This window comes from Melanostigma gelatinosum (genome assembly GCF_949748355.1).
Source record: "Melanostigma gelatinosum genome assembly, chromosome: 7".
NCBI classification, from domain to species: Eukaryota; Metazoa; Chordata; class Actinopteri; order Perciformes; family Zoarcidae; genus Melanostigma; species Melanostigma gelatinosum.
This window is the reverse complement of record NC_136640.1, coordinates 22575639-22719817: the sequence shown is the minus strand read 5'-3', so window position 1 is coordinate 22719817 and position 144179 is coordinate 22575639. Positions and strand designations below refer to the sequence as shown.

At 42.2% G+C, this 144179-nt stretch overlaps 6 protein-coding genes across 8 annotated transcripts in view; 4 read left to right on the top strand and 2 right to left on the bottom strand.

The window, feature by feature from the left end:
• Positions 1-24516: 24516 nt before the first annotated feature.
• On the top strand, positions 24517-34106 carry LOC306779787 (cdc42 effector protein 3). Its single transcript, XM_079271794.1, has 2 exons — positions 24517-24657; positions 31619-34106. Exon 2 carries the CDS (start codon positions 32183-32185, stop codon positions 33092-33094), a length of 912 nt encoding a protein of 303 aa, XP_079127920.1. The 5' UTR covers positions 24517-24657; positions 31619-32182; the 3' UTR covers positions 33095-34106.
• A 9127-nt stretch (positions 34107-43233) lies between these two features.
• Positions 43234-96463, top strand: dnah2 (dynein, axonemal, heavy chain 2; the record flags this gene model as incomplete). The annotated part of the gene is made up of 89 exons (XM_079272307.1): positions 43234-43327; positions 45131-45201; positions 45365-45529; positions 46102-46330; positions 47069-47179; positions 47275-47295; positions 47570-47808; positions 47992-48183; positions 48624-48781; positions 49320-49407; positions 49674-49879; positions 51393-51522; positions 51932-52114; positions 52312-52505; positions 52830-52976; positions 53482-53638; positions 53944-54053; positions 54557-54686; positions 55427-55615; positions 56342-56486; positions 56699-56891; positions 57175-57375; positions 57585-57741; positions 58157-58322; positions 61107-61270; positions 61551-61712; positions 62177-62280; positions 62735-62891; positions 63612-63688; positions 64361-64541; positions 64711-64849; positions 65684-65904; positions 67160-67246; positions 67336-67461; positions 67959-68069; positions 68356-68544; positions 68946-69043; positions 69258-69447; positions 69708-69888; positions 70051-70178; positions 70878-71030; positions 71614-71739; positions 72215-72433; positions 72799-72916; positions 73619-73755; positions 74347-74484; positions 74638-74796; positions 75569-75721; positions 76025-76116; positions 76300-76495; positions 76825-77049; positions 77274-77378; positions 78875-79063; positions 79660-79745; positions 79963-80093; positions 80294-80443; positions 80613-80780; positions 81007-81167; positions 81570-81709; positions 82737-82869; positions 83025-83164; positions 83881-84091; positions 84289-84405; positions 84711-84852; positions 85435-85604; positions 85926-86042; positions 86209-86373; positions 86542-86664; positions 86777-86925; positions 87114-87180; positions 87912-88062; positions 88202-88350; positions 88519-88652; positions 88791-88935; positions 89736-89935; positions 90445-90571; positions 90922-91108; positions 91201-91349; positions 91529-91712; positions 91989-92179; positions 92401-92592; positions 92912-93096; positions 93352-93586; positions 93915-94066; positions 94668-94782; positions 94904-95080; positions 95461-95535; positions 95988-96135; positions 96309-96463. 89 exons carry the CDS (start codon positions 43234-43236, stop codon positions 96461-96463), a joined length of 13422 nt encoding a protein of 4473 aa, XP_079128433.1.
• A 3136-nt stretch (positions 96464-99599) lies between these two features.
• Positions 99600-110896, top strand: ercc2 (excision repair cross-complementation group 2). Of its 2 annotated transcripts, XM_079271714.1 has the most exons (23): positions 99600-99734; positions 100156-100255; positions 100683-100760; positions 100863-100925; positions 101083-101196; positions 101397-101513; positions 102153-102269; positions 102487-102610; positions 103588-103684; positions 104939-105072; positions 105151-105319; positions 105443-105561; positions 105897-105966; positions 106551-106620; positions 106693-106794; positions 107149-107212; positions 107318-107439; positions 107618-107710; positions 108094-108166; positions 108282-108352; positions 109020-109163; positions 109289-109432; positions 110334-110896. In XM_079271714.1, exons 1-23 carry the CDS (start codon positions 99730-99732, stop codon positions 110424-110426), a joined length of 2283 nt encoding a protein of 760 aa, XP_079127840.1. In that variant the 5' UTR covers positions 99600-99729; the 3' UTR covers positions 110427-110896. The 2 variants fall into 2 exon arrangements, with proteins under 2 accessions (XP_079127840.1, XP_079127841.1); XM_079271715.1 differs by lacking the exon at positions 106693-106794.
• Positions 110897-111153: 257 nt separating this feature from the next.
• On the bottom strand, positions 111154-123331 carry klc3 (kinesin light chain 3). The gene is made up of 15 exons (XM_079271319.1): positions 123313-123331; positions 123129-123189; positions 121680-121928; positions 121020-121085; positions 120408-120572; positions 119379-119451; positions 118639-118784; positions 118436-118518; positions 117690-117777; positions 117370-117471; positions 116787-116960; positions 116389-116488; positions 115026-115206; positions 114727-114793; positions 111154-113096 (listed from the first exon to the last, which is right to left on the bottom strand). The coding sequence occupies exons 3-15, from the start codon at positions 121887-121889 to the stop codon at positions 113013-113015; spliced, it is 1539 nt and encodes a 512-aa protein (XP_079127445.1). The 5' UTR covers positions 121890-121928; positions 123129-123189; positions 123313-123331; the 3' UTR covers positions 111154-113012.
• Positions 123332-136487: 13156 nt separating this feature from the next.
• Positions 136488-142101, top strand: ckmb (creatine kinase, muscle b). Its single transcript, XM_079272111.1, has 9 exons — positions 136488-136613; positions 137919-138031; positions 138681-138777; positions 138995-139149; positions 139430-139562; positions 139687-139858; positions 140373-140496; positions 140646-140835; positions 141594-142101. The coding sequence occupies exons 2-9, from the start codon at positions 137939-137941 to the stop codon at positions 141770-141772; spliced, it is 1143 nt and encodes a 380-aa protein (XP_079128237.1). The 5' UTR covers positions 136488-136613; positions 137919-137938; the 3' UTR covers positions 141773-142101.
• Positions 142102-142385: 284 nt separating this feature from the next.
• mark4b (MAP/microtubule affinity-regulating kinase 4b) overlaps positions 142386-144179 on the bottom strand; it is a 75111-nt gene continuing 73317 nt past the window's right edge. For both annotated transcript variants that reach the window (XM_079272503.1, XM_079272504.1), the window contains exon 17: positions 142386-144179. This exon is cut by the window's right edge and continues 1626 nt beyond it. The gene's annotated coding sequence lies outside the window, so the exon portion shown is untranslated.

Genomic DNA, 144179 nt, shown 5'->3' with positions numbered 1-144179 from the left:
TAACTGCACTCTTTGTGGGTTGCGATATCTTATGTCTCTAACATTTTATTTGTGGTTATTTGATGCAGCTATGTAGCTTTGTAAGAATACGTAATTGTTTTACGGTTTTACACGGCTTTCTGGCGAAGTAATGACCTGCGTTGTTGAATTGATTTTAAGTTGTTTCCTGGAAACCAGCCAACTCAAATTTACGTGGACCCCCGTCCCGCCCCTTGGTGGCGCCACTGCATCCTGCCTCTCCAGATGAATCGGACCCAGAATCCTAAATCCCGTCATTTATCACAAGCAGGCCTGATGCCGTCAGCGTTGCTGACATTGTTCCTTTCTATCTTTAGGCCTCCACGGCTCTCAGCTCGCCCTCCGTGGATTTGGATCAGCACCTCAGCAGCACGCCACCTTTTTCTTCTGGTGAGCTACGATTCTCCAGTGACCCACTTCCTGCTCCCCTCCCATCCTGCAACACTGGCTCCAGGAAGACAAACTATTCATCCAGTACCTCAAAGGTTTCCTATCACACACACACACACACGCACACGCAGACACGCTCTGAACTGCCAGTTTATTGGGGATACCGACATTCAGAGCAGCTGTTATTTATCTATTTGTTTATTTGGCAGGGACGGTGCACGGCTTCTTAGCTGCACCAGAGTCAGCTACAAGCTCATTTACGGTACATCTTGTTCATCACGGATTCTGCAATATATTGTAGTGCATGACTATTGTACGAGACAATGGATGCGTCTGTGCAGATGGGCAGACTGCATCAGCCCTTTCCACAGCGAAGATCTGGGGTTGAAATTTGAAGAATGTGCAGACTATTGAAGACCATGAGTTATTGTGTGGCTTGTGACATGATGCAATATTGTGCTTAGTATCAAATATCCATCAGATAAACAACTGAAGACAGCCGCATCAGAGACACTTAAACCAGCACACCATGCGCCAACCTCAGTGGTGTATAAAGTACTCAAAAGCCATACTTAAGTAAAGATACCTTACTGGAAAACTACTCCAGAAAAAGTCACCTATTAGAATACTACTTGAGTAAAAGTCTTAAAGTATCTGATATTTTTTGTACTTAAGTACAAAAGTACTTAAGTATCAAAAGTAATTTTCTGATATTAAATGTACATCATAACCTGAACATTCAATGAACATCATAACCTGTTCATTGAAAGTAAAAGTACAAGTAAATGCTGTTAATAAAAAAGCAAAGGGTCAGAATTTTGAGAATGATGAAGTTTATTCTTTTAAGTGCTGTGGCACCATGACCAAGGACATGGAGCTGTGTTGAACATAATTGGGTTGGCTGTGATCCATCCAGGAGCAACAATGTTCAACATCATATATTGTACATAAGTATACTTTTGCATCTACTATGAATTTATCATCATAATTCTCCGAAAAGCAATATGACACTACGAAGGAGTTGTAACAGTGCGTTTATAAGTATGCTCATTCCGACTGGAGGATGTAGAGGGCAAATGCATAATATTATGTTCAGCAAAGAATATCCACTTGATGCATCAGGTCAGTGTTTAGAGAAAGGACGCCTGCCTTGTAAACTCCTATGGGCCTGATTTGAACACAATAGACAAAGGTTTTGCTCAAGCTGAATCTGCAATTGGGCGACTGCAACCATCAAGTACAGTAACGAAGTATTTCTACTTCGTTACTATACACCACTGACTGTATATATATATATATATATATATAGTACATTATAACATCACGTTTGTTAAAATGATCAGTTAAGTTACGTGACGTTCGTAGCTGACAAGCTAGCTAACGTAACCGGGAGCTTAAACATCACATGTTTGTGAATAGTAGTAGTAGCTGACAAGCTAGCTAAGAGCTACCGCTAACGTTAGCTGACAAGCTAGCTAAGAGCTACTGCTAACGTTAGCTGACAAGCTAGCTAAGAGCTACCGCTAACGTTAGCGGACAAGTTGCTGACAGTAGCTGCCGGTTGTGAACCTGAAATACCACTTTAAGTCCGGTAACGTTACAAACGGTGAGATTAACTACACGGATAAACTGAATTTGAGTATTTTATACTTCGTCTACATTTTGTTTCAAGTTTTGTGTGAGACAGTGAAATGTGAAACTGGTGACAAAGTGCTCACAAGCAAGTGTGTGTCACTTTTATGGATCATAACACTGCATGTATCTAATCATTTGCAACTTTTAATTGTAGATTGCTTTAACATCATTTTAGAAGTGGGCTGATTCATCCTCCTTGAACTATTTCATCTTCTGACTAAAGAGAAGAGAAAGTAATAAGAGGCCTCTTTATTTTTTGGTTCCTAATGTACTGAAAACATCTGAACCTGCTTGTAAAGTGGGGTTTCCTGAGCCAAAGACCCTGAAGGCAACATTTAGGCCAACAGTATGTACCTGACAGTACTCTTCTACCTCTACTTTGGTTTGTTACAAAGTAAAAACACAAATGTACCTTGAAGTTATTTTCTATGTAGTTCCTTATTTTGTTATCATCTGTGCCTCTCCAGTGTTGGTAAGTTCTAACAAGACTATAAACAAGTGCGATGTAAGTGTAGTGTAGAAGTGTTGTTGATGAACCCGACTGCGGATGGGAAGAAAGTGTTCATGGGTCGTGAGGTCTTGGTCCTGATGGACCGCATCCTCCTGCCAGATGGAAAGGGCACGAACTGTTTTTGTCCAGGGTGAGAGCGGCCGGCACAAGAAGACCTCAACAGACTATCAACCAGGCTGAGACGCGTTTTCCCAGCTTGACGTGCTGCTTCCTGTCATACAGGAAGTCTGTGATCCACTTGCAGGTGGAGTCGGCCGCGTGCAGCTGGGAGAGCTTGTCATGCAGCAAAGATGGGATGATGGTGTTAAGGCAGAGCTGAAGTCCACAATCAGGATCCTGGCGTAGGTTCCTGGGGAGCCCAGATGCTGGAGGACGAAATGAAGGGCCAAGTTGACTGCGTTGTCTACAGACCTGTTGGCTCTGTAGGCAAACTGCAGGGGGTCCGGGAGTGGGTCGGTGAGGGTTTTAAGGTGGGACAGGACAAGGCGCTCAAAAGACTTCATGACCACAGAGGTCAGGGCGATGGGCCTGAAGTCATTAAGTCCTGTGATCCTTGTTTTTTTGGGGACGGGGATGATTCTCCAGAATAGAGAGAGTCGTCACTGGGGAAGGGGGTCACGCCCGAAGATCCTCCATAGTGTCGCTGGTCCACTGCTTGAATTTCCTCAGCACAGGTTTACAGAGCTTTAATTTCTGCCTGTATGCAGGAATCAGATGGACCGTGACGTGGTCAGTGTCCCAGTGCAGCACGAGGGACGGCGTGATAGGCCCCGCTGATTGTGGTGTAACAGTGGTCCAGAATGTTCTCCTCTCTGGTAGGGCATTTAATAGACCGTCTGTATTTGGGGAGTTCGTGGCTGAGGTTTCCTTTGTTGAAGTCACCAAGGACAATAACTAAAGAGTCCGGGTTGGTCCACTCCACACACAGTATCTGGTCGTCGAGCGAGCGCCGTGCCTCCTGCATGTTGCCCTGCGTGGAATGTAAACACCGACCAGTATGAATGAAGCGAACTCAGGGGGGGAGTAAAAGGAGTAAAAGATTCCAGATCAGGAGAACAGTGCTGCAGAACCACTGTCACATCGTTACACCAGCCACTGTTGGAGTAGAAACAGATTCCTCCACCCTTCGATTTGCCGGAGAGCTTCGTGTCGCGATCCGCTCTGAACAGCTGGAAGCCAGCCAGCTGGCGCAGAGAGTCCGGTATCGTTCCACAGAGCCAGGTCTCAGTGAAGCACAAAACGGAGGATGAAGAAGTATCTGTCTTTCCCCACCAGTAGCTGAAGTTCGTCCAGTTTGTTGCTCAGTGAGCGGACGTTGGAGAGAAATATGCCCGGCAGCGGTGTGCAAAGTATTTCCAGTCGGATCCGACGTCTTCCTCTTCTTCCTCCTCCTTAGCTGGGACCAAAACGTCACCGGTCCTCTGCCTCTTCACACTTACCTGCTCCGTGCGGTCCTCTTCCCTGCTCCTCTTGGTGGGCTCTTCTGACCTCTGGGGGACCAGGGGCGGAGCCTCTTCAGGACGTTCCACACCAAAAGGGAGGGCGCGCGCATGGCCAGCGGGAAAGGGTGGAGTCGGCACGTGGTAGAACCCCTCCCAGAAACTCCTAGGTGGTAAACGCTGGGTGAGAGGGTCATCTTCATCTTCTTCCTCTTCCCCCTCTTCTTCTTCCTCGTCCTCTGTATCCTCGAACATTGAGTCACAGCCTCTATCTAAGGCCTCCCAGTCGGAGCCGACATCTTCCTCCACGTCCTTTTCCTCTTCCTCCATGTCCTCTTCCTCCACATCCTCTTCCTCCACGTCCTCTTCCTCCACATCCTCCTTAGCTGGGACCAAAACCTCAAGCCTGACCTCATACTCACCGTTTACATAATAAATACATTCAACACATACTACACCTGCTCCATCGTCAGAGGAGTAGGGGAGGATCCTGTAGCCCACTGGTGGAGGAAGCGCCATGATGTAGTTCACACCAGCTGAGAGGGAAAAATTAAAACTGTAAGGATTTCTCATAACATGAAATATTTCTGGATTACTTTGAAGAATAATCAAAGATTAAATTAGAAAAAATGATGACTGCACTACACGTGTCACCAAGTCACCAACACACAAGAGGCTGTTTTAATATTTTAACAATAATATCAAACATAGTGCAGCTCTGCCTCTGTTAGTTCAGTTAACAGTTAGTTATTCTGCACCAAACAATTGTAAGGACTTCAATGTTTGTGTGGACAAAATTATCAATGGTTTGCAGTAAACAGTGTGAACATGTTTAATATGCATTGAGTTATGTGCGTCATGACGCACAGTGAAACATGGCTACATTAATCCAACATGACCACAGTACCCTCTTTAGTTTAGAACTCATTATTAGGCCTGATAATATACGTAGTGTGAACTGTTCACCTTTAAACTCAAAATGTTTCACTGATTTCTGAACTGAGAACACTGTTAAGGATTTAAGGGGATGTATCAAACTGAAAAATCCTAAAATAAATCTAAAAGTGGTCTTACCTGCACGCTTATCGTCCAAGTCACAGCCCGCTCTCCTCAGCAGATGCTCCTCCTCAGCAGGTGGTCTCCTTGGCAGGCGCCCGGGGGTCTTTTCCGGCTCTCCTGTTGTCCACGATATCCAGTAGTTTAGTTCTCCAAAAGATTCGTATCAAGTAGCTTTTCTCCAGAAGTTTAAAAACTCAAAGAGTCGGCTCTCCACGGTATGGATGTCCAAGAGGTGTCGCTCAAGAAGAGTTTCGCTCGTGTTCAAGTCCAAATGCAGAGTGAGGATCAGAAGGTTCTGAACGTTCTGAACGGCCTTAAGTAGCCTTGGTCGGGCCGTTTCCATGGCATTTAGGGACGCGTGAGAGCGTGCGTGTGATTGGTCGAGACAGAAAGAGAGACATTTCAATTATTTTCTCCGAAATATAATATATTTTAATTTTAAGAGTTGTTTTATTTGATCTTTCAGGGCTCTATTACCATTCAGTACAGATATGAGTTGTAAACATTACACAACCCGTCTCTGCTGGAGATATATATATATATATATTGCGTGGAATTTTTTTCGGGCCGCGGATATCCATTGTTTCAGACAGTTCAAAGATTGGTTCAATCAGAAAGTGTGATTTTGCTCTGTAGTTTTACTTGCATTCAGTATATAATAACACAAGAGACAGAATTGCAGGGTCATAGTGAAATTTGACAACACAAATATGAACTTTTCTCAAATAAAGAGAGAGAAATAATTGTCCTCCTTGTAAAGGAAAGACGGATAAACTAGCTTTCATATCCGCGTCACTCCCAAATCCTAATTTTTAAAGGGGCCGCACACAATCCAAACTCTGTTAGGAGGCCCTTTTTAATTCCGGGTTACTCATCCCTACCTTCAGCTAACGTTGAAATGTGAAAGGTTCTCGCTAGAGCCCGTGTTTGGTTTGTCCGTTCTGGCCTGGAAACATGGCGGTGCATGCATGGCGGACTACGTGGAAGAGGACTTGCTCGTATGAGCTAAGCTAAGCTAATGAAAACACAAGGAGTCTTAGTTTGCCAACAAATCCCCCTAAATGTGACACACTGTTCCTTTAAACCGTGAATTGAAACGTGCTAAAATCTCATAGCATGGCGGCATGTTCAAAAAACTCCATGCAACCATTTGAAAACTGTAAAAAAAAAAAAAAATTTAAATAGATTAAAATAATTCTAAACTATGCATTGAAAACATGCTAATATCCCAAACTGCATCAACACATTAACATCTTGCAAAATAACTTACAAACCTGTAATATGTAAACTCAGGCATCATTGTTTCCTGTCTGTGCTTCATCCAGATGTCGCTGATCAGAGAGACAAAGCCAGTTTTTGTGTGTTGTCTGAAACTGCTTAATCTTCTCCCAATTCTTGTCCCTTCTCTTTCTGTGTGAATGAGTTTACTCTTGTGTGTATGTGTAGTCTGCCTTATGGGTCTCTGTGTGGTACAGTGGAGGTTTAGTAGCCAAGGTCCTGCCAGCTCTTGGTTCTTTCGAAGAAACTGCACCGTCGTGGAAAAGCTAAAAGACTTGAGCTGATGACACACGGCCTTTTTCGATGGCTAATTGTGACTTCAGCTTAACAACTACTGAGACAAAATCAGTGAAATATAACGAATGTATCATGATTAAAAGTTGATAGGTGAAGTTGCCTATTTACATTTTTGCAGAGTATTGTTTTAATCCTGTTCCGGGTCGATCACAAATAAAAATCCCAGGGATACAGAAGTTGGCAAACGTGTGAATATCACAATTCACTGCTTTTATGTTGTTTCCCAGAATCCTCCATGTGCAACTAAACCACTGTCACTCACCTGTATATGAAAACAACTTGTAAATGGTGTCAATAACAAATGTTTCTTTTCTAAAAGAAAGGTTTAAGAGGTTTATGGTAACGCTATATTTTCGCTAGTTTAATTGCTGATGTACATGAAAGATGTGTAATATAGAAATTGTCACCTTAATAAATTAAATCAAAAATGTGTTTGTGCCTTGAATGAATACAACTATATGTATGTACTATATACTGTATATCAGTAGCGGGCTGTGCATTTTATACCTGGGCCTTCTGTGCTGTCCTACTGAGCTACGGTTATTTGTTTCTATTGGTGTAATAATACCATGTTCATTCGTATTAAACCGTTCTGTACGAGGCGTACGAACCAAACAATACGTTTGAATAATACTAGTGCAATTGGAAAATGCAGAAGCTTAAATTGTGGGAAATATAATGTTTTCGGTGGACTGCGCTCACGTAACAGACAACCGGATGTGTGACCTTTTGCACCGGAACAATAACAAAAAACAGCTGTCGCCGGCCGGCGTTTGCGTGCGGTCGCCGGCCGGCGTTTGCGTGCGTTCGCCGGTGTCCTCGGGTTAGCATAGCATAGCATAGAGAAATAGGGGCTGAATCTTTATTATTAAATTATAAAATAGCTATAACTTTGTGATTCTGTTTAGGCCAGCAGAGACTGCTTAGCTGGCCCTGGCTTTGAGAGCACTTGCTTGCAATTGGGCATTAACGTGATTAACCAATGATTTAACTTGCTGCTAGGAACACTGATTCACCAAAGCTGCTTGCTTGCAGTCTGTGTTCCACCACAGTCCCCGACGCTGCTCTCATGATTCATTTTGTTTCTAAAGATAGATTAAATTTTGTAGCGAGTAACGAAGGTTTCAGGGGAAATGTATCGGAGTAAAAGTATCAGTTTTCTTTGCAAAATGTAGTGAAGTAAAAGTAAAAGTCAACAGAAATATAAATAGTAAAGTAGAGATACCCAAAAAACTACTTAAGTACAGTAACGAAGTATTTCTACTTCGTTACACCACTGGCCAACCTTCATATGTTATATGAGAAGGAGACATTGTCACGTGACCATTTGCTTTGTGGACTGCTGTTTTGAAGCCTCCAATTTGGCATTTTAGGTCGTTGGTTTTTGTCCGTCACCATCTTGTATATTTGGAAGCAGAAGTGACACGAGAGGGTGAAGCTAAGTACAACCGAACACTGAACAGGACATTCTTAGGTGACCAAAATGTTGCAATTCATTTTCAGGAGCTGAAAACGCATGGGGAAAGGGTTAAAGTTGTGATACGGAAACTCGAACAACTCCCAGACCAGACATCGCTGTGGTAGAGACCTGTCAATCATAAGGTAGCCCCGCCCTAAAGCATGCTCTGATTTATGGTCTATTTGACTCTAAATGGATGCTGTATTGAAGAAGACTTGAAACTAGAGATTGAGACCATGAACTCATGTTTACAATGTTTACTAAGGTGATAAATCAAGAGAGAAGTAGAGTAATTTTCTCATAGACTTCTATACAATCAGACTTCTTTTTATAACCAGAGGAGTCGCCCCCTGCTGGACATTAGAGAGAATGCAGATTTAAGGCACTCAATCATTAGCTTCACTTTTCAGAACTGGAGGTTGCTTCACATTTACAAACGTTACTCATCTTGCCTGTTTCAAACTGATTCTGATTGAACAAAAACCACAGTAATGTGGCGTGTACATTATGACTCGTGGAATTTGTCTGAAGGGGAGGGTGTGGACTAGAAACTCGATGTAACACCTTCAAGTCAGGACAGCTAATAAGTGATACCAGCTGAGGTCATAGCAGAGTGGGCGGGTCTTACCACACACTGTACCTACTGTGTGAATCATTTTTCTTTCCAGCATGCAAATCCTGGATACGTCTATAATTTAGAGAGGTGGACTCCTGTACTGTGCAACCACCAGAACCTCTGTGGAAGTGTATCACATGAACACTCGTTTTGCTTTGACTTGAACTTAAACATGTTTTGACTGAAACGTATTAACATATTCATACCCGTTCTCGAAGCTAATCTTTTTGCGTTGTTTGTATTATTACCAACTGGTTGTCTGGGGCTGCTTGTTAAATAAATACTCCTTTAAACTTAAAGAATTTTTTTCCGGTTCCGATGATAGAGCTAGCTGACAAATTGCTTGCAAATCTTGCTTTTTTTCTCATCTCTGTTGAGAGCTGCACATGCTCAGTAGCGATCGGGCAGGTGCCAGAGGAGAGTGTAACGTTAGCCTGAGCTAGAAAAATGATACTTTAAACTGGAATTCACCCACCGTAAAAACATTGACATGTACAGTATGCAAGGCCATTAGTGACGAGGGGCGTTCATGTTTTACAGGTTTAACTTGAGAGCCAGTCCATACAACAATGACCGCAATCGTGTCACAGCCATACAGGGTTCGTAGTACAGCTGTTTAGAAATTCTAATGTAGTTTTTGTCTTTAACGCACCGAAATCCGATCGGCACTCAGTATCGGCCGACACACATGTTCAGGTATCGGGAAGGAAGAATGGTATTGTGACATCTCTAGCGTCAATGAGTTGAAGAGATGCTGGAGAGATACTCTTTGCTTGGATCTAACAAAGGACAAAATCTGTTGAGCTTCCTCTTGTTGCATAGCCGTGGTTGTCTCTGAACCCATTTAAGCAGTTGGACAGATATTTGGGGACCTCATTGGGGCCAACGTGGAGCAACGATCTAGAAATATCACTGGTCCCCATATTTATCTATTCTCCTGCACTATTTCCCTCCCGGAGTCCCCTGAAACACTGACATGTTGTGTGTTCGCTGCATCCTTCATCAGTAATCAGCTTAGCTCCCTGCCGGGTTACCTGTGGTAAGTGTGTATATATAGAAGACGTGATCCTCTTAGAGGAAGACTTCAGCTGGGATTTGGATGTTGACGGCCCGTCAGCTGCAGTGCCGCTTCCACGCTTGTGGGGGCGTCGTGTGAAACCTTCACTCTCCTTCATAAAGGTGTGTTATGTCTCTCTCTCGCTCTCGCTCTCTCTCTCTCTCTCTCTGCTGGTGTCTGTCTGACTCATCATCCTGGAAATCACTGCTTCATAAATGACACAGAGGTTAAAGGGAATAACGAGGGGATTTATTCCACACCAGAGGGCTGCCAATTACTGTTGGAGGCCTTTTTTTCCTCAAGAACACTTAAACCCTTTTTTAACAACAGCCCATCTTGTACCATCATCTGCGTCAAACAGAAAAGAAAAGTAAAGCCCACATTGTTTCCCTGCAATGGTTTTTTTCTCCACCCCGGCGCCCACACACTCCCCAGTCTGGGAGTCTGTGTCTGTGAATTGCTTGTTGTAAGCTGCTCCAGATAAGAGCGTCTTTCCAATGCCAAAGAATGTGCAACTGTATTTCCTGCCTCTGTCTTTGTTGGGGAGACAGTGGAGCAGAAACACTGTCCAAATCCTCTGAAACCACATCATCCACCTGTGATCAAAATCCACTTGTGGGTCGGACTAGGAACTGTGTGTCGCTGCATGCATCACCGTGTTATGACCTGACAGTTGTTCTATCAATAAGACTCGTGTTGCTGGAGATGACCTCAAACAGCAGATAAAAACCCCAAAACAATAACAAACTCAGCAGGGAGATCATTAAACCATAAAATCACTGCGGGATAAAATCTATTTAATAGAAAGAGATAAAATGGCAAGAGAGGGATAAAACATTAATTACAATAACCTCGTATTTATGCCATATGAAACAACATAACAGGGAAACGTAACCTTTGAGAATCACTTAATTGAATCCCCTGTAAACCAGTCCGGTTAATAGAAAAGAAATGGCTGCCAAGCTAATAACAAGGCTGTACACACACTAATCCTGTTGGATGTGCAAACAGCCGCTTGTCTCCATGTCATTCTGTCTGCTATAAACGGGTGTGATAGTAAAATGCTGACCTCAGAACAGCCTGTGAGCCCAAACACTTCAGAGTCAGCTGTTACTTAGTTTAAAGATGTACAAAACTATCATGTGACCGATTCCTAGAGTTGCATTTGTTCACCAGAGAGCACCAGGTGGGTGGGGTTTACAGCGTCAATACATTTGAGTTAATATCAAGATGTCAATCACATAACAGTAGAATGGCTTCTTATGTTTAGCAAGGCGTCTCCAGTGTTTTGGGCACCGATCAAGTGGTTTAACGTTTGAAAGGCTGAAGAACTTTATTTACCAGAGATCTTTCTTCAAACTCCAAAGTTTTTTCCTGTCAAAAACATAATTTATAAGTGATTATAAATGTATTAAATTCACAATGATACACATCATAATCAAACCTATTCTGTTTGATTGTATCATTAGGACACAAAAATCATCAACCAAAGTAGTAGAATAAGTTTTTACGGCACATTTCAGTTTATTGCGGTTTTAATGGCTCTCATTAAAAAACAAACAAAAAAAAATCGATTCTATAAGAACCTTTTGGGAAAAGATCATGTGTGCTTGGCGTTAATGCAGTTTCTCAGAACCTCCCATGTTGCCTAAAGATCCAGAGAAGAAATGATTGTTTGCTGCTGAGTTACTGACATGAGAGTCCACAGCGCTCAGCGTGGCCTTCAGTGTTTTTGATGAATAGATCAGCAGTCCGAGGTTGAGATGAACAAACTGACATCACGGTGTTGGTATGTATCTGCTTAACATGTGACAGGGGCCTTTGTTGTGTGTGTGTGTGTGTGTGTGTGTGTGTGTGTGTGTGTGTGTGTGTGTGTGTGTGTGTGTGTGTGTGTGTGTGTGTGTGTGTGTGTGTGTGTGTGTGTGTGTGTGTGTGTGTGTGTGTGTGTGCGCGTGCGCGTGTGTGTGCCTATAAGTCTGTGCTTCTGCGCTGATCCTCACACACAATGTGTCCGCTTGTGTTCCTGCTTGTGTCATCTCTCACTTACAGTGAACATACATCTCAGTCTTTTTCCAATCAAACCAACATTTTTTGTGTAATTTCACACTGAAATTAACTCACAGTCACAGAATTAAAGGTTTAAACTGAAGTAAATTTGCTCGAGTTCAGTTCAGGATAAACATAGAAATCTTTCTCCATGATTTGTTCTTATTTTGTTAATACCTGTTGACTTCTGGGATTAACCAATGTCTTCTTATCTTTGCTCTTCTTTATCTTTGCTTATCTTTGCGGATTGCTGCTGAATGACGCCTAATATCTGAAGTGTGGACAGAACCTGGTTATCTGCATCAGTGTGCACATGGACTCACGGAGAACTGACGGGGAAACGTTTGTGAACGCTGAAGCACATGTGTTCAGTGGTGTGTCACTGTGAGTTAGCGTGCGGTGTGTCCAGATGACAGTGTTTATCGCTCCACTGTGTCATGCTGGAAGTCCGGGATTGCCAAGTCTGCAGTTCCCATGTGGACTCTGCGCGCATGCACACACACACACACACACACACACACACACACACACACACACACACACACACACACTTCAAGCCACCCCACACCCTGCTTCCTGTCCCCGTTGAAGGAATTCAAACCATGCTCTCATCCTGGGAAGACTCCTCCTTTCCTTGCCTTTCTTTATATTTCCTTTCCTTCCCTTGTCCTTTCCTCTCTCTGCCAGGTTCGGCACTGAGGTTACTTCAGGTCAAATCCCTGTGTTCCACTCGTGGCCCGGTGGTCACTGTCCTCGCTCCCATCAAAACAAATTCCTCCCATATCTCCTGTTTTCCTCTTCATTTCTCTATATTGGTCAGAGTGGGACGAGCCCATTTTCTCCTCCTTGATGGATCACTTCGCTAACAAACTAAACAATGCTGTGCTCTCCCGTCAAATGCAAAAGGAACATGATACTCTCAGTCAGATCGCTGGGTGTCTGTCTGCTGAGGAACCCTGAGCCTCTATTATTCCTCTGTTAAAGGATGATCATCCATCGACTGAGGGTCGATGGTGTCATTTAAGTGTTCTTCCGCTGATGAAACCTGCAAAAATCCTGCAGTTTAGTTTCAAAAAACATCTGCATGACACATTCTTTCTATATTTCTGCTGCTGCTGTGGCACCACTGGGTTTGGAGGGGTCAGGAATAATTCAACGTGTGCAGCTTGTTTTCATTCTGATGAAGTTCCTTTGGTTATAAGTATTTGTAACAATTTATTTCCCCTCTCTGAAATGGGACATTATGTTTACTTTCACTTTTTAATTATATTTTAGTGCTTTTAATTGTGACCGCAGGACTTTTACTTGTAGTCGTGTTTCTACACTGTGGTGTTACTATACTAACAGAGAGATTCAAATCACCACTGGAGAACTCAGTGTACTTAAACTCAGGGGAACAATTTCAAGTGACGCTGACGCAAACGTGTGTCGGGCCTGATCGTCCGCCGTTCCCAGAGACTCCCAACATCAACATCTTAACTTCCTGTTGTGCAGCGGACTGAGCCAATCCATGGGACAAATCTAAAACTGGCATGTTCCCAAACACATGCTCGCTGAAACAGAAACACACACACACACACACACACACACACACACACACACACACACACACACACACACACACACACACACACTCTCCAGCACTAAAGTGAACATTGGTGCCGGATGTTGGACTCCCCTCTCGTGGGTGTTGTTAAAGAACGGAGATGCACACTTATTATTCTCAATGTCATACACACAAACATTTTAGTGCATGCACACGCTTCAGTACACACACACACACACACACACACACACACACACACACATACACACACACAAATGCCGTCCACTCCTCAGTCCTGATGTTTCACTGAGATAAACACTGTTGAGAGTTTTAAGTCTTCCATCTGCCAAGTTTCAAATTGTTACACACACACACACACACACACACAAACTCTGATTAAACTACTAGTTAAAGCCAAGTAAATTAAATGAGTTTCAAATCTTTGAATTCTATACTTCAAGAAAAATGTCAATCAAAAGAATGTAATGTAATGAGTGGGATTTATCCAACGCACGCACCCACGCACACACACACACAGTATCCCTATTGGAAGCGTTCCAGCATCATCGAGGCATGACGCATTAACACGAAACTAAGTGACCTTAACCCTCCAACCAAGTCTTAATGGAAAAGTTCAACATTTTGGGGAATAAACACACACTTGTTAGCTTTCTTGAGTTGGACTGATGCTGCTTGGTCGGTCAATGTGAAGTTTCTGCCAGCAGTCGGCTAGTTTAGCTTAACACAAAAAACTGGAAACAGGGGAAATCAGCTAGCCTGGCTCTTTCCAAGCTAGCTAAATCCGCTAGCTTGATTTGTTTTTTGTTTGTTCATGGAGTACCCCCATTAGCTTTCGTATCACAGCAGCTTTTCTTCCTGGGACTTACATGGTGGCAATATAGCCATACACATTCACACTATTCATCACAACACTTGAAACACAAATTATCGTAATTCACGTCTGTATTTAAATGAAACAGTATCAATTGAAGCAAAAACTCAGTAACTGCAGAAATAATTCCAGCACCTTGTTTAGTCTGACATTGAATCTTCTTTTCCTTTACACCGGTGACAAAGATCTGTCGACTGTATCTGGAAGGGTGTTAAAGTGCCTCGGATCAGTCCACTTGAGGCCGACTTGCATCTAGTGGTGAGGTCGTGAAACTGCATCCAACTGAATACTCCTTCGCTCACTCCTCCCTTTCCAAACATGTCGGAGAACTACACGTTGGCCTTCAGGTAACATACATATGTGAAAAGGCCCTCTAGAGCCAGGGTTTGGTTTGTCTGTTCTGAAACATCCATACCACCATAGAAACATGGTGGACTGCGTGAAGAGGACCCGGTACTTATGAAGCTAGGAAGGGCTAATTCTAAACTAACGAAAACACGACAACGGTTCTAAATTTCAGGTGATTATGCACGACTGAAAACATACTTATGAATATTATATTACGTTTCTGCCAATAAATGCCCCACGCTTAAGTACAAAGTGTCCCCACCTTGCAAAACTGTCCTCACTATAAGTATTTAAAAACAGTGTCCCTGCTCGATTCAGACTCAGCGATAAGTAGAGAGGTGATCATCCGGCCACGTCCCTTCCTCTCTTTCACTGCCTTTGTCTATTTCGGTGTGTTTGTTCCAGGCGAGCAGGGACTCTGACCATCCGGACGACCCCTGAGCCTTGACCGAGAGGAGGAGGGGGAGAGGGAGGAGAGAGAGACACGCAGGGAGGCCAGAGGAGGGGAGGATTGTGGGAATGGAAACAGGCTAGAGAGGCGGGAGGATCGGCCCTGGATGGGGAGGATGATGAGGGAGCGAAAATGTATTCAATAGATATTGTGCATCTCTTAATGTGTGTGTAGGTGTATGTCTAAACCTTTGTGTACCTGCTTTAGTTTCTATTATAGCTTTACTCTGCAGTGGGAGAAGGAATGCTCTGCTGCTTCTATAAACGTGTGTGTTTTGCTCTGAGAAGTGTTTATGTTCATAGCTCCGTATTTTGAGGCTGGAATGACACATTTACGGCGTCCTGTGTTATTTTGCCCTCGTCCCTCTTACATCATTCATTGTTTTGATTTCCATCGCCCGCTCTCTCTCTCTCTCCGGGAAAATGCCGCTGGAAAAAAATGAAGAGCTACATTTACAGTCTCAGCCCAGCAGCATACGAGCCCCTTTAGCTCACTTTAGCTTTCCCTCGTTGGTCAAAACTGAAAACCGTGAAAGCTGAGATGGTTGGCTAATTTTAAACACGTCACCAAAGGATCCTAAGTATTCTTAGACGTATTCTTGGACGTATACACGCGTCCAGCAGCATTATCATTCATTGAGAGCAGTTGTGTGTATGATGAATGTAAGTCATAATATTCACTTTGTTTGTGGTCTCCACCATCTCCCGAGGGAAATATGTCTCTTTAGCTGCTAAATGCTGTAAGATAGAACTCGTCACTCTTCAGAAAACGAATCTCTGAAAGAAGTATTACTGTACGTGAAGAGTTAACAGATGCTTCTCTGTTTCTGAATGAGTCAACTAACAGTGTTGCTCTGATGCAGGAAAACAGCTGGAAACCACTTCCCCTCTGAGGTCATCTCTCTGGTCAGAGGGCCTCTTTTCTCTTTATTCTTTCTCTCTCTCTCTCTCTGGTTGTTATTTGTGTATCTTAGTTGCCAAATACAGACTGTGAACAAAAGCTTAATAAAACAAGTTAAGTCTTAACTTTTCTTAATCTTCTTCTTCCTCTTGACTTTTCCTGATTTCCCTTCGTCACTCATTCTGCATTTTCTTTTCCTCCCCCCTCTCTTCCTTCAGCCTATCACCCCTGAGGCTCTGCAGTTTGCTTCAATCAAAGCAACATAAATGGAAACACATGAAGGCTCATTTACTCACAGATTCCCAGAATTCCTGGCTATGAGGTAACTTATAGTGTCTCAGTTGTGCGTCACTCATGACTTTCACTGCTCGGAAATGGAAATACAAATCCCACGCTCACTAGGAACCACCGCTGGCTGGATGTTAGGGCTGTGTGGGTCAGGACTGTTGAGGTCGAAGCATTGTTAAGATGATTTTCAAGTCACGAATTTAGGATTTCATTGAGGACTTGAATCCAGATAAAGAAAGGCAAAACACACTGATCAATAGGAGGACAATAGAAACAGAGACAATAGGTTATTTGCAGATGACGTCACACATCGTCACGCTTTCCAGATGGAGGTCAGGCTACTGGAGGCAGGTTCCATACTCTGGCAATAATACCTGTGGTTTGCACTGTTTACTGCTCTTCCAACCGATCAAATCGGGGGAAAAAACAAGGACTAATTTCGAGTCCCAAAAATAGTTGAATACAAAGGTGATAAGTGTAAAAAACTCTCAGAGAAACGGCGACAGGCATAGATCAAAAACCTCCATCTAAAGTCTGGAGTAATAGTCACATGATTGCAAACAAGCTACGGTATATGTTATAATGAATGAATGAATGAATTTTATTTATATCGTGCTTTTCACAGACAGTGGTATCACAAAGTGCTAAACAGAGCAGACATTTAAAAGCATAAAAACACAATGTGACCCAAGGGTCAATAAATTATCTACACAGAGAAAATTAAAAAAATTTAAATAATCAAAAAATTAAATAAAAATGTAAAACATATTTTAAGAGCAGGTCTAGGTCATGGGTTTACTTTTACACAAACGCCAGCCTAAACAGGTGGGTTTTGAGCTGGCTTTTAAAAGTATCCACAGTATCTGCGAGGCGCAGAGTTGCAGGCAGAGCATTCCAAAGCCTCGGGGCCACTGCCTCAAAGGCTCGGTCACCACGGGTCTTAAATCATGTGCGTGGGACTGACAGAAGACCTAGAGCATTTGACCTGAGAGTGCGGGCGGGTGAATAGGGGCGAAGTAGATCAGCTACATAAGTAGGGGCCTGACCGTGAAGTGCTCTGTAAGTGATGGTGAGAATTTTAAAGTGTATCCTAGATGCTACAGGAAGCCAGTGGAGAGATCGGAGTACGGGGGTGATGTGAGACCGTCGGTTTGTCCTGGTGAGTAATCTGGCGGCAGCGTTTTGGATGACCTGCAGACGGTTAAGAGCAGATACACTGAGTGATGTGAAAAGTGAGTTGCAGTAGTCAATGCGTGAAGAGATAAATGTGTGTATGATCATTTCTAATTCAGGTGTTGATACTACAGATCTCAGTTTACTGATATTTCTTAGATGGAAGAAACATGACCTGGACAGCTGCTTAACATGAGGGTCAAACGACATGGATCGATCAAAGAAAATCCCAAGATTGCGCAGGTTGCAATGGGCTGCAGAGGAGAGTGGACTAATAATCTGCCTGATCATGGGGACAAGCTCCTCTGGAGCAATAACTAGGACCTCCGTCTTAGAGTCGTTGAGTTGCAGGCAGTTTTCTGCCGTCCAGTCTCTGATGGCATTTACACAGTCCAGGAGCCTAGTTAATGTGAATGCCTCGCTGGGTTTGAATGACAGATGGAGTTGGATATCGTCTGCATATAAGTGATAGGACACATTATAGCTTTTTATGATCGGTCCCAAAGGTAACAGATAAAGGGAAAATAACAGAGGCCCCAGAACCGAGCCCTGCGGTACACCACAAGACAGTGGAGAGGTAACAGACACAAAATAACCCACAGAGACATTGCAACTCCTGTCATTGAGGTAAGATGTAAACCAGTCTAATGCTATGCCAGATATGCCCACCCAATCACGTAGCCTCTTGATCAGGATGTCATGGTCTACAGTGTCAAATGCAGAACTGAAGTCCAGAAGAACTAACACAGAGCAGTCACCTGCATCAGCACACATGAGAATGTCATTTGAAACCCTCAGGAGAGCGGTTTCAGTAGAGTGTTGCTTACGAAACCCAGACTGGAACTTGTCGTACATATTGTGCCTCTCCAGTGCAGCAGCAAGTTGTTTGGCCACCACTTTCTCTAAAATTTTGGACAAGAAAGGCAGTTTTGATATGGGCCTGTAGTTCATGGGCAAAGCTGGATCTAAGTTAGGTTTCTTTAATAAGGGCTGGATAGTGGCATGTTTGAAATAGGAAGGGACAATTCCTGTAGACAATGAGGAATTGACAATAGATGTTACTGCAGGGCCAATAGTTAGCAGAACTTTCTTAAATAGAGAGGATGGAATTATATCCAGAGGGCAAGATGATGGCTTTGTTTTGTTAATTAAGTCCATCAGGTCTTGAAGGCTGATAGGCTGGAAAGAGTCCAGAACAGCAGGGGATTGCGAGGAGCTACAAGTAGATGAACAGATCCCAGACTGAATGCCAGACCTAATACCTGTTACCTTATCAATAAAATAGATAAGGAATTTGTTGCAATCGTCAACAGAATAGCATGGTAAAGTGGAGACAGACGGTGAAACAATTCTCTTAATTGTGTCAAACAGAATCTTGGGATTTCTCTTTGAAGAAGAGATTAGGTTGGCAAAATAAGCAGTTCCAGCTTCCTTTACTCCAGTATTAAAAGAAACTCTGAGGTCTTTGAGATATAAACGATGCACTTCTAGCCCAGTAGCTTTCCAGAGCCGCTCTGTCCTGCGACACTTCTGTCTCAGGCTGCACACAGCGTCTGTCATCCACGGAGTAGTGTTATAGGCAGCCCTGGTCCTTTCCTTAAGAGGTGCCACTTTATCCAGCAAAGTGGTGCAATGTTCATTAAATGACTGTATCAAGTGTTCAACATCATCGAGATTTGTGTTAATATCACAGCAGAAGTGCATAGAGAAATGATCAGCTGTACTCTGAGTAATAATGCGGGAGTGGAATGTTTGTTTCAGACACAAGGGGTCAGCATTGACAGAAAGATCAAAGAAAATACATTTATGGTCACTGATCAATAGGTCCTCACAACGGGTATTATCAATATCAAGACCCAGAGAAAACTCAAGGTCCAAGGTGTGACCACCCCTGTGAGTGGCGCCAGAAACATGTTGCGTGAAATTAAAAGATCCAGTAATATTGAGAAACTCAGTAGCAATACAGTCTGTGGTATCATTGATATGCAGATTAAAATCACCAACCAGAAGCACTTTGTCTAGCTTGATAACAGTGGTCAGAAAGTCTGCGAACTCTGATAAAAACTGACCTGCAGGACCTGGAGGTCGGTAAATTAAAAAACAGTAAAACGGCTTGAGCCGGCCCACTTTAGTCAGCTGTAGTTCAAAAGTAACATAGGATTCTGTGCTCCCCAAGTGGCAGGAAAACTGATTCTTCCAGACCACGGCGAGGCCTCCACCGCGGCCTGTCAGACGCGGTGTCCCAACATAAGAACAGTCCACAGGGCAGAGTTCATTGAAATGGATGCATTCCATATTCCGTTGCCAGGTCTCGGTCAGAAATAAAAAAGCCAAATTATGACTTGTGAACAAGTCATTTAAAATGTGAGCCTTGTTTGTTACAGAGCGTGCATTAATCAGACACATTTTGATGGGGGAAGACACTGTGTCGTCATCAGCACAGGAAGCTTTGGGGGTATGTGCAATAGGACGGATCACTCGTGCAGCACCTCGAAACCGACCATAACTAGGGCGTGAGCGCGAGTCTGTGATTCTCACGGGAATGTTCATGGGTCGTGGAGTGGAAGTTATGGTAGAGGCTGGGGAGAGAGTAGTAGGATACCCTCCATGCCGCCAGGGGTAGCTAGTGTTGCTTGTAGGGGATGAACGCGGCTGATGAATGATCGTAGAGGAAGAGTGACAGCGGACAGGGGATCCAGGTGTAAACAGTCAATCATGTGAATGGGATCTAAAATGATTATTTATCATTATGTATATATATAACAAAAATATATATATATATAACAAAAAAAAATAATTCCCACATCTGCTTCTCCCAACACTTCACTATACGTGAAGTGTTGGGAGAAGCAGATGTGGGAATTTTTAAATTTTTTTAAACAGGGTGGATTTAAGGGGCTGATTAAGTTTGTGTACAAGTTGAAAGCAGCAGGTCATTCAACAGTGGGAGTTTTGCCAAAATCTTGAGTCTTCTTGTGAAATCTATGAGACTTTGGTCTCAAGGGGATGAATTAATTCCACCTGGCTGAGTGAGCGTGTTGCGCAATAATGTACAACAAGAGAGGACAAATTGTCTCTGCGGTCTGCCAGGGTCGGCCTGCAGGACCGACACGGTGCTGCGTTACAAAGAGCGGGCTGAATACGATCTCCCCCCTCCACGATCTAAATAGACGAAACTAGACCTCCACCTTTCATTTCCTTCTTTGTTCTTACACGACTTTCTTGGGGGGTTATGCAGACACAAACCTCCAGCCCCCACGTTGTCTCTCAGAGCTGGACTAATGCCGACCTCTCCGGGGGTCTTAGCATGGGGGCGACACCTGGTTGGGGCTGGAGCTCTGCCACGGGGGCCTGGAGAGTGAGAGCTCATGTGGCCTCCTGGATCCATGTGGACCCACCCCATACTGCACTGATTACATCTTGATTTGCTTAGGTGGCATCATATCTGTGTGTGAGTGTGTGTGTGTGTGTGTGTTCACACCGGTCCCCTGCTGTATGATATAAGCACGTCTTTCAGAGACTCGGTGCAGCTCTGTGCTTATCTGGTGTACACATTCCAATCGGCTTCAAACACTCGCGGAGGGTGAGAGTGATACTGTGAGTGAGAGGGACAGAGAGGGTGTTCTATTTATGTTTGTCTCGTTGTATGGAAGTCCAGGACTGCAGAAGAAACCTAAACCTTGAAACCTGACTCAAATATAAAATGATGTATCAGCAAAATGTACATAAAGGACTTTAAGTTAAAGTGCGCGGTAAATGCTCACTGTCAGTTTTTTACTATTATATCTGATGTTTCTGGATTAATATCACTGCTGCATTAATGTGTATTAATACACATTAACAGTCCTGTTTTCAGCTTTGTGACGATGCATTTTCCAGCTGATCCAAGAGGCTTTTTAAAGAGTTTACTTCGATGAAGAAGTAGGAGGATTTTCTCAACACATAAAGGAACATTTCATTCTTCAGTTTATCACAGATTCAACATCAACACATCTGGAGATACGTGGTTTTCACTGGACAGGAAGGGGAGGGAAAACTGTCATCTGAAAAGTAACTAAAGCTGTCAGACACATGGAGTAAATCAGTACAATATTTGTCTCTGAGATGTAGGGGAGCAGAAGTATAAAGCATTGTGAAATGGAAATACTCGAGTAGATTACAAGTACCTCAAATTTAAGTACAGTCCTTGAGTAAATGCACTTAGTTACATTTCACCTCTGCAACACTACATAAATATGTTCTCTGATGACCCTGATGAAGGCCACAAGCCAAAGTGCGTCTGTCTCACAATAAAGTTCTTCTTTAAACTGCACGTGTTGACCTCTTCAGACCGTTTGTCCTTCTCAATTCAGCTCGCAAGAAGGTGAAATTGTGCCAGAACTCTGAAACCACTAAAAGAAACATTTCATATTATGTCCCATGTTGCAGTTTTATGGTGTGATGCTGACTTCAGCAAAAAAAAGCTTTGCAGACGAAGCACAAACACCAGCGGATGAGTAACAAGGGAATGGATTTAATTTGCTTTGCGGGCGGGAGCTGTAAACAAGATGCGCCTGCAGTCCGACCTGGTAACAGCAAACGTCTGCGTTCTGCATTTGTTAAATCCTCGTTACCTCGCTGTAATGAAGCTGCAGTGCCAAATCTGTTGGGGCCACCACAACGAGGCTCCGAAGTTTATGCTCCAGCAGGTCTCCACTGAGCCAGTAAAAAATTTGAAGGCCCATTCAAACGTATAATTGTTCCTAGTAATGCAGAGACTTAACAACTCTGTGGAGAAAACACGCCAAAATCTTAGATTTAGCCAGATACTGTAGCAGATACTGTAGCTGCAGACAGAAACAAGGTTACAAGGTTCATTGTCATTTCAATACAGGGTTGCAGCGAAATCTAAGTTGAAGCTCCTTTACGCTACAAACACGTACAGAATATATACAAATGTTTTAATATATACATTTCATTTTAACTACACCAAGAAAAGCCTGCTACATTTCATTTAGTTGAGTATAATGACAAGAAAAATCATTCTGATTCTGATATTTAAAGAATTGAATAAAATGAAATAAAAATACATATAGTACTTATATACAAATCCATATAAACCTGGAGAGAATGTTGGTAGTGCAAAAGGTAGTTGTATGGTATGATATGGTTGACTTAATAAATAATTGAATTTAATTGGATTATTGATTTTTGCCAAACATCAGATATTTTATGTTGCAATTGTCAATATTCAGAAACAATGAAACAAAGGCAATGGGACGAGAATGGTAAAACATTTTCAAATTGGTCAAAGTTTCACATTGTAATTCATCGTTCACCAAGAACCTGAAATATTTCCAGACACTGAAAATACTATTGTTGGTGATGCTCTGCTTTAGCCCCGCAAACTAGTGCAGCTTTAAAAAGCATTAAACTTGCTGCAAAGCTGCAAGCTGCTGACTGCAAAGATGACTTTTATTCAGTCATGCAGTCCGACAATTATTCAACTGACTAAAAGTCCACTAAATTCACTTGTTCGCTGTTGCCTGCATGGACAATAAACAAAGCCTGCTGAGAAGCCTGTGGCTGCTCCAGTTATTTTTTAAATTGGTCTAAATTTGTTTGGCTGTTGGACTGTGGTTTCTGCTGCTAATCCAGTTAAAGAACAGTCTCCCCGCCGTCTGTCACAGCGAGAGGTCAACAGTAAGACGGCTCTCTGAGGTGCACAGGTGGTCAGAAGAACGTGACGTATCAGATTCACTTGCAAAGCAGAGAAATGGTGTCATACAGCAGCAGCATTGGGCATAATGCAACTTTAACAATGACTTTTAAAAAACAAACAAATAATCTGTTTGTGTTTTCTTAGACACATAAATATAAACAGGGTGAATCTGTAGTGCGTAACTCACAGGCCTAAATTAGAAAAAGATCTCATCAGCTGAGGGTCAAACCTTGCTACTTCCTGGTGTTATTTCTCACCCTTTGACCTTTGACCTTTTGTGGCTTCCCACCTGTTGATCAGAGACAGTCAATAACACTGCCTTATCCCTCCTCACCGTCTTTATCGGAGCAGTACTGATGATTTAATCATCACACACTGGTTTAAAACCCGTTTAATGGTATAAACTGGTTGTTTATCCTGAGCTCTGCTGTGTGAAATCAGTGATTGCCGCCCACGATGACACCGGAAACTGAGAATGTTTTACTTTCAAAATAAGACAACGCACGTCTCGTTTACCTTTGTAAATCCATACAATGTCCACCAATGGTGGAATGTACACGAATGTACACATTTGACATACTTGTTCTTTACTTGAGTATTTCCATTATCTGCTATTTTATACTTGTATTCTACACTACATGTCAGAGGACAATATTGTAGTGCACTCCATTTATCTGACAGCTTTTGTTAAGAGTTACTTTTTAGATTCAAAAACCGGATACGTTTATATAATATGATGCCGTTCTACTATTATACTAAGCTATTCAGCAGTAGGCCTATGCAGTATTTAAAATTGGCTCCACATTGAGGAACTACAACAATGAAATGCTTTTACATGTATTTCATAAAACAGAAGAATATAATATTCCAGAAAAACACAACACTGAAAACAACCCTTCTGAACTATAAGTACTTTTACTTTTGGTACTTTAAGCAAAGTTTGATGCTATTCATTTTCTACTTTTACTTAAGGAACATTTTGAATGCATGCTTTCTACTTGTAAAGGAGTATTTATGACACTGCTGTATTGGTACTTTTAGCTAGGCCTAAGAACAATGTATTTGTTTGATGTAATTATCAGATGTGACCTAAAGGCTATTACCACTTTTGTCATAGGCCTAATACTCTCACTTGTTCACCTGGCTGAAGCATGTTTCACGGAAGTAGCGGAAAAAAGTGCACAGGGCAATTATATCGCTCACTTGTGTTTTTTTCTCCCCTGTTTAATAAAAAAAAGAATCCCTCCAAATAAATAGATATGACAATAAAATGTGACAGCACATGTTCACAGATGAATATCTTAATCTGAAAATCCTAACCGGACGTTGTTTGTGCTCGTTCCAGCTGGTTTTGAAGGCGCTCCTTGTGTGAGAAGCGGATCCCTTTTTTTTTTACTTTCTCCGTCCAGAGAGCTCCAGAGACGGAGGGCTTAGTACCCCGCCAGTAAGAGGTTTACCTACGCTGGCGCCGAGGACCGTGTCAGTGGATTGTACGACTAAACTCCTGTGATTTTATTCCCACAAGCAAGACGGAGCGACGCCTCACGCTGGAGGTAAATATCAGCGTATTTTGGTGGATTTGTGGAGGTTCGTTTATGGGGTTTTAAACTGGTCAGCGGTCGATCGGTGGACGCTGCCTACCTAACGTTACCTATTGAATAGACCCACTGTCTCCTATTATGTGAACAACAAAAAGAGGAAAGAACTGACCAGTGGAACATTATATTTGTTGACATAATTTCTCGGCTTCGGCGCGCGTGACACTCCCTTTGGTGTGCGTCGTTTGCCATGTGGGGAGAAAAACATAAATATGCACATTTTAGGCGTTTTAGACAGACGTGATAACAATACAAGGTTTCAAATGTATTTTTTCCATCCAGGAATACAAACATTCCTCCACATTTGCTCTTCACGAGTCTTCTTTATTTTTTCCCACGTTAAAGTGTCTTTCTTACGTTAAGTTTTTCCTTATCTGAAGTGAGGCTTTCAAAGACCCTCACACAAATTGATCCTCACTCGGAAATGTGTGATTTGTGATATTGGGCTATATAAATAAGAATAACTTGATTTGATGGACACGCTATCCAGGTTGCGATTACCTAATATCTAAGATTGGGTGTTACAGAAGCAGGACAGGGCTGTTCCTGTGGGACTTTCGCACAGTAATGACGGGAATGTTACAGAATTTCAAAACGGTGCCAGGCTTCCCAGTGACTCAGAGTACCTGTGGTGCTCCGGGAATAAACTCCTCACTGTTGCCTAACACGGGAGGTCACAGCAGTCGGCAGTACTTCTGCTATGCTGTGTGGTTGTACCGGTGTACCGTACCGTGGTATTCAGCTTAAAACTCCCAGAAACTGATGTTATTTTTCATTTAGTGGTGGTTAACATGCGACAGTGCTGCTAACTGATGATAATGGTGCAATATGGTGAACCAGGAGGGCAGGTGAGGGGTCACTAATGAGCGTCTCATCCCGGCCAATCAGAAGCATTCATTTATATTAGCCCGATTAGAAATAACTGTGCTTTAATATCTGTGACTGGATTAGATCAGAAAAAAAGAGACAGATTTGTTCCACTTGCACCAGTCAGTCAACCCCGAGACAGTCTTCAGGAGGACGGGGATGATCTCAGAGGCTGCACTTACGTAAGGGAGGGAGGGAGGGAGGGAGAGGGGGAGTTAGCTGGAGTTTATTCTTCAACTCACTCGTCTTTTATCCTTAATCTTTGCGCTTTTGCAGGGGTTATGCTTTTAATTTAGTTGTTTTGTGGTTAATATGCTCATGAAGCAATATATATATATATATATAGCTTCTTAAAACAAGAAGACACACGTATCTCCACTCTCGCAGACACAAGATATATTAAAGCTGCTGGCAGCTACAAATTCAATGTAAATCGGATGATCTTTGTCACACAAGGCTTAACTTCCTACAACTACTGCTCACTGAGTCTCGTGTCCTGCTGTAGACACAATGTAGGCAGCAAATGGGGCCTGAGAGCAGAAACAGATGTCAGATCAGCCTCCTCCGTGGCTGATTGCATCATCAGCAGCGTCCCAGAATAACAGGGGGGGTGAAACATGTAGGAAAGAAATGTCAACTAGCTGTCTGAGCGATTTTTCAGACGTGGGACCAAGTTAATGTTTAGCAAGTCGCGAGTACGTCTCAAGTCTTTGAGCTCAAGTCCCAAGTCATGACAGGCAAGTCCTACATTTTGAGTTTTGAGTCCTAAACAAGTCATAATCTGCTCCACACCAAATGTAATACCATTTTAATGACAGATGAAATATATATATATTGTGGTTTTTAAATTTTGTATTTATTTGTGAAAACAAGTTTGTTAAAACGAGTGATGCTGAACTCAACGATAAACTAAAAAGGATCCGGGGAATTACAGCGTCGACTTGCCGTGAATGATGAAGTATTTTTCAACTCAAAAAGCTCCAACTACAAGTGAAGTCACCAGTCATCAAGTCCAGCTGCAAGTATGTTTCTATTTTATCAAGTCGAGTCTTGAGTCACCAACTTTGTGACTTGAGTCTAAATTGATTCCAGGTCATGTGACTCGAGTCCACACTGGCTGCTAACCGCGTGTGTGTCTGTTTGTGATCGACAGACCGATGAGAGCTGAGAAACGTAATGTCTGAACTGTAGGACAAACACACATTGAACTCATGCTTCATTGACGCGGGACAGCTTCCAGTGAAGCTATGTATACTCATAAGGTGTGTTCGTATCTGAATACATATTTTAATAATGTGATAAGTATGTAAGTAGGAATGTCTTTGTAGTACTTTTTCTTTGAACATTTGTTGGTGCCACTGAAGACATTTCTTTGGGTATGATTTTGACTTATTTGTGTCTTAAATTAAGATTCCAATATGTTATTTCCATTGCCTAGGAAAAGTGCAATCAATATCAGTGAGCATGAGCTACCCTCTCTCAAAGCCAGAAACCAGAGACTAAGTCTCAAACTGTCATGGAGCTGCTCCATAGACAATGAATGGGAGACTGATTTTGGCTTTAATTCTATTGTCGTGTTCCTAATTGTGAAACAGAAAATGTTCCCATACACTCCGAACATTCCCCTGGATGCTCTCAGTGTAATCCATAACATCTTTATTTCATTACGGAGCCGTTCCGCTCTTTATACTTGATCACATCACAGGTCTTGAGTTGAAGCACTCCAGTTTTCTGATTTGGGAGGGCGTTAATAAGAGTTATTAAGAGTTAATAAGAGTTATTAAGAGTTAATAAGAGTTAATAACCATTAGTACGAGTTAATAACCATTAATAAGGGTTAATAAGGGTTAATAAGAGTTATTAAGGTTATTAAGAGTTAATAAGAGTTAATAACCATTATTACGAGTTAATAACCATTAATAAGGGTTAATAAGAGTTATTAAGAGTTAATAGTTATGTATGACATTTGAAATGAATTTAGAAATGAAAAAGAAAAAATAAGTAAAACCAAAAGTAATCAAAAAGATTAGAAGAATAACTTTTGGAAAATATTACTAATTACAATCTTTTCATCCAGTAACTAACTTCCTGACCATTGATTGAATTTCCTCTCTAATGACATTAACTCACTCTCAGGCAGCTGAATGTATCTCTAGCTCAGTTTCAGCCTTCTGCCAAATAGTACACAAATAAATAGGTAATTGTGTTTATGTTTTGAAACTATGAAGAGAAATATTTGCTGCATTATCGTCAGTACAAATACTCATGAGTGGAAACAGGAGAATAGTGCAGCGTGTAGTAGAGTAGCTTTGAAACTGGTGGTTAGAGCTGTAAGTACATGGTTGGCATCAGTCTGTTTACTATTGTGGCACAAGACACCATGAATAATAATAGCCAGATTCAGTGTGCTGTGTTTACATTTTGACATAATACAATCTTTATAACATTCACTGTCTACAGCACAACTTATAAATCACTGTGAACAACAACAATACTGAAGAAATCAGAATAAATACAAATGGAATAGAGCAACTTGTCGCATTTTCCAGGCTACGCAGAATAAAACATTCAAATACAAAATTAGTTCCAACTTTTCCTCATAGTTTGTAGTAGGGCTGCAACTAACAGCCATATTCATTGTTGTTTAACCACCCGGTTATTTGTTTTTTCAATTAGCCAATAAATCATTTTGCTCACGAAACTTCCCAGAATTCAAGGGGACGCCTTCAAATGTTTTCAACAGTACATGGATATTTATTGAAAACAATGTAAAACAAAGAAACTGAGACATTTGAGAAGCTGATAAGAGAAAATGCTAAGATTTTTTATTTTTTTTCTTGTCGATCAAAATGGGACTCATTCTCCACTTCTCCCAAAGCACACAGTTCACACAATCTGTTTTGCTCCTGAATATTTTTGAATCTGCCAACATCAATGGCTGCAGGAAAAAACCCAACATTTTAAGATCTTTTGGCTTCTCAATAAATTGATGTAGTATTTGTTTCAGGGCCAAACGATTGTTGTAATACCGTTTGCATATGTGTGCTAAATAATTTCAAAGCAGGAAGAAGGCTGATGTATGTGGTTTTGTCTACAGACAGATTTATGGCTCAATTTCCCTCATTTGGATGAGCTATTCCTTTTGAAGGAACAGCTGAGGGGCAGGTCGCCCACATCCCCTCACCGAGTCAAACACAGTGAAATATCTTCACAACACGTTATAAACGGTCTCTTGCTCCACCCGTCTGAACCAGTTCGGACTGGTTCACTTCTTCACAGGTATTACTTTTATGTGTTTGAATTGTTGTGGTCGTTCTATTGTCGTCTGGTTGTTTTAATGGAGCCGACAGTGAGCGTCCTCCCTTTATAGGCGTAGCGTGACTGTTTTTTTGATTAATTTGTTCCACTGCTTCACTTGGGTATGTGCTGCATGATTATTGATTTTATTTGTGTCAAGTTGTCTCTCTCTAGAGAGACTTTTCAACCAAATTCAGCGCAATGTTGAACTAGTTCTAGGTCTACAAATGACTTTTTCCCCTTTTGAGCCCGCTTTGAAATCAGTTTGGTGAAAAGCATCAAAAGTACCTGAAACGTAAACCTTATAGTCATCAGTTCGGTGTTTGTCTCTCTTTCGCTCAGTTTTTGGTGAATAATAACCCTATCGTCTATTATAAACATTTAACTTCCCTTCTCTGATTGTTTTTTTTAAAGTCACTGTGAGGAAGTTTTAACTGGTTGTGAACAGTCACAATGGACCACTGACGCCTCTATATGTCCTACATAAGTGAACAAGACCATCAGCGATAACACTGGCTATTTCTATATAGTTATAGAACCACCGGGTCGGATTCCGCACGAAACAAGATCAAATCATGCAGGTTTACCAGAAACGGATTCAGCGCAGACTCTGACGGTCCCCACTGGGAGCCACGCTGCTGGAGGTCAAGGCCGTAATGCTGAGCACACTGTCGGGAAGGGAGGCGCGGGGAGAACCAGGACCAGGACTGAGCGGGGCAGACTGTCGGACACCTACAGCAGTAAAATGAGAGGTTTTCTAAAGGGAGTGTGGGGCTCGGAAACGCTACCACTTTCGTCCACAGGGACCGCCAAAATCAACAGAAAATAAAGTTCCTTGGAGCAACTTTAAAGTAATTTCCTGACTTCTTGATAATATACTCGTCTACTTCCATGCAGTCAATGCCGTCATAAAAAAAACACGATTATTCCATCGATTTGTTTTCTGTTTTAATGCAAACTGGACGAATACTCAGTCCCACTTTCAACAAAAGCTTTGAACATGAACAGGTGGACTGAAGTTATTTTATTTCAGCTTGTGTATTGAAGTCAGGTTTTGGCTACATTCAGAGAACACCTGATCGCTGCTGGTGAAAGCGGGTCTCCGGGCGGCTAACGTCATTCGGGGGATATGAAATGATGTAGAGCTCTACGTGCTGCAAAGGGAAAAGAGACTCCACCTAACATGAAATAAAGCTTTGGCTGACAGTTTGTAATGTGTTTGGTTTCCAAAGAACGTCCTGCGCAGGAGCTAAGGAGAGAAATCAGTGATGTCAAGTGCAACTGACGAGTTTGTCTCAGAACAATCGTGATGGTGAGCTGCAAAGAGGGAAAGATCAAATTTGCGCATCGATATTCCGTTATCATTTTTTAATGTACTGAGATCCAATCCGTCAGATCTCAATATTAGATTTGCATGGCCAGATGATTCACCATAATTATTTTGTTAATATCTATTGAGGATTTGAAAAATAAAAAACAATAATGCTGTCAGTTAAATTCCCCTTTAACATATTTGTTGTGCTTTTTGTCTCATATTTCAAAATGAATATAGTAAGTAACATATCAGTGTAGGGCGGTGGAGAGAGAGTCTGTAACCATAACTGGAGAGTAGTGTATTATTTACATGATATTATCCTATGTGTATTATTAACATGACATCAATATTTCATTTTGAAATATTAGTTATTGTCAATACTGTTATATGGCAACACTCGGCCCTGCCTTGAGTATTTCCTTTGTTATGCTACTTTATACTCCACTTCATTTTGGAGGCAAATATTGTACTTTTTACTCCACTACATATGTGATAACTTACTTTGCAGATTCAGATTAACAATACAAAATAGAACCAACAAATACATTATGTATTATTATAACATAAGATAAGGGGGGAAACTCACAGGCTAGCAGCAATATAAAGTGATTCAAATGAATGTTTACCAGCTGCAACATTAAAGCGATGAACACATGAATGCTTCAGTAATTATAATCCATTTGTTTTAATTTGAATAATCAGTGATTTTACTTTTGATACTTTGACTTTTTTGATATAATGCTTCCTCGGGCTTCAATAAGGAAAGGGATTGCACTTCTTAAATGTCTCTCTATTTCCTCGTCATCTAAAGAAGTCTAGCTATCTTTCTGTAAAGGCATGGATCGCATTCTTCAAATTTTGTGTCACAACCTCTGAACCCTGAACATGAAACGGAGCACTCTTTAACGTTTTCAGAGTTGAATACCAGAGGGATATTTCAGATGATGGGATCGCAAGATGACAGAGCCCTCAGGCGAGACCTGAACTGTTGTTCCCGAATTCACAGTGTTTGTCTTAAAAGAGACTTTTAAGATGTTCCACTGATAACAGGGGGGTTGCTGCGGAGGCCAGAGGCTTTTCAAACCTCACTGTTTCCAATACAGTAATTTGTGTTTCCACCAACTAAGCTGAGGGGTTCCTCGGGAATGCGTGACCAATTTTCTGCTCTGATTGGTGGACTGACTCGCTGTAAGAGTCACACAATTTTGGGGCAGTCAGACCCCTTTCTTAGCAAACACTCTGGAGTGTTTTCCTTCATATGTCCTCACTGAAAAGAAGAGTTGTAAATCTCCTCCTCCGCCTTCATTCCTCTCTTCATCCCCCCCGGCTCCTGCCTCCTCCCTTCCCCCTTTTTGTCCCATCCATCTCCCCAATGTCCTCCCTCTCTCTTCATCACTTCCTGACGCCTTTTTTTCTCTCTCTCGTTTCTCCGCACAGATCTCCAGCGTTCTGATGTCACGTTCCCGAAGTTTCTGACAGAACCCACCGACAGCAGACGGCGGGGCCCGCCAGAGATCCCACCCTTCATCCCTTCTGTCTGAGGAGGGATCTAGACGAGAGCGGGTTTGCGTTCTGAAGCGGGAAGAGGAGCCGCTGTTTGCTTGGATATGGCTTTTCTGTGTATGAGAGAAAGACACACAGAGCTGATCTGAGGTCAAGGTCTTCCTCCTCCTCCCCCTCCTCGCCCCGGAGTCACAAGACAGTGTGAGGCACAACCCCTTGGGTTGCTATCGCTACGCTGACCGAGCTAAATATTTGTATTCTCACTTGGAGGAGCAAAAGGATCCCCTCGGTTGGGAGGGGAAAAGAGCTTCTTATCAGGGCAGTTTTGCTTTGCGAACTGTTCGCCTACATTCAACTTAATTTCCTAAGAAACAGACTAATACCCAGACATAAAGAGCTGCCTCCCAGTGAGTTGAACGGAGGACACGTACCTCTCCTCTCAGATTAAGAGAGTTTTCTCCAAATCACCTCGCGTGAAGCAGACGTCGGAACGCAAGAATGCCGGCAAAGACGCCAATGTACTTAAAAACGACGACCCCCAAGAAGGGGAAGAGGCTGAGGCTTCGTGACGTCCTCTCGGGCGATATGATCAGCCCGCCGCTGGGCGACGTGCGCCACAGAGCCCACGTGGGGCCCGATGGACAGGGCGACATGTTCGGCGACGTGGGCTTCCTGCAGGGCAAGATGGACATGCTGCCGGCTCTGAGTCGGATGCAGGACGGCCGCTCGCACAGCGTGGAGAGGCGGCTGGATGACGGCCTGGCGGCGAGGCAGGACTCGCACAGCTACGCCTACAATGGTTACCACTATCAGCACTCCTCCACCGGCCTGCTAAAGACCACCATCTCCATGCCCGTGTTCATCGCCCACGAGCAGGCTCCGCCCAAACCCCCGCGCCTCCACCTGGACGACCCCTCCCCTCCCTCTCTGGCGTCCCAGCAGAACCACTTCCACCACCATCTGCAGCCGGCGGACACGGGACGCAAACAGGCCAACGGCCACACGGACAACCACAGCCAGCTCTTCCAGAATGGCGTGGTGGGCCGCCTGGCGTCAGAGCCCTGCCGCGACATCTCCCTCTCCCCTGCCGTCGGCAGGCTCGTCCCCTCCTCCGGCTCCTTCTCAGAGGTCTCCTCTGAGGACTCCATGTCGGAAACCTGCGGGCCCCTGGACGTCCGCCGGGGCCTCAGTCTGGACTCGGACGCCGGCTTGAGCAACGAGGATCTGAGGAGCGACCGCAGCGAGTCGCCCTGCTCCGCCTTCCGTCCGGCAGGTCTCACGGTGTCATCCGGGGTCTCGAGGTCAGACTCTTTGGCGGGGTTAGACCTGGATCTGGGCCCATCTATCATGGAGGACGTCCTGAGCATCATGGACCGCTACAAGACTGAGGACGACCGCTGCGAGCTGTGAAGAAATGTCAATGTGATGTACAGATATTCTTTTTATATGGATCAATAAATCCCTAAAGACTTTGTTAAGATCGTAAAGGAGGACCGAAGGAATGGAGGAGCGGAGAATACGCTGAGCTTAAAGGTCATTGAAGGGTTTCAGAAAGGTGAGAAACAGGTGGACACTGTTGTTAAGTGTCGGGACGTTGCTGCCCGACATGACAACAGCCGAGGCCAGAGGCTGGTCCTTAAGAGCCATTTATCAAAACTGAACGTCGTAAACACTTAAAACTGCAAGCTAACAAACTCACCCCCGTTACCACAAACGCATCAACCCTTTTCTTTGGACTAAACAACCAGCATTGTGTCGTCTTCTTAATCTGATTCATGCTGAGGATTTTCCGCTCGTTAATGGTTAACAAAACGCCAAATGAGTCGGACATAAATGTGTCGAGACTGACCCCGGGAGAAATCAGCAGCCGTCAACAAAATTCAAAAGCAGCGTGGAAACCACAGCTACTGATAAATAACGTCCCATCTTCAGATGTTCAAGCACATTCTCAGTCACGCTGAGCTGCAGACGTGAAGAGTTTCACGCTGAAGGCCATGTTCTGTCCTAATCCATCTCGGCTGCTTGAACATTAATACCTTCACTGGTTTACTGTAACGCTTCAATGCCAGATGAGATGTGAAGAAGTCCTCTCCTTCTCTAACATGTGAAGATGTAAGTGATGTAAAATGGTCTTCACGTATGAGAACAGCAGCACCAACATGTCAGTGTCCTTCTTTTGATCGCAGGGAAACTGGAGAAGCTCCTTCTTGTAGTTTTTCCAAATAAAATTCTAAAATAAAGTTGCTGAAAGAAACGTGCTGCATTAGATCATTATGCAATATTCTTTTCTTCTGTCGTCCTCCAAACACTCTTCCTCCATGTCGTGGCTCACTGTCGGTCTCTAACATTCACTGTCTGCATTATCACAGTAGCCTATTATTCAAATGTAATTTATGCTGTCACTGTAAATGTACAAAATAAACGTTCCTATAAAGAAAACTGAGGGGGTGTGGACAATTCTTCAAACAGACCAAAGTGTGCTTAACAATGATTGATAATTAATTTAAAATATATATATGTATATATATTTAAGTTCTTTATTCTGAAGAATACCACTTCCTTTATAATATAATTGTTAAGAGCAGTGGGGGAATGTAACATTTACTCAACATTAATATTTTGAGGTTAACTTGAGTATTTCCACTTTATGCCACTTTCTACTTCTTCACTACACATATTGTACTTTTTACTCTGCTGCATCTGTCTTACAGCTTTAGTTACTTTTGAGATTTAGATCATTAATACCCATCTTCTTTACCAGCTGCATCATTTAAGTACACATGAATGCATCAATAACTTCATGATATAATATACACTGACCGGCCACTTTATTAGGTACACCTTGCTAGTACCGGGTTGGACCTCTTTTGCCTTCAGAACTGCCTTAGTTCTTCGTAGCATAGATTCAACAAGGTGTTGGAAACATTCCTCACACATTTTGCTCCATATTGACATGATAGCATCATCACGCAGTTGCTGCAGATCTGTCGGCTGCACATCCATGATGCCAATCTCCCGTTCCACCACATCCCAAAGGTGCTCTGTTGGATTGCGATGTGGTGAGATGCTTTGTGACATGGTGCACTATCCTGCTGGAAGTAGCCATCAGGAGATGGGTCCACTGTGGTCATAAAGGGTTAGCTTGGTCAGCAACAATACTCAGGTAGGCCGTGGCGTTTAAATGATGCTCAATTGGTACAAAGAGGCCCAAAGTGTGCCAAAAACATATCCCCCACACCAGTGGCAGCTGGTGGAACATGTTCTAGGTAGGGCTGTGCCACATCCAATCAATTTCAGCAAACATCCCAACATGATTCAATGCCAAAGAATTAAGGTATCAAACACTACTTTACATTACTACTTTGCAGTTAAATATTTAACATTTATTCCAACATGAAAAAAGGCAGTAAATAACACTGATAAACACATCAGGACATCTTATTTCGTCACCCTCACAGGGAATTCAGTATAATATATATATCATATAATAATATTCTGTATTATATAATATACATATATAATAATATTCGTCGTCAATACATACATTAGGTACAAGTGAAATTTAACCTCAGTATTCAACCAATCCCAAGCATATTGGGAGCAGTGGGCTGGGTTTCGTGTGTTTCTCAGGTACACTTCAGCACAGCACATGTAGCAGCCAAGGATGGAACCGCTGACCTTGCAGTTACCGGATGACCCTCTCTACCTAATGAGCCACGTTATTTATAATCACACTGTTGTAAAAATTGTGTATAGAATGGAAAACAAACAACTCCACAGTGGACAGCTCTGAGGTGGGACGCAGCATATTTGAAGAGCTGCATCAGATATGCTGCTGGTTTACCCGACAGGAGTTTGGTGCAAGTATCTGACCACAGCATCCTACATCGGACACACCGGAAGCCTGAAGTGAGCTCTGAGGCAGACTGGCACGCAGACTTCCTGCCCCCAGGTAGTAGCTGGCTCTTCTGGGAGCCAATGCTGACGGTGAGTGTTTGAACTGTGGGGAAGACTCAGTCGCGCACTTGAGTCCTGCATGGTGATAGGTCGCTGTGCGGCTTATCTCGCTGTTAGGGCAAGCCACAGGCTGCCGTCAGCAGACTGTAAAGATGGTCGGCCAGACTTCAGTGCTACCTGGGGGCAGGAAGTCTGTACGCCAGTCTGCCTCAGAGCTCACTTCAGGCTTCCGGTGTGTCCGATATAGGATGCTGTGGTAAGATACTCGCACCAAACTCCTGTCGTGTAAACCAGCAGCAAATCTGACCTGTAACTTTGGATTCAGAATAGACTTTGACTGCTTCCACTTTTCGTAATTTGCCTCAGGATGTTTGGTGCCACCATAATGATTTTAGGATTACCTAATCCCTCCAAATAGTTCACATTGATTATTTACTGAGTAGAATGAAAAATAACTTAGCTTACAGGAGAGAAAGGGAAATGTATACATCTTTATTTTAGAAATATAATGAAATTAAATGTATTATAGTCATTAATATACATTAGGTACATGTGAAATTTAACCTCACTATTTAACAAGCAATTGAACAGGTGTGCCTAATAAAGTGGCCGGTGAGTTTATATTATTCTGAAATGAGCCATGTTGCATAAAGAGCTCTTTTACTTAAAGTGGGCCTTGCTGCTGTAAAAGATTCGTACTTCTCCTTCCCCGGTGAAGAGTACCGTCATTTATTTGACTACGGTTGGTAGATTCTCTTGGTAGGTGGTTATAACTTTTATTTTGAACAATAAAGAAGTATTCTTACCGGCTTTGTGCAGGTGCACAAAGATGCGAGCCGCAGGTGGAAATGAAGCCTTCCAACGCACCGTGACATCATTAAGGGTTCGGTGTTTTGAAGTGCTCAGGGCCGAATTTACTCTCTGGAGGCAAAAATGATCCTTACACACAACCCAGGAACCCAACAGTATTTCTACGCTGGAACACGACCCTGCCACAGGTTTGCTGCATAAATGTGTGAGAACATAATTCAATACACATTTGTGTGAGGTCATGCACTATGTAAGCTTAAATCTAAATGGTAATGGCCAAGGTTTTCAAACTGGATTTGGAGACAGCATGAGTCTTTAGTGTATGGAGCTAAATCCAGGTCAAAAGTTTCGTTCACTTGAAAAAAAAATGTGAACCTGAAAGTCCCAAAATACAGCAATGTATTCAAAATAAAAATAAGTGAATGAAAAGTTTTTTTGGGTTGAATATAATTTTGATTCACTTCTGGAATTTTTTCGAATACATTTTTTTTTTCAGTTTTCACGTTCATATATATTTTGATATTTGAGTTCTTATATTTTTCAGTTTCAGATTTTATATTTTCAGATTCAAATCTTTTTTTTTTGGGTTTCAAATCTTTTTTTCACGTTCAGGTTTTTTTTTTTCACGTTCAGGTTTTTTTTTTCAGTTCAGGTTTTTTTTTTCAGTTCAGACTTTTGACCCAGATCTAACGTGGGGGGCGTGGTATCAACTGAGAGGGGCGTGTCATCATGAGTGACAGCATAACAACGAGGGCTGAGGAGTTCCTCAACCACGTTGCCTTCAGGTAACGTGGGCACCGCGAGAATTATGATTCAACACTTTCTATTCACCATATTCACGTGATTGAAAGTTAAAAAAATGACGCTAGTGCCAAAATTCTGTTTAGCAAGCTGTTTTAGCCTCTACTTGGGACGAATCACAGTAAAAGAGCAATAAACTATGCCATATTGGGCCGTTCAACTACCACACTTAATATCTGACGTATCGCACTTCCACACACCACTGTGAACGCAGCGTAGTATCCTTGTGATGGCGTCCGCTCCACCTGGACCGCCTGCTGGCGCCAGCGCGCAGGTAAGAAATCGAATACATTTTTTTACAGATACTAGAAATTATCCTAAATATTACAATGATGATTGTAAGATAGCGTCATACATAGAGGGAGAAGATTTATGTAAGTGGGGATTTCGCCAAAGCTAGAAATTAAGCAACTAGCTGAATGCTGTTAGCTTGTGTTTGTGAATTGTTCCCTCCTTACACTGACCAGCTCAAGTCCTTCAATGTGTGTTGTCTTTCGTAACAGAATGTCGACTATAATTCGACAGTGGCTGCAGCTGCACAGAGCCTTATAAATGTTGCTTGGCGTCACTGTTTACAGAACTTCGTCGTTCATCAGTGTGGATCCTCACATCGTTATCACTGTGGTTATCTCTATCGTTATATAGTTCTTGGTGTGGACGGACCTTTAACGTTAGTTTACACAGCATAACCTTTGCAGTCCTCTTTGTTGTTGTATTCTGATACGTAATTTAGGCTATGATAGACGCCTTCCAAGTTGGCTCACTTTGCATACGTTTTAAGTAATAACTTGCATGCTGTTTGTTTGCATGTATTTCTTCCACGTCTGCAGAGGGATCTTGATGTCTTCAGGATGGGTTGGGATAATCATCCTTTAAGGACAAAGCAAAATCTGTCCCCACAACAACTGTGGACAATCGGACTCCTCCAGAATCCTGTTAATGCTCCAGACCTGGCAGAGGTAGCAAATCTAAGTTATTTTTAAGCAAACATAGTATTATACATTTATAGTTTTGACCAGTGTTTCTACTTCATAGAATAGCAAAGCTCACACCATTTCCTTGAATTTATTTTAGACACAAGCATTGTGCATAAAACAGCTTTTCAACACTGTAAAGGAAGCCCTCAAAACTTATACCATGAAAAAACATCTTGGTACAACTGAATTTAGTTTACTTTAGATTACACTACCAATTATAATTTGGGGTAAGAAAATTGAATATTGCTTAATAACAGATGTGTCAAAGTTTTTTTCAATCACCAACGTCAAATTAATGAAAGAGATAACAGAACAAAAATGTGTTCAAATGCTGATCAGGGCTTGTATCTCTTTGTTCACATTAAAACTAATTAAATGATACTATGTTGATACTTGCATCAGCATAGTATCAGTTATGTTCACATGTTGATCTATTTAAAATCTGCTTACCTTTATAGTTTTACTTTATGTCCTCAGATTTCTATGTGACAAATGTTTAATTAAGAAATCTGCTTTTTTTTCTTGATGAAGGAAATCGAGGATGCAGATCTTGATTTCAACAGTGCCAGTGAGCAAAATGCGACCAGTTCTGGAGTGATTCTTCCACCCATTGCATGTCCCCTATGTGAGGAGGATATGGCACGCCTTAGGGCCGCTATTGATGTTGCTAGACCATCTGAGTCCTACGGCCGAGACATTTATTTAGCTGTATTGAACTGTGTACTAACTCATGTATCATAAATGCAAACGTTGTGTTTCAAGGGTTTTACCCCTTTAACACCAACAAGTATACAATGAATGTGTTTTAAATTTGTATTTGTTGTGACTGGCAACAGTGAAGCCACATGTAAAAAGAAGAATAAATCGTATAAAATCTTTTTTTAATTCCAAACCTTAACATTTTGTTCTCTTTTATAAACAGTCAACACAATTTTTGTGTGTACGGAACTCATTTTTCAAAACAAGTATTCTTAAATATTACAATTAAATACTTTTCTTTTCTCAGAACATGAGAGTATTAAAACAGCAGTTTTTGCTAAACATGAACGGAGGCAAAAGCCTCCATCATTACCTTTTTGAACTCGACATATGACCTCATATGTCGTACGGGTAGTGCAATTGTCTTTGTACATGCTGAGACGATAGGGTAACAGATGCTGTGATGCCCAAAGTCTGCACTGCAGTCGTGGTTAAATCTGAGCATCACAGCAAAATCCTTCTTCTCGGATGGGAGAAGTGGGATGTGACCTTGGCCCGTGATCCACTGCAGAAACCTTGCAGGTGTGATGGACCGTGGGCCGTCTTCGTCCTCTTCATGATCTTCAGCTATGAAGCAAAGAGAAGAAAAAAATAAAGTTATGCGACAGTTTAAAATGTAGTTTTCCTTTTTTACTGCAATGCAGGTCTTTAGATTTAAAGAAGGGAAATAAACAGAGGTACTCTCGGTCACAGAAGAACAGCTGATCCAAAACAAATGTAATCAAATGTGTGTGATTTCCTGAAGTTTGGAGATATTCGACTATTTCGGCCAACCACAATGGTTATAAATGGCATTCTGTGTTAACATTAAGTCTTTTTACATGGAATGGAGATATAGATTGGCCTTTGTAAAAGTTCTCATTAAGAACTAGAGGTTTAGGAAAAACAATTCTCATTTGTATGTATAATGTCTATGCAGTTGTGGAGTGTAACTAATTTCATTTACTAACTTCACTTAAGTACTATTTAAAAGTACTTGTACTTTACTTCAGTATTTGCATTCCATGCTACTTTATACTTCTACTCAACTATTTCAGAGGGAAATCTTGTACGTTTTACTCCACAACATTCATTGAGAGCTTTAGTTACTGGTTACTTTGCAGATTTAGATTATCAATACACATTACTAAAATGAACTAAACTAACTCTTGAACATGGAGGGCCAAAATCTGCAAAGGGAAACTCACTTTGCACGTTTGGCATTGTGCTTTTGGCATACTTTTGAATTCAATGGCATCTGGAGGTAATGGATTTACATCAAACTCATGTTGCAGAGGCACAATAAACAGGGTGTTTCTCCCTGACCCTGTAACACTGCGAATTAGGGTCCCAGTGTATCCATGAGAATCAGGAGGAATCATTATTAGTCTCCATTTACCCTGCCCACCTGTAAATGCAACATTGTTTAGATCAGTTGTGTTTGTTTGGGCTACTTATTTGAATGGCAATGTATTACAATGGAATTTATATAACAAGTTTTCTCTACCTGCAGCCTTGTAGAGTAGCCATCCTCCTGTCAGCCCCTGCATCTTAGGATACTCATCTTGTAGTCGTCTGAAGAACTAAAAGAACAATAACATAGGGACTAAGTGATGTCTACATGCTTGAAGAAAAGCCAAACACGAGGATTTAGTTGCATGTTTCAAATATAAACAATTGTGCAATTTGTAACTAGTACGTTTTCTTTATGAAATACCTCTTCATGGCCCATATCCCTGGACATGTTGAGATGTCTTTTTCCAAGTCCTGCCTGGGCAAGGTCAAACTCTTCAGAGGAGGTTGGGGTTGTCTCTGCATTAATGTTCAACAGGTATGCATAGAAACTAAAAGGCCTCCAGGTCTTTGTGGATGCTGTGCCACAGGTCTTTAGACTCTGCATCATTCGCTTTCCACGGTTACCTTTTCTTGTGAAAAACCCAGGGAAAGATCTAGATGATTAAAAAAAACAATTTGATTAAAATATGATGAATATACATATGAACTTGTCAAACTACCATTAAATTAACATGAAAAATGAAATTCCATAAAAACTAAAACCTGGCCATGTCCTGTTCTACAGAAGATGATGGCTCTTGCTGCGTTCTTCCTTGCTCTTGCTGTCCCTGAGAGAGGTTCTGTGCGAGCACATTTATAAGGCTCTGTGCAGCTGCAGCCACTGTCGAATTATAGTCGACATTCTGTTACGAAAGACAACACACATTGAAGGACTTGAGCTGGTCAGTGTAAGGAGGGAACAATTCACAAACACAAGCTAACAGCATTCAGCTAGTTGCTTAATTTCTAGCTTTGGCGAAATCCCCACTTACATAAATCTTCTCCCTCTATGTATGACGCTATCTTACAATCATCATTGTAATATTTAGGATAATTTCTAGTATCTGTAAAAAAATGTATTCGATTTCTTACCTGCGCGCTGGCGCCAGCAGGCGGTCCAGGTGGAGCGGACGCCATCACAAGGATACTACGCTGCGTTCACAGTGGTGTGTGGAAGTGCGATACGTCAGATATTAAGTGTGGTAGTTGAACGGCCCAATATGGCATAGTTTATTGCTCTTTTACTGTGATTCGTCCCAAGTAGAGGCTAAAACAGCTTGCTAAACAGAATTTTGGCACTAGCGTCATTTTTTTAACTTTCAATCACGTGAATATGGTGAATAGAAAGTGTTGAATCATAATTCTCGCGGTGCCCACGTTACCTGAAGGCAACGTGGTTGAGGAACTCCTCAGCCCTCGTTGTTATGCTGTCACTCATGATGACACGCCCCTCTCAGTTGATACCACGCCCCCCACGTTAGATCTGGGTCAAAAGTCTGAACTGAAAAAAAAAACCTGAACTGAAAAAAAAAACCTGAACGTGAAAAAAAAAAACCTGAACGTGAAAAAAAGATTTGAAACCCAAAAAAAAAAGATTTGAATCTGAAAATATAAAATCTGAAACTGAAAAATATAAGAACTCAAATATCAAAATATATATGAACGTGAAAACTGAAAAAAAAAATGTATTCGAAAAAATTCCAGAAGTGAATCAAAATTATATTCAACCCAAAAAAACTTTTCATTCACTTATTTTTATTTTGAATACATTGCTGTATTTTGGGACTTTCAGGTTCACATTTTTTTTTCAAGTGAACGAAACTTTTGACCTGGATTTAGCTCCATATTAGTGCCCTCCAATGGTCACAGCGCGTAATTACACCTGTGTGTATTTTGCAAGACCTCCTATAATGCTACCCGAATCATTATTCAGGTGAATGTCATTTAGATTATTTAATTTTCTTTCCAGTGATGTGGGCAGAAACCTCATTGAAAACCATTTTTGTTTGCAAGAATAAAATATCTTGCTAATGAAGAGAAGCTTCGAGACGGGCCTCTATAGTTATTTAGTATTACATCATCCAGGTTCCTCTTTTACAAGAGGAGTTCGAAAACTGCCGGAGAGTAGTGCATATTGTAAGTGTTTTACAATATGCAACAAATCCACTCGCAAAACGCTCCAAACTCCGTGCCAAGTTAGACTGGTTCCATATTTCCACATATGCACTCCCTTAGATCAAGTGTTATTCATGTAATCGGACGAGTTAAGAACACTTCTCCAACCCTGTGAATGTTTGCCGTGTGGTGGTGTGACAGAACAATGTGCATTACCAGAAACATGGCCTCAGACATTGAGTTTTAAATCCTGATTCTGATTGAAGAAAGTTTGTGTCTGTGCATCTTTCATTTAAATAACTTCACTCCCCCCTTCAGATAGAAGTCCCTCCTATTAATGTTTACTTGTGTATTTAGTAAACATGTTGTACTTGGGAAGGACACATTTGTATTTCAGTTCGGTTTGTTTCATAAAATATGACCAGCCATGCACTGTTGGTGGATGAAATGGTATTCTTTTAGTCATTGTCTCCTGTAAGGCTGCCATACAGGCTATTTACATCAACAGTGAATAACAGGTCTGTTGTTTCAAGACATGTCTGTTTTAATACTTTAACATTTGTGCAGCTTTTTAATGTGGCTTCTGATCCAGACTGTAGCAACATAAAAATGAGTATGAAACGGAACACAGGACATATAATGTTGTCGTTGAATTAATGCTGCAGATATTTCAACAGCCAAGTGAAATAAACTGATTTGGGTGACTGTCTCACATTGTGAAACGTGGTTTCACCTGCTGCACTGGCTCAAACAACGGAGTCCAAAGACTTAGCCGAGGTCGGAGAAGTCGTTCCACTGATGCTGAATGTGGACGACATGATGGACCTGCTGGATGACGATGACTACTTCTGCCCCCGATCTATACCACTGCCCCCATGGATGGAGTCCCCTGCTGCACCAGCGGAGTCGGGTAAAGCCCTGGCAGCGAGGCTGATGGAACCTCTTCCCCTAGAAGCAGAGCCTCAGCTTATCTCTATGACAGACATCTTTCCTGCGGAGGATCATACCGATGTGTTCACATACTGAGAGTCAGGTAAACACAACGTACATACTTTAATTCACTTACTTTTCTGTACAGTGTAAATTTATGTAAATGAACGTGATATGACATTTTGACTCATTTTCAAACGGACATTGCTTAATAAAGTATACCCTAAAAATAATCTTAAGTATCCGCGCGACTGACTATTTACTTTCCACACACATGCCCCTCAGGGCTGAAGCGGGCTCTCTTTGACTGGTTTAATCCTGGAGACATGGAAGGTGGGATGAATTCTCATGGATGACTGCAAATGGGCCCATGAAGCGAGGAGCCAATTTCTTGGATTCCACTCTGAGGGGAAGGAAAGACAGCCAGACACGTTGTCCCGGGGCATAATGGGGTGCAGGGACACGGCGTCTGTTGGCAGACCTTTGGTAGCGCAAGAGCGTGGAGCAGGCCTGCCTCCAAGTGCGTCGGCACCGCTGGACGAATGCCTGGACTGAGGGGACACTGGCCTCCCGTTCCTGCTGATATGGTTTGGGTTTTCATTAGCTGTATTAGCTGAACCCAAAAATGTTATAAATGTGAAAACAATGAAAACATAACTTAGGGAACTTGACGAGGCGTTACAATGTCCTTTCTGAATGTAAACGGATGCTTTAATATACTGTTATAAAACAAAATAAACACCATACAACAGATACAAATATCCCCAATCTGAAAAATATCTGTCTCTTCTCAATATGATGTGTTCGTGCTCAGTATGGACGCATCCGGTGCTGCACTTCCTAAAAGATGATTTCTTTCTTATCTTGACTTTCCACTCATCCTGTGCGAGACCGATCAATATATTGTGAACCTAAGTTAACATATTGTCAGCAGAAGATACAATATCTCAGCACATTCATGAAAATATATGAGTGTTGAATGGAAGATGAGAGATCCTGATTCTGATGCTGGAACTAACGGGTATCTATCCTTCCTCGTGCTGTATCTCGTTCTCGTTCAACACATCCACGTGGATCATCCCAAACGTAAACACACGAACATCAACTACCGCGAACACATTCAAAGTCTCGCGGTTACACAAGACGAGTCTCTTTCCAGGGTTGCCCAGGCAACCGATTGTGTCCATGGAGACACGCAAACTCCATTACACAAGTGTGACTGAATGGATGGCGAAGTGACACAGCCTCAAAGAAAAGGTAACGTAGCGTAAAGAAGGACTTGTCATACATTATTTTGCACGGATACATGTGTTGTAGCAGACCCGTGAAAAGTTCGAGTCAATAGTTGAACTTGTGTCGCTGTCGGGCGACTCACTTCAGCCCGGGAGGACTGAACGGCGGCGCGTGTTAACCTACAGTTACGGTTGTTGCTTAAAGTTTGCTTGCTAGCTGGCTAAGCTAATATAGTTTTAAGCCAAGTTAGTCCGTAAACACCGAAGAGCCACTTTATGTTTCCTCTGACGTTAACTTTACCCAATCTATACACAACGTTAGCTAAATAAGTGGTATTGCAAGCTTCAAAAGAAAAATAAACGACATGACGTTTCGCTTATTTGGGCAGGTGTGTCACTATATCGTCATGATTTAGTGTTTTTAACAGTAAAGAACAGGATAATGAGGGTTTACGTTAAAGTTTAAAATTATAAATTGGTGTCTCAGTGTGTGCATTTCAGTGTATATTGTGCATTTGACTATCAGTCTCCGTTTGCTTTGGTAAACACAGAGAGAGAAGACAGCTTCGAGGTGAAGGCTTTGAAAGAAATGGATGAGGAATATTCAAAGACCATTCGTCAGGTAACGTTCGGTCATTGATTATAATGTGTCATTTTTTTAGATTTTTCTTCTTTCTCTGTGGGGTGTGCAACGACATTATCCCACTAAATAAAATAAATAACCACCTGTCTCTTTCCCTCCCCCTTTTCTCCGCGGACCCTGCCTTTCATCTCTCTCCATGAAGCTGTTTATCCGTTTGATGACTGTTGTTGGTGTACCCAGAGAGTTATTGACGGATGAGAATGAGCGGGCTTTGGATCAATTTATTGATGACACACCCATCACAACCATGGTGGTCTACGTGGACACGTATGACAGGCTGCGGGTGGAATTCTCCATGCCCTCCCCGGTAAAGCGCACTTTTCCTCCCCACTCAAACCTTCATGCTTTTAAATTAGATAGTTAAACATATAGATACTTGCACGATTCTGCCCGTAAAAAAAGATGTTTGAATGACTTTGTTCACATTCCTAAAAAGCACCATTGCCCAGTCTCTTCTCCTCCGATACAGCAGTGGTTCTCAATCAAGGGTCCGGGGACCCCCAGAGGTCCTTGAGGGAGTTTCAGGGGGTCCCAAGAAAAGTGTGGGATAGTTTATTATCAATATTTGATTTACTATGGAATGGAGTCCATGTAAGTGACTATTCTGATCATACAGGTTTCACTATCTCCGCGTTTATCTCCTGAACTGTAGTTGATTCTGGTCTTTATCATATCTAACAACCAAAATCAGTTTTGATCTAGGTTCTCGAAATGAAACCTCATCAGACTGGGGTCTGTGACCTAACGACTAGTTGAGCGGTCCTTGACAAGAATGCAGTTGAGAGCCACTGCTCATTTTGTTTAAAATTCATCTCCCTCCATGTATGTTTCATCTCTCCTCATTACCATCACACCTAAATAATTCTTTAATGGGTGCAGGTAGAGCAGCTGACCTATTTTAGCCGCATACCAGGAGCCATCATCACAGCGGAGACGTTTGATGCGGCCGTGAAGTTTGGCACAGTGCGGGGGGGCAACCCCACCCAGATGCTGCTCTGTGACATGACCTGTCTGCACGCCCCCAAAGTTGCCGTAAGCACCGACATGGAGAGGAACATCAAGGAGGAATATACCAACCAGATGCACTGCTTTCTTGTCAGCCTCACAGGTGGGTACCTCAGAGGAAAAGTAAGGGAGACGATTCACTGTCGAACGACACCACACAAGGTAATAGTTCTAAAAATAAACCTCTGGACTACTATAAGGGTGTTCTCTTTGCTTTACTCACTCTGATTTGACATTGACTCTTCAGAGATCGACAATACGTCATTAAAGAGCAATCTACACTGCCAGTGTTTATGAAATGCCTTTGAAGCGTTTTAGACGTCCCTCACTCTCTGTCTCACATAACAAAAACACTTTCTACAGATGTGTCACTCAGCTCCAGAGGGCTGCAGAAATAAATTAATTGATAAGTAGTTGACAAAAGCTATACCTCTAGAAGGGAAACATTGTGTTTCCCAGAGGATGAGACAAAGATAAGATATTCCTGACACATTTTCCAACACAATTATTAGGCAGTCCACCAAGAATCAAAGGCATTTTACACATTTCTAGACCCCCACTTCTCTCTGTTGTCGCTAGACTATTTGATTCAGAAACAGTGAAGGTTATCTGTGTTACAGCATATGCATTCAAATAACGGACAAAGGTATTTCTTTATCCCTCATATACACCTGGCACTCTATGCCAGGATGGTGTTGTAGAAAACCCGAAAAGACACACGTCGCATTTGGAGTCAATTGGTGCAGTTGTGCACAGAACGGCCAACATAACTTAATGACATTTCCACCGAGCTACATGTGCTGCAGTGTAATATTTTACCATTTGTTTTCTTTTTGAACAGATGCTGTGTATAACAAGGTGGGCAACACTGTTCTATACACACCAATGGAAGCCCTACAGTGCAGACCTGAGGTGGCCAGCAAGGACAAGAAGCTGATACAGAGAATGGAGTGTAAGCCGGGGGGAGCGCTCTCTATATGTGTATGTATGGGTGGGTGTGGGGCCTTTCTCTTTCCATATGTCTCTGTGGGTGTCTGTGTCTAGAAGGGCACACTCAGACGTCAGACGGTCTGTTCATTTCTGATTTAAAAAAACTTAGAAACTGCAGCATTGGCTTTGTGTCTCAGACTCTTTTGAGATTTTATATAAGGAGACACTGGGCTCATAACCCCTCACCTGCATTAGTCCTATTTGTTCATTGTTTTAGTCACACTTAGTGGTTTTCACATCATTTCAACTTCTGCTCTTCTTTGCTCCCTCCGTATGTCCTCCACTCTTTATTTCACCCGGCCTCCATTTCCATTTCCCTTCTCTTCCACCCACTTGTTCTTCCTGTTTTTAGCTGTAATGATCCACTGGACGGATCAGGTCAAGAAGCTTCTAAGTACCCAAGAAATAATGAAGATGAGGGAAAAGTGCGGCCCGCTGCAGGAGCTTGCCTTCTGGAAGAGTTGCTCTGCAAAGCTGTCGGACATCAGCCAGCAACTGCAAAAGCCTGGTGTCAGGCAAATCCAGGAGATCCTGCTGCTCTCCAAGTCTCACTATGTGAACGACTTCTGCAAACTGGCCCAGGAAATACAGGTACTAGGACTCTCACGTCTAGAATCGTTTCCTTACTCACGGACTGGAGGGCTTCTCACTGCTGCAACATTACGAGCAAGAAAGTTGGAAAATATTGACATGAGATCATTTGTTACCATGACTGAAACATAATGGTAATAATAATAAGCATTCATATTATCATCTTTCTTCTGTGTTGCTCAGGAATTTTCTGCGATGGCCCAATCAAACACGACCTTCCTGTCCGTACTGAAGGAGCCATTGGAAGAGTTGGCCCGGCTAAAGCCTAGCCAAGCCGCTCCGAAACTGCAACACATTGTCAGTCTGATTCGCATCATCTATGACCACTCCCTCCACTACAACACCAAGGAGAGGATCACTGGTCTCTTCCACAAGGTGCCTGCATTTCACTGCATCAGAGTAATTGGGGGGAAGTGTACTCACACCAGGTTTCTTTTATTAACCCCCTCTGTCTCTCCGTTCATTTAATTAACTCCCACACACATTCACTGCTTGAACATGCTGCACATACGCAGCCACATGCTGCAACCCACCATTCATATTTCAGCTATTTTGTTGTTGATTTTGATGCGCTACTTCAACGTCCTTTAAACAAGCAATCATGTATACCTCAGGTAAGTCAGTGGAGCAGCATTAACAGACAACCCCTTCACTGTTATATATGTCCATATCAAAGATCATGTTGGTTTAAAGTAAAAGTGACTTGTTATACCGCATCATATGAGCATATGGTAAACGTGAATACAAGTGTCTATAACTTGGTCGCCCCTCTACTTATTATGTGTGACAAGTGTTTGTTTTCTCCTGTGTTGCAGATGAGTAATGAGATCAACCGCCTGTGCTTCCAAAGCATCTCTCTGGAGAGGATCTTTAAGGGCTATGTGTTATCCAGCAAGCAGAACCTCAACGACTGTATCCAGTGCTGCCTGCAGTGGAAGGAAATTTACCAGCACGCCTCACAGATTTACCACGAGTAGGAGAAATCTCACCTGTGTAGAGACTCAAGACACTGTCATCTGGGCATCTTCCCATTACTAATATTGTAATTCACTCCTTTGTTGTAAAATTCAATTGATGTTGAGTTGAGGTAAAGTTGGGCAAAATGTTATTGTGGTTTCCAATTCAGAAATAAATAGAACCTTAAAGAGCATCGTCAGGCAGAAAAGCCTCAATTTGAAATAGTTTAGGTCAGAGATGACTTCAGATGTTTGTTGCAAATATGTGCAACGTATAATGAAAGGCTGTTCCACCGTGCTTCAACTTAGAACGATAAGTAAACCAATCTCAGACAACCTGATAGATTTGGAGGTTTTTTATTGAGGCTTAGCCTGATTGGGTGGCTGTTTGCTGTAACAACCTGCTTTAACACTTAACAATTCCAAGTTCCAAAATACTGACATGCTGCTCATTTGAGTCTTGATTTCTGTTTGCGACTCTCCACCCATTCCCCCCCTTTCTCTGTGCTCCTCTTTGTCTTTCTCTCTTTTCTCCCCTCTGTCTTTTTACGTCAGGCATTCTCCAAAAGACTGCGTCCTGGACCAAAGCAGCTTTTTTGTAGTGGTTGATGTTTCCATCCAGAGATTCAAAGAGCTGCTTGAGGTGAATTTGCCCTCACTCACACATACAGAGACAATAACACATGTACATGAAAATTCATGCTGTTGAAAGAACAATACGAAAGAGATTACACACAGGATTGTCAGGCAGTAGTTCACAAATGGAATGGATGCCAAATGGTGTTGTTGTGCACTTACATTGATCTCATTCAGTCTTCAGCTTCTTTAACAATATTAAGGATATTTACGTCTTGATACAGGATGCATTGTTTGTTGTTTGATATATATTGTTCTCTTGCTTTGTCTCAGATATGCGAGTGCCAGTATCAGTTTGCCCGTTGGGAGGACGGTCAGCAGAGGGCCCTGCCATGCTTCTGCAGCAGCCAGGGACCCGAATTCACCCGCTCCCTCCTGGAGATAGAGGACAACTTCGACCGTGGCCTAAAAAAACTGCAATTTTTGGACGAGGACATCCTTGATGTCGAGAGCACCACATGGAGCAATAAATTCATCCAGTAGGTCTATTGCTCTTTAACACATTCAAACTGAGACTAGATATAAAAGTAAAGCAAACGCAAGATCAAATTTCTAAGTGTAAGCACAAATGGACATGACCGTCACATTCTTTGCAATTTTGGTGCACAGAGGCATTTGCTCAAAACGGGTGCAGCCAGGTGAAGGTTGACGCAAGGTGGAAGAGAGGCTGATACGTTTAGGAGGAAAAATAACAAGCAAATATAAAATAGGGTTTGGAGATTTGCGAGTACAGTGGAAACCTGTTAGTGATCACGTCTGTCTGGGTCAAATTAAGTACTATAAGCAGTCAGATGACTACTAAAAGGAATATATTTATTTTTCTCATGTCAGAAGCCTGATCAGAATAATATTGGACCTGAAATCACATCAAAAGGATTGCTGTGACACTCGGATTAACTCCATCACTGTATGTCAGAGCAACCCTTTCCCTGACCTGGAGAATCAGTTTCTTTACTGAAGTACTTGGCTTAAAACTTGAAATGGTTATGACATGGAGTGATCTCATCACTTGAGTAATATGCACCGAAGATAATCAAATGTATTTTTGCCACAGTGTGGGGAAGGGAAATAATTGTCATGATTTACTGTAAAAACCATCTGTAATGTTAGTTGAAGCCATTTCTCACTCATAGATGGCCTTTAAAGTAAACAGAACAAATTAATTGTCCGAATTACAACGTTTGATGACGCATGGTGTAACGTTACGTTACCATAACAGCAGCGGTACAGAAGTTGCTTTATTAACATGGATGCAAAAGAAACATTGAGAAAAATCAATTGTAAGTGACTGCTACACTACTAGCAGAAACATATTCCGCATGTAAATAATCCTGATAAATCTTGTTTTCGTCGAGACAAAAACTACACAAGACGGTGCTGTGTTGCTGTTGCTGCCGTCTTGACAAAGCGCTCCGGGATTCTTCCGCTATCTGAAGTGTTTGTTCATAGCAGTTGTGCTGCTGTGATAAGCAGAGTTTACAGAGCACCACGTTGTTGTGTATCTGTCTAAGATACATGCTGTGCCAGCTTTACATAAAGTATTCAGGATTTTTCTTGGTCCCGAGCAGAAGAAAACTACAGCGAACATAATCAATTGAAGACATGGTGTTTGCGTCTGCCTCTGTATGTATCAGTGTGTTTCTATTTACCTTTATCATTTTGCTATTGTGCGCCCTGACAGTATCCTGCGACCCAAGCTTTTGCCCTCACTGTCCAGCAACAGCTCTGAGCCTAAATTTCATTTTGAATTGATTTAGAGATAATTGCATGTAACCAATCAGTTCATGTTAAGCTTTGCCGGTGCAGGGCGGGTACAGGTTTGCAAGCAGGTTTGCAAGATGTGTGCCACTTCACTTATGGCAGAGGGAAATAGCATTGCAACTGTGTCTGTGCTCCTTTTTAAGTCTGCTTCTGATTCATTTATCAGCTGATTATCACACATTTGTGTTTTCATGTGTGGATATGTTCTTGTGTGTGTGTGTGTGTACGCAGGTATCGTGCAGTCGTGAAGGATCTGGAAATGAAGATGCTGAACCTGATCAATTCAGTGTTTAAGACGGTGTACACAGTGGAGGAAGGAGTTCGGCTTCTGTACATTTTTAGGCCGATCTGTTCTCGAGAGGTGTCTCTTTCACACACACACACACACACACACACACACACACACACACACACACACACACACACACACACACACACACACACACACACACAGACACACACACACACACACACACACACACAAACATTCAAGTTACCAAAGTAAATGTTAAAGAACTGACTCTTCTATCACTTTGATGCTCTGAGAGCAAAAGAGACTTCCCATATTAGGCTTGGTTTATAGTTTATCTTTGTTATGTTGTATTTAGAGCTTGTTTAGAAACCCCATATTTGTCTCAGTGTATTACCACAATGCTCATTCTCAAACTCTCATTCTCTATTTTCTTTGCTCTTTCACCTGTCTTCTTTCTTCTCTCACTCCCATGTAATTAATCTACTCACTCACTTCTGTCCAATCCTGTCCGTCACAGACCATTAAGCGCACCACAGAAGAGAAGGTGGAGGAAGTGATAAACATCTTTAACAACGAGCTCCAAATGGTCAACAAGGAGCTGAACCAGAAGACGTGGTCTCCCCCCGACCATATGCCCCGGTTTGCAGGCAAGGCCCACTGGTTGATGGCCCTCAGACAAGGCTTAGCGAGACCCATGGAGGTGAGTCCATCACTACACAGTGATCTATTCTTCTATTTTTTTAGTCACGCTATCACATAAGCAATACAAAGTAAAGAAGTGTAGTAAGAACCATATGTTGACTGTAAGCAGATGGCATTCATGGTCTTAAGTGAACCCACCTTCTGGAGCTCCTTCCTTGACTTCTTCTTCACTTGTCCTCTCTCCTTCCCCTCCAGGTGCTTCAGAAGGCCCACTTCCACAAGGTGTTTTTCGCCTACAGCCAGATGGTTCAGGTTCTGGACGAGATTGAGAGGAAGAGCTTCAGCGACTGGAACCAGAAGCTGGATGGACAGTCCCTCAAAACACTGGAGCAGCCACTCATGGTGCGCCGCAAGGACAGCACCGCCAAGCTCAACGTCAACTTTGATAAGTGGGTGACGTAATCAAGACTGGCACACAAGACACTCAAGGCATTCACATTAAAGTATCGATTCACACAGTCTTACATAGTGTTTTCTGTGTACTTGTGACACACACAAACCCGAGCCAATGTGTTGTGTGGTAACTTTGCATTCATGCCCAAACATGAGGTATGAATACACACTCTTCCTCAGCTGGATGTACAGAAATGCTCTTCCACAATATATTTATTTAGACTGTTCTACTCAAATGTGTGCACACATACATGACACATGCATGTGCTCATTACTGTATTTATTTTGTGTGTTTTTCTTCAATGTGTTTTCTTGTCCAGCAACCTGTTGAACATTTTCTCTGAGATCCACTACTGGCATCGACTAAAGTATGAGATCCCCCAGTGTGTGTCTGGCATTTCCCAGGACAGGGAGGACATCAGATGCCTTAGTGAGAGAGCACTGCTTCTGGTCACAAACTACAACAGGTCACACACACACACACACACACACACACACACACACACACACACACACACACACACACACACACACACACACACACACACGCACACGCACACGCACACGCACACGCACACAGGCAGGCAGGCAACACTGAACAATGATTTCTGATATCAGGGGCCTGATGTGTATGGCTATGTGGTAATCTTTCTTTTTTTTTTTGGACGATACTGTGCCTACTGCAAACACTGATGTGTGTTTTATCACAAAGCCAAGTCTGTCAAGCATTAGAATATCTGATTCTTAGCTGGTAACAAAGGACATCACAGGGTATTTAAAATGAAAACAAATATTGAAATGACATTTTGCCCACTCCAGACTCCAGACTCCAGAAGTAAAAAAAACACACTAATAGTACTTACCTCACCTGTTTGTGTGTGTGTGTGTGTGTGTGTGTGTGTGTGTGTGTGTGTGTGTGTGTGTGTGTGTGTGTGTGTGTGTACACTGTATATATGTGTGTGCGTGTATCAGGATCATTGGAATGCTGTCTCCCGACGAGTTGGGTCTGTTCCGGGAGCAAATTGGTTTCATGAATAAGAAGATTCAGCCAGGGCTGACCAAGCTCCCGTGGTCTGCTAAAGGAGCTGCTAACTACTTCATCCAGGAATGTCTCCTGCATGTTAACAAGGTTGTAACACAAAGCTCACCCCTTTCTGATATGGACATGTGTACAGATGAAAAAGTGGGTGAATGGAGAGTTTTCAGCGTGTGGATTAAATCCCCTGAACAGCTGGAGAAATGTGTTTGGCAAATGCTCAGTGTACTTTTGAACAAGGACACAGTTTTCACAGATCTTTCTTCGTCAGGCAATAAGTTCCAGAGAACAGGACAGAAGTGACTAAAAGCATCCTCAACAGATCTGGAACCTATTCCTGGTTCAGTCAGCGAATTGTACTGAGGAGTTGCTTCTTTCTCCTTTTCATTACACTCCAGGTCAAGTGGATCGTCGATGGTTACAAAGCAGCCAACCAATCCATCTTCAACCACTGTTGCCAAATCAGTGAAACATTGCTGGTTAAACTGGATGGAAAGACTGTATACAGGTACCAAGAGATGTTTGATTACTTCCTCATTGCATGGGATGCCTAACACAGTAAATACACAAAATATAGATCATAATTACAAGTCTTATGACATGGTTCTTACATTTAATATTATATCCATGTACTTAAAATGCATATTCTTTAAAAACAGTAAACAGTGGGTACATTTTATTTTTTTTCAATTGCTCAGAATTGATCACTCCCCTTCACTACATTCTTCTTATTCATTTATTATTTTACTCAGTGGACATGTGTTTTTGTCTGTGCTGTCATTCTGTGTAATATCCGTTCAGGTGTGCAGGTCTAGGAAACCAATAGACATGTTAACAGGCCAGTGTAACCGCGTTATACTGAAAGCTCACTGAGGAAGCCTCGCCACTTTTTGACATTGATTTGAAGCGATGCACATGGGTAGCATTTTGAATATACCTATGCTTCCAAGTGATGCACATTGTTTCCTTTCTTGGTGGCATAATGGGTGTTTCTCCTGTTGCAATTCTTAGGAACCTGGAGTTTGAGGATGACCAGAAGACTCACCAGCAGAGCCAACTCAAAATACTGCGTTCAGCACACCAGACTATTATTAACATCATGACCCGCATTCACAAAATATTCTCTAATGATGGACCTGAGGTTTGTGCATTGTTTTTCATTCAGTATTGGTAGCCTTTCATCAGAGTTAAAAAAATAAATATTATTCTCTGCTTACTTTATATGATATACTATAAGTAGTAGTAGAAGCTGAGAGGATAGGGAAGCAAGATTGTTTTCTCTTTTTTCTGGAGATGAGGTATAAAGCAGTTAAACAATTGCTGGATACAATAGCATTGACCCACATAAGTATTTTAAAGACGGAATGAGTTGGATTTTCCTAAAAAACAATGTATAGAACCACACAAAAATGTTCCCTCTCGTCACTTCAATCATCGCAGACAATCATGACCCAATGGAAGTGTGTGGAGGTGTCTGTTTCTGTCGAGACCCTTTATCCTGCTGGTGAGCACCCGAACAACAATCAGGAGGCATGAGCTTCTTCTGTTGTTGAGCCGTGGAGAAGGGCAACCTTTAAGTGTGGTGTTTACAAACTGCAACTAACAAATCATACTCATTCTGCCTTTCACTAGCGGTTAAACTAGTAAAAAAAACATACTTTTCAAATAAGTTTAGTTGAATTAAAAATGTCCCGAATTAAACTCCCTCAAGGACCAACTTGTAAAACCTCAACAGCAATCATTGTAATCTGCAGCTGTATCTATGGGATCTCTTTCCTTTGTCATTGAGCGATCGATTTATTGAGCTTTTTGTATTTTTATCGGATACAGCCCACATTTTTACTGCCATGTCATGTGTGTTCATTTGTCATGGTGTTTAAGGTCCAGGAGCACTGGGTAACCTACACAGAGAAAGTGGACCACTTGGTAGAGCAAGCTCTTCGGAGCAGCATCAAGCACTCCATGGAGAAGCTATCCATGGCCATCAATGGAGACAGCAAGACATCGCCCAATCCCTTGTTCAAAGTCCTAGTAGCACTGCACCAGGCAACCCTCCAAATCACACCAAAGGTACCATCAATCCGTCTTAATCCAATTGGGTCATGTGATTGTGAGTATAAGATATGGCCGTATACCTTAGGATGTGTTTCCATGTGCTGACCTGCACGGAAGGCAAAATTGTATCACATGATCTTGCGTGTGCTCAGTGATGTAGGAAACATGAAACTAGTCTTGTTGTGCTGCTAGTTTAAGTGCTGCTCTTGCAAACAGAGATTCTCGTGTAGACAGGACGGCCATACCGTTTGCAGCAGATATTCTCATTCTTGTTTCTAAAGACCACCTTCCCAAATAAATTGTAAAAAAGGGGAAAAAATAAACTTTTTTCAAATTCAATCTAATCATTTGCCACTACCCCTGAGGCCAACCAGTGGTTGGGAATAGCTGGTTTACAATATGATAGCACAGGAGAATAGCTACATGTCGTGATCAAATAGTATAGAACGCACACACACACCCGAACATATGCACACATGCGGCGATCAATGAGTTGGACAAATTACAACCCTTGATTGTGACAATAAACTTACACACACGTACACCTGCCACGCTCACATTGACACATTGCGCTTGCTGCAAGGCTTTGCTACATGGTCATGGTATGACTGTTTTGGTGCAAACTTGATTTAACACACTCACACAGGTATGTACATTTGCCTGGCAGCAGTGTAGTTTAATGAACAATTGATTAGCTGGCGATTTGATATCTTGGGTAAAAGTGAGTGTCTGTTTTAACAGGTCGAGTTCTCCCCGACACTCGGAAAGCTTGCTCAGATTGTGAACATTATGCCTCGGCTCATCGACACCATCTCAGAATTTAAACGGCTGCCTGAAATTCTCTCCTGCAAACAGTCAGAAGGGAATCCCATACACATGAACATAGGTAAGGACATATATTTCGGAGAGTACGAATGTGCACATCTGAACAGTTTTTCCTGGGTGCTGATCAAATGCAATACCTGATGTATACATACAGTCCTTTGAAATTATGCAAATTACAGACAGTGATTACTGAGCAGTTGTGTATGTATGTATACTACCACCGTGTCCATCTGTCTGTCCCCTTTGTCACCCTGGTCCTCTTTAATCCTCCAGAGCAAGACGAGGAGATAAGGAAGATTCAGGCTGCAGTTGGCGCAGGGATGACAGCCAATGCCAGCCAACTGCAGGCCTACCTGAAGACCTGGGACAAATACAGGGATATCTGGCAGATTAACCAGGACTCCTTTATACAACGCTACCGGAGACTAAACCCACCAGTCACTACTTTTGATGCAGATATACACAGGCACTGTGCAATAATACTACTCACATCATTCTTCAATTGACCCGTTTAAGAGGTTTTCTATGAACCTTTTGACAACAACTGTTGTTCCCGGCAGCTGATTATTTTTTACAATTCACATTCTACAGACATATCCTCTAATTGCATTTTATCTGTTTCAATCTCCCAAGTGCACATTTGTTTTATTTCGTCACAAGACATTGTTTACATGTTTGTTTACCATAATGAAGCATATACAGACTCAATAATCTCCCTCTTTTGTGTCATGTCCGTTGTTCTCCCCCAGGTACACGGAAAAAGCCTACACCATTCAACAGGAAGGCACGGTTCTCAACATCTGGGTTGTCACGCTGGACTGTTCACCAATCAAGTCCTCCTTGGCGCAGCTCTGCAGCGAGTGGCAAACCAAGTTCACTGAGCTGCTCAGCCAAATGACTAGCACCCACCTAAAAGAACTCCATGGCTCTCTGCAAGACAATGCCAACAGGTGCGGAGTCAAGTGAATGATTTCATTTTTTCGGGAGGTTAATTGATGTGTTTATTACAGAGCGTAGAGATGACAGGCGCCAAGAGGAAGAGAGGTTCTTGGCTTTTAGGGGAGATGAAGATTAATGGAAGAAGGAAAAGGAAAGGGAGCTGATCTTGATCCCCTAAAGATTTGAACATTTTGTTGTGTCTCTTTGTGTGTGAGTTTAGGCTGAGACGACCTCCCCAGAAACTGGCGGAGTTTGGTGAGAGCATGAAGCTCTTGGAAACTCTCCAGGGCGATTTGGCCAAGACAGAGGCTCAGATTCCTCTCATCCATGACCAGTTTGCTATCCTGGACAAATATGAGGTCCCAGTGGAACAGGATGTAAGCACCTCCCTCATTTATAAACAAATATACAGTATACACATATCCAGCGTAAATGATACAGGAGTGTGTGTAAGTTGTATACTGTATAACAGTGACTTTACCGTTTGCACCCCTGTAATGGCTCTCAGGTTTTCTCTCCCAAATACTCAGTTCGTAAAAGAAAGTGCCTTCTATTGCTCTTGTAAAGTTTCCGCTTTTCTCCCCACTGACCTCGGCAAGAGTTTGATTGACAGATGGTTTCATCCAATCACCTGCCAAGTGTTTTTTTTGGAAGTGCCTGCCCTTTTCCAAACAGGTTCCAATGTCGACTTCTCAGATGGTTCTGTGTCACAAACCATCTGGCGGGCGGGTCAGGTTAGGGTACTGTATACGTACAACAAATACTATGTTTTTTTTTTGGGTCCACCAACAGGTGCAGGATATGCGTGAGGTGCTGAATGGGGAGTGGGTGTGGTTCCAGCAGGTGCTGATTGACAGTGACATCATGCTGCAGAAGCAGAAGGAGACCTTTAGGAACAGTATCATCCCTGAGTTCCTGAAGAAGATCAAGACCATTGTGCAGGAGTTCAACAGCACAGGTCACACTCTCTCTCTCTCTCTCGCTCTCTCTCTCTCACTCACACTCACACACACACACTTATACACATTATCACCATGGGGTGTGCACATTAGACTAGTGTCGTTCTCTCAGTTTCGTTCTGTCCGTGAGCCATTACTAATCTATGGGTGGCCTATTTAGAACCAATAGAGCCTGCATTAAATCTGTTCTGCCCTTGATGATTGATAACTTCACAGCTGCTCCCTTCCACATTAAAAGGAATGTTCCTGACTGGAACACACCATTTCCTGCCACATTATGATCTCTCACTCCTCTCCATCTCCTCTGTTCCTTTCCCACTCCTTTTGGCTCCTGTTCCCCTTTTGTTTTGGGGTACTGCCATATTTCCTTTGTTTCTCCTCCTTCACATCGGTGTTATAAGAGTGGCTTGTATGAATTAAAACTCCTATCATATTATATGTCATTGTACATAACGATAGCAATTTAATCTAGATTTATTGAAAATGATATCTATAATAAGGGTTATTTAAAAACAAGATGAAGGTTTTTTGTTTTTTTTTGCCAATACAGTGAATTGAATATCTGACAAACAAAGGTACTTATAGATATTGTTGCGCCTCGTGGAAGCACAGGGAAACCAGGACTCAATAGCACAACCCAGACAGCAAGATCAAGTGTATATAAAACAGTCTCTACTGATCAGATCAGGTTCAGTACACAGTCAGTACAGGCAAACAATTGAGACAGGGATGAGGCAAACACGTGGCCAAAACCAAAACCAAGATCTTGACAGACATAGTATTATTACCGATAGATACCTTGTAAATAAATCTTGGTTAATGGTCTAATGCAGCGGTTCCTAAACTTTTTAGGCCGCGCACCCCCTTCTACATCCCGACCGGGTTCGCGCACCCCCCCCCCCCTTAATAAAAAATAAAAAAAAGAAGCAACAGAGCCTTTTAAGCCTTCATAGCCGCATAAGAATCGGACCAATGAGAGAACAGTTTGCTCGCGCGTGGCATTTGTTTACAAGATTTAGTCCGCTGTTAAATGTTGCAGTGTGAACACAAACCGAACAAAGGAGCAACTGCAACATTGTATCATATTAATCCCTGAATCAGAACAAAGCAAACGAACTGAAGGTGTGAAAATGCCCTGAAACACTGCAACAAAGTTTCAATAACTTTCAGTGACACAAGGCGTCACTTTTAAAGAGCAATACGGATGCGAGGACACACGCACAGGCTCAGAGGCAGATTATCACATTTAATTTACAATTAATGAGACTAATGTAGCCAGGATGTCTTCGGACAAAGCATCGATGCGGCGCGACACAGTGTTGTTGGACACCGGGATCATGCACAACTTTTTTGCTTCTTTCTCCCCAATCATACATTCCACCATCTCTCTGGCAGCTGGCAAGCTCACGTCTTCAGTGATTGTGTGCGGTAGCCCCTTTCTCGCTATTCTGTAACCAGATATGAAGCCCGTAGTGCGTCATTTATAGACCAACACATGAATGAGACTCCAGTTGTTTTTGGCTGTTTTGTAACTCCTCCAATTTCGATATAAACAATGTAAGGGGCTTTTGACTTGCACTGGCATGCTTGGTGTTCAGGTGGCGACGTAAATAAGAGCTTCAGACTGTTAGCCAGAACCTCACTGCACACCACGCACTGTGGCTTTGGGAAATCTGCGTTGCCAATCCAAGTGAAGCCCAGACACACATACTTTTCATCATATTTCCTCTTTTTTTCCCAGTCTGCGCCGTCTCATCTTCCTCTGACTCTGGCTCGATTTCTTCTCCCGGTCTCTCCCCAATAACGCACCTCTCGGTTCCCCTCGCCTCCGATTCCTCTCTCTCTCTCTGTCCCTCTCCTCTTTTACGACTGATAGCTTCAGATGTCCCACCTGACAGTTTTTAAATTAAAATTACATTTTTTTTTTAATATTTAATATTATTACACCATCAGACCGCCATTACACTTTTCCTCTCGCGCACCCCCTAGAGGCAGCTCGCGCACCCCCAGGGGTGCGCGCACCCCACTTTGGGAATCCCTGGTCTAATGGTTAACAAATCTCTAGTTTCTTAAGGCTTATAGTGTGTTTGTATCACATATTCTTTGTGCCGTCTCTATGGCCGAGCTGTTGGCCTTCCATGGTTTGTATGATAATTTCACAATAAGTATGCAAATCTGTGTGTTCTTGCTGAGGCTAACAAATAGTATGCATTGCATATTATGTGCACTTCATTTTTGTGCTTTTATGTGTGGTAGGGCTGTCAGTGAATATTCTAAATCTGAATATGCATTTTTAATAGTAAAAAACAGATATTCAAATCTGAAAAATGACATATATATATTTTTTATTCTATAAAAACGTTTTATATTGTGAAATTGACTGGAAATGACAAACAATATACATAGTCAAGAGCATGAAGGAAACTGGTTCATACTTGCTCCCTGGCAATCTCCCTCTTGCCAACTGCCACCTTATTTATGTTTTTGTCGTGAAATGATGTTATATAGATATAGAACTATAGAACTCCTTATTTGAATGTCACCAATCAGCTGTTCCTCGTCCATTGCGGACAGCACACTAATGAATAGAAACATGGCGTCTGACAAGAAGTTCACCTCAAAGCAGTGCCGCGGACAGTTCCAATGTGTTTCTTTAAGAACGAATATTCGAAGATCATTTTTGGACAGTCCTAGTGTGTGGACGTATGGCTGTGGTATGTTTGTCAAGTATGCTTTTTTCATGTGTTTTTTTTAATCTCCCTTCTTTGCATGTGCATATCCAGGTCCATTTGACAGCGCATTGAGCACTGAGTTGGCCTTAAACGAGATAGTGGGGTATCGCAGCCAGCTGGAGACTCTAAAAGAAGAAGAGAGCGCCATCGCTCACGGGTTGGGCTTCTTTGAAACAGAGCAGCACCCATCCAAAAGCATACGGATGCTGGAGAAGGTCTGACACAGCACTAGGCTCATAGGCCATAAACTCAAACATAAAGCAGAGAGGGTTGTGGGAATTGTGGTCGTGATAAACTGTCTCTCAACATGGGTGAATGAAGCAAGCCATTTGTAAACATTACAAGTACTTGATAGTATATAATATTCGGGAATTCAAACCCAGAATGTCGCAAGAAATTCCAAAATAAATAGTTTTGTCACAGTGATGCAAGACACTTTAATGGTTGAACTTTTGTTTGTTCATATGTTTGTTTGTGTCCGTATGTTTTGTACAGGATTTAGACCACCTGCAGCAGGTCTGGGAGATCACGCAGGAGTGGAATGCCAACTGGGACATCTGGAAGGTTGGACAACTTTCTACGCTGCGGACGGAGAGCATGGGCAGCACGGCTCAGGACTTGTTTAAAAAACTCCACAAACTCCAGAGAGAACTACAGGTCAGCTCCATCACTCATAGTTTTTTGAATAGCTGCAGATATTGGCGCCGTGCTACAGTGTAAGAGTCACGGTTTAGCTGTGATATATCACCGGTGTAAGTTTAGGTTTTGTTTAGATTGTTATTAACTAATGCCAAAACAATATGTAATCAGTACTGTGCAATTCAGAAGCTGGACATTATTCGTGGTTTCAGTCGAAAGAACACTGAATTACATTTTGTATTTCTAATGGATACCAAGTTAGCAAACTCCTTGGGGGCGTCATTTGATATTTTGAGCTTTAGACCCACAGGCTCTGCCAAAAATGCGTTTTACAGTGACAGCCAAATCTATGGCCTCCCCTTAGAATGCACAAAATAATGTGCTAATATCACAAAAGGTACAGCTGAAATAAAGCCCTCAGCTGCTCTCACCTTTCATTTACACTACTCAGTAGTGAGGACCTGATCTTTGTCTGATTCCAGGATAAGGAGTGGGACATAGTGGATTCCTCCAAGGACAGGATTGACCGGTTCAAGCAGATCATCCCTCTCATTGCTGAACTGACGAACCCAGCCATGAGAGACAGGTATCGTATGAAAACCAAAGAGAATATATGTATTTGGCATACAACACTTGTCATTTCAGTATATCTTGGAACTATTGTCCTGCAGTAGTTACCATGTACCAGACATGGCAGGAGCACAAATATGAAATAGCAGTCATGTAGTTAATGCATTAAAGTCATAAACCCTTTCGCTAAGTCCCGTTGTATTAGCTTATTTATGTAGTTTCTTCAGTCTTGTTACATGTGTTTTTGTAACATGGTAGCACCTCAGTTAGCGAAGGCCTAATGCTCTAAAGATAGAGGATGTGCAAATTCTAAAGCCCTTGAACCAGATTTGTGAAGTGTGATTTTGCGTTCGATAAATCGAATTGGCTTTGTTACCCTTATCTTTAACTTTACCTTTTGTTATTCAGCTCACCTACTGGGGGATTTAAGACTAAGACGAACCATACTTTCAATGCCACCTTTCTTTCAGACACTGGAAGCAGATCTGTGAAGAGCTGCAGTGCTCTTTCGATCATACCAGCACTGATTTCACCCTGGAGAAGATCATATCTCTGGAGCTTGACGAGTATACTGACAAAATCTGTGAGATCTCTGGGGCTGCCAGCAAGGAGCGCTTCATAGAAAAGGTCCAGTCTCTTCTTGTCGTTTAGACTAATGCCTAATGGGCAGTTCTGTAGCTTCTTCTGCCTTTGACCGGCTCCTTTCCACCCTGCTTTCAGGCTTTCAGGCCCCCTCAACCTTTGCCAACTTCAATATTGCCCCTAACGCTTCTCCATTCCTTACTGTGTTACACATCAGTGACGTTTCAGGGCCAGATGAATGCACATAGAAACACAGTGCACACTTGTTCTATGCCTTTCATTCAGTTTGCACTTAGAAACAATATTAGCTTCCTCACACGCGTAACCTGTCAGATTCTTAAACTGAAAGGTTTCAGACAAATACTTCCTCCTTAGTGGTGTTTAGCTGTACCTTTTACTTTTGACATTACAGATAAAAAATGACGTTTTACTTTACAGACATGTTTGTAAATACAGTATATCGCCATGTTAGTCCTTAAACATACTTCCAAGGGATTCAATAAAGAATTAAGAGATGTAGAATAGCATGAAAAGAGCGGAGAAAAAGAAAAGAAAGATCTTTTTATGACACTAGATTCTAAAAGATTCTCCATCTGTGATACGGTATGTGAGAGCAGTAGAACTCAAGCTAAGATTCATGGTTTCCTGTCATTGATAATCTAATCATGACAATGTATCATAACGCTTGTGTAATAGAAAAATATGAATGTTTTCCTCTGCAAGTGTTCTGTCTGTTAACATTACTCTTTGTGTTTGATAATCAAGGGTCTGGAGGACATTACCAATACATGGGAGGAAACCTTCCTGTACTTCAAACCTTACAAAGGTCACTATCAGCTGAGGTGAGAAAGCAAGCCTTAATGGCAGGGATGGCTGAAGGGTTCAAGAAGTCATAACTGCAACCTTCTTTTATACAGTCTATGGTAGAAACTCACTCCAGCGTATAGTCATAGATTTGGGTCGTCATTGTTTCTTATTTACCTGCATCTCTAGATCCCTCTATAGATGTGGCGCTGATGCAGGAATGATATGTTAGCAGTGCGTGAGTTTGTTTGTTGTCAGAGACGAGTGAGCAGAGCAGAATTAGTTAAGCGTGTGACAGCCCGGTTGGTGAAAGCAAGAATTGGCCATCTGCTGCATATAAAATGAATAGAGGGACACCTCAGGCCCTGTCATATTAGCAAGGTTACAGTCAGCCACTGGCTCACAGTTAACATATTTGAGGAAGCAGGGAGGGAGAGAGTTCAAAGTTCATGATGTTCAATAGGGGAGTGAATATTAGAAATACTTTTCAATGTTATGCAGTCAAAATATGTAACAAAAAGCTTTTTGGCATTGTTCACACAGTAATACGAATGTATAGAACTGCATTGGATTACACAAAGCTGTACAGGTTTACCTAATAAACGGATAACTTTAATGTTTACTTGAATTTATTCCACTGTGAGAATGCGTCACCATTTGAATCCATTTCAGGCAGCCGTCAGCAGTTTAACTGTCTCTTTCTGTGTCAGGGGCACCGAGGTGGTTTTCCAGGCCCTGGAGGACAACATGTCCATGCTGTCCACAATGAAGGCTTCTCGGTTTGTCAAAACCTTTGAGAGGGAGGTGGACTGCTGGGAACGGCAGCTGTCACAGGTGCTGGAAGTCATCGAGATGATCCTCACTGTGCAGCGGCAGTGGATCTATCTGGAGGTACGAGAAACACACTCACATACTTTACTATGTTACAGGATTAACATTGTAAAACACTTCTGTCACAGCTCTCCGGTTTTAGTTTTCGCGTCACAATGAACCTCTTCCCGCTGCCATACCGCCATCTTTCTCTGTCGCTTTCCATTTTTCATTTCTTTCATCCCTCTAGAACATTTTCCAAGGAGAGGACATCAGGCAGCAGCTGCCTCGTGAATGCAAAGAGTTTGACATCTTCAGTTCAAGTTGGAAGGCCGTCATGCGCGAACTCCACAAGACACAAAACGCCTTGCAGGGAACACACCACCCTGGTATGACAACATATATGATGATGCTTTAAAGAACATGTTGGTACACACATTCCAGTACTCATTGTGTAGAAATAAGAAAATATGTCTTGAATGAAATTCCTTCTTAAACTTGTGTTTTGTTCTTGAGTGTGGATATGTCTTTTCTTCTTGCGTCTGAAGTGTTTTACTGGAATGGGTCTACAGCTATTTTGAAATGTTTGTGTGTGAGATGTAATGTTCAAAAAACTTATTTGATTAAAGAATAGTTGAAAAGTATTTTAGTGTGTTATACAGTATATATGTATATATAATATACATATATATATTAGGGGTGTAACGGTACGCGTATTCGTATTGAACCGTTCGGTACGAGGCTCACGGTTCGGTACGCATGACGAACCGAATACGTTTGAAAAAAAGAAAATTATTATTATTTTATTATTTAAAAAAACAACCTTTATTTAACCAGGTAGTCCCATTGAGATGAAAAATCACTTTTGCAAGATGTAAGTAACAATACAAGATGTAAGTAACAATACTACATAACAGTAAGGAGCAGTTTTAGTTTTTTATGCTTATGTGTTGCTAAGAAGACACCCCAGAAGACGGGTCACTCAGGTATAGTTCCATCATTGTTCAAAGTCAAAGAATAACTTTATGATGTTAGTTGTAATGAATAAATATATTTTAAAATCAAGTACATTTCTCTGGCATTTATAGTTTTCTACTGTACCGAAACGTACCGAACCGTGGCTCCACTGTATCGTACCCAACCCAACCGTGGATTTTGTGAACCGTTACGCCCCTAATATATATAGAATAAACTCTTCAAACAGTCTCTCCTCTGTCTGTCAGGCTTGCCTGGGAAGCTGTCAGTGATGAGTTCCAAGCTGGAGGAGATTCAGAAGGCCCTGGACATGTACCTGGAGACCAAGAGGCAGATCTTCCCAAGGTTTTATTTCCTGTCGAATGAGGATGTGCTGGAGATCCTGGGGCAGTCACAGAACCCAGAAGCCATTCAACCCCACCTGAAGAAGTGTTTCGACAACATCAAGAGGCTGCGCATTGAAAAGGCAGTAAATGCAAAAATGACCAGGAAATCAATCTCAGGCCCAGATGCACTCAGTGGCCAGCGCGGCACTACTACCACTGTGAGTCATTTCAGGCCAATTAGTCAAGAACATCATACATTGCACAACATATAGGACATTTATCATGCAGGCTATACATATTTAGTTCCGGGAAATTAAACAGTTGTCAAGCATATTTGAAATGCTTTAATAATGTCAATGTGGTCTTATTGTAGGCTAAGTATGCCTTTGCAAAATTATGATTATGAATTAAAAGTACTTTCAACAGGGTTCCCACGCAGCCTGGAAAACAGTTGACCAATTCTCCAGTAATGGAAAACAAATGGAGAGAAACAGTCAAATGTTCTACTATTTTCCTTTTAGCTGAGAATGAACTGCAACGTTATCTATCAGATCTCCCCAAAGCAGATAACAGTTAGGTTAAGTTATGTTCACGATCATATTAACGTTCAAATGGTAGTTTATATGATGTTTGAGCACACTTCGGAGTCATGTCACATGGTAGCACATGCAGGTTGGATGACATCACAACTTAACTGGCCATAACGCGAAAAATACAAGTTACATTGTACTTCAAATGTAAATATTAGTCACTGCTGGATGGGAACTGTGCTAGCTTTTATTATTTATTTTATTTTCTGATTCATTTGTCATAGTTTCTAAGAACGTAAGAGATGATTTCATAGATAGGTTTTAGCCGTAGACTGCACATCTTTTAAATCAGACTTCCACATAGAAATATTCGGGTATGTTTCCATCTGTCCAGCAAAATATCCTGGAAAAGTCCTAAAACTGTAGAAAAGTGTGGAAATATCAGATCAGGATTTGAACATGATTTGGGGCAAAACAACATGATCCAGACAGCCCAAGTAGACACATTGCTAAGATAAGATGATTCCACTGTTTTCAATGCAGATTCATTGGTCACATCACCAGTCAGTGTCATCAAACAAGAGTCAATAAGTTGTGCTTGATGATATTAAACCACATCATGTGCTGCAGAAACACCTTTTTAAACTGAACCTTGTGCTGACTAATGTTTCTTAGGTTTCCAAAATGTTAGATGGTAAAATGTATCTGCAAAAGCCTGTAAAGGCCACATTGATAAGGTTACATTTCGCTACATGTATTGCCCCTTTCAGCAAGTCAACTTTCTAGGATGAAGTGGCCTCGAAACTTGAACCACAAAACACTGTTTTCATATTATACAGAATCAATGAGATGTGTATGTCTTTTCTAGTGCACTAAAACAGCCACTGGGATGTTCTCTGCTGATGGGGAGAGGGTTGACTTCAGCGACGTGGTGACACTGGACAGAACCGTGGAGGTATAGCAGCAATGATTATGATCATGATCAATGTACAATATTCAGAGAGGTGGAGAATGTGAGCACCATTTTGTTTTGTGTGCATGTAGGTTTGGCTGTGTAAAGTTGAGAAGACCATGCGTGACACACTGAGGAAATCTCTGGCCAACTGCCTGGCAGCTCTGACGACGTTGACAGACAAATTCGACAAATGGGTCAAAGAGTGGCCGGGACAGGTACATTTGTGTTTTGTCGTTTCACATTTTAAAATCGTTGTGGTTTCTGCATCTTCACCCATCTGACATTCAGACTGACTGACAGTGATGCAGTCTTTTTGCACATTTCCCAATTCCTGCTGAACCAGTGTTAATGTCACAGGGAGAAACAAGGGGATATTTTTGCAAGACTAGATTGACTGAAATGTTCAATATCGGTCAAAATCAATTAATTCGAATGAAATGTTTTTCTCTGACGAACAATACTTTTCAACTAAAACGACTAAAAAAACAGGGTAAGGTCGACTAAATATGATAAAAACTAACAATGGCATTTGACCCCTGGACTAGGACTAAGACTAAATGAAAAAAGAAAATATGTGACGAAATGAACACTATGATGAACCCCTCTCTATTCCCATGGTTATTTACTCAGTCCATGTCATCATGTTAAAGTGAAGAATATGAACAAAGCTAAAGGTTAAAACAAAGTTCAGTGTGTATTCTTCCTATTTTAGATGCTGATCACCGCCAGTCAGATCCAGTGGACCACTGATGTCACTAAATCGCTCATTATCAGCAAGGAGGGAGCTGAAAAGTGCTCTCTTAAGTCCCTACGGAGGAAACAGGTTGAGCTTTTGTTGCTTAACTAAACTTAACTAGATATTTTTGAGTGAACTCACTGTGATCATTTGCTAACTCACCTGTGTGTTTCCATACAGCAAGCTGAAAGCTCTGCGTTTTGTGTTATTTTTAAATCATTTTCAATATTTTGAGCAGCCTTCGATTTTTTTAGCCTTGTTATGTTAAATTCAGCGTATCAGCCTTTTCGGTGCCATTTGAAGCCAACATAATGATGTTAAGATTTCAAAGGCTTCCAATAAACTCTTTGCTGTGTCTGTCTTTATCTCTCAGGTCTCCAAGCTTCAATGCTATTCAGAGATCATTCGTGGCAACTTGTCCAAAGAGATACGTCTGAAGATTGTATCACTGGTGACGGGGGAGGTTCATGCTCGGGATGTCATTGATAAGCTGGTCCGATCAGAATGCAAGGACGTCAATGCCTTCGAATGGCTCTGCCATCTGCGACTATACTGGGAGAAGGTATGCTATGATGAGTGATGCAAGTAAGAAGAACAACAGATAGGAGACAGGATGGGGAAAAAGAAGGGCACAACAGGGAACTTTTATCAAGCCATAATTTCAGCAACATTTTTTAATGGCTGTAAAAATGAATTTCACTCTTGAATTTAAAAGCTAAAAGGAAAACTGTGGTAAAAATCATTATAGATTTCGCTGTTAATGATTCCATAGTTTGTGGCATTTAAAGGAACACTTTAAAAACCCTCACTTTGTTTCATATTTGTTTCTAAATCATCAGCATTTCTCCCACTCCACCTTATGGCAGCAAGAGATCAGTTTTGCTGAGCTGAGATGAGTTGGAGGGAGACAAAGAAAACATCCACAAACTTATCCATTTTCTGGTTTGTTCGTTCTCCAAATAGGATGACTGCATAATCCGACAGACTAACACACAATTCAAGTATGGCTACGAGTACCTGGGCAACTCTGGACGGCTCGTCATCACTCCACTTACTGACAGGTCAGTCAATCAGTGCAATTCCACCACAAATGCATCAACACATCAATCAATCGGTTACGAGTCAGTTAAGTACCGGTAATTCATTAGAAGTTAATCAAAGTATTTTACTTTTATTTCTATTATTTTTAATATCCCCCATTCTGGAGACTGAAGACTGAATAGATTTGCACTGATGTCAGTATTTTGATGTCTGTAAATGCTTGACTCTGTCCAGATGTTACATGACTCTGACCACAGCACTCCATCTCCATCGGGGGGGCTCTCCTAAAGGCCCGGCTGGTACTGGGAAGACAGAGACAGTGAAGGACTTGGGCAAAGCTCTTGGCATGTACGTCATCGTGATCAACTGCTCCGAAGGGTTAGACTACAAATCTATGGGACGCATGTACTCTGGCCTGGCACAGGTAAGAAACGCCAAAGGGGAAATGATGATGATGATGGTGACAACATTGGCTTCCAACATGTATTGAAGTACAAGTATAAAGTAGCATAAAATACTTAACTACACGTACTTAAGTACAGTAGTTGAGGAAATGTACTTAGTTACATTCCACCACTGGTGTATTCGTTTCAGCTCGGGAAAGAAATAATCCTTGCAAAACTTGTGTGTTTGGATTTTTAGTTTTTTGATTTGTACGTATTTTATTGCGTCCACCCTGGACAGACAGGAGCATGGGGGTGCTTCGATGAGTTCAACAGAATCAACATCGAGGTGTTGTCGGTGGTGGCCCAGCAAATCCTCTCCATCCTGTCCGCCCTCTCAGCTGGACAATCCAAGTTCCATTTTGACGGACAGCAGATATGTCTGGTCCCGTCGTGTGGCATCTTTATCACCATGAATCCCGGTAGGTCAACACAAATGTGCAAATGCACACACTGCATGTTATGCAAACTATGTTGCGGAAGTAGTCTGGGATATTTTCAGAGGATGTTTTGGTATGGTTTTTTGTCATGAAAATAAATGCATAAAGGTCTTTTTTCTCTCCATTTGCTTTTTTTTGCCCTAGGTTACGCCGGTCGTACTGAGCTTCCAGACAACCTCAAGTCCATGTTCAGACCTATCTCCATGGTGGTGCCAGACTCTACCCTAATCGCTGAGATCATACTGTTTGGAGAGGGCTTCAACGATTGCAGGGTACTGCGACTCAAGGATTTGTTATACTATAATCTTTTACGTGAAGGATTCAATTCAATTAGAAATGCACTGCTTGACTTTTCATTATGACAAATTCAGTTTGGATTTTCATTATATTAGATTACAGTCTTACAGTGTGTATATCATTTATTCATCAAGGTTTTTAACAGACAACTCTGGTTATTGCACTGTAAATGCCATGTAATGTAATATTGTTGGGAAATGTGAGCGATTGGAGCCTGGAGGTGAGACTACGATTGGAGCCTCAGCTGAACATAGATCAGAGGTGGATGTTGATCTCTCTGTTTCTCCACTGATTTCAACCTCCTTTAACCAGTGAGCGCTGGTCTGGGATCAGTGTCGGAATAGGGTTCAGTCATGGTGTGAGTGCATCGTGTGTGTGTGTGTGTGTGTGTGTACAGGTATATTTGTGTAAGAGTCTTACCACAGATGCTCTCTCTTGCTGCAATGCAAGCTGACTGTATCGTTGAAAACGAAGCTTTGAGGCATGTCTTTGATGTCCACTCAAGCAGCAAATGGGAAGTGATGGATTGATTTACTGCTAAGTCTCTCTGACTCATCTCATGTTTGTACTGATTCACCTTTCTACCGCTGTCTTCTTTTGTTTCTTCCTTTTCTGTCTCTGTAACTCGTAGCATAAAGACTCTCTACCTCTGTCTCTGTTCTTTCCCCTCATAGAACCTGGCAAAGAAAGTGTTCACCCTGTACTCCCTGGCAGTGCAGCAGCTGTCTAAATTGGACCACTATGATTTTGGCCTGCGTAGTCTCACCTCCATGCTCCGCTATGCTGGGACGAAGCGGCGCTCTTGCCCCGACGTTCCCAATGAACAAGTAAGTCTCTTTCTCTCTCGCTCTCTCTCTCTCTCTCTCATGTACAACAAACCAATCTACTATGAACAGGTTATGCTCACTATAATCAATCCTGTTGTTCATACTGGTGATTAACAGATCCCTTCCGAATGCACTTCCAGTGTAAGAGAGAGGTAACAGTATCTATAGTCCTAATTCACGTGTCTAAAGACAGTCCTCCATCATTTTGATTTATCTTTACACTATCTTTTTACTAAAAAGACCTTGAGGCACCACGTAAAATTGACTGAACACTGCAGATCAACGAGGAAATGCTGTCTGTGGAAACACAAAGAGGGAATTTAATTCATACTTATACTGTAACTTGCATGGGAATAGCAAGCAGTTGCTATGATGACATGCATGAGCTTAAATGTGAACCCAAGCTGTGCTGTCATCTCTCCTTTTGGCATCCTGTCCAACTACGATGTCAAATGACAGGAAACCAGCTCCTATAAATGTAACTAAACGAACTAACGACTGTCCTTCCCTTTCGAATAAACTAAACTTTACTATATAGGGAATGTAGTTGTTAGTGGATCTGCCTTTGTATCTCTGTTCTCAGATCCTGCTAATGGCTATGAAGGACATGAACATCGCTAGGATGTCCTCTGCTGACGTGCCACTGTTCAATGGGATCACTCATGACCTGTTTCCTGGTGTGGAAATACCCATTATTGACTATGGCAAGGTAAGTCAGCGGTAGAAATCAGTATCTGCAGAGAGCGAGTGTTTTGTTTTGTTTGCTGTATGACAGTGTCCCTTCTTCTTTGATAAACAAATACCTAAACAGTTTTGATTTCTTATCTTCTATTCAACTGTTCAACTATTTAATATTTAATTATTTAGATATATAAATCATACATCACATGTTTGTGTGTGCAAAAGAAAACCAAAGATAGTGCACAGTTCCCTGTACCACGATGATCTCATTAGTAGATTTGATGCTACATTATTTTCTTATCTTATAGTCTGACAGTGCAGTTAAACTGCTGTATGAGCACAGCCACATGTACAACCCAAAATAGACTGACTTAATTCCACTTGACCCGAGTACGTCCTGGTCAAATACATAACAAGTGTTTGTATCTTGACAATGTCACTCAGGGTATCACCATCACTGACTCACTGATCAGCATTGATCTTTTTCTGTCACTTTATTGCAGTTGAAGGAGGCTATAGAGGTGGAGCTTCGTCGGAGCGGTTTGCAGGTGACTCCTTTTGCCGTGACCAAAGTCATCCAACTTTATGAGACCAAAAATTCTCGACACTCCTCCATGCTGGTGGGCAAGACAGGCAGTGCTAAGAGTGTTACCTGGAGGACTCTGCAGATTGTCCTCAGTTCCCTGCACCACAAAGGAGAGCTTGGCTTCAACCTGGTCCAGGTGGGTGTGGAAGGAAACGAAAACTAATTTATTGGCTAATACTGTTCCTTTAAACAAAAGGAAAAAGGGGCACTAGTTTATCTTCTCTTCCCGTTTTCTTCCCTCTTATTTACAATTCTTTATTCCTATTTTTCAGTTACTAAAATCAATTCATGCGTTTGTAAACTCCTTGCTCTAATCAGATCAGGGGCTGCAAATGATCACACAATGCATGTGCTCCAGAAAAAGCAATTGTTTTAATGTGTTCTCATAATTTTAAGCTTTGTAGCTGACAAAAAGACTTTTGTAATTATGATCTGTCATTATAATGCATCTATTGATGCAATCATTTTCTCTTCCACGCCTTGGTCCCTGTGGTACAACAGGATTATCCTCTGAACCCCAAAGCAATGAGTCTGGGAGAGCTGTATGGTGAAAATGACCTCTCCACCAATGAGTGGTCTGACGGAGTGCTTCCTTCCCTCATGAGATCAGCCTGCGCAGGTGACTAAGTGTACACACACTCGGGACTTATTATTCTTCATCTCGCTGCATCCCATCCCATTACTAATAGAGTATTCATGCAGGTTTCATTTTGAAAAAGTAGTATTAGTAAACAGTGAAAAGTGTGAAAGGAGCATCTTTGCCATCTTGAAATGTAGCTACGAGACTGAGACTACAGCTCATTCAGACAGTTCATTTGATATTGTCATCATAAGCACATTTTCTTTGTTTCACCACGCATACTCATCCTCATGGAGCACAGGAAAGCTTTATGTTGCTGTTAATGTCCTTTTTGATCTGTCTTACCTAAGATTTACTGAATTACAAACAGATATGGGCACTAGACCCACTCTTTGCAATCATTGTAACCATCTTTAAAATTCTTAACAACCAGAAAGTCCATTAAAACTACAGGGGGAAAAAAAGTTTTGATCTAGCACACAGCACTGTAGTTCCTAAATTGTTTTACTTTGCCATGCAACACACACCGTTGTACATTGTAACTCTTTTTGCATATATTTTTGTGGTCAATATTTTACTGGTTTTCTAAACCAAAAACCTAAAGTGAAAGTATTTTTAAATCAAATTGTTTAAATCAAAAGGTAAACGGGTGAATATTACATAGACATGTTAATCCTGCCGTCTTAAAATTGTGAAAAAAATACAAGTAACAGAGTGAACATTATTCTACCAATATATCAGACGAGAAGCCAGATGAGAAGTGGATTGTGTTTGACGGGCCTGTTGACACACTGTGGATAGAGAGTATGAACTCTGTTATGGATGACAACAAGGTGCTCACGCTCATCAATGGAGAGAGGATCTCCATGCCCGAACAGGTGAGAACAGCACCAAGAAACCAGACGTGTGGGCATTTTTCACGACATTTTTACTTTTCATAGCAGGAAAAGCACAAAATACCGGGACCCTGAGGCTGAAACAGCTGAATTTAAATCAGCACACTGTTTCTTAAGGTTACAATTTAAGATGTCTTCTATTAGAAATTCTACGGGGAACTTTCACCAATTTCTAAATGGAAAGTAGTGCAGTTCTCCAAAGGACACAAACTTGTCTGTTTCTTTGACAATGATGTCAGCATTCGGGCTGTTGAGTAGAGAGCATAGTAACATGGACATTTTACTTTTACAATAGCAGTAGTCTGGTGTAATAAATGACATGAACACACTGCTGTATGCATTTTGTTGTTTTGATGTTTGTTTTGTATGTAAACGTATCTTTGTTCTGGAAGCACACATAATGCACTCTGTGCAAACACATTTCCCGGTTTTTGGAGAATAAATCTTATTTTGTTTATGGTCCGAGATTAAAAAATGAAACTGATTAGAAATCAGAATCTAATTAATTACCATGTATTTTTGTATCATAGTCAACCATGTAGAGTAAAACTATCACTATTTGTTTTGTCACAGGTGTCTTTGCTGTTTGAAGTGGAGAACCTGGCAATGGCCTCTCCAGCTACAGTTTCTCGCTGCGGTATGGTCTACAACGACTACACTGATCTGGGATGGAAGCCATCAGTTCAGTCCTGGCTGGACAAGCGACCCGAGGTACAATCCATTCACTCATAATAACTCATAGTCATATTCTTTCTTTATGAGCACATTTTCTAGAGGAACACAAGAAAACCTTCGTGAATGACACCCGTTTTATTCCCTTATTTTCTGGTACAATCTCTGTTCCATCTCTCCATTTCTCCACAGGCTGAAGTGAATCATTTAAAGCGTTTGTTTGAGAAATACATAGAGAGCACACTGAACTTTAAGAAGAGAAACTGTACGGAGCTGACTCCCATCACTGAACTAAATGGAGTCACGTCTCTCTGCCGCCTCTACGACTCCCTGGCTACATCCAGCAATGGGGTAAGACAGATAGAGTACAATCTGTAACCTCCACTGCTCATTGTAATCCCTCTCAATGGCAACCATTTTCCAGCACACCTTAAATGTTGATCCTTAATGGTATTTCAATCAGGAGAGACAAGTCAGATAAAGAAAAGATAATTGTTTATTGTGAACAAATGATATGTGATGATAAAGCCTTCAGAGTCTTTGGCGCTTTGACTCTATAGGGAGATTTGTAATTGAGGAGCATCTGCCCTGAGCAGCAGCAAGATACGTTCCCCCTGTGGAGTCCAGACACTGGTGGTGGTGGTGGCTGATGATGCTGATAGAATGATGAGTTTGATGAAGCTGATGATTCTGCGAAGATTGGGCGGAGATGGGGAGGTGGAGGGTTGCGTAACAGCATCATGAACGTACTGAAGGTAGAGAAACGATCATATTTAAGAGAGACAGCAGCAGGATGATAGGCCAACGATGTAATTGTGTCGTTGTGCTATTGGATAGAAGAGAGCAGCTGATCTAGACAGCTGATATCATGATCAACAGCCCCGAACAATTTACAGCAAGGAAATGATGAGTGTGCGTGCGTGAGGAGTGATTGGCAGATGTATGGTAAATAAACTATGGGCTTAGGCATGCAAGAGTATCGTCTTCCTGACTGAACTTACGCTTGAGCTTCATGTGTTGTAACTGACTTCAGACTTGTGACTGAAATTCAGCAATACATTTTAAAGGTATTAAAAAGTAAATCCACATCTCTGACATTATCTAATTTTCTCCCTTTCTCCAGGTGAATACTTTGGACACAAAAAACTTGGGTAAGATGGTGGAACTCTGGTTCGTCTTCAGCCTTATCTGGTCCATCTGTGCCACTGTTGATGAGGATGGACGCAAGAGGGTGGACAACTTCATAAGGGGGATGGAAGGCACCTTCCCCTTCAAGGTCCTCTTTAGAGCACATTTGTTGACACTCTTATGTCAAACAGCACTCTCTTTTCACTAGTCTGCTTGCTTAGACCAGTGTTAAGTGTAATGCAGGTTGCAACTGCTGTGGCTAGATGTAATCATTACACTAATCATCAACACTTTATCAATATGATGTGTAGATGGTTTTAAAATTGCAAGCCTTGGTTTGATTAATGTAAGCATCTTAAATGCACCACAGGCATATTACTAATGAATCTATGAATGAATCTATCTGAGCAGGCACCAACATGCTCTGATCTTTTCATGTCAACTCTTATAGGACACGGTTTACGAGTACTATGTGGACACCAAGAACAAAACCTGGGCGTCTTTTGAAGATAAGCTGCCAAAGGGCTGGCGTTTCAATGCCAAGTAAGTAAAGTGTTGTTATGTGTCTGACATCAGCTGTTGTAAGCATACATGTGTGGGGATGTGGATGTTTTATCCTTTACACTCTCTGGCAAAACAGTTATTTTCCCTTTTGAATAAACACTATATGGTAAAACCTACCACTAACATCTGCAATGCATCTATATCCCTCCCTCCCCCCTGCAGTGCTCCATTCTATAAGATTATGGTTCCTACAGTGGACACAGTTCGCTACAACTTCCTGGTTATGGCTCTGGTGTTGGGTCAGTACCCAGTGCTGCTCACTGGGCCTGTGGGAACTGGTAAAACCTCGGTGGCCCAGAGCGTCCTGCAGGGCTTGGATAACAAGTGGGCTGCCCTCACTGTCAACATGTCTTCACAGGTTGGTTCAGGTCTCAATAAAGACAGAGATGACTACCATGATTTATGATCTGAATGTCCTTAATGTCCACTGGACTGCAACACGCATGCTGTCAAAGGGTGTAATCTATAGATGCCACAAATACATATGCACATGCTAGCGCACGCATCTTATCCATCAAGTCTTCCTCATTAATCTTTATCTATGCCTTTTTCAGCTTTTTTGATCAGCTGAAATCACATACACACTGCTGCATGTTTTTTGTCACATGCTTTAGGTTTTTTCATGATGTAAGGTACCCAATGAAACGTACCATTGGATAATTTCTTCGTCTCTCTGTGTCTGTCCAGACCACCACTAACAACATCCAGGACATTGTGGAGAGCCGCATAGAGAAGAGAACCAAGGGGCTGTTTGTGCCAGCAGGTGGGAAACGCCTGCTGTGGTTCCTGGACGACCTCAACATGCCGGCCAATGACCTCTTTGGCTCCCAGCCACCCCTGGAACTGCTGCGCCACTGGATCGACTATGGCTTCTGGTATGACCGCCAGAAACAGACCTTAAAGTTTGTGAAGGTGAGAAAGGGCAATTTGAACGGAGCAGGAGTGAGGTCTGTTTTTAGATTATGGTGAGATTAATATCTTATCATTTGTTTATGCTTCCTCCATAATCGCCTCTTTATTTCCATTCTCCCTTTGAAAATGGGTCAAGAGCTCTCCATGAGTAATGTTTATTTCACAGGTGTGTGTTACTGAGGCCATACAACTCTGTTTTCTGTTGTGTTTGTCTGCTTTGTTAGGACATGTTCTTGTTGTCGTCCATGGGGCCCCCTGGTGGAGGGAGGACTCACATATCTGGCCGCTTACAGAGTCGATTCAATCTCATCAACATGACCTTCCCTCATGTAAGTCCCGCTGACTCTTGAGCTGACCTCTCTTATCTTCTTACTTCTCATCTCCTCTCTTACCACTGAGGATTGTAGTAACTAATTGAATTTTACTTAAAAGGCTTTTAAAATATATTAGATAAGCAATTCAATAATAATTCCCAGGATTTATATATTATTAATATTATATATGGTGCTTCTTTGCTTCCTTTATTAGCTCCTTTAGCATAGGAAACACTGGACCTTTCTTTTCAAAAGGAAAGTAGATAATTCCGCCCCACAATTCCTTGTGGCAACAACATTTAGAGTGACGCAGCATTCGGCCGTCCGTGAAAACAAACAATATGCTTATCTTACACAGGTTTAATAATTATACTCATGCCACAGTCATAAAGTAATAGGATTAATGTTGATGACTATGAATAGACAGGGACAATCCTTATGTTTCATATGTATTTATTTTCTTCAAACATGTAACAAATAAGTTTTTTCAAAAAGAATACGAAATAAAATGAACAGTAAACCAAGCAAACTGTCATTTCACAAATTCTCAATAACAAGACGCTTTAATAAAACAAAACAAGCTAGGCCTATGATAGATTATCAAACTGTCAAAAAGCTAAATATAACCAAACCGTTGAATTTACATTATTGCACAAAGGAAATGTTGATATTGAACAGTTTCATTGATGTTGCACGAGTAAATGATCAGTTTCTACTGAAGCAGTGGTGATTGTTCAGTGTGACAACAGCAGGAAGGAAGGAGCTCCGGTTGCTCTCCTTCACACACCACCAGCGAAGCAGCCTCACAAGAGAAGCTCTTTATAAAGTCTGCATGCTGTTGAGTAATATATTTCATGTATTAGTTGAGCTTTTTGTAGTCCTTCTTCGTTGTAGTTTCGCCATGGCAGACCTATGTCAGTGACATCCGCCATCACATCACAATGACAGCTTAGTGAAAGTATAGTCGGATTCTCTAAACACCACGGTTGTCTTTTCCGAACTCCTTATGAATTATCCTTCACATCTTTCCTTGACCCCATGACATTTTTCATAAAGGTCAAGGAAAAGTGGTTAGGAATAGACGTTAGGAGGTCATTTTTGGACTTTTGGACCGCAGCCCTAGTCACTTTTCAGTCTTTTTCAATTTTTTATCAAAAACTCTCATCTTTGTTGTTGTGCTCCTTTCAACCTTTCCCAGTCCATCTTTTCTTCATGTTATTTGTTGTGCCTCCCTCAACTCCTCTCCTCTTTTGTATTGCCACATGCATGAGGGCAAAATGCATTTGATTTTGAAAATGACTGGCACCATATTTAACCCCTTTAACACTTGCCTTGACACTTGTGTGAATTGGACAACATGAAATTGACTTATCACACCTCATATAAGATTCCTATTCTGTTCTATTCTTCCCTTGGCCAGTAACACTTTGAAATCTATAAATCGTATTGACATGGCTGTATCGTTGACAAGATGTACCACACTTAAACAGAACTGTTTTCTCTGCATGTAGGAGTCCCAGATCAGGCAGATCTACAGTACCATGATCAACCAAAAGCTGGAGGGCTTTAAGGAGGAAGTGAAGCCCATTGGAGAAGTTTTGACTCAGGCCACCTTAGAACTGTATTATGCCGTGACAGCTCGTTTTCTTCCCACTCCAGCCAAGACCCACTACCTCTTCAACCTCAGGGATATGTCCAAGGTACACAATAATTCATAGAGATGGGTTAAAGTGATACAAGTATACCAGCACACACATACACACAGTACGTAAAATGTGTTTTTCAAGAAAATCCAACTAGAGCCTGAGGACTTCAACTCAACTTCAACTTAGGAACACACTCTATACTAAGCCTCACACTGGTAATTGAGGTAACCAATATCAGGGGAGACTGTGGCTCAGTGGTAGAGCAGGGTCGTCCTTCAATCGGCACGCTAGTCCATGTCGATGTGTCCTTGGACAAGACACTCAACCCTAAATTTCTCCTACCTGCTGTGTATGAGCGGGCCTGAATGATTAGTTAGAGTCCTGATGGGGAAGTGGCACCTTGCACGGTAGCCCCTGTCATCAGTGTATGAATAGTGTGAATGATGGCATGTCGTGTTAAAGCGCTTTGAGTGGTCAGAAGACTAGAACAGTGCTGTACTAGTACAGTCCATTTGTCATTTCTCAATGGCTATGGTAATGTATGCTTTCTTGAAAGTTACTGAGAGTTTACATAACTTCACCTGTATAGTCATGTGACTGAGGTCACAATGGCGCTCCATGATTTTTTTTCAATGTTCCACCCATTCTAGGTGTTTCAAGGTCTGCTAAGAGCTCACCCAGATTTCCATGATACCAAAAACAACATTGCTAAACTGTGGATCCATGAGTGCTTCAGGTAACGAGAGACCTCACAGTCATATAGTCATCGAGTATATTTACTGTAGTTCCAGCTTCATTGTGTCATTAGTGTCGCTGTCACTCAACTGAGGCGGAGGACATGTCCATCTGTGAATGGCTTTCTACTTCATTTTACATTGGCCAAAACATACAGTTGCTTTTGTTGGGTATGTATTGGATAATATTTGTTGTCTATGTTTTGTTGTTGATTTCAGGGTTGTTTCAGACAGGCTGGTCGATCACAGTGACATGGAGGCCTTTGTGGCTTTGCTGGGGGAGAAACTAGACTTACTCTTTGACCTCAAGTTCCACAACATCTGCCCGAACAATCAACCGCCAATATTTGGTACATTTGTATCTACACGCACGCAAAGATACATCCACCCAGCAATGTCAATTTCACACCAATGACTGTAATTATTCTCTTACAATTAGGTTAATGGATTGGTGGGTCAAGCATAATGAAACTATTAGATTAATGATTACACCAGAAGATATGAATGTGTTAACGTGTGTTTTATCTGTGTGTGTTCGTGTGTGTGTCAGGTGATTTCCTGAGTGAGTCTAGTGTGTATGAGGAACTGCTGGACATGAATGGTCTCAAGAAGTTCATGGAGACCCAGCTGGAAGACTACAACTTGACACCCGGCGTAGTGCCCATGAACCTGGTGCTCTTCCAAGACGCCATCGAACACAGTGCGTCTAAAACCCAACACACACAAATCCACACACACCCTCATACACATATTAAAATTGACACGCAGGGCAGATGTACTGGGAATAAAAAACAAACAAACAGGGCAGTTATAAGAATACTGAACATGGAATTAAAATGTATTGGTGATATTTCCTTTTTCCTCCACAGTAACCCGTGTAGTACGTGTGATCAGTCAGCTCAGGGGCAACATGCTGCTGGTTGGTGTTGGGGCCTCTGGCAGACAGAGCCTGTCTAAGATGGCTGCCTTCATCTGTGAATACCAGGTATTCCAGGTGGAAGTCACCAAGCAGTACCGGAAACAGGAGTTCAGAGAAGGTGAGATCAAACACACTACTACCAGATGGTTGAGAAAAGGAAAGCATGACGATATCGCCTATTGCTTGGAAATTAAATTGAGGAAAACTTAAACCAAAGACGGATATTAAACAATATTAGAACAACAATGTACTCAAATATACTCTTTAAAACAGTTACTTCCTCTCATCCCATCTTCAGTCAGCTACAATATAAATAGGAAGTTTTTTTCTGTCCTTTCTTTCAGACATCAAGAAGCTGTACTGGTTGACTGGTGTGGACAACAAGCCCACAGTCTTCTTGTTCAATGACACCCAGATCGTAGACGAATCCTTCCTAGAGGACATCAATAATATCTTGAGCTCTGGCGAGGTGCCTAACTTCTACAAGCAGGACGAGTTTGTTGAGGTCTGTATTTTATATTAGGTCTTTTTGGCCTCCTGTCTTTGCATCTGTCTAACTATATTTCCTATATTCCTATCTTCTATTTCCATTTGTATTTGTATGCTTGCATTCATATTATATTTGTGGTTTAAATGAACACAGAAGATAGTGAAGAAAATAATCTAGGCTGAGTCTTTTTTTTTTACATTTTACAAATTATTCTTGCTGTAAAGAGTGAATGTTCTTTGAAGATAAAAACCTCCGTGTCATGAAAGACTGACCCGACTGTAGTGGTCGACTTACAGTCTGCTCTTGAAATCTTCCTTAAGTAACATACAGCTTCTCATATGTATTAATCTCACATTCTGTGGCATCTGTAGGTCATTCAATTCTCATAACATGTAATTGTTGTCATTCTACCTCTAGGTGTGCAATGCTCTGTCAGAGTCTGCCAGGAACAACAATGTAACGGAGACTCCTGACTCCCTGTTCAGCTACCTGATAGAGCGAGTCAGGGAGAACCTGCACATAGTGCTCTGTATGAGCCCAGTGGGAGAGTCCTTCAGGTAGATTCAGATTTTGTTTCTTGCAGCACACTGTGCCCTATAATATACCTGGGTTAGCAATATGTTCCTCCCTTCTCTTTTTCACCTCTCTTTACTGTTGACACATGTTTATGGAAATGAACACAATATTTATGCACAGTGCAACTGTTTCCTGCACTACCCCTCAGCAGCTCCTCAAAGGTGCACTGGGGACAGTAAGTCAGGCCGAACACATTGTTAATGGCTGACTGACACTTGTGTTGTCGAGCAAATGAGGTTTGGTAACTTTAGTGATTCTGTAGCAAGGACATGAGGCTCGCTGTATTGACAGAGAGGGCCAGCTGTCTCCACACACGCATACACACACACACACACTTCAGATTTCTTCTCACAAATCTCCTCTTCCCCCTCAAGCAATGATAGTTTGGTAGTAATTAGTAGCATAGGGTGCTGTTCACACATAATGCTGCCCATTGGACTGGCAGGCACCATCACCCAGAGCTAATCACCAGTCTCTCAGTGACAAGTCGTCCTGGCCCTCTGACCACGAGCTGCTATTACTGTCCATATCACACATTAGGGCCGTACCGTGTTTTTTATCACTCCCCCTCTTCGCCTTCTATGCCTCTTTTGTCAACAGGGCTCTAGCTATCAATAGCTACCGGGGGAACAAAAGCACTGTCCTCTCCTGTCTTGGTTGATGCACTTGTGACCTAAAACTTGTAAAGCCTTCATTTTATCGCAAGATTGTTCAATAGGAGACAGAATTAAAAGGAAGGCTTAAAGGGAACCAATCTAAATGCTGATATTGTCATTATTCTATAGCCATTATGTAGTACAATCAATATTTAATTCACAATGATAAGTTCCAGCAAAATTTAAATTATAGCTGTTTGCAGCAAAAAACAGCATTCGTTTGAATGACTTTGAAGCATATCCAGGATGCATTATGGCTTCATTATTTTCTGTGTCCACAAGGGTGTAATGGAGATCATTATATCAACAAATTATATCTGAATACAATTTATAAATGTCTGTTTGCCAACAGGAACCACATCCTCCAGTACCCAGCGCTTGTAAACTGCACCACCATTGACTGGTTCTGTGAGTGGCCCAAAGATGCTCTGCTGGAGGTGGCTGAGAGGTACTTGGATGGACTGGAGTTGGGCTCCTTGGAGGGGGTGAGGCACACACACACACACACACACACACACACACGTAAATACACATTTTTGTGTGTGAGCATGTTCATCCTCATGTATATTGTATATTATCTCAAATCCCTGGTATGTGTTCTCATACTTGGCCAATAAAACTCAAAATTCTGATGTTGTAGATCCAGACAAAGGTAGCCAGTGTCTTCGTGACCACACACCAGTCGGTTGCACAGGTCTCCCAAAGGATGAAGTTGGAGCTGAGGAGACATAATTATGTGACACCCACCAACTACCTGGAGCTGGTGTCTGGATACAGAAAGTAGGCACCTTTAAACTTTCTCTTTCACTTATTTCTCTTTCACTCTTGCTTCTCTTTTCTCCTCTCTTCATACCACCTTCAAACGCTTCACGTGTTTTTGAGGGCCATACAGATTGTTGACATTGAACTGGTCCCATTGTAAGCTCTGAGTGTCAGTGCTCACACCAAGATAATAAAGGTGATCTTGTGCACTACTGTTTTGTTTATTTTTATTTTTTATTTTTCCTACTTAGTTAACTTAATACAATTCTATTCAGTGTATATACTGTGCATTTGTATTACTCTGTTTTCTTAAATTTAATAGGTCCTGCTCTGTTATTTTATTATATTGTATATAGTGTGCATTTTCCATACCCAATATTTTATTTTGTTGTGTAACCCTGTTTGCTGCTGCCACAGACAAATTTCCCCTTGGGGATGAATAAAGTACTTTTCTATTCTATTCTATTCCATAATGCATACATTAGTTGTGGATGCTCTCGGGTCATGCATCAGAATTGAGCGAAACCAGAACAAGCAGACTTATAACACAAACCTGGTTAATTCTAGCATGGAAGTGACTTTACAAAATCCCCATGTTAATCATCTGATTGCGTTTGTGTGTGTGTGTGTGTGTGTGTGTGTGTGTGTGTGTGTGTGTGTGTGTGTGTGTGCGTGCGTGCGTGCGTGCGTGCGTGCGTGCGTGCGTGCGTGTGTGTGTATGTATATACATCCAGGTTGTTGGCAGAGAAACGCAGTGAACTGCGGGAGCAGGTGAGCAAGCTGCGCAATGGCCTGTTCAAGATCAATGACACACGGGAGAAGGTGGAGGCCATGTATGTAGAGCTTGAGGAGGCCAAGAAGCAGGTGGCAGGGTTCCAGACACAGTGTGTCGACTTCCTGTCCGTCATTTTAGAGCAGACGACGGAGGCTAACAAGCAGAAGAAGGTAAGCAAGACAAAAAATGTTTGCATGCGCACACAGTTATGAAATAGATTTCAGCAATAATTTGATTTACGCATAATGTGATTCACACCCACAAAAGTTCACATTCGTGGTTTGTGTTTGGGAAGGTCTGTGGTGGTTTGCTAATAGGAAAGATGCGTATAATAGTCAGTGACACATTGGTGTATGTTTGTGTTGAGGTGGTGGGTGCTAAAAATGTGAAAATCGGGGCAGAAGAGTTACAATGCAAAGCCATGGCTGAGAATGCACAGAGAGATCTGGACGAGGTCCTGCCTGCACTGAATGAGGCCATGAAGGTAGAGCTCTTTGCTATTCACTTTTATAATCCTTTCAGTCCCTCTGTGTGTATTTACTGTAAGTGCTGACTTTGTTCATAAATGTGTCTGGTTGAACTATTTCCTTGATACCTGATGAGTAATAATCCTCCACCTTTCAGTATATTTGACTGCTCTGATTCCCTCCAACACTAATATAAGCACCTTGCCATTCGAGAGCGGGGCTTTCTGGCTGTCTAAATTTCAATTAAACATGACTCAGCGAGCAGTACACCCTGCCTTCTTACACCCACACATTCTCTTCTCCTTCCTCCATTTGCACCTAGGCTCTGGAGTCTCTGAATAAGAGGGACATGACGGAGATCAAGTCATATGGATGTCCCCCAGCGCTGGTGGAGACAGTGATGCAGGCTGTCATGACCCTTCTGGGCAAAGACCCTACCTGGGCAGAGGCCAAGAGACAGCTAGGTGAGAGAGACATTGCCTGGATTTTGCAATTATAACAACTGATTAAAATTAAGTTTGCTGTTGAGCTGTCAGTTTATAAGGCACAAACGTCCACATGCAGTCAGGGTTGAAATGATTCGAATTTGGTGGTTTTAAGGTCACTGTGACCTCACAAAACAGGTTTTTAACCATAACTCAAGAATTCATATGTTAAAGTATGACAATTTAATATCCTTAGGATAAAGTGATGAATTGATGCCAGTCTAGACAGACATGAATCTTAACTGCAACATGACTGGTTGGTGGAGGCCAACACGTGAGGCGCTAATTCTTGTTGTTATTAGATTCTACTTTCAAAAGACTGTTTGTGTAAATTAGGTGTAGATTGCAATATTTGCTGGAACACAAGTGAAGATAATCAACCTTCAGAAACTGCACTGCATTTCCCTCTTGTTAATCAAAAAGCAGTGGAGTTGTCATGACAATAGATAACACAAAAAAGGTGAAGGAAAATTAATTCAACTGAGAGACACACATAAGAGCAATTTGGCAAAAATACAAATGTTCATGGTTTTCTGACCTATGTGACTTTGTTTCTGGCAGGTGATTCCAACTTCATCAAAACTTTAGTTAACTTTGACAAGGACAATATATCGGGCCGTGTGTTGAAGAATATCGGCAAGTACTGCAGAGAAGTAGACTTCCAGCCAGATATCATCGGCAAAGTGTCACTAGCTGCCAAGTCCCTCTGCATGTGGGTCAGAGCGATGGAGGTAATGGAGTGTCTGCTGGCTACCTGCACACAATCACACACACACACTCTTACTCACACTTACAGATATGAATGGTCACCATGAAGCCCAAGCTCACGTAATAGTTTGTAATTACGGCAATCATTTGTAGCTAATTGTTGTTGAAATAGTTAGTAACTGAATGCATCCAGACAATGGCACTAATGCAGAAAAAAGCATTTGCTATAGTTAGCATAGCAAAGGTGCGATCACAAAACAATTGGAGCTTTTTGTGAAATGAATACATGAACAGGAAAATAGGTGGCAAAACTAAATCCATGGATGTGTGCATTGTTCCTCCAGGTTTATGGGCGTGCCTTCAGGGTGGTGGAGCCCAAGCGGGCTCAACTGAATGCTGCCATGGCCCAGTTAGCAGAGAAACAGGCTGAACTGGCTGCGGCCCAGGAGAAACTGCGAGAGGTATGGAGCCCAGTGCATCGAGCAAGCAGCCTGATGGGCATTTAGACATGCATATATATATATATATATATATGAGTGCAACAGTAGCATTATAGTGACTCCAATTTACACATGATAGGACTATTTATGATGAATTCATATAATTGCTGTGCGTGTCTGTGGGCAGGTGGGGGAGAAGAAAGACCAGCTGGAAAGGGAGCTTGGTGAGAAGCGGATCATGCAGAAAAGTTTGAAGGAGAAATCCGATGAGATGGAGATTAAACTGGACCGAGCTGACAAACTGGTGACTGGACTGGCTGGAGAGAGGGTTCGCTGGGAGGAGAGAGTTGCTGTAGGCCACACACAAGCACACACACACACAACACAAATATGAACTCTTCTACTCCTGGGAATCTGTCTTTTCTTTCTGGGGGGGTTGTTTGGGGCAAGGTAGAAACAAACGGATCACACAGTACAATACATAACTCACATATACACTCATACCATGTATGTGCTTCAGGGTCTCGAGAAAAACATGGGATACCTGGTGGGAGACTGTTTACTTGCAGCGGCTTTCCTGTCCTACATGGGACCCTTCCTTTCCAACTATAGAGATGAGCTGCTTGCCATCTGGATGGAGGAGGTGAGGCACACAAACACACACCTCATAAAAACATATATCATCATGTGGAGTTCAGTGAAAAGCTTGAACTCCCTCTACAGTTACTCCTGTACTCTGTTTACCCTTTCCTCAGTTACGGGACTTAGCGATCCCGTGCACACCAGGGTTCAGTTTTGCAGTCTTTCTGTCCAAGCCTACAGTCGTGAGGGACTGGAACATTCAGGGCCTGCCCTCCGACGCATTCTCCACTGACAATGGAGTAATCGTCACCCGCGGAAACCGGTCAGTGCATGTCAACACAATCTGTTAATGAATGTTATATTCACCAATATTAGCTGTTGTCCAGTAAGCATACAAAATGAAAATGCTTTTGGATTGTTTGTTCTTGGATTTGGATTTTGTTGTGTTCACTGTACAACACGTGTGTTTCATACTGCAAGTACAAGTTGTCTCATTTTATTTCTTTCAAGATGGCCACTGATGGTGGACCCTCAAGGCCAGTCTATGAAATGGATCAAGAATATGGAGATGAAGAGAGTAAGTCTTGACTCAGCCAACTTTATTCTGATTCATATTCTATGTTCTTGTGTTTAACTGTTGTATTTTTTTAACAATCATGGATAATTGAGTGCATAGGAAGGTGTCCAGAGAAGACAGGTGTATGCACTCAAATTTTACAAATGATTTCATGTATTTACCGTTACCAATGCTAATGTTGCAGATCCCTTTGTTTCAGACACTCACACTTTGTTTTTTTAACAAACCTGGTAGCTGTATCGCCCACAAAGTTCAGAGCAGCTTGGGTAGAAAGTTCAACTGAACTTTCGGGAGCGGACATCCGCTGCAACAGGAGAGCCGTTGCAACACACCACACACACAGGAGGAGTCGCACGCAAAAGCTGTTTTTCCGTGATAATGTCAATAATATTTGACCTCTCATGATTATTTACCACACTATTACTCAAGAAATGTAATCAGCGTGTTGAAGAACAAGGATAACCTGTATTCTCAAACTGCTTATTCCACCTTAAAACAACTTAATGCCTTTGTGCCCTGCATTTCAGGAGATAAATAGCACACATCACTTCGTACTGTATGAAATGGGAAGACTGTACCATACCTCCCAGTTTGCATAACATCAATGGAATCAACTTCAAATGACAGTGAAAGTCCCATCCCATTGGAGGCCTATGACTTTGTGTGAGACGGGCTGTGTTTTGTTGTTTGTTTTATCCCTCTTCTGTGTCTCTTTCTGTCCTCCTGTGCAGGGTCTGAAAGTAATAGACTTTCAAATGCCAGACTACCTGCGGGTGCTGGAGAACGCCATCCAGTTTGGGAATCCTGTTCTGCTGCAGAATGTCCTGGAGGATTTGGACCCCTCTCTCGACCCAATTCTTAACAAGTCCATGACGCGGATAGGTCCGACTCAAACACACTCATACAGTACATACACGAGTTCACAAATTGAAATACCAACTGCTGAGGTTTTCAGCTAAATATGAGGCTGTGCCTGAATCCACAGAGTGCATGGGTGAACATTTCTGTGTTTCTTTCTCAGGCGGCCGGCTGCTGTTGAAGCTAGGTGATAAGGAGGTGGAGTACAATCCAGAGTTTCGTTTCTACATCACCACCAAGCTGTCTAACCCCCACTACACACCAGAGATCTCTACAAAGACCATCATCGTCAACTTCGCCGTCATGGAGCAGGTCTGAGTTTGTGTGTCTGTATGTTTGGGTTCCAGCTCACTGTTGTATACTTTCTATATGTACGCGTATCCTCAGTTGTGTACACGTACATTTTGAGAGTATGAGTTGTTTCCTTAAATTATCTGTTTGGGATTGTGTGTGTGTGTGTGTGTGTGTGTGTGTGTGTAGGGTCTGGAAGCCCAACTACTGGGAATTGTGGTGCGTAAGGAGCGTCCAGAGCTAGAAGAACAGAAGGACTCTTTGGTGATCAGCATTGCTTCTGGCAAGAGAAACCTGGAGAAGCTGGAGGATGAGATCCTCAGGTTATTTAGCTATTACAGTAATAATACTAGTAGACAATGATATGATGACTTAGTAGACATTGTGGCACTGTTTTGTTGTATTTATGTATGTAGGTTGTTGTTTTTTTATGTCGTATGCGTGTGTGTCCACCCTACCAGGCTTCTGAATGAGGCGACTGGCTCACTGCTGGACGATGAGCAGCTGGTGAAAACCCTGCAGACATCTAAAGTGACAGCCACTGAGGTTTCAGAGCAGCTTGAGAGCAGTGAACAGACCGAGATCAAGATCGACTCTGCTAGAGAGGTCAGGAGCAGGCGGCAACCTCCGGCTCTGAAAAGTGCCTTAAATTAGCATTCTTCCTAATGGCCATTGGGGGGGGGGGACTCTATGAGAAACTTGCCCTACTTCTCACTTGATTTATTACCTCAGTAAACATTGTAAACATGAGTTTATGGTCTCAATCTCTAGTTTGAAGTATTCTTCAATACACATGATGTTCATTTAGTACATTATGGTCCATGTAGAGTCAAATAGACCAAGAAGCAGAGAATGCTTTAGGGCGGGGCTACTGTGATTGACAGGTTGCTAGCACGCCATTGTCTGGTCTTGGAGTTGTCCATGTTTTCGTCTTAGAACTTTAACCCTCTCACGGTGTGGTTTCAGTTCATGAAAGTTATTGTAACTTTTTTTTGTTTGCCTAAAAATGTCTTGCATTCAGTTGAATTCAGAACCACCCTCATGTGTTATTACTTGTTGCAAAAAAAACAAGATGGTGACGGCCAAAATGCCAAACTCATCCACAAACCACTGGGTGATGTCACAGTGATTACGTCCATTTCTTACATTCAGTTGGTCAGGTGTAGGGATGAGGGGATTGGGGCAGCGGGGGAATTATGTTTTATGATCGACTATCTTTAGGATTTTGGACCACTAGTAAGACAAGGTGAGCAATTATAAACCAATGTTTTTCTCTGGAAAGTTTTGGTGGCCATTTGTTGTAATTTTAGTCTGCATATTAAAATAATGTGATTGAAATGGTTCATTTGCATGTCACTTTGTGCATAGAGTATGTGAACATAACTTAAAGGGCTCTCTCCTTACAGGCCTATCGCCCATGTGCCCAGCGAGCCTCCATCCTCTTCTCCATTCTAAACGACATGGGCTACATTGACCCCATGTACCAGTTCTCACTGGATGCCTACATTGACCTGTTCAACCTCAGCATAAAAAAGAGCAAGTGCAGCAACAAGCTGGAGGAAAGGATAGACAACCTCAATGAGTACCACACACATGCAGTATACAGGTGAGCCAGCCCTTTTCATACATTTGAGTCAAAGGAATTCCAGTCAGAAAATGTTTAGTATGGCCAGAGAAAGGCCGTGATGTAGAAATAAGCTGTAGAACTGTGCTGACAAACAAAGCTTTACAATCTTGGCACTTAACATTTACACACACATGCACACTGATGGCAGCAGACGTGCCGTGCAAGCTGCTGGCCTGCCCATTGGGAGCCATTTGAGGTTCAGTGTCTTGCTCAAGGACACCTTGACATATGGACACGAGGAGCCTATATTGAACTGCCAACCCTGCGATGAGTGGACCTGCTTTACCTCCTGAAGCACAGCTGTGAACTGAGACATACTATCGCAACATAGCCCTTAATGCTACTGTAGCATGTAATTGTGTCCTTCATAAAGACGTTTATGTCATATCTTATCAGTTCACTGATCGGAATTATAGGTTTGTGATATTATCAATCAGAAACATACACTGTCTTTTTGTTTTGCTGACTCTGTATGTTATCCTCTGCAGGTACACGTGTCGTGGTCTCTTCGAGTGCCATAAGCTGCTCTTCAGCTTCCAGATGTGTGCCAAAATTCTGGAGGTGGCTGGAAAACTCAACATGAATGAGTACAACTTCTTCCTCCGAGGAGGACTCGTAAGAAAACAGAGTACACACTCAGACATCTTGTTTTTACCTTGTTTGATTTGGGATAATCAAACAGGACGAAGCTTTTATTCTCAAACACTTAATGCCCCAAAATAATTTCCACTGTGTATTTAAATGTTGAGCCATGTAGAAGTTATCCTTGCCCTTCAAAGACAGCCGACAATGTGTTTTCCCAAAATGTCCATAGCCATTACGTTTTCCATAACTACCCTTCCTCTCCAGTGAATTTCTTAATATCTCTGAGGCCTGGTGCTGTATGATTGATGTGTTAATGGGTTATTTGGACAATTTATTGAAGCACTGATGGAAGGATAGTTAACTGATGGACGTGCTTCTAGGTACTCGATAAGAAGGATCAGATGTACAACCCCTGTACCAGTTGGCTGGTAGACTCCAGCTGGGACAACATCACAGAGCTGAATAAGCTGCCCAAGTTCCATAGCATCATAGACTCCTTTGAATATTACTCCAGAGACTGGAACCTCTGGTTCACCAGTGCTGAGCCAGAGGTTGCCACACTCCCAGGTCTGTATGTGCTGTAGGAGTTTTTTCTGCGGTACTTTGTTGCTGAAGGAAATGGTCTCCGTTATAAACAATGACATTTTTTTTCCTTCTAGATAATTGGGAGCATAACTGCAATGAGCTCCAGAAGATGCTGATAGTGCGCTCTCTGCGTCAGGACCGTGTCTCCCTGTGCGTCACCTCCTTCATTGTGAACATCCTCGGCCATCACTTTGTGGAGCCGCCTGTTCTTGACATGAAGGCCGTGAGTGTTCTTCTGTTGGTCCCTGTTACTTCTTCCCTCTTGAATATTAGATGTAAAGCTTTGAATTGGAATGAAACAAATGTTTCAAACATTTCATTTGCATTGTTCTGTTTTGATTTTAGCTCAAATTTCTTTCTTTGTCCCTCTTTGTCTCTCTACTGTCTCTGTTCTCTCTCCAGGTTGTGGAGGAATCCACCAGCAGGACTCCTCTGATCTTCATTCTGTCTCCTGGGGTGGATCCCACAGGAGCCCTGCTGCAGCTGGCTGAGGCCTCTGGTATGAGCAAGCACTTCCATGCTCTCTCTCTGGGCCAGGGACAGGCCCCCATCGCCAAGAGCATGATAGAGGAGGGTGTCAAGAACGGTACAACACCAATCGCTCTGTCTTTCTTCCTGCTCCTCTGTGTTGGGTTCATTCAGTGGCTAAGAAGTGTCGTTTTGTCTCTTACAACTGATTATTTTAGTGTCAAAAGTCCCTTGTACTTAACAAAGTGTACGAAGGGCTTAGATTGGGCGTTTTCTTTCTTTTGTGGTCACTGCAAGATAACCTAACCACACAACAACAACAACTAGACTTGGAATAGAAATATCTAAAGAAGTTGTGTCAGCCGATCTGAAGCCCTCTGTTTCTCTGCACCAGGTCACTGGGTGTTCCTTGCCAACTGCCACCTCTCTCTCTCATGGATGCCTGAGCTGGACAAGCTGGTGGAGCAGCTACAAGTGCAGGAGCCCCACTCAAACTTCCGACTCTGGCTCAGCTCCTCGCCACATCCTGAATTTCCCATTACCATCCTGCAGGCTGGCATCAAGATGACCACAGAACCACCAAAGGTGCATGTGCTCCCAAATGTGCTCACACACACACACAGATTTCCAGACTTTACATATCTTCTATAAAGCATACATGCTATACATGTCAACAAATATTCATGGAAGTTCTTTGAATGTTCAGTTTGAATTTGCCTACACGTATTTTACAGTAAGCTGTGCATACAATACACGTAACAACCTCCATAGTGGTGTTAAAGCTGTTAACACCCTGTTGTTTTCAGGGCGTGAAAGCCAACATGAAGCGTCTGTACCAGCTGGTGACGGAGTCTCAATTCACCCGCTGCTCAAAACCCGCATTGTACAGGAAGATGCTCTTCTCCCTCTGCTTCTTTCACAGCATCCTGCTGGAAAGGAAGAAGTTTTTACAGCTGGGCTGGAACATTGTCTATGGATTCAACGATTCTGACTTTGAGGTCAGAGCTTTATCTGACACTGAAGGAAACTGACGGCTGAAGGCAGAAAGGCCATTTTATACGCTGTCAGTGTTTGTTAGACAAATGGATAATGACAATCGAGTTCAAATGTATGAGACTATTTACTGATTCTGATCCACGGTCCTTTGCTGCATGTCGTCCCCGCTCTCTCCCCTTTTCCTGTCGTTCACTGCTCTATCGCATAAAGCCATATGAAGCTTAAAATGTATGAGACCACCTACTTACTTCCTTTACTTCTTGGTCTGTATCTTGCATGTCAAAGCCAGTCTGTTAAAATCCTCATCTTGATGCCCGCCAGGTGAGTGAGAATCTGCTCAGTCTGTACCTGGACATGTATGAGAAGATTCCCTGGGATGCGTTGAAGTACCTCATTGCTGAGGTCAACTATGGAGGTCACGTAACAGACGACTGGGACAGACGTCTTCTGACCACATACATCAGCGACTACTTCTGTGATGCTGCCGTGAACCAGCCCTCCTTCAAGTAACTTTAACACACACACATTCATTATTACACATATACATGCATAATTAAAGAATAGGCAGTATGTGCTAGAGACTTTTTTGATCTTGTCAACATACTAACTCTGTGTTTTTGTCATTTATATTGGCATGGTTATGTTTTGCTGCTATGTTTCTACATCAGTTACTTCGGAAATTGGGAATTGTACACCAATGTTTCTAAAAAACATCTTATATCACTGACTTTATATTCTTGTCAACCCCATTCATCTGTCAGGTTGTCCTCCTTAACATCCTATTACATCCCCAATGACGGACCCCAGTCTTCCTACAAGGAATACATCAGCAGGCTGCCGTCCACAGAGCACCCTGAGGTGTTTGGCCAGCAGTCTAATGCAGACATTGCCAGCCAGATCGCCGAGACCAGGACGCTGTTTGACACCCTGCTCTCGCTGCAGCCCCAGGTCACCAGTCCTACTGCTGCGGGGGACAGGCCCAGTAGAGAAGATAAGGTGAGGAAGAAGCAAGGTGGGAGAAGTGGAGGGAAGAGATAACCAGTTTAATGGAAATACACAACTTAATAGACAGGCATAGGACGAGACCAACAATTTAAACATGCTTTAAATGTTATGGGAGTGTAATAGTGCTAAAAGATAAGGTTCTTTTGGCTGTTGGCGGATGACTGATGTGTATATTTTAGAAAGTAGTATCAAGAGCCGAAGCCTGAACTATTATAAGTCCCCCAATTTCATGCAGCACCACGATCCGACTCTGCAGTTTCTTCACTGCAAATACTTGTGTGCAGTATATTTGTAAGTTATGTTTGCAACGTGCCTCCAGGTATTAGAGCTGTTGGCAGACGTCCGTAAGAAGATCCCGCCATTGATTGACTACGAGGGCACCAGATCCAACCTCCAGCACAACCTCTCCCCTATCAATGTGGTCCTGCTGCAAGAGATCCAGAGATACAATTCTCTGCTGGACACCATCATGTATGATCTCTATGTCTGCGTTTGTGTTTGGTGTGTGTGTGTGTGTGTGTGTGTGTGTGTGTGTGTGTGTGTGTGTAACTGTCATGTGAAACTAACCGTGTCAATAGGGATAGGGATGTGCTGCTAACATTGAGCAGTGGCAGCAGACTAAGTGGCCGTGGTTGTTAACCTGAATTCCAAAAACATTAATCCAAATATTATTTGCAATTTGTGTGTGTGTCGGTCCTGGGTTGGGGCAACCTCAAGTGAGATCAAATTATAGTGACTTGTGAAGGCATTAGCCTGTTTTCCAGATAAAATGAATTGCAATTGTCAATTCCTACAGAATTAGGTTGAGTAAAGCCTTCTGGAAGAATTTACCAACACTGTTTCTTGTCTGTCAGTAGTTAAACCAAACAAGTGTATCTAAATTCAATGTAAAAACTAAAACCAGTCATTCTCAAGGGAAACCTGCTACACAAAGAGGCACTAGCGTCAAATATGCAAATCGGTAACAATCGGCCAATCACCTGGTCTGTTTATTCGCGCCTCTATGTCCAGATGCACGGTAATCCCATTGGATCCAGACTAGATGACCACTAAGGTTGTGTTTGTGTGTTAGTTCATCCCAGGCGGAGCTGGAGAAAGGGATCAGAGGCTTGGTGGTGATGTCATCCAGCTTGGAGGAGACTTTCCGCTACATCCATAATGCCCGTGTTCCACCGCTGTGGGAGAAGGTACCAGACCCCCCACCTCACTTGAGAATTTTCACACAATTCTTCCACACCTGCATTATGAATGGCTGCCAACTGCTGGACGCATGTAATTGATTCATCCCTCACTGTATATGGCCTCTAGGCGTACCCTTCACTGAAGCCCCTGGCAGCGTGGACCAGGGACCTTTCCCTGCGGGTCAGTGAGTTTGCGCGTTGGGCAGAGACGGCCGAGCCCCCCGAACTGTTCTGGCTCTCCAGCTTCACCTTTCCCAACGGGTTCCTCACCGCTGTGCTGCAGTCCCATGCTCGACAGCACAACGTGAGAGTTCACACAGCCACATCCACGCAGGCAGAAAGACGCTGTCACTACATTAGGAATACCGCTTGTATTGTCTTGGATGGCCATATAATGTTAAAGGGGTTCCCAGTTAACTATTTGAGTATACAACTGAAGAATAAACTCAGAAAATGAACCTGGAACCTGGATACCAACAGCTGGAGTTCTGTTTTTAAATCTCTGTTTTTAAGTGATGTCATGTTTGATTTTCACAGCACACATCTTACAGACATATAAAAACACATTGGTTTTCAGATATACGCCCTGTGTTGGTTTGGCAAACACAAGCTGCTGAACACTTTTCTCTCATAGATTAATCTCAACATCTTGTCCATCAACATGGTGTCAAACTGTTCTTTCAGATATCAGTGGACAAGCTGTCTTGGGAGTTTATAGTGTCCACTGGAGATGACAGCCACCTTATTTACCCGCCCAAGGTGACTCCCTCTCCACACATTTCTAACATTGACTCTGTGTGTTTTTTCCTGAACAATTTTCATTCAAAGCAGCAAGCCGCTCCTCTCTCGTCCCGTTCCTCAAAACTACTCTTGCTTTTTTCATCTTTTACAATTCACATTTTGAAATACGTGTTGCTCCCACTTTGTCATTGTAGCTCTTTATTCTCACTCGCTTCATCTTTATCCCTCTCTTCTCTGTATCAACTCCTCTGTGCCTCCTCTCTCTTCCTTTTATCTCTTTGACTCTGTTTCCTTCTGTCCAAACGGATCTGTCTTTTTCTTACCCTCCTATCTTCCTCTTTGTCTCGACTCTCTCTCCGTCCTCTTTCTTTTCCTCTTTCCCGTGGTTTTTACCCCTCCCACTCCCTTTCTTTCACAGGTTAATTTACTTTCCTCCTTGTTTCCTTGCTCATTCCCTCCCCCCCCTACAGGATGGAGTATTTGTCCGTGGTTTGTTCCTGGAGGGGGCTGGTTGGGACAAGAGTAACTCCTGTCTGGTGGAAGCTAAGCCCATGCAGATGGTCTGTCCCATGCCCACCATCCACTTCAAACCTGTGGAGAAAAAGAAGGGAACCAAGAGTGAGTTGTTCTTTCCGCCATCTGTCTTTCCATCTTCCTCTCTTGTTTTGTTTTATTCTATTTTCAATAATTCATCATAGGTTTCTTGTTTTTTCATCTGTCTGTATATAATTTGTGATGTCATGCGCTGTGGTTTTGCTGTCTCATATCTGTGTGTGTGTGTGTGTGTGTAGGTACGTACCTATGTCCGTGTTACTACTTCCCGGTGCGTTCGGGGGTGGCGGGCCGACCATCTTTTGTGGTCGGTATAGAACTCAAATGCGGAGCTGCGACCCCAGACCACTGGATCAAAAGAGGGGCCGCTCTGCTCATGAGCGTGGACAACTGAAGGCCTTAACACACACTCACACTTTTCTTCTGGTTCATTATTTATTGTTCAAGCTTGTTTCTGACTTTGTCTGCTTTTTAAAAAGTGATGTTCTTATTTGTGACACAAGGCTTTAATAAACAGCAAATTCTATTTCAAATGTAAACACTGTGGTTATTTTTAAATGTATTGCATTAACAATAAATGAAGTGAGTCATTCTTTGACACTTTAAAGTTGGTCAGACACAATACTGGTCAGGTCTCTTTCTCTTCTTTGTTCTGTTTTTACCCGTTTCTGGGCTGTCAGCCTCTTCACAGACCTGCCTCAGTTCTTTACTTTACTCACATATACAGGGAATAGTCTCCTGCTGTGAAGGGATTTGTTTTAATGGAAACTTGCTTCTTTGCAACATCTGGATCAAGGGACTGTCTGGTCATGAAAGCGTCTGTTGGCAATCTGGTGAGCTGTTATCCATCGTGTAACACCAATGGACTAATAAAAAACATGTAGAAAATATGTGCTTACAAACAATATGTTGTAATTAGTCTTCGATTCTCACTGCAGCGACATCATTGTGATGATTTAAATGATTTAAAAATCATCAACGTTTATGCTTTGTAGTAAACAGGATAGAGAACAATACACTGCCTTCACAATGTTTTTATGAAGCCCATAATATATCATGCTTTGCAAACTTATTGACCAGACAGTCCTGGAATTTCCAATCAGTAACAACCTTTATCTGAACAGAAGTCTGTTGCTGGTAGTTTTACATCCATAAACCATAGAATTATATTTTTAGTTTGTGTAAATTATATTTGTTCTTGGTTTGGCACACTCAGATACACAGAAACTTGCAAACAGCAACAACACACACATGCAAACAGGGAGAAGTGGAGGAAAGAGAAGTAGTTTAGTGGGAATACACAACTTTAATAGACGGGCATAAGACGGAGGGAGGCAGCGACTAAAGGAGAAATAAAGCTTTTCAAACAAATGAATTCAAATGAAGCTTCACACACTAGACGTCTGGAGTCGGTCAGCGGTGTGAGAGAGGAGGCGCATACGTCCACACTTGAAAGGACTCATTCCAAACTCCTGAAAGGGAGGGAGGGAAAACAAGAGTACGAGCCTGGAGAAAGTGAGCCGGGGGGAGAATTGTCCAGTAATGAGAGAGGGGAACAAGAGAGACGGGGACTGAAATTTAAATTAGCTTATTCACAGGCCTGGTTGCAACAAAAATATCAGACTTTGGAAACCTAAAAAAATAATATTAATGGGCCTTACGCTCTGCTGACGGCAGCCTGTGGCTTGCCCCACACAGTGAGCTATCACCATGCATATCAAGAGCTCGACTGAGTCTTCCCCACAGTTCAAACACTCACCGCCAGCATTGGCTCCGAGAAGCCAGGACTACGACCAATCACAGCACACGCTGCACCTCACTGCAGAGCTGCACCTGAAAACTGAGCTGCCCGTTAATGCTGACGTACTTGTAGGCCAGCTAGAAGGCTCTGGCACCTCAAAGAATACGCCCCAACATGTCAAACTAAAGATCTGATTGGTTGAACACTATGACAATCAACAATATCATCCCCATTTACTTAAACTGCAAAGGGATGCACTTGTGAGTGTGCAGGCCTCGGGCCTCTGTTCTTACCTAGAGACACAGAGGTGAGATCTGATTGGATAAAAGCTCTACTTAAAACAAGCTGCACTGGAAGCAGAGCCACTGAGGAAGACAGTAGCTGTGCAATGAGAAAATAAGATAATGGGAAAAATATTTTTATAAATTATAATGTAGTGTATTTAAGAAAAAATATTAAATTATAAAATATATATAACTTTGTGATTCTGTTTAGGCCAGCAGAGAAGGCTTTGAAGGCCCTGGCGATTAATCGCGATCGCCCAGCACTAATACACAATGGTCTGGTGGTATGGCAGCTGATACTTCTGTAATTCTTGCCAGACTGCAGCAGGTTGAACATTAAATTTGTAAAACGTGGTAAACCTAAATGGTCATGTTAGTTAGAAAAAAAGGAACACCGCTATGACGTGCAAGGAGAGGGTCGCGTGATCGAAAGGGTAGTCCAGATAATTCCTCATCGCTTGTACTTTTACTGTTAAAGCAGTAGAGCAAAATAAAACAAAGACAAAGATGAATATACAACGACATAAAAAGTGGGATCATTTTTACTGTATACATGTGTACACGTGTGATGTGGGCGTAGTACAAGCTGTGCAAAACGAAATACAAATACTGTCAAGTTGGTGCAGTTATGGATCAAATAATTTCAACATTTTGAAAGACGTGTCCAGGCTAACAATGTTTGTTTTGCTCGATGAAGATGATACGAAACAATTTTTTTCTATCTATATATGTACCATGTATTCATTCAAGTCAGTTATTCTTCACTCTAGATCAGGGGTCTTCAACGTTTTTCAGGCCAAGGACCCCCAAACTGATAGAGAGATGGAGCAGGGACCCCCGACTATATATATTGTATAAAATTGTGTTTTATATTAAATGGGACTAGTAAAGTGTATACCTCTTTATTGTGCATTCAATACTAAGCTATTCAAATAATACACAGGTTCATATATTCATGTTTTTATTTTAAACATGTGCAAGGTACAGTGAGTAGGGTGGCCGTGCCACTGCCTTTTATAAACATACCTTGTGAGCTGATACCAATGCCAATATCAACATGGTCTGTCAATGACATGATAATCATGCACACAAGCTATTCAAATTGATGTTTTCATTTTAAACATAAATGTGGAAACTAAAATGAGCGATGGCCTATTAGTGCCACTGCTATGCATAAAGATACCTGTTATCATGCATACAATACTGAACTATTAAAATAATGGACACATTCATGTTTAGAGAAGAAACATTTTTTTTTTTTTTTTTTGTCGAATCAACCAAGAATTTCGCGGACCCCTGTTGAAGACCTCTGCTCTAGAGAAATCACCTTCTTCAGTCAATACAACCCGAGATCGGTGGAGTGGGAAGAGTTTTGTTTATTTCCCTTTACCCTAAATGTTCTGTTGTCCCGCGTCACTCCACTAGGTGGCGGTAACGCGCCTCTAAACAGGTTTGCCAACCGCCAATAAACAGCGAAGAAGAAGAAGTCGAAGCCGCAGAAGAAGATAGAAGAAGAAGTCGCTTCATCCCTGAAGCGTGTCTGTTGTTTTCTTACCCCAAAGTTATAAATGACGATGTATAAACAGCGAAAGTGACTGAAGAAGAAGAGCAGCGTCTGCTACACGTTCTGCAAACATGAAGTTAGTGTTTCTATCACGACAGTAAAAGAAAGAGACTGTTGATGTTGTTGCTAGCTTGACATCACCATCAACCATACCTAACGTTAGATAACGTTAGATACATTAACGTTAGCTGACATGATTTCGCGAAAGTAACATTAAAGCCGACACTCACAGTTGCAGTTTATTCCGGAGATGATATTGAAGTCAGTCAGTGTGTTCGTGTAATGAGCGTCAGCTGGGAATGACGGAGCCTGGTTAGCTTAGCTTCATAGACATTCGTTCACTTTGTAACTGTTACACGAAGCTAGCATCGCTGCGGTGCTGTTACACGCGCGCACACACACACACACACACACACACACATCGTCTCAAAGAGGCAGCATGTCTCTCTGCTCTCAGTGTGCAGCGTGTCAGAAGTCACTTATTGTTGTTGTTGTAGGCTCAACATCGAGGGTCTGCTGGTGTATTTTCCGTATGACTACATCTATCCGGAGCAGTACTCCTACATGCTCGAGCTGAAGAGGACTCTGGATGCCAAGGTGGGTCGTGTTTATGTGTCGCTCAGTGTATTTTACAAGATGTAGTAAATCCAGTGGGATTAAAGGTAGTTTTGTAGCTGGGTTCGTTCTACTGCACATTGTTTTACTTCTCGTACTTTAAGTACATGTTGCTGATAGTACTTGCATAGTTGTACTTTAGGTTCTGAATGCAGAACTCTCACCTTTAGATTTGTATTTCTCACAGTGTGGTGTTAGTACTTCAACTTAAGTAAAGGATCTGAATACTTCCTCTGCTGTGTCACTACTGTGGGGAGCCGATTAGACGTGGACACATTTGAGTTTGTCTCTAAGCAACTGGTGACAAATTAACCAAAGGACGCAGTTAAAATGATTTTCAGTTTTTGTTTTCTACTGCGTCAATGAGAGGACAGCTACACAGCGTTAACTTCATGTGTGTTGTGTTCAGGGTCATGGAGTCCTGGAGATGCCATCGGGAACCGGGAAGACCATCTCTCTGCTGTCTCTCATTGTAGCCTACCAAAAGGTGAGTTTAGCTGCGTTCATGGGACTCCTTGTCGCTTCCCAACAGCTGATGTCACATGAACACTTTTCAATCTCTCTCTCTCTCTCTCTTGCTCTCTCTCAGGCCTTTCCTTTGGAAGTGACCAAGCTAATATACTGCTCCAGAACAGTTCCAGAGATCGAGAAGGCGAGTCAATGTCAACTCCAATTTTGTATCCTAGCTTACGTTCCCTACTGCTTAGAAATGTTTAAAGTTGAAATGAAACAGTAAAAGACATTAGAGAAACATTTAAAATAAGGTTTGAGATGACTTGTGTCGTATATTTGATCCGCTGTCTGATCAGGTCGTGGAGGAGCTGCGGAAGTTGATGGAGTATTATTCCAAGCAAACTGGAGAGAGCAACAACTTCCTGGCTCTCGCCCTCTCCTCCAGGAAAAACCTCTGCATCCACCCGGAGGTACGAACAACCACCGCGCTGCCAAATCAGGACCTCACAGATGACACGGGGCACAGCACGAACACACTAACGCACATTTAACGCTGACCGCCGATTTATCTTACACAGTACCAAGCTCTCTGTTCTGTGTCTGATGTATTTAGACATCATGAGGTTCAGGCCTAAAGGAGTAAATGTATCAGTCGTCTGCTCCTATCCAGGTGAGCGCTCTGCGCTTCGGTAAGGAGGTTGATGGGAAGTGCCACACACTGACAGCGTCGTACATCCGCGCACAGCGCCACAGCGACCCCGACCTGCCCGTGTGTCGCTTTTATGAGGTAAGAAGTCGCCTGAATGCTTCCGGTTCAGTGTTATGTGTTCAAAATTCTAGTGTTACACTTAAAAATAATGATAAACTGTTTAGTTTGAAGCCTCATTATTTGTACCTGAAGATGTTTTTTTACCTTTACTGCAGCCTACAGAAGGTTTACACCGTATCATCATCATACTGAGACAAACACCGCCTCGAGTGCCGTCAGAGGGGATTAAATGTAATGTTTTGAGGGTATAGTTTGAGAAATCGTTGTGTCGTATGAGTTTGCATTAGCAAGAAAATAGAAAATCAAAGTGTCAGAACTTTGGAGTGGGAAGCTCAAATATTGTAATATTAAGGAGACTTATTTGTCATTTATGGACAATGTTCTATAGTGGAGCTAACGGGTTAAACACGAGCCCATTTAGCTAATTAGCGTATCGTCTTATGCATTGACTACAAATGCTTTTGCTCATGGCAGCTCGGTATTATTTGGGGTCGGTGGTGTTGCCAAACGTTTTTTGACTTAGCTCTTTCTCTTCGAGTAAAGGTCTCCAGCAGGTGCAGACTCTGCTGTACTGTTACATCAGAGTGGATGTGATTCCTCTCGGCTGCCGTGCACGTGTCTGTCTGCCGCTCTCGTCACTCTGGTTCGTGTTCGCAGGAGTTTGATGCGGTCGGCCGACAGGTGCCTCTCCCCGCTGGCATCTACAACCTCGACGACCTGAAGGACTTCGGCAGGAGGAAAGGCTGGTGTCCTTATTATCTGGCTCGCTACTCGGTACGTCGCACTGCACACGAATGCAAACGTGAAACGTGTAGCCTGGTGTGGAGGAACGCTTTCTCACTCGATGGATTCATAGCTAGTTTCTCATCATGAGTAACGTGGCATACGGATCTGGAAACGTTTCGACACAGTCGCTCTTTACTGAAAACATCTCATAACACCGGTACTTTACGATGGGTCACAATGTCTCACATTGTCTGTGTGCTCTCAGCTCCTGCATGCCAACATTGTGGTGTACAGTTACCACTACCTGCTGGACCCCAAGATAGCGGACCTGGTGTCCAAAGAGCTGTCCAAGAAGTCCGTCGTGGTGTTTGACGAGGCTCATAACATAGGTGAGGAGATGGATTTGGTGCAATCAAATGAATTGATTACGTAACAGTTGAAATAACCCAGACAACATTTTTCACAAAACTGCACAATTCTTAATTTTTCATTTTTATTGTAAATGTCTCTGTTCTCTAATGAATGTTTCCTGACCTTCCAGTGCTTACATTTTAATTTTAATTTCTCTTGCACCAAAACATCAAAGCAAAGTTCCTCGTATGTAAAAACCTACTTCTGAAATTTAAAGATAATTATTGTATTAAAGTAAAGGAATAAAGAAATGAGACGAGTCTTCATTGAGCAGCTGCACAAATACGATCAGATACACAGAGTAAATAATAATATATATATATATATATATATATATATATATATATATATATATATATATATATATATATATATATATATATATATATATATATATAAATAATATAATATAATATACAAGAGCAGATCAAGAGCAAGTCAACAAGGCTGTTTATATGTAAAATGATATAATTTGAGTAATGACACTTCGTGTTGTCTGTATTAATATTGCATACAACCTAATATCAAGTAGTGTGACATCTATTCAAGTAATAATACCGTAAGTTGTGATATAGTACTGATGGAAGAAATAGTGTATGGTGCAATGTAATAATATATATATGATATTTAGTATTGTACAGCAGTATAACAGAATATTAGATATGATATAGAATAATAATACAACACGTGTGTCGTGGAGCCTCTTGCTTTTTATTCAGCGACGTTCAGTCACACAGAGCACCTGAGAGAAATACAGATATTCATTTTTAACCCATTATTTACCATTGAGCACACCTTTACTGTCTTAAATTACTATAAATGACGTTTATGATGAAATGAAACATTCTATTGTTCATGATTGATCATAATCAACGGGCACACTCGATGTACAGAGGACTCGTGGGAGGAGCTCTACTCTTTCTCGTCGTGTCACCTCCTCTTTTCGTCTCCTCAGACAATGTGTGCATCGACTCCATGAGTGTGAACATCACCAGACGAACACTTGACCGCTGCCAGACCAATGTGGAGACTCTTCAGAGCACCATACAGAAGTAAGCCCTCAGAATGACTCGGCACACCGCTGACCTGTGGGCATGAAAGAGCTCGCCGGCTGTTACTGACTGCAAAGATCCCAAAGTATTGGGTTGATGTTATAAAGTCTCTTCCCTGTGATTCATTCATCTTCTTCATTTATTGCTACATAGTCGGTCATGGTGAGTTTTATTTCCTTTCGTTGTAATGAGGTTTTGTGCAACTGTTTAACTTCAAGTGATTCCTGAAACGTAAGACACAGATGAGGAGAAAACCGTCGATACTAACGTGAGCATTTTAAGGAAACCTCAACTCAGACTTTCAGGAAAAGCTTAACTTTGTGTGTTTTTTGTAAGCGGTGAGACTCGCTGGATCGTGTACCCGTCAGTCAGTGAACCGACCAATCAGTGAGGAGCTACTGGCAGCTACGGGGCACTGAAGGCCTTTATCGATGGAAACGATGTTTTCTTTCCTCTCCCTACTGGCAAGACTTTGATTGACAGATGGTTCATCCAATCAGCTGCCACGTGGTTTTTGAAGTGCCTGCCCTTTTCCAAACAGTTTCCAGTGACTGCTTCTCAGACGGTTCTTTATAATAACACATCTGACGGGTCAGGTTAAAGGTCACATTAAACGTACTCAGTGCTTCTCAGTTCCTTTAAGTACATTTCCGTTACTTCAGTCCTTGGTAACAACATTTTTCGACCGTCATCTGAAGTGAGTCCACTTGAACAGCTCTGTAGTCCTTTGGTGGCTTTTATACGTACGATATAAAAAAGAAAAGATGAACCGTGACTGCTGCCAGCGTGACACCACAGAATGTGAAACTAGTCGCCGCATGTTCCCTTTGACGGCTCACCTGCATTAACAACATTCTGTACTTCACTCTTTCCTGAGTACAGACGCCAACCAGCTAGTGACATGTGTGTTTCTGCCCCAGACACAGAGCGAGCCGTTTCTACTAATGTGTTGGTTGTGTGTGTTTACATTTAGTGATATTCTGTTAGTAAAGTCATTATTTCAAAGGCTGATCCAGGCTTTGAGAATGTTTCACAATTTGTAGAATATTTTTGCATTTTTCTCTTTGTTAAAAGAGAAATCATTTTGATGAACGTATTTATTTGCCAGTCAATCAGATCTACAGGTAACACAAATCCACTCTGTTTACTTCAAGTGAGGAATGATTACATGTTGGATGTATCCGTTATTTCCACATGGAGTGCATCAACTTCCTGTCATCTCTGCCCCCCCCCCCCCCCCCCGCTGTCTGATAGGATAAAGGAGACTGATGCTGCCAAACTGAAGATGGAGTACAGGCGACTAGTAGAGGGGCTGAAAGAAGCCAATGTTGCCAGGGAAACGGACGTCTACCTGTCAAATCCCGTGTTACCAGATGAAGTTCTTAAAGGTACGGCCGTCAAATAAATCGTTTTCCATCCTTTCGTTGAGTTTCAGAGTGAATTCATGGCCGTTGTCTTCTCTTCAGAGGCAGTCCCTGGTAGCATTCGCACAGCAGAGCACTTTGTTGGTTTCCTGAAACGTTTCCTGGAGTATCTGAAGTCCCGTCTGAGAGTGCATCACGTTGTACAGGAGAGCACCCCGCAGTTCCTTAAAGACATATTCGACAAAGTCTGCATCGACCGCAAGCCTCTGAGGTCAGTGTCTCTGAAACCTGTGATTCCTCACAGATCACTTCTTTACTCGCCTGTTCCCTCATTTCCTGGCGCAGCCTCATTTGGACACATGTTTTCCTCGCTCCCGTGTCTCCGTGTGTCCAGGTTTTGTGCAGAGCGGTTGCAGTCGTTGCTACGGACTCTGGAGATTGCAGACATCGCAGACTTCTCAGCTGTTACTCTCATCTCTAACTTTGCTACCCTGGTCAGCACCTACAGCCAAGGTATCACAACTGTGTCTTTATTGTTATCATCTCTGCCAGGAGAATCAATTGGCGTCCTTGCTTTAGTCCGTGGGTGACTGTGCACCTCTGTGTCTGTCCGCGGCTAATCTCGCATTCTGCAGAATGTTTTAGGGGTATGGCTGCATGCTGAAGGGTCTCATGCAGACATACAGTACCTGGCAGAGATCTGCAGTCTTAATGTGTGGTAGAAGTCACATTTAGTTTCTTATGTTTGTTTTCTGTTTTTTTTAAAGTAAAACATTGTTTGTTCGGGTTTGAAATCCTCTTGGCTGTAATTTTATCGTTCATGAAACATTTCTTCTCTCTGTCTGAAGGTTTTACTATAATCATTGAGCCCTTTGAAGACAGAACTCCGACCATCGCTAACCCTGTGCTGTACTTCAGGTGAGCTGAAATACACAGATGTATAGTTGTTGGGAAGCGTCTTTGATTCTTGTCTCTTTGGTGCTGTCTCTCAACACGAGCAAATCCATTTGACTAATAATTAGTGGTCAACAGATGTGAGTTTCAATGGCCAATATTTGAGAGCAAGGCGACTGATGGCCAATATGTTTATTTTTATTTTTTTATTAATAAATGTATCAAAATTGCTGAATTTAAATGAACATCTACTTGACACTGCCATTGTCTCTTCATGCGTAAGTAGAGCTACACTCTGCAGTGCACTTGATTTATTTAAAAATCATTTTCATCTGTCCGCAGACGGCAGCTTCTCCTCGTTTCTGTAAACTTGCATTAGAACAAAATAAAAAAAGCAAAGTTTGTTGAATGTCATGTTGACTCCTCGTGTTGGCTAACTTCATTCCTCAACAGCCACACTGAGAAACAGAGCTGTCCGCTGACATGTTCCTTCTTATTGGGCCTCATGAGCGCAGGCATCTGCTGATTATCTCCACATGGCCTCTAATACTACTACAACTACCAACGTCAGGTTAACATGCTCTGATCTGTCTTTGTTCCTCTCTCAGCTGTATGGACCCGTCGATTGCCATCAAACCTGTTTTTCAGAGATTTCAGTCCGTCATCATCACCTCGGGGGTAAGTTGGTATCTCACCACTCGGTGGTGTTGTGTATTGTCACCTGATGAATCTCCTGTCTGACTTCCTCAGACTCTCTCTCCTCTGGACATCTACCCCCGGATCCTTGACTTCCGCCCTGTTACCATGGCGTCCTTCACCATGACGCTGGCACGGACCTGCCTTTGTCCTCTGGTGTGCAACTACTCTCTCTCTCTCTCTCTCTCTCACACACACACACACACACACACACACACACACACACACACACACACACACACACACACACACACACACACACACACACACACACACACACACACACACACACACACACACACACACACACACACACACACACACACACACACACACACACACACACACACACACACACACACACACACACACACACACACAGACACTGTTGTGATTTGCAGAAGGAATTACGGAACCAGACGATCGACTGATTGTGACATAAAAACACAGCATCACATTTCTACACGTTTATATGATATACATCTTTCTTCTTTTGTTTATCCCACACAGATAGTTGGCAGAGGAAACGATCAGGTGGCCCTGAGCTCAAAGTTTGAGACCAGAGAAGACTTTGGTGAGTAGAGATGTATCGCATTACATCACCATGAATATAAAACGTGTTTATTTGGAGTTTCAGCTACGACATGTACGTCATTCGTTTTTCTTTTTTTGTTTCCAGCTGTGATTCGTAACTATGGCAACCTACTCCTAGAGATGTCTGCGATCGTTCCCGACGGCATCGTGGCGTTCTTCACCAGCTACGTGTACATGGAGAACATAGTGGCGTCCTGGTACGAACAGGTCAGTGTGTGGACAGACGCAGCACACACACACACCTGCTTCTTTTAAAGATGGATCCTAAGTTATCTTCTCTCGTATAGCCATAATACCACCACTGATGATGTTTAAAATGTTTGTGTCAGCATGCATTCTGGGTAAGTTGTTGCATTCATGAGTTTTTGTACACGTTTGTTTGCAGGGTATCCTGGAGAACATCCAGAGGAACAAGCTGATCTTCATTGAGACTCCAGATGCTGCAGAGACGAGCATGGCCCTGGAGAAATACCACGAGGTCACTTTACACATATTGTTATTGTTATTATTATTATTATTATTATTATTATTATTATTCATGTCACAGACATCGGCCATTGGGATGTGAAAATGGACGACACAATGTCTCTGATTGTTACATTTAGCATCAGCATTGCTGTAAAGGAATTCGGGCTGCAACCAATTATTTTCTCAGTCCAAAATCCAAAATAATCGGTTCAATATGATATAAAACTGAGAAAAAAAGGAAATTGCTAAATGATTGATTGATTATTATCAAAAGAGTTGATCGTTGCAGCTCTAAGAAAGAAACTAAAGCAAAGTCACGGTAATGTTTCATCTTCTTCTGTCCTGGTGGGTCTCAGATGTCTGACCTCTGACCTTTGTGTCTCTGCTCTTCAGGCGTGTGAGAACGGCAGAGGAGCCATCCTGCTGTCGGTGGCCAGAGGAAAGGTGTCTGAGGGAATTGATTTTGGTGCGCGACACACTGCTTTATGGTTACAGATCTAGTGAATGCTTCTCCTTTAGTCGGGCAGTTTGTCGAGTTCCTCAAAATAATCACTTTCAATCTTGTTGTGTTTTCTGTTCAGTGCACCATTTTGGCCGGGCGGTCATCATGTTCGGAGTGCCTTATGTTTACACACAGAGCCGCATCCTGAAGGTCAGAACTCACTCGCATTACACAATCCTCCACATTCACATTACATCAACACTGTTCATGGCTTGCACCATGTGACTCAAGTCAGTTAGTCAAAGTCCCAGTGCATGTCCCAAGTCACTTTTTCCTTGAGTCACTAAGAAACAGCACCCCCAACACATTTATTATTACAAAGCAATAGTTAATATACAAAAGTGAAATTAAGACTTTAACAACTACGGTAATTGGTAAACTTTGAAAAAGCAACTTTTTTTTTTGCTTAAATTGCATACAACAACATTTTCTGTCCAAACGAACCCCATTAAGTGTGTTTCCGTGCATATTACATGTTTTATATTCAGTTAATACTGAAAGCATAAAATAAACAGACAAGTCATGAGAGTCAAGTCACAAGTCGACAGTGACTCGAGTTTCATCTTCATCACCGCAAAGCAACATGTCATGTTCTATAGATGAGGAACAACACGCCGTGTGTTAGAGAGGAAATCTGAATCTGCTGCTCATGACAGAATGAACTGAATGAGTGAACAAGGGAGTGATTTCACTTCACTGTATAATATTCATGCACGGCTGCTCGTGTATGAACGTTCTCTATTTGAACGCCCTTTGTCCTCGTCTTTGCTGCCGTCACTCTGTCCTCAGCGTTACGTTCTCTTCCTCTCTGGTTCAGGCTCGTCTGGAGTACCTTCGCGATCAGTTTCAGATCCGAGAGAACGACTTCCTGACGTTTGACGCCATGCGTCACGCTGCCCAGTGTGTGGGCAGAGCCATCCGAGGCAAGACCGACTACGGACTCATGATCTTCGCCGACAAGGTGCGTGATGTCCTCCGGCAGAAACAGCAGGCCTAGAAAGCGTCTTTACATTTCAGCGTTGAAGTAGCTCCACCGCAGCAGTTGGTGGTTTCATTGAGTGAGACGACTTCCTCTCCCGTCCGCAGCGTTACGCCCGAGCAGACAAGCGTGGGAAGCTGCCTCGCTGGATTCAGGAGCACATCACCGACGGCAGTCTGAACCTCACCGTGGACGAGGCCGTCCAGCTCTCCAAGCACTTCCTGAGACAGATGGCTCAGCCTTTCAGACAGGTACGCCCGCCAAGCACCACACGAGTCCACCGCCTGTGCTTCACGTTTGTATATCTGTGCAGCTATCCCGCGTTAACTAAAGCAAAACTCATGAAAAGATAAAAATATTAATTGCAAAAGTAACATAGCAAGTTCAAACCAGAAGTTGGGATGTGAAGATGTTTGATTTTAGTTTGCAACAATTCAATTATCTTATGATTGCGACAATGTTTTCTTGAAATCTCAAACTGATAATTTTACAGCATAATCGGATGTATAAACCATGTTCTTGTGGTCACAGAATAAATATTTCATGATCTTTGTGAGATGCAAAAGGTCCAGAGAGGCCATGTGTGCAGTCTGCACTTCAGTGCCTCTTGTGTCTCAGTTACAGGACATTTTCATCAACGGGTTGAATGAATACTTATCAGGTTTTTGAGCTGCTGCAGGAGAGTCAGGAAAATCATTTCTAGCATCGGGTGAGATGGAATAAACTGAAGAGTGAAAAAGGTTTTGATACAATAACTCAAGTTTAACTTGGCCAGTGTTTAGCAGCCACTTGTGTTTATGCCTCACGCCGTCTGTCCGTCCGTCTGGAGGAAGTGAGCAGGTTCTGTTAGACGTTTGTGTGACGGTCATAACTAAGAGATTAAACGATGAAGGGATGTCATTTTGGACAGCTACGGATGTAAACTGCGTCATCGGTAATTCTAGTACAGAGCAAGTAAAAGGCCTGCGTTTAATAAATCACAGCTTCACACTGTCCTGTAACTCAGAGCTGCAGAGCAAACAGGAGGATTCACTCGAGGTCCTCAGCAGGCTGAAGAGTGATGGAGCAAGACACAGAGCTGTTGACCAGGCAGTGTCTCTCTCCCTCCCTCCCTCTCTCTCACACACACCCTCTCTCGCTCTGTCTCTCCAGGAGGACCAGCTGGGTCTGTCTCTGTTGACTTTCGAGCAGCTGCAGTCAGAAGAGATGCTGAAGAAAATCAGTCAGATCGCTCACCAGACCTGAAGGTGACATAAATACACTGCGCCATGTCATCACCCGTTCCAGTGACATCACGGGAACTGAGTTCAATTGAACCCGTCTGCAGTGCTCGGTGTACGGAGGTCACCACACAGGACAGTTAAAGTAGATATGTGTCAGTGTTGGTCATCACCAGCAGAATGAACCTCGTTACCTCTTCTTTCTCTGCGTGGTGAACAAACCATGAAACGTATTTACAACACGTTGGCCCAGCCCTGTGGTCACAGTGATGATTTCAGACGGGATAACTGTCAGTCAGTGTACCGTAATTACACAGCACCAAACCTGAGCCTCTGTCTGTATTTCAAGTCACACACACACAGTCTGTCCAGATAGCGTCTGTCATACAGACAGGACGACTGCTCATCTGCTGCAGCTGTACACTCACGGTTTATACTGAACTTGAACTTTTGTATCTGTTTTTCAACCAGGAAGTTTGAATATAAATGTTTGTTTCCAACAGTTGACTTGAGTTCTTCTTCTTTCCATCCCGGCCCGTCATTAAGGAATAAATGAACAATTGACTTTATAGTAGCTGTTCAAGCAGAAAGGTGAAGATGATGCTGAGACATAAACCACAACGCAATAACTACAGGCAAACACTCGTATAGTTTTAACAGCTTTCTGTAATTTATTTCAGCTCAAGTTTTCAAATATAAAATGGAAACATTCATATTTACCAGAATAAAGACTGCATCAGATGTGTCGTCCATGTTCTACACGTGTTTATATGTAATATTCTGACAGTTTCATGAACACACTGTAATGTTTCATGAACACACTGTAGTCTCTACAGTGAACGGACTGTGATTCCAGCCCTCACATTGAACCAGCAAATACAGTTCTCCATCCTGGAAAACTGGGATTCACAAAATTAAATGGAAGATTGAGTGGTAATATTTTCATGGAGCAAGACTTCCTAGCCGCACTCCTTATTTAACATTGTTGAGGATTAAAGGAGTTTTAAAATGATAGTTATTTAATGCTCTGCCTGCGTAGCAACATAGAAATGACTTTGTTCACGTAATTCTTTGCTATTACAAATTCAAAGAGCACACACAAACCTGTCATATTAAAAGCTGGTTTAATGTATAATAGTCTGTGGATTTCAGTGGAGCATAGATGAAATAGACACCAATGTAGGCGACCTCTGCTCAAAATTTCTATTTTAACACTGGGTCAGATGACTGCAGAACTCTTTGTATCTCTGGTTTGCACTTCAGCTGCGACGTGTTTGACTGTCTCCACAGGTTCACCACTGACTGCGTGTCTCAGTGTGTCTCAGCTTGTATACAGCGTGCTGACACATCTGTGGCGTTAGTCGTCCACAGAGCGGCTTTCAGTAGATGTTCAACTGTGAAGTCTTAGTTCAACAGAGTCATTTCAGGACAATGTTGTCGATTATGTGCAAACGATAAGCTGAACTTTGTCCAGAATGCCCCAACACAAAGCCAAAATGTGCACCATTGACTCAGGCACAACAATAACTCGGGGAATCCAGATATCTTAAAACTATTTTCTGAATCAAATCTTAACTCACAATGTGACAAATACATAACTGAGTATTGAGTGTTGATTGATTTACTACTACAGGTTGATTGTCCTCGACCAACAGATCTGTGAAACATTGTTCACCAGAGATTGGCTCATAAATTCTTTGAACATGAGTCATTCAGCATGAGGAGCATAAAGAACGTCTTCAGAAAAAACAGCAGATTATTCGACTGAAAGGAGGCCGCCCGAGTTTGATTGAGCAGAACATATATTAACTTGTGATAAGTATCTTTCAGCACGATGAAAAGAGATCTATAAATAAATAATTTGATGAACATACATTGCAAAAACATCCATCTGTTAGGAATAGTACCATCTACCACCGAGTCAGATATGTGCGTTCATTTTGTTCAGCTGGTGTTTGTTTTGAAGTTGATCCGTAATCGGTCATTTCATTCCCGTCGTGTGGAACGACTGAACTGAACGGTCACAGAACAGAACAGCTCACGTAAACAGTTTTATGATTCTCTGACAGCATCGTATAATGGGAGTGGCCTGCACGTTGTAAAGGCAAAACACATCCAAAGAAGTTTAACTTCAGCTTAACGTCTCCGTCTTAAACCAAATGTAACATTTACAGTTTCATAGTTGTGCAATTTGCAAACATCCCTGTAAGCAATGTGTAATGTGTCAATCTGCTGATCTATCGCCAGCAGATAACCGTTGTAAAACATGCTCGTGTTCTTTAAAGTAGTTAAACATGATTTCTTTTCTTTAACTTCTGAGGAGATGAGCTCGTTTCTAACATGAATCCAGGAAGAAGGAATGATATTGAATTTCAAGTGAACAGGAGGGAAAGCTTACAGTGCAATATGTCAAAGTGTGTGACCACACCGTCCTACTGGTTGTTTGGAGATGCTTCCTCAATGGCTGTGAAAACATTCATTTCTTATTACTTATTCAAACGAGGGATAGTGAATAAATGCGATGTCTCCGTTTTCCTTAAGGTGACTCACAGCGGGGCATCCACGGTGGTGTCGGATACCTTTGTGAACATCTTCCCGGGTAATGTGTGCGTTAGCTGGAACCACCGAGTGAACCTCTTCTCGTCAGGCTCTGTGTGCTGGAGCTCAGCCCTCGAACGTCCGTCAGGCAGCTCGACTGAGGAACAGAAGAGACACAGTGGAGGTTAACGAGTGAGAGTCAGTGGCTTTACTTCTTATTTACGTATACTGTACTGTGACTTTCATAGCACACTGTAATTTGACTTTATTAAGACTTTTTTGCCATATTGTACTTTGGCTTTTTTCATTTTTTTTAATAAACCATACTAAAACTTCACAAGTTTTTCCAAATTCTTTTATCGATCACTGATAATGCTCCATTGTGAACAACAAATACGCTAAAATCAGCAGAAGAGGTAATTAAAGTCAGCTGGCGGTTAGCAAAACACCATCTTGGTTAAACAGCAGAGCTAACAGCAGAGCAACGTGTGTACCAACTAACTTCGTCAGACACACAGGCCTGTAACATTGTAAATCATTCCCATGCATCCTGTTCCTACCACAGTCCTGCTTAGAGGAGCCAGCAGCAGATGTACAGAAGTTCAAATCAGTTACATGACTGTGTATTCAAGCTCCACACGGTGAATTAAGCGTTGTCAGGATGTGTTCAAATGTAGTATTTGACGAGAAACTTACGTAATGATAGAGAAGAAAATAGATATTACAGAGAGTTATGACCTGTTAAACTATCTCCATAATATATAGTTAGAACTACTAATTCCCCAAAAAATGTTCAAAGCAAATATTTTAATAAAAACAAAGTAATTTATTTCCTAATCCTTTGAATTGTGTTTTATGCAAATAACCACCATAGATGATTTTTTGTCCAATTCTCTAAATCTCTGTTGATTTAATTGATCTATTAATAGGCCGACATTCTCAAAGTAAGTCTGGCTATCAGGCTGCTTCCCCTGAATCTTTTTGACATATTATACTTAGTTTTTTGACATACGGTACTATAACTTTCTTTTGGCAAAGTAGGCGAATATAATACATTGTTATGAAATATCTCATGGCATACTGTACTAAGACGGCATTGAACTATGACATACTATACTATTGCACTACAAGATTTCTTAGAAATACTGTATATGATGATATAATTTCATGGCACACCTACTTGTGACATACTATACTAAACACCTACTTTCCCATGCTATGCTATGGCATGTTTCTTTAAGGCATACTATACTGTGTGTGTGTTTTATGGATTTGGTTTGGCTCGTGTATATCACCTGCATCACTCTGACCCAATGCAAGATTTATTAGTCGCTCAAATCATTTCCCTGTGCTTTGTTGTCACCACACCTACCTGGGTTAGGTTACATTGATACAGTGGTCCAATGAGCTAGTTTAGCTATAATACAATCACTAATGTGATGCTAATGTAACTGGTTAGGACTCAAAGTGGCGATTAGGGTCATAAAGTGTATGAAAAGGGTCTGAGAAGGTTTTAGATTTGTTTCCTTGTTATTCTTACATACTTTACATGCAGGACGTTTCCTGTAGTGGAGTATCTTTACATTGTGCCACTTTCACTTCAGTGAACTGTCTGAATACTTCCTCCACCACTGATCATATTAATGGCAAATGTGTTTGATAACAATCCATGAAATACATTCACAGGAAGTAAATCTAAATAGTGATGAGCAGAAACATCACAACAATAAGCATTTAGCACCGCGAGTACTGTATGTGACTGATCCGATCACCACCGGTCTGCTCACCTGGGCCCCGTCCTGACTCTCTATGGCTCCAACATTCAACACATTCAGAGACTTTGCCCTCTTCATCCTGAAAACACCACAGAATATCATGCATACCTACCTTTTTATAAAAGGCCATAGTTCAATCAAACACACTAAACTTCTACAATCTCAGTTTTACTGATTTGAAAAGAAAAAAAAAAGTTGTTGGAGAAAATGCAAACAGTCTAAAAGTCTAAACTATCACGGTGAAATCCTCCTGGTTCCTGCTACAGTTGGACTTACGGTGGGGGATTAACACCTTCGTAACAGAATATTACCCAGCATTCCTCGGGGTAGTTTCCTCCATGCCGACTCCTCTCAGCTTGCGGACCAGTTTCTCGCTGCTCCTGCGAATGGACTCTCTGAGTTTGGTGAAAGAGCCGCTGCGCTTCAGGTTACTGAGTTCATCCGGTCCGGAGCCACCGTCTTCTGCACCGGACCAGCTGGGACGACCATCGCCTGCAGTACGGACAGACAGACAACAAACCGGTGCATGAACATAGAGAATGCACCTTCAGACGCACACAGAAGCACATCATGGTGCACCTTAACTGATGAAAGATGAGCTGTTTACTTTAACACCTAGATGTATTATTCGCAGTTTAAGTGAGACTATAAATCTTTGGAGAAAAGACTTTTCTTCTGTAAAATGAAAAGTTGACTTCATGAGCAATTAAGCTCCCTGTTGCTCAGCTCAGCAGACAGAGGTTGCGTTGCTGAAGCTCTACTTGCTCTGGTGTGACCAGAGGACGACTGAGAGGAATGACTGCAAACTTGCTGACTTTTCTCTACTCGTGCTACATCGCATCACTTTAAGCCATTGAGCCTTGAGTTCTTGTATCAATCTGTCTATTTCGGTGTTGTTTGTAAAATGTAAGAAGATGGACGGCTCGTCTACTGAAAACCAAATCTACCATCGAGTAGAAATGAAGGAACCTGATCATTCAAAAGCTTTCAGGAAAAGAGCTTCTCCACAGACCTCATCATCGTGCACATACAGTGAGCGCGCGTACAAAAGGTTAAAAATCTATCTGTAATACATTAGTTTGCCAATATTTGCCTGTTTTCACTTCCAATGTAGTGGTTTTAGATCATATGGTGACGTAGATCCCTTCTGGTCGTGCACTCATTACCTCATCTGTTTATTTGAACAACTACAAAAACCCCTTTTTAACTAAATACAAATGATTTAAGTCTGATGAACTCAGTGAAGACTTTATCTTATTAGTTATACAGATGACAAACTGCATAATTTGCAATTAATAAAAGGTAATAAATCGCAATATATACGATGGTATCATCACCCTCACTGCTTCTAATGAAGCCTGAAGGGCCGAGGGAGACAATTACACTTTGGAGTGGATGTGAACTCACGAGGCAGATACACAAATTATTTTTCACCTTCGGTAACATTGCGAGATACTGTCAAAATAATCCTTGCCAAAATAAATGGCACACCTCTTAGTGTCCAGTGGACGATAGTTAATAATGGCAAAACAATACATATGATGACTCCATAGCCTGTAACAATCCACATAATTTCCCCAAAGTTTCATTAAAATCATTGTAATAGACATGTAATAAACCAAAATATATAATAATTCTGCAGTAAAAAAACAACAAACACAAACACTTTTGCACCTTCTACAGATCCAAACTCCTTTTCATGCGCTCTGGTCAGAATCTCTTTGTAGAGGGCTTCAGCTTGTCTGTATTTGCCCTGCTTCAGATAGCACGACGCCTGAGGAGCAACAAAGACAACAAAGGAACAACAAAGGAACAACAAAGAAACAACAAAGACAACAAAGGAACAACAAAGGAACAGGGGAGTAGAAGAAAGAAGATGTCAGTGAGGAGAGAAAAACAAAACATTTTGCAGCATTCACACTTCACATTTATAACAAAGCAAGATTTACTAAAACCTTCTCCATTGTAAGAACTTATCGTTTACGATTTGTCATCTCCTTTGTGACGATCTGGACGGCGGACAGCGGGCACATTTGACAGAAAGCAGCCCCGACATCAAGACGTCCGCTCACCAAGTTGTTCTTGGTCTTGGCCACGTTGGCGTCGTCTGGGCCCAGCTTGCTCTGGTAGATGTGCAGAGCGCGTTGGTAGTACTGCTCCACCTCCTGGTACTTCCCTTGGTTCTGACACAGCAGAGCCAGGTTGTTCAGCTGCTTGGCCACATCTGGGTGGTCCGTACCCAGAACCTGAGATACAGAAACAAAATACATCATTCTTTCAATAACAATTACAGTATGGAACACGGACATATCAGACGTAACACAACACTTTAAAAATACTTATTCTGTTACAAGTTATAGTCCTGTATTCAAAACATTACTGATTGGAAGCTGTTTTAATTAAAAATCTAGATTTGGGTTTTGAAATAACATTGGGATGAGATTAGGTTACAAGGTGTCTTGAAAATAATGAAAACTTGTTGGTTGATTGAGGCCGTTATTTTCTGAGGTAGTTTGTTTTCGATGTGTAAACATGTCCACAGAGGATTGATGCTGAAGCTATGTCATAGTATCACATTTCATAAAGAAACATCACAAAAGATATATTGATCGTCGTCATAAGACGCTGAGTGTCCTCATGAGTGTATTGTCTCACTTTCTCTCTGATCTCCAGAGCTCTCTTACACAGCGGCTCTGCTTCCTTGTATTTCCCTCGTTTCCCATAAAGCACTGCCAGGTTGTTGAGCGTTGCTGCCACCTGCACAAACACACAAACACACACAACGCACGTTACATACCAAGTCTCATAAACTACACTGAAAACCTTCAATATATGATGTTTTTGGGGTAATATCAACAGGCAGCGCACCCGGAAACCAAAATGAGCCGGAGGCTGAAATACCGAGAGCTGAGTTGAGGTTAGAGTCAGTGTGTGTGGTCAGACTGCAGCTGGTCTATCAAAGGAGGCCAACTTACAGCCGGATGGTCCATTCCCAGAGTTTTCTCTCTGATCGCCAGCGCGTCATTCAGCAGGTTGGCTGCCTCTTTGTATTTGTTCTGATCTCTGTAGAGAAAAACACGTCACACCGTTCGTCCCCTCAAATCAAATGTTTCACACAAAATCACTGTTGTGTTGACTCGTGTTCTTCATTCCCGCTCATTTTATTTCAGAGAGTTTTAAGGTTAAAGAAGATGTTTAGAACAATACATTATCCAGTGATGTAGACAAAGTGTGGAGACATTTGTCATATCTAACAACCTCAAACTACAGTTAAAGTTTTATGAATTAATTTGCTCAATATCAATAAATACCACAAATATATCATTTTTCTGTCACCTCTGCCTCACAAACATTCCACACAGACTACCTACTATATTTAGCCAAACACACGGCTCATGTCCATCCCTGTAATTTTGGGTCAAATGTCTTTGTTTTGTTTTTCAGCCTCTTTCACGTTCTTTCTTAATTGCCAACGCAATTAAGAAAGAACGCTTTGTCAGCATTTTGGGAGCCAATTCAGGAGGCTAATCTCGCTACACAGTAGGGAGACCCATTCTGAACCGGAGCAGAGTATCATATCAACATAAATAGTCTCACATAATACAATACATATTTAATACAAACATAATATAGTATCATATTTTTACACAAGCAGATGTTACGCAGAGCCGTGACATCATAAAGGGGGATAATGGTCCTCTGGTCTTATGACTGGTCTCACCTGTACACCAGCGCCAGTATATTCAGCATGGTGGCTACGTCTGGGTGGGTGTGGCCTGAGGACTTCTCCAGGTCTTCCAAAGCCTGGTGAGACATTGAAAGAAGGCGTTTGACCTGGACATAATGGTTCATATGCTCTCGTTGGGCAAACGGTCCTCAGCTACTGTGCAGGGGACCAGTTGGAGGCGAACGCCGCTCTCTCACCTGTTTGCAGAGCGGCACAGCGACCTCGTATCGACCCTGGGCCGCGTACTGGATGACCAGGTTGTGGAGGGTTCGGAGGCGGGCGGGAATCTCGTAGCCGCCCTGCTGGGCTGCGGCTGCTGCACTGCTGTGGTGAGGCTGGGACACTGAACGGCAACAAACAGACAAATGTACAGAATCTGATACGAGCGTGGACTTGATGTCAGCAATCGATCGCCAGTTTGAGTCACATTTCATTAAAGTAAGTCAATGAATTAAATCAGATGCATTAAAGCTGGGGTTGGTAATCTTCAAGAAGACTTTGTTTTTGCTGCAGAAATGATCTTTACATCCCGACCGCAACCAATACGTTAAAAAAGATGATTTCAGACTCAATTAACAAACTGATTATATAAACACATTTAGCTGGATGAGAAAATCATGTTAATTAGAGAGATTTGCAAAACATCTACCTATCAACAATGTGTGTGAGGTTGAGCTCATTATGAGGCTTAAAACAGAGGAAACCACATCATTAGAAGTCAGTTCACCCAAATGACTAAAACATTTCCCCACCAGTGGTTCCTAGCCATGCAGTCAGACTGTCTGAGCTTCTTCCACAATCCTGACTGAATCAAGGTGACTGGAGATCCTTTTGTGATGAAGCTAACCCACTGATATGTGACCTTCCTTCATTTAGACCTTTCCTTGAGAATGTCACATTCATGCTGGGAATGATAAAAAGCACATGAAAGTCTTACTCTGCGACTGCTCGTCCTCGGTAGGAAAGAGGTCATCCAGAGACTCTTTGGTGGAAGACGCGTCTTTGTCGTCCTGAAGTGAGACACAAACACACTCAGCAAGCGCTAATAAATCCATAAGATACCCGACCAGCACCAAGCAGCAGACAGACACGGGTAGAGACTAGCTCGGTAGACAAAGGGAAGGATTCACAGTCATGCTGATACGTTTTCAATGTAGCGAGAAAACAACAACAACCCCACTTCTGAAACGTATTTGTTGCCTCTGATTATCTTGGATGAATACGGTTCATCCTCTGGACGCGTCGACAGTGACTTTACTGCGTTCTTTCTGATTTGAATGCATCGGAGGCGCAGGACGCATACCTACCAACATCACTGAGCAGATAGAGACAGATGTTTCCCTCATGGAGACCAGACCACAGCTAAAGGCAAGTCTAACGGATGTGTTAATAGGTAACGGATTCCAACAACAACACGTCAGCCATATCCACTTCAAAGAATAAACAGGAAGTCACAGAAACAGTTACTTCCTGTTAGATCTGTAGGCTACTTGTCGTTGATAGCCAGGTGTTTCCCATCATGCATTGGGTCATGCAGTCGGTGGAGAGCAACTGCCGCGCCTGGCTCTAAAACCTGCGGCCCAATCCCGTGAGGTAATCGTTGACCACGTGTTCATGACGTCAGAGCAAGTCGGACACGAATCTAACCGGCATGCATTGAGCGGCGATCGCCTGTGATCGATTCTGGCTCATCTCAAACGAGCCTAATTCCTGCAGCTTCAAGAAACACTTTCAAAGTCGACTGTCCCGACGACACTGACTAAATCCCTTTCTTCGGTTGTAACTGAATTACGTTCGAATTTCCGCCTGGTTTCCCTGCAGACATACAGAAACATCCAGATGTCTTTTTTTCCCACATCTGATCCTTTGTGAAGCCCTAACTGGCTGGTGACGTAGGGAGAGCAAACTCTTCCTAAATACACACACACACATATTTGTGTTTGCATGTTTTTGTTGCTCTCCTCACCAGCTGCGGCTCCTCCAGGTCGTATTTGCGGATGGACGACATGAACTGCAGGTGTCTGTTCTGCTCCTCGAGGGTGACCACCTCCTGCTCTCGGTCCTGCAGCCGCTGCTGAGCACCGGCCAGCTCGTCCCTCAACCACTGGTTCTCCTGGCAGAGACGACGCACCTGAGGAGGACACCAAGAAGGAGAAGGAGGAGGCGACAAAGTAGGGGGAGGAAAATAATAAGAATAGGGGAGAGAAAGGAAGAAGAAAGGAAAGCAGACGGTGGGGAGGGAAAGGAAATGAAGGAGGGAGGAAAAAGATGGAGAAATGATAAAATTACATGAGGGAGGACAGGAAAGAGGAAGGACAGAGCGGGAAAAGGAGAGGAATGAGTAGTTGGAGGTAAAGGAAGAGGCCGAGTAAAGGAGGACAAAGGTGAAAGGAGGTAGGAAAATAAGGAGGCGTGGGTTATGAGGAGAGTATGAAGAAGGAGGATTTCAGTGAGCATAAGTTTCTTTAGGGTCAAAAAAACACAATGAAGCATTTAACGACGTCAGAGCGTCTCCCATCTTCTCTTTTACCTCTTCAGTTATTCTTCTCTTTTTCTAACGCGTCCTGCAGAAACTCACCTGAGCATGCAGCTTCTGTTTCTCCGCCTCCAGGGAACCCAGATGAGCCGACAACGCCATCATCACCTGGAGGGACGGGAGACAACTGAACCATCACGTGGGAAATGCCTTGTACTACACTAACATGTCATCATTCACCCATTCACACACTGAGGACAGGGGCAACCATCAGAACTAACTAACCACACCCATTCATATGTGTCTTGCCCAAGGACACATCGACGGGAACTAGCGGAGCCGGAGATCGAACCACTGAGCCGCAGTTGCCGTACATGATGTACAGATGATGATGTACAGATGATGATGTACAGATGATGATGTACAGATGCCATGTCTGCACTCTTTAATCCTAAATCCAACTTTTACGTCAAAATGTTTTCTTTGTACTTGTGTACCTTCAATGCACCTCCTCTTTGAATTGCTTGAGTGTTGAAAACAACACCTTATAAAGTTAAAATTGCAAAGTTGTTAGCAAAAAGTTGCCTATTGACACATCCAGATGAAATCTAGCAACATCAGCACTCCCCTGGAGTCGTTTGTCTGGCCCGTCTGTGATTTGGTGCCCAGCGGGTAGTGCACGGTGGGTTTTTAACATCTGTATCACAGAGAACAGCTGCCTGCTGAAGCAGTTGAGTGAATACTACTTCTAATACTGCGTACCTGGGCCTCGCTCAGCCCCAGCTCTATCCTCTCCAGTGATTGGCGGATGATGCCACTCTTCTCCTGCTCCACGCTGCCGCTCTCTGGTGCCGCCCCGCTCTCCATCGCCTCCTGCAGGTTCTCCAGCAGACTGCAGTTCTCTCCTCTCAGCGCCTCCAGCCCGGAGATCACCTGCTGAGTGTTGCACAGGATCTCCTCTGCCGACAACATGGCTCCAGCTATGAGGATCCTCCTCTCACAGCAACTGACCTGCGAACAGCACAAAGAGGACGTACACGTAAATAGTAGAAGAAGTGATTATTGTGGCGCTTGTAGTAGTGGAAGTAGAAGGAGCAGTAGAGGTCGAAGCAGTAAAAGTAGAAATAGTAGTAGAAGCAGTACAAGTACCACTACAGTAGTAGTAGTAGTAGTAGTAGAAGCGGCATACCATTAGCACTAGTAGCAGCAGCACAAGTACTACTAGAAGACTTAGGAGCAGTAGTTGTAATAGTGTCAGTATGAGTAGTGGTATATGCAACAGCTGTAGTAATATATAATGGTAATGGAAGAGGTAGTGGTAAAAGCAGTAGTAGTATTGGTAGTCATGACATAGTTGTAGTAGAGTAGCAGAAGCAGCAGTACGAGTACTCGTAGATGTAGTACTAATAGTACTAGCAGTAGAAGTACTGTAGACCACTCTCCCAAAGTATGAATATTGGTATTTTTTGGCACATTCTCTGCATGCAAGCCAACTTTAAATTATACCAGTAAACAATTCTCAATTGAAGTATCTCAAAGGCAGTCCTCTGTTCTTTAGATATGAACTTGGCTTTAACTCGTACTTGTTCTGCAAGTTATTGTTGATTTCACTCATTAACTTCACTTCAATCTCATAATTAATGTAAATGTATGGAGATGGATAAAGATTATCAAGACAGACTGTAACAAGAAAATGGTAAAGACAATACTAACTGTCAGCAACATGTGATGTTTTTAGTTTCCTCTTTTCTGAGAGAAGTGGGTCTATGGGTGGGTATGTTGAAGTGCATGCATAGGAGCAGACCGTTTACGACTGTACAACAATACAAAACGATAACCAACATGTTGTTTTATTAACTAGATAACATTAAGCGTTGAAATATATGAAAACAAACAGTCTCCATATGTTGCGTCAACTGTGGGCGGCGCTACAGGCCTCAGGGTGTGTTTACTCACATGTCAGGAATAATGTATTTAACGTTATAGTCAAACTTAAACCCAACACAAGCTTCTCTGATATAATGACGACTGCGTCACATTACGAGATCTTTCTGTTCATTCTTTGGTGAACAATCATCAGCTGCACTGGACAACACATAAACGCTTCTCAAAGGATGTGAATTACTCTCAGAAACTCGATGTAAACACACCGGGGAACAGGCTTCATCTGACATTAACGTGAACAATAAGTTATTTATAGCCTAACGTTACCTGCTAAATCCAGGCTCCGGCGGCGTGGTTTCGTCTCGTTGTCCACTCTGACCTATTGTTACTATTGTTATTTGGAAAGCGGAACTTGTCATGTACAGCGGAACATTTATGCTTACAGTAGTGTTTACTTTATTAACTGTTGACAGGTGGGACAGTAAGAACCATATAACTGCAAATGATTCACCTGCTGCCTCGGCTCTCAGCTCCTCCTCTCATCACAGACACATTAGCATTAAGCTAGCATAACAACACATCCAACTTCCGGCTCTCACCGTCAAAGTAAAACAAGTCTTCCGCAGATATTGGTGCATTTTACTACTGCATTATGTATGGCCTATCTAATTAGGTATGACTGCTCTATCTTGCCACCAGTAATTGTTCACCAAATCCGAGAGTGACAATACATTACAGGTGTCAGTCTTCAACTTACTGCTTTAATATTTTAACTTTAACTTAACGTGTTAATGGGCCGTGGGCCATTTATCCTACAGTGTGAAAACAACGGCACGGCTCACAACTACATAAGCAGTAACTGTGAAATACATCAATTATTCTAGGTTTTGTGCAATAACATTACAGATATGTCGAACTTACATATAACTCGACAGGTTTATCCCCTTGTTATATTACATTTAAAAAACACAACGCTTTTATTCTGAAGGCAAAGTATCATGACTTCCTGCATTTGTCCAGATATGTGCGAGTGAATTGACCATGCAGTAGAGGAGCAGCTTACCTGATCCCATATTTCCCACCATACACCGCGGCACCGGAGCTGGCCGTGATGTCCTGCCCGGGACAAGGCCACCTGTCTGTCGGAGAGATGAACTGCGTGCGTGAGGAGAGAGACAAGATTATGACCGATTATTGACGACATTAACGATTTATTTATTGTGTTTATTGGGATTTACTTTGATATGTTCAACCCAACCCGTGAAGCCGAAGGCTTTTTGTGGACATTAATTATTATTATTTACTTTAACAGTTTGTGTTTGAGCCTCACATGCAAATATATTGAATTAGATGGGTTTATTATGGATATGTATTGATAGGTTTTTCTTCACATTTTAAACCATTTTTCATGTAAAAGAAATCCATTATAATTGTTATAGGCTCTTCAAAACTCACCACCTTTCTTTAAAGATGACTTGATAGATAGCTCAATAAATAAAAGACCAATATACATTCGATAATTCTGGCGCTGTGATTAAATTAAACTGCTTGTCTCTAAGTGATCATCTATCCCTTTCATTGTTCCCCTTAAGGCCTAATTACTGGATCACTGACTGGGGAGTTCAACAACTGAATAAATGAGCAATCATCTACTGATCATAACTTCAAATACAGGTATATTTTACTTACGTTAAAAGAAAGACTAAATATCAAATACAAAAACAGAAATGACTGATATAAATACGGATTTACCTTGTGTTCTTATGTTGTATTGATGCCACCATGTCACAGATTAGTTTGTCCATTCAGTCAGATTAAGTTGTTGAGAGGGATCAACAATGCCCCTTTTTGTTTTCAGCAGTAGAAATATCAAGATTTTTTCTTGGATAAAGCGGCGATAAATATTGATTGAATGTCCTACTTTAATTGTTTTTTATTTAAAGCCTTTTTTATGGTATTTGTATGACTTCTTAAAGTTTCCTTAGTCTAACAGTGTAAGAAGTACTGTGACTTGAGGGCAGATTATTAGACAATTGGCCCAATGGGAAAAAAAGTCCCTCAAACATAGGAGCAACACCCTCAGATTGAAAGGAATGCAAAGTTACCAAAAACATCTCAATTTGTCATTTTGCATCTTTTTTTAGTGACATTGTGCCGGCGATTCATCAAGCAGCACATTTTGCAAGACTTTTACTTGTAACGGTGTATTTTTATAGTTTGGCATCACTACTTTTATTTCAGTAAATGATCTGAATACTTCCTCCACCACTGGGTTTTGTTGGCAGATACTCAGACTGATCAGGGCAAAAAGAAACAAATTCAGGTCATCCCTCTAATTGAGCCCTATATCTTTCCAACCAGAACTTCTATTCAGGGGGCCACTGGACCCGAGACCCCCTGTCGACCTGTAGGCCCTTTCAGTTATCCATCTGGGCTGTGACTTGTTTTGCTTTTGACTTTGTTTGTAAAAGTTTGAGTTTCTACAGATGGCGCTATAGATGAGTGAGAAACAAACAGGAACTATCATGAGAGCCTGTGCTTGTGACAGTTATATGAGCGAGTTGATGGACAGCTCAGCTGTCAGGTAGGCAGAGAAGCACCAGCAACTGCCGGTGGCCGTGCAGGCAGGGCCCGGCCATATAAAGTCACTGGTCCCCGGGGAAACTCCTCCAGGCCTCTGCTTACGACGAACACCCCTCCAATACATGCTGCTCACATATTCACTGATAATTACTGGACTGGGATCAGGTAGGTAGCAGGAATTAAGAGGAGAGCACTCTGAAGCTCTTACTCTCAGTAACATCTGACAAACTACTGAAAAGAGCAGAATGCGGGCACGTGAAAAAATACATTAAAAAAAGAAAGAAATCGAACTCCCAAAAATAACAGGCCGCACAACTGCCAATTGCTGTTAAAGAGTTAATTTGGCATGTGGATGAGAGGGCACTTTAATTCCCCCACAAAAAACTTAAATTATTGCTAGTATGCCACTGGTTGATCTACGTGAGGTTGCCTACGCCTGTTATGGAGCAACTGAATACAGCTGATACTGATCATACACATGCATGTATGCAATGTGCTAACTGCTGGAAACAAATCGTCTTAACCCGTCTTGAAGATCGGTCATCTCCACTTTCTAGCCAGGACCACAATGGAAATAAATCGGATCGTCATTGGTACCCATCTACCGAGCATCCGATATCGGTGAAGTGAGGTGCCTGCACAGAGCCAAAGGTTTACAGACAACACTCACATCCCTGTTCACCCTGCTGGTTTCTGGCAAGAGCTACAGAACTATTCGCTACCGCTCCACCAGACTTCAGAGCAGCTTCTCTCCTCAGGCCGTGAGATTCCTCACCTTCTCCTCTGTACTAAAAATAGTTTTGTTCTTCCTGTGTAGCAGAAAGGGACTAGAACTTGCATTTCATTGTGCAACCGTATGCTGTTAAATGACAATAAATGAACCTTCATTTAATAAAACAAGTCTAAACTCTACGAAATTATCTGATAAAAATAATTCGATAAACTGTTAAGTTTTTGTTTGTTTTACAGATAGTCAAAGTCAAATAGTTTAATACATGAACAACAGGTTTTCTGTCCCGTCTACACCCACAGAGTCAAGGTTTGTCACTCTGAACACACAAGTTCAATTGTAATATATTTACCATTCAGGACTGCATGAGGGCTGCATGAGGCTGGTTACCAGGTTATCTGACAAACACTATGATGTGAGGTCAGGCACAATGATACACCAGGAGAATCCACTTCAACTGATTTATCGTAGACCGGTGCAGAACAGACGAGGCTGAATCCATGCTGTTTTATTTCATCCAAACAGAAATATATACAATCATTTATTATCATACACAAATATAATACAAAGGAAGCAATATCTGGTTTAACAGACTAGAATTAACACAATGTTCATACGTTTTAACTTAAACAACTAAAAAGGTGCTGCAATCAATGTACATAGAGAAAAGACACTCACATATCTACACAGACAAGGACTAAGTCCAGTGGAGAGCACAGGGTTCTGCTACAGGTAAGGGCAAAAAGGGCGCACACCTTCTTCTTCTTCTTTAAATTTGATTGGCGGGTCGCAACCAACTTGTATAGGTGCATACCGCCACCTACTGTACCGGACTGTGCAGTTTCAGGGTAACCGTTTCTTCACTGTTTCCAACTAAATCCTACGGTCTGATCCCGTTTCTTTAAGAAATCGCAACAGTGCTCTGCAGCACTCCCGCCATTCTCCGTCCACTGCCAGAACTCCCTCCAAACTCCACTTCCGTCCCAACTGACATATTGTTTGCTTCAAGATGTTCCTGTCTGAATTGTATCTTTGACATTTCAGGATAACCTGCTCCACGTCTTCCGTAACATTACAAATAGTGCACTTATCCGAGTCCATTTTTGCCATTAAATACAGCGTTGAGTTAAGTCCTGTATGTCCGAACCTTAACCTTGATATTATGACCTCCTCTCTTATATACTTTCCTTTGTATGTCTTCACATTTATGGATTTCTGAATGTTATAATAATGTCTTCCTTTGTTATCGTTGTCCTCTGCCATAACTCCCGTCCTGCCTCTCTTTAGCTTCCCCCTTTCCAAAAGGAATTTTCAATCTCTCCTCTTCTTTTAGTGTTCGTGCTCTCTTTGCAATCATATCTGCTCTCTCATTGCCCTCCACACCTACATGAGCAGGAACCCAGCAAAATTGAACATTAATTCCCAGTCTTTGAAGTCTCAACATGATCAGAGATATTTCCATCACTAAATCCTCTCTAATTGTTTGTTTTGTCTTCAGGCTGTTTAAAGCTGCAGCAGAATCTGAACAGATGACCACTCTCTCAGGCCTGACCTCTTCTACCCATTGCAGTCCCAAGATTATTGCAATCATTTCAACTGTAAAGACAGACAATCTGTCATTAATTCGTTTGCATATTGTCACACTAAATTCTGGTATGAATACCCCTGATCCCACGTGTCCATTCCCGTATACCGTTTAGATCCATCTGTATACATCTTCATATAGTTATAATAATTATTATTGATGTATACTTGAGTCTGATGTCATCCAATTTTCTTTCCATCCATTTTTTCCTCTCTTCTATGAGTGTTAAATGCACATTGTGCACTGGTAGTGTCCACGGAGGAACATTTCCCCATATTACATTGGGCCCATACTCTAACCCAGTTAACCCGTATTCTTTGGCTGTTGCACTGATTGTGCAACCAAACCCTTTGCCTTTACTTTGGGTGTATTCCCAGCATTCATACAGCACATTTGTTACGGGAAGTTCTCCTGCAGATCCCTTTAACTTCACCCAATATGCCAGAGCTAGTTTTGCTCGTCTTATGCTTAATGGCAGTTCGTCGGCTTCTACCAGAAGTGCGTTGTTTGGGGTAGATTTAATTGCACCTACACTAAGTCTTAGAGCTCTGAACTGAATTCTATCTAATGCTAGTAATGTACTCTTGGCAGCTGTTCCATAAACCATACATCCATAATCTACACATGCTCGTATAATAGCCCTATAGATGTCCATTAGTGACCGTTTATCTGCTCCCCATTGATGTCCAGAAACTGCTCTCATAACATTGAGCACCTTTTTACATTTAGTTTCAATATGCTTAATATGAGTTCTCCACAAACATTTTTCATCAAACCATAAGCCTAAATATTTAAACTCTGTCACCCTCTCCAATACTTTGTCCATATAATTTCAGATGAGTATTGCTTATATTTCTCTTTCTGGTAAATAGCATATAGCAAGACTTATCAACAGACATCTTAAAGTCATACGACCACTTTTCAACATTGATTGTAGCCTTTTGAATTTTACTGATCACATGTCTAATATTTCTTCCCCTTTTCCAAATTGCTCCATCATTGGCATATAGCAAGCAGCCAATATCTCTGTCAATGTCCATAAAGACGTCATTTATCATAATATGAAATAATATAGGGCTAATAACACTACCTTGGGGGATTCCATTTACTATAGTAAATTCTTCAGACACGGCATCTCCAACTTTTACCTTGAATGCTCGACCAGACAAAAAATCCAATATCCACATGGTGCTAGAATATGCTTTCTCTATGTCAAAATAGACTATAGCCATAATCTCCTTCATACTTATTGCTTTCTCTGCCTCGTTGCTAACTTTTATCAATGCGTCAAGTGTCGATCTACCTTTACGAAAGCCATTCTGCGATTTATTTAGCAAGCCCCTTTGCTCTATAAAATAAGTTCATCTGCTCGCGATGATCTTTTGCATCCACTTGCACAAATGACATGTCAGTGCTATTGGTCTATGATTGCCAGCATTCAGGGCTCACACCTGAACTCAATCCCCCTATTTAGGCTCTAATCAAGACAGGCCCCTCCCACTTCCGGCTCCTCCTCATACAGCTCTGCCTCCAGCTCCGCTCTTCACAACAACAATCATGTAAAACGCTTTCACTGGAGGCTCCATACAGAAAAGAAAAACAGTAAATAACAAAAACACGTACAAAATATAATAAATTCCAATTACTCCACACTGCCCGTTTCTGTAAAGTCCGAGAGAGCTAGTTGCAGTAGCAGTCCATGGTGCTGTCCCACGGCTCTCTGGGACATCAAACATTTCTCTTAGTTTTGCTAACTAAAGCTGTTTTTACAAAAATAAGCAAACGGATTTGACAATTAGCGACCTGTGGTCTCATAAGGCAAGAGCCGGGAAGATTGGTCCAATCAGTGAAAACGTAAAATAAAAACCCACAATTGTGTGACCAAGGTAACGCAATATGCTGCTACAAAGTAATGTCAAATCGGTATTTATTCCATTTCAAGCCCTTGCACGTTTGCAAACTCAAGCACATACCAGCTGACGTCAGGTAAGTCCCTGAGGGGTCAGGGTTTAAGGGTGTAGGGGGGACTTTGGCATTGGGCCTCTGTCTGCAGCCTGCAGAACGGAGCGGGTTTCAACCAAAGACACTCTCTGTCCTTACTCTGGTTACCTGAACTGCACAATAAATGCCTTCAGTTCTTTAATGGCCTCTGTGCAACATGAAGAAGGAGGAAGTTCTGGAAGAATGCTCTTTGACGGGACCACAGCTCAGTGCACTGAAACAACACATCAGATTATTCATAAAGATTAACACCATGATGATAATCTGCTGGAAGAATTATAAACTTCTTTTTCATTTCTAAGTGAGGAACACATGTTGAAGAACTGTTATTTCTACATAAAATATGGAGTATCTACATGTTATTAGTGTGAATGGGGATTGTAAGATCTTGGGAAATTTGAACTTTTTCTTTCCTCATCCTCTGTGAAATACCAGAGGAATAAACTGCTCCATTTAGAGCTCATTTTGGTTTGAAGATCTCATCGGAGAGCACTGAAACTGCCCTTTGAATTCATTTAATGTATAAAGAGATCAATGACGTGACTCCGTGTGCACATTAAGACACTCTTAATAATGAAACTACTTGCAGACAATATTCGTGTTAGCTCTTCTCCCCACTGGGAACTGGTTCCTCACTTAGTGTCGTTGAACCAGGCAGGGCTTCACCACATATGTATTACTGCATTCTTGTCCTCAACCTCTGACCCCTGTGCAGCAAATAGAAACCGCTGTTGCAATAGATATATTTAAATTCCCTTTGGCACACAACTACTGTGTTTGATGGGGTGACCGTGGCTTACTGGGTAGAGAGGGTTGTCTGCCAACCGAAAGGTCACTGGTTCGATCCTCGGCTGCACCGTGTCCTGTGTCGAAGTGTCCCTGAGCAACACACTGAACCCCTAACTGCTCCCCAGGCGCCTGTCATTGGCAGCCCACTGCTCCCTACATATACAGGGATGGGTCAAATGCAGAGAACAATTTAGCTCCTCAATTACATATTTTATTTTGCTTACTTTATTAAGTCCTGATGTGGGTTTTATTGTTATGTCTTGTGTGAAAATAGCTGCTGACAATGCTGGAATAAGTAGCGTTTTTTTAGTTTGTCCAGACTGAAAACCAGAAGGGACAAAAACTGCTTTGATGTAAAACCATGTGAGTGAAAAGCTAAGCCTTTAATAAAGCAGTTCAGCCTTCTAAACCTCTTTATAAACCTCTCTGACCTGCAGAAGAACTGGGAAGTCTTTGTTCCTAAGTACACTATTACTCATTAACCGCTGACTTCAATTCAAACTTGTGCTTTGATTCCTTTTATGTTTGTAAAATATTGTTTTTATGAAGTTATTTGTAAAGTTCTGACAATAATGTATCCCCTGTAATTACATTATTTTCTGATCACTCACTGATTTGTTTTCCTGTCAGCTCAGGGTAACCTTCTTCCAATGGACACACACACACACACACACACACACACACACACACACACACACACACACACACACACACACACACACACACACACACACACACACACACACACACACACACACACAATGAGACAGCTGACTATCATGATTGAATATGTCGTTATCATATATATTTCATTTAGCTGTCACCTTGCAGCTGCAGCATCCCACTCTGTTGACACATTGGCAGCACTGCCTATCATTTCAATGTGTGTGTGTGTGTGTGTGTGTGTGTGTGTGTGTGTGTGTGTGTGTGTGTGTGTGTGTGTGTGTGTGTGTGTGCGTAAAGGGGAGTTGGGTAAGAACCTGCATAGAAGGCGGGGGGGGGGGGGGGGGACTTTCACACTGGCAATACAACACCGCTGTTGACCCCCAACAGACCAGCCGACAGCAGGAAGAAATAACGGTACACTCTGCTGTCAGTTATCTGTGTGTGTGTGTGTGTGTGTGTGTCTCTGTGTGTAAATCTATACATACATGCACACAGACAAGCACAAAGTGTGCATGTAACTGTAACTGCATGGATGTATGCACGTAGGTACGTATCCCCCCAAAAAAATCATGCAACACACAGACACATCAGAGAACGGCATCTTTAAAATGTCACAGCTGTCGCCCTCTGATGTAAAATTAGAAATGAATGAGTTAAATGAATGGGAACAATGACACACACACACACACACACACACACACACACACACACACACACACACACACACACACACACACACTTATACATAGCACAGCCATATGTTAAAGCCAGGTTCCAAATTATTGCTTCATTTTGTTGACATGTTGGACTCAAAGGTTTTTACCCAGGGAATTTAAGATATTGCTTTGCATTCCTCCATCAATCATAAAATACCATCAACAACCATAAAAAAAAATCTATTTCCACCACATTTTTAGGAATAAAATGTATTTATCAGGCTGTGACTGATATGTCAACAAACCCCTCCATAAAAACCTTCAAAACACAGAGAGGGATGGAACTGGAGAGTTTGGTGTACAGTATATAAGAGCTGCTGAAGGGGAGACTTTTGACTCAGAGTCTGAGAAAAAACTCCTTTCGAGAAAACAGCCTTTACAGATATGTTTGGTTAAATTGCAGATATTTTGAAGACAATAGAGGAGAATAGGATAAAAACAACACCTAAGAGATATCACCATGAAACTCCCCCAGGTGATCGCTGACATTAAGGCGATTGTTTTTGTGTATCACAAGTTTTCTGAAATGTTATGTTTAAATATGCCGTCCTGCTGCTTTGGTAAACAAAATCTAAATTTTGTGAGTCCGGTCAAGAGAAGGTGGACGAACAGATGAATGGACGGCGGGACCGGGGGAGGAGCAGACAGTATGACAGCTGAGTCCACGCAATTCAATCGGGTGTACTGGTATCGGAGATGGGAGGACCTGGTGACACGGCACTAAAGATAGAAATCCACGGTTCACCCCCGTCACACCTCCACCCCCTCACGAGTTACCCAGGCAGCTCGTGTTTCATTAAGCTCACCACTGTCACCTTCACAGGAAACACACGAAAAATCACAGACATTCAAAGTGATTGACCAAAAATAAGATAAATGACTGTAACCAACAGTTCTATTTGATCCACAGTGTTGCTCACTGCAGGTGGGTGAATAATCAATGGAGTGACTCAGGCATTTCAGCACCCACACACACTACATTCACAATAGTGCGGAGTGATAAAGCACATTGGTGCTGATATTCAAATAGAAGAGACGCACTACTTTCTCTGTCTTCTTTCTGATGGTGAGGTTGGACATGTTCATGTATCTGCAGCGCCGTCGTCCATTTAATTAAAGTATGCATACGTTTGCATAGGGACTGGGTCAGGGTGCCTGGATGGCACAAACACGAGTATCCATCCGGGAGAGCGCTGTCTGTATGCAGTGTGAAACCAAAAGATACGTATTTATTCTAAACCAAAACACGATCTATGATATCCACATATGTGATATGAAACGTCGAGATTCAGCGAATCTGTGGTTTGAAGAAAACAAACAATGCGACCATTTCATTCTGGCGACTGGGTTGATTTCGCACTCCCTCTGGAAAGATTTCATACAACTTTTTCACGTGCGGTCAAACTCCCCAGCGCCTGTAAACAGACTTTGATGTGAAGAGCTTTAGTGACCTACGCTTCACTCCGAATGGGTGGGAGCTGGTATGGGCGTGTTGGTGTGGGGGAGTGCTGAAGGATACAATGACAGTCTAAACTGGGATACTGGATCTGTGCCACAGTGGCAAGCGAACTACAGGACTAACCGGTCTGAATACAGACACAGCACATATCACACGTCAGTCAGCGTGACCTTTAAGTCCTTTATGCATTTATGGGGGTTTGTGGTACAGGATGTAGTGAAGGATAAACCTGTATATTTCTATATGTGAAATAGACTCAACACACTCTTTAAGGCTGCTACAAATTTACGACAGTCCTTTACAGCTGCTGCTCTGTTGCCACACAAGTATTTATCATCGGTGTCACTTTATGATTCATCTTACATTTGTTCTCTGCATGTGGATGCATTTATCTTTTTGGGTCCTGCATTGGCGATCTGTAACTGACCGTAGCAACATGGAGAAAGACTACTTTGTGAAACAGTGGCCTGTGCGTTGAATTGAAGCAAAGGAGCTGAGAATCAAAGTGACTCTCTGAATCCCTACGCTCCTGAACACAACAGTCATCTGCAAATCTGCAGTTACAGAAGCCAGCTGTAAGTCTAAATACAAGCACCAAGGTGCACCCACCTGTGGTATGTGTGCTAAGTATCAGTATGTACTGTGATGCAGTTTCTCTATGTCGATTATTTGTTCAAATGAAACACTGACATCTATTAATTTAGCAAGTTTATCACATATCTTATGTCTGGGTATACAAAAACTGTAAAATATGACAACCAGCCAGCCCCACCACCTGAGCATCTCCGCCCACAGCTTTAGAACTAACTTTGCAAAGGTGCACCATATTCTTCCTCACAAGCCAATCATAGCAGACTGGGCTTTTCCGAGAGAGGGGCTTAAAGAGACAGACGCTAAACCGGAGCGTTTCAGACAGAGAGTGAAGATAGATATATGAACCTGAAAATGTATGAACCTGAAAATGAGCATCGTCCATGTCACGAGGGATATCCATCATTCGACTTTGAGTCGGCACATCTATAGGTTTATAAATCCCAGGTGTTCAAGTGAGAACAGCGTGGTTGTAGATAGAGTACCAACAGGCCTAGAACAGAGCCTTGTGGTTCGCCAGAACAAAGCACTGAGCATTGAAATGGGCATTAAGCAGGTTCCTTAATAACTTTAATGGTCCTCTTTAGCCTTGTATGTTTTGGGAAAGCTCAATGTTTTGCTTCACCTGTTTTCAAGCTCTGTCACAAGCCAACGCCCTCCTCATTATCTGCACACACAGCTACAAATACGAGCTCTGACCTTTATTTGCTTTCTCCACCCTCCCAGCAGGTGTAAACTTTCAAGCTGGCATTGTCCTGCTGAAAAATATGTTGATTTGAATGCTCAACACCACAACTCCTGCCATAGAATAGTGCGTATCAGTCTCAACTGACAATAATGTTGAAAGCACATGCTAAAAGAGCTCTATTTTAGGATATCAAAATGACACGCAACACGACAAGATCTGAAAACATAGACTCCGTTCTTTGGACGACACAACATGTATACTCATTCTACCTGTCTTATAAAATAAACATACATTCTTATATGTTATGGTAAAGCGTACTGTAAAAGATAAAAAAAAAAGAAATTTCAATCAGTTTACTTTGGATTGTTTGCTGGTGAACTGTATTTTACCACTATGTATTATTATTTGTTTTATTTGTTTTATTTGTGCACATTTACAGGCACAGGGATTGATGGCCAAAGGATGTGAAAATAAATTATTCTAATTGCTCACTTGTTATCAATCCAAATAAACGATCATTTGTCATGATGAATCATCAAATCTGCACAATAAAAATCTGACCTCCAAGGTTACAATAGCTTTGAATTTTCACTTGGCTATTATTTTATTATATTTTTAGTTCATTTTCAGAGTGCATTTGCAATTGTTTTAGTTTTTTGTATGTTAGTTATTTACTCTCTGTTATGTTTTGGGGAAACCTTCATCTTATGTAAGACGGCTGTCTGCACCAGTGTCTCTGAGCTCCGCCCTTCAATTTCTATTTCATCACATGATGTACGTGTGATTGAATATCTGGCTGTGGATAAATTACTGAGGTCTATCACATTACCAGGGGGGGGGGGAGGTGTATGATGCTACTGGACTCAAGCTCTCACAATTAGAGTGAGATCTGACTCGGAGTATAAACTTGAGACTTAACTAATGGCCTGTTGCATTGGATTCAAAGCGATACTAACCTAAAACACGGATATTTGATATGATATCTGAATATGAAGGAAAGCACAGGGCATAAAACACAGAATAATTTCTGTTTTCCCTCCTCTGACTTGCCAAATGTCTTTTTTAAAAGTTTGTACAGCCTGTCGCTATGAATCACGACACAACATTGCACACAGGGAGCAGTAACGCATATCTTAACCTCACACATGCACACCTCCACTTAGCATATTGGTATAAGGGAGCGGGACCACAGCTCAATGAAATACAATCTGTAATCTTCAATGTTAAGATGATGTAATCAAAGACAAAGTGGTTCTTTTAACTCCTAAACAGGACGACAGACAGAACTCTGGTTACTCTGATTCATCGACGCACCAGAGACACTAATTATTGGAGAGATTCAGTGCATGTGCATGCATGCCTTCAATGAGTGTCCGAACCATTAGAGCCACCTGCTTTTCTTAAACTGACCAGCTGAAAGCAGCTGAAAAATGCAAATCATTCAAACTACAGCCAAGATGTTACATTAATATCTTGAAAAATACATCTTTTAAGTTCTTTTAAATTATATTTAATGATAGTGAAATGTGAATGAGTGGAATCATATTACTCTACAGTTACTCTCATTGTAAATCCCTTAGGTTAAAACATTGGCCAGTGAATCTAATTTCACCACCAGTGCAATAATGGCTGCGCATGCATTTAAACATATGAGGACGCATGTGCTTTTGTACATGGTTGTCCACCACTGTTCTGCCCTGCAGGCTCCCAGCAGCTACGAGCAGGCAGAAGGTGAAAAGGTTGGACCAAGTGGCTGCAGCTGTTTCTCGTCTCTTGGATCAAGTGTTGTGCGATGTTGGTTCTTGCCTTTTAGAAACTCACCCAGACACAGAAGACCCCCTGCGACCAATCAAACGAGGGGACCCCGAGTCCAGTCAGCCAATAGGGACAGAGGTCTAGGTATAAATACTTAAGCCCATCATCTGGCAGAGTTGGGCAACTCCTACATTCGGTGGACAGGATCTGATCCCGGGATTTGTTACCTCTTTCTTTTCTCCTAAGCAGGTAAAAAAAATAAGCAAATCAATGCTTAGTCAGGCTTTTTCATAAATCCAGAGGGAAAGATTGTGGAGATTTTTCTATGTCAGTATGGACAGACACCTCTCCCTTAGCCCAACAAACTAAATTGCTCTAAGAGAAGGAAACATTTTGAACCAAATATATGTCAAACAGATTCCTCCACTGGAGCATGACGACTTTCTTTTGTCTCCACGCATTTTTTTTTTGTGGATGGAATGGAAACTACTCAAATCTCCTCTGATCGTTCTCTATCAGTGTACATTGTAGTGAAACTTCTCTTGAAGCTCTGGTATGCAGTGAGGTGTCACTGAAAAAGATTGTGACCATTAGCTGTTGCTGACGCCAGCAGGGCAGACTTGAAGTGCGTCCTCGAATAGTTTAGGGCGCTTGATTTAGTCATGGGGGTCGTGGGGCCTGCGCGAGGCATGCAATGCTTTGACCTTTTAGTGCACCAGGTGTCATCAATCAACTGCACCTCCACCAAACGTACAGAACTCTGTCTGATGGAGACAGAGATTGGCTTGTAATATATATAGTATGACGAGACTGTGGACTTTAAATGTTTTATTGCTTCTGGTACCAAAGCACTTTTTCTGCTTTGTATTGCAGCATTGTTCGACCACTAAGTTTGCATTAGTCTGGGGCTGAATGGAGTGAGAGAGAGAAGAGAAATGTGAAATGTCATTCTAATGTGACATGGAAGGGGGTGCAGGACAAGAGCGAGGGGGCACAGCCACACTATTAATAATCTTCTGCTGTGAGGGAGGAGACAGGTGGTCAGAGAGTCAGAGAGGCATGACAACTGGGAGGAAAGCATGTCAAGAGAGCAGCTGACAGAGAGAGAGAGAGGGAGAGAGAACAACGACGAAGAAAAGAGAGAGACAGTGAAATAAAAAAGCAAGAAAGAAAGACAAGAAAACAGAATGAGACGGTGTCTCCTCTTCACCAGAGGACTCATAGAGAAGGCACTTGAAAAACTTGGAGAATTACCAGATAAGAAATATGGTATTCAGTATGTTTGTGTCTCAGGCTGCTTTGTTACGTCACTGCAACAAAGACAGATCAGTTTGACAAATACATCTTGTAGCTTGCAAAACTATACCCCCCCCCCCCTTTCAGGGCTGCTTCTATAATGTTCTTCTAAATTAAAACAGTTTGGAAAAAAGTGCCTGAATAGACCTGAGTCTGTAAAACAACTCCAAACTCTCCTCTCTTTATTGCAATCACACCAAATAAGTCTACAAGCATTGCAGAAAAATAACACCTCCTCTTTTTCTCATTTCTTCCCAGGTGGAGTAAGAATCGCAGCCATGGCGAAGAACTGTCACAATGACTACAAAATGAGGTTCTCCGGGGACGAGGAGTTCCCCGATCTGTCCCTGCACAACAACCACATGGCCAAGGTACAAAATCCTACTCTGACATCGTCTATCCATGGCAACTCACCCAAAACACACATCCTGTGCCAGTGGCACAAATATAGACAGTCCATGCAGCGCAATGGGACCTGTGGGGGTGGGGGGTGCATAGAAAGATCAAGCCCCCCCAACAACAACAACTTGAATCCCCCATTAACTGCAGATAGCAACCTTGGAAATGGGCCTGTGGTCAAAGAACATCTCGTATATACAGATTGGCAAAGATGTTTGATGGGTAATACGTATGTTGATGTTGCCCAATGACAAGTCTCTACATGATCATGTGGCCAAGCTTACGAGCGGGCAGCAATGCCTTTCAAATATAAAAGCTGCAGTAAGAAAAGATGGTCGGTAGCAAAACTCTTTAAATTAGATTGCTTTGGTTTTCCTTGTAAATGGTTGCCAGCCCATGGCGTGTGTGCTTCATAACTAGTAAGTAGTGTGCACTGGGGCGCGTCATCATGGCCTTCACTAGGGCAACACGTAACTACCTTTATCCACTGTCCTACACAGGAATAAATAATGTTACTTAAAATACAAATGTTTTAATTGTTGCTAAGATACTAAAAGGAACTAGTACTACAAAAAGAAAATCACATGACTGTATTATCACTGACCTGGGTGTCTATTGTAGGTGCTGACCAAGGAAATCTACGGCAAGCTGAGGGGAAAGTCCACTCCCAGCGGCTTCACAGTAGATGACATCATCCAGACTGGTGTTGACAATCCTGGTAAGAAGCAGCAAGTCATCAGCATAGAGATGAACACAGCAAAGATAGGGTTTGAGGAGACATACCTCAACCAAAGCGAAAATTACTATGTTATGATTGTGGATTGCCGCTGTCACACGGTGGTACAGGCATAAGAGGACAGTATCCTTCCATATATAATCTTCAAAGTTGAACTGGCAATGTTACCAACTTCCCCATCCTCCCCCTTGTCCCAAAGGTCACCCCTTCATCATGACCGTGGGTTGCGTTGCTGGTGATGAGGAGTGCTATGAGGTCTTCAAGGATCTGCTGGACCCCATCATCTCCGACCGTCATGGCGGATACAAGCCCACCGACAAGCACAAGACCGACTTGAACTTCGAGAACCTGAAGGTGAGCGGTGGAGAGCTGCAGGACGGTATTGTTTTAGATCAGCACAGCTTTCAGGAGGAAGGGACGCTTCCACACCAAATGAATAGCCATTAGCTTATCAATTATAAGTAAGTAAGCAAACTTCAGTGAACCATTTATCCACACCTAAACTTTTATAAAACTCAGTCCAACTCCTCATATGTGAAGCAAGTCAGTTTTTAAATACGACCTCAAAAAACAATGGCGACGATATTACAATAACGTGTCTGTTGTGTTTTTCTGTCCTGCCTTCTTCCCTCAGGGAGGTGACGACCTGGACCCCAACTATGTGCTGTCCAGCCGCGTTCGTACCGGCCGCAGCATCAAGGGATTCACCCTTCCCCCCCACAACAGCCGTGGAGAGCGCAGAGGCATTGAGAAGCTGTCCATTGAGGGTGAGTGTCAACCCGATGACAACAATGACAACAATCTATGAGTCCAACACGATGGTTGGTAGAACGCAAGATATACTTGTCCAGAGACTGACTCTGTCCACTTTCCCTGGTTCTTTCCTTTCAGCCCTGGCCAGTCTGGATGGTGAGTTCAAGGGAAAGTACTACCCCCTGAGCGGCATGACCGACGCCGAGCAGGATCTGCTGATCAATGATCACTTCCTGTTTGACAAGCCCGTGTCTCCCCTGCTGACCTGCGCTGGAATGGCCCGTGACTGGCCCGACGGCAGAGGCATCTGGTGAGCGACACACAGAATGGATACGAAATAGAAAATGGATACACATATATGACTTTATTGGTATTCCCCCAGTTTAGAAAGCAAACAGATGATCAGATATGTGCTATGATCAACTGTAAGAGCAGATTTTATGTGCCCATACAAACACATCAATACACACTCGCTAAACATCCTCTGAGCTTAAGTCTCCCATCTTCCTAAGCCAAACTTTAGAACTTTCACCATCTGTCTTTTACTCCAGCAGCCCTAACATGAAAATCCTGATTATTCCTGTTTTAAAACATCTGTTAAAGTGTGTCATGAATACCAAAGCACAGTGTGCACAGCTGCAGCATCCACTGCCCCTTAGAGTGGCTTGACATCCTACAAACTGAATCCACAGCTCAGCTTTGAGAAACATCTCTACCAAATCATACTCCTGCAACATTGTTCAAATTGTATCAAATTACTGGCTCACAAACATTTTGTCCTGTATGCAAATCATGTGAAACTGACCTGGACATTTGTCTTCCAGGCACAACGACAACAAGACCTTCCTGGTCTGGGTGAACGAGGAGGATCACCTGCGTGTGATCTCCATGCAGCTGGGAGGCAACATGAAGGAGGTCTTCAGACGCTTCTGCGTTGGCCTGAAGAAGGTAAAACACAAAAACATCTAAATGCAGTTATGTTGACAAACTCTGCACAATTCCACTGGGTGAAAGCCAAAACTAATTCCTATGGATACTTTCTGTGCTGTAATTATATTTTAAACATTATTCGTTTCACTTTCCTCATCATTGCTCAGATTGAGGAGATCTTCAAGAAACACAACCACGGCTTCAGTTGGAATGAGCATCTGGGCTACATCCTGACCTGCCCCTCCAACCTGGGAACCGGCCTGCGCGGCGGTGTGCACGTCAAGCTGCCCAAGCTCAGCACACATGCCAAGTTCGAGGAGATCCTGACCAGGCTGCGTCTGCAGAAACGTGGCACAGGTACAAAAAAAAAAGGATGAAGAAGAAAATGTCAGTCTTGAAGCTAGTTGGAAGTTAGCATTTTCAGAGGAGCCCCAAGAGCTACAGCTTAAACATAACGCAGCTGGATGGGGCGAGGTAAAGAATGAAGTGCAAAATTAGCATTTATTAGCAAATATTAGGAACTGTGCTGAAAATAAAAATACACGAATTAAGATAAAGAGAAGTTACTCAAAACACTAACAGAAACACGATTTTTAGTTCTTGACATTAGCATGTTTCTATGGTATCTTAGAACGGACAAACCAAACTGTGGCTCTGGATAGGGCCATTTGCGATTTTACGCCGGCCACCATAGTTCTCCGACACACTTCCGCAATCTCGTTACACACTGCAATTTTAATACATTTAAAAATATATATATTCTTCTGTATTATTTGCTCCATTTGTTTTGGTTGGTAGCATTAATATCTTCCCGCCCTCTTACTTCGTGCCTAATTTTCTCGGAAATATCTAGAGAGAGGAACCTTAATGAAGTACTTGACTTGAATTGTTTTTCTGCTGATTCTCACTCTGACTATTGGAGTAACTTTTGTTGAACATACATTTAGTTAATGGAAGAAACAGTCTTGCTAATCTCGAGTTTGTCAGGCAGCAATATTCAGCGACTTTACACATGCAGCTTTTACCCTCAATGTCACATCAGTCTCAGGGAGGAGGGTGGGGGAGGGCTTGAGGTAGAAAGGGGACTCATTTTTCTCCCCTACTTTTCCCTCTAGGTGGTGTGGACACAGCCTCCGTGGGTGGCGTGTTCGATATCTCCAACGCTGACCGTCTGGGCTCCTCCGAGGTGGACCAGGTCCAGCTGGTGGTTGACGGTGTCAAGCTGATGGTTGAGATGGAGAAGAAGCTTGAGAAGAGCGAGTCTATTGATGGCATGATCCCCGCCCAGAAGTAAAGTGGACAGACACGCAATGACTGAATGACTGTCTGTGTTTGTTTTTTTTACATGATCAAAAAAATGAACAGGTAGCCTTGATGTAAAGTTATTTTACTGGTTTCGGCCAACTGGCTACTTTCTACTCACTTCTTTCCTTCAAGAAGACACACTTTTCTCTCTGCTCCTTCCTTTCTTCCTGTCACTTTTATTGCATCGCTCCCCATCTTCTCTGTAACATCCTGGGATCAATCCATGCATAGTCTGAGATGGCTATGCATTGAAAGAAAATGTTTTTTGGTTGTAAAATATGACTGGACAATAAATGATGCCCCATGTAACAATCAAAACTCTCTCATGTTGTCTTTATGGGAAACTCACATGGATCTTTTGCAACTACTCATAACAGATTGATAGAGATATGCCCTCCTGATACATTTTAATATAGGCACAAGGAAACAAAATCCTTAAAAATAAATAACCGGCAAAAATGTCCTCACTCTGATGGTCTAAAACTCGTGGTCCTCACAAAGATAGATGTACAAGGACACACACACACCATCCAACAATTCACGATAACACAAAGAAACTGTCTGGACACCACATTAAAGAAACAAAATCCACATCTGAGAAATTTTATTTTTATTTTTGTGTCACACATTATTTCCTAGGAGACATGCAGGATTGCAGGTCGATCATTTCCGTAATATCACCCCATAAGTTACGTTTTCTTCATAACAGTGACGGCTTCAAACACACTATACAACAGAACTGTAGCCTTAAAGCACGGCCCTAACTGTTTCTACAGAACAGGTTCAGAGAGTGAGGCCCAGTTGTACACACACACACACACACAAAAGAATATGCAAAACAAATAGCCCTAAAAAAACAGCTTCACATTTTCAGACAGTGGTGGATACCTGCTGAGGCTGAAATCTCCCATTTAACAGATACATTCCTGTAGACTTTACAGCTTGTAAAAATCAACTGCTGCTGTATCAGGAAACATTTCATTTTATGTATCAGTGTTTTGTTAGAAGCTGCAATTACAAGTTGTAATTGTTTGACTTTATAGAGTTACAATAAAAGTACAACCACCTTTGGATTCGGTCGGTGTCAATATATGATCAATTGGGCACTCTGTGTGTACTGTGTGTTGTTGAATCTCGGTAGCTTTGATCCGTAATGAGCAGTAAAGTGTTTTTAATAAAACAACATTTCTCAAAAGGTGTCTCATCTTAAGCTGCTTTGAGTTGTACAGCGGCTTAATGAGGCAGGGGTCTGATTGGATAACAGTCGTACACCTCTTAAAGCAATACTGGAATCTGATTGGTCAACAGTCGAACATGTCTCAGCAGTGATGCAGCCTGGTTGGTCGACTGAAGGAAACGTCTACAGTTTGAGTATCGATAGTGATGCTTGGGTTAAGAACTCAAAATAAATGTAATATTGGATGAAATAAAACTGTTAAATTGACTAAATGGCATTGAGACAAGTCGCCCCATTTTCCTTATAGTTACAAGGAACTTTTAACTGGTGGAGACTGTTTCATAACCAACACTGATGCCTCTGTATAACCTACATCAGTAAACGAGACCATGGGCGAAGGCGGACATTCCTTGTAGTAACTTCAATATAACTTTGGACACCCGAAGCCATCGTTCCACTGAAGGAAGTGAATGACGACAAGAGGTACGTGTAAGTAAAGGATAGAAGGGCATTCAGAATGTCACGCGTTCACTTCAGTGGGCTTTAAATGTGTGAAACAGTTATTTTATAACAATTTACAAAAGAAAAATACAGATTCATTAAAAACTCTGCCAGTACAGTACAATGCATTTCCTGGCTAAAAAGTGAGGGAAAAAAGTGCTTAATGAATTTTAAGAACATATCAGCATTATAAAAAAATTAAAAAATAAATCAAACAAGGCGCCCTATTGAGTCTGTTTATTCAAGTCTAGATTCTTGGCTTTGTGGCTGTATTGCACATTTGAGGTGAAGCGATGGCGTTCTGACAGACTGAGATATTGTTAAGTGCTACCAGTAAAAGCCCCGTCTCCTCCAGTTACTCTAAACCAGTATGAGCTACAGTAATCAAGTGTGTGGTGAAACATGTGGTTTGAAGAAGAGATCAAATTATAAACAAAGGTGATCTATTAAAATATACTCGTCCTGAACTGGGGTTCAAATCTGTGGATGGATCGGCTTTCTGAACTACGTCTGCAGCCTCGCAGGAAGTGGAGCCAAGATTTGTATTTTAAATTTTTTTTCGTATCATATAGTGTTACATTTCCATCACACTCAAATGAAAGTCATGCTACTGTATTTGAATCAATACAACGGTTGGTTTGTCGAGCTTTTAGAGATTTTATCTTATAAATTGTCTGGGCACGCAGAGAGATGTGCTTCATTTTGCCATCGGCAAAAC

Bases quoted from the DNA above. Each gene is read 5' to 3' on its own strand.
- ercc2 (XM_079271714.1), top strand. The intron at 100,761-100,862 runs GTGAGTTTAGCT...GCTCTCTCTCAG, and splicing joins TCATTGTAGCCTACCAAAAG to GCCTTTCCTTTGGAAGTGAC. The intron at 109,164-109,288 runs GTGCGTGATGTC...TCCCGTCCGCAG, and splicing joins TCATGATCTTCGCCGACAAG to CGTTACGCCCGAGCAGACAA.
- klc3 (XM_079271319.1), bottom strand. From the start codon at position 121,889: ATGTTGTCGGCAGAGGAGATCCTGTGCAACACTCAGCAGGTGATCTCC. The intron at 117,472-117,689 runs GTAAGTTGGCCT...GTGTTTGTGCAG, and splicing joins TGGGAATGGACCATCCGGCT to GTGGCAGCAACGCTCAACAA. The intron at 116,961-117,369 runs GTGAGACAATAC...TCTGTATCTCAG, and splicing joins CTCTGGAGATCAGAGAGAAA to GTTCTGGGTACGGACCACCC.
- LOC306779787 (XM_079271794.1), top strand. From the start codon at position 32,183: ATGCCGGCAAAGACGCCAATGTACTTAAAAACGACGACCCCCAAGAAG.
- ckmb (XM_079272111.1), top strand. From the start codon at position 137,939: ATGGCGAAGAACTGTCACAATGACTACAAAATGAGGTTCTCCGGGGAC. The intron at 138,032-138,680 runs GTACAAAATCCT...TGTCTATTGTAG, and splicing joins ACAACAACCACATGGCCAAG to GTGCTGACCAAGGAAATCTA. The intron at 138,778-138,994 runs GTAAGAAGCAGC...CTTGTCCCAAAG, and splicing joins GACTGGTGTTGACAATCCTG to GTCACCCCTTCATCATGACC.